The sequence below is a fragment of the Neodiprion pinetum genome, chromosome 2, assembly GCF_021155775.2.
Source record: "Neodiprion pinetum isolate iyNeoPine1 chromosome 2, iyNeoPine1.2, whole genome shotgun sequence".
NCBI lineage: Eukaryota > Metazoa > Arthropoda > Insecta > Hymenoptera > Diprionidae > Neodiprion > Neodiprion pinetum.
The window spans coordinates 16,773,670-16,890,383 of record NC_060233.1 but is presented as its reverse complement, the minus strand read 5'-3'; the positions used below and the strand labels follow the sequence as shown (position 1 = coordinate 16,890,383).

At 38.0% G+C, this 116,714-nt stretch overlaps 3 protein-coding genes across 10 annotated transcripts; all 3 read left to right on the top strand.

Moving 5' to 3' along the window:
• The first annotated feature begins 469 nt into the window (after positions 1-469).
• On the top strand, positions 470-14,179 carry LOC124212732 (juvenile hormone esterase-like). Its single transcript, XM_046613099.2, has 7 exons — positions 470-873; positions 2,829-2,976; positions 3,113-3,458; positions 3,699-4,061; positions 10,556-10,719; positions 11,329-11,645; positions 11,715-14,179. The coding sequence occupies exons 1-7, from the start codon at positions 659-661 to the stop codon at positions 11,908-11,910; spliced, it is 1,749 nt and encodes a 582-aa protein (XP_046469055.1). The 5' UTR covers positions 470-658; the 3' UTR covers positions 11,911-14,179.
• Positions 14,180-30,833: 16,654 nt separating this feature from the next.
• On the top strand, positions 30,834-84,751 carry LOC124212733 (esterase E4-like). 7 transcript variants are annotated; one of them, XM_069133450.1, is made up of 7 exons: positions 30,834-31,192; positions 34,249-34,396; positions 34,534-34,879; positions 35,117-35,461; positions 49,646-49,809; positions 50,379-50,695; positions 50,765-51,318. In XM_069133450.1, the coding sequence occupies exons 1-7, from the start codon at positions 30,852-30,854 to the stop codon at positions 50,958-50,960; spliced, it is 1,857 nt and encodes a 618-aa protein (XP_068989551.1). In that variant the 5' UTR covers positions 30,834-30,851; the 3' UTR covers positions 50,961-51,318. The 7 variants fall into 7 exon arrangements, with proteins under 7 accessions (XP_068989551.1, XP_068989550.1, XP_068989549.1 ...); XM_069133449.1 differs by having other exon boundaries at positions 30,835-31,192; positions 35,117-35,479; XM_069133448.1 differs by lacking the exons at positions 34,249-34,396; positions 34,534-34,879; positions 35,117-35,461; ... (1 more) ...; positions 50,379-50,695; positions 50,765-51,318 and adding exons at positions 77,442-77,589; positions 77,727-78,072; positions 78,313-78,675; ... (1 more) ...; positions 83,614-83,930; positions 84,000-84,749 and having other exon boundaries at positions 30,864-31,192.
• A 6,392-nt stretch (positions 84,752-91,143) lies between these two features.
• LOC124212721 (carboxylic ester hydrolase-like) lies at positions 91,144-102,978 on the top strand. 2 transcript variants are annotated; one of them, XM_046613079.2, is made up of 7 exons: positions 91,144-91,386; positions 94,805-94,952; positions 95,090-95,435; positions 95,676-96,038; positions 100,069-100,232; positions 100,826-101,142; positions 101,213-102,978. In XM_046613079.2, exons 1-7 carry the CDS (start codon positions 91,172-91,174, stop codon positions 101,406-101,408), a joined length of 1,749 nt encoding a protein of 582 aa, XP_046469035.2. In that variant the 5' UTR covers positions 91,144-91,171; the 3' UTR covers positions 101,409-102,978. The 2 variants fall into 2 exon arrangements, with proteins under 2 accessions (XP_046469035.2, XP_046469037.2); XM_046613081.2 differs by lacking the exon at positions 95,676-96,038.
• Positions 102,979-116,714: the final 13,736 nt, after the last annotated feature.

The following is a 116,714-nucleotide window of genomic DNA, read 5'->3' as shown; positions in this document are numbered from 1 at the left end:
CTATATTACACCTTTGCTGCTGTATCGGACCATATCTTTGTCAACAATTGGCAATAAATATTCTGCATGCGAAGAACTCTTCGCCTAATATTCCGAATTACCGAGAACTTTCATAAAACATTCAGTTTTTCTATCTCAGGTACGAAGAAAAATGAATTTCGTATAGCGGATGCTAACTTCCAGTCGTTGGCATCTCATTTCTTTTATTTCGTTTTTTGAGGGTTAATTTTGCAGAACTATTGATATGATTCATCAGGAACTGTAGAACTCGAGCGGATGCGATAAGAACTCTATCGTTTTCATAGGATGCTAGTGAATGAGATGCAAGGCTCACATACATAGTTATTGTCGGTATCAAGTCTGAAACGTGAAATGAGAAGTGAATATCAATAACTAAGGTGGTTTAACGCATTGCATCTCCGAGTGATACCGAGACAAATGATCGACACAAATATGTTCATAATACTCTTCATCATTACGGTAGTGGTATGTTATTTTGTTTGCGCGACGGTCGTTGGACAGCTTGAATATCATATTTGACGGTCGACATGTCAAAGTCGTTCGCGATAGACAAACGGTTCGAAGCCATAAAAAAATCCCACCAGCAAGATTCGCCAGAGTGGAGTTTGTTTTCATCGGATAACATCGTTTGACGACAATGGCTTCATATTCAGGGGCCGAGTGTCTTTTTCTCTCACTATTGCTAAGCATTTTTTTCGCGTCGAGTGCCGGTTACCTCGGTGGAACTACTCAACCGGAAGTGACTATTCCCCAAGGGACTCTGCAGGGAAAAATTATGACCACCACCCATGGCCGAAAGATTTCGGCTTTTCTGGGAATTCCTTATGCGCAACCACCAGTAAAAAATAAGAGGTGAGTGAAGTATATAAATTTAGTGTTCATTGATTCCACGATTTTTTTATCCGTGAATATGCAACTGACGTGGCATTTTTAATTAGCTACGAACTCATGAATTTGGCAAGGGTAGAAAGTTCCATCACCAAAAAGACGGCATTCATAGAATAATAACAAAATGTGTTCGTTTTATAGCTTCGCATAAAAAATAATGTCCAAGAAGTACAAATAAAATGAAAACATTTATGAACCGAACATTGAAGAGAATGCATACTGAAAGATTCGTAAAGAATTAGTTCAGGAACAGCACGATCCATAATTCATTAAAATTGGCCCAATGAGTGTAACAATAAGACATGTATGAAAATGCTATAAAAAGATCTGAAATCGTGTGATTATCGATTTTAACGCTTTCGGATACCATATTACATGAAAATACGAAGATTTTTGAAATTTTAATTCACTGTAATGGATCAACCATTACAAAGTTTGGAAGTCTGACCTTGGATTGGTTATCGGTGAACCAAAAACTTCCGCCTACCAATTCCTGCCAAAATCGGATTCTGTTTAGATTCTTTGCCACCATATTGGATTGCTATTTTGGATTTCGCAATCCGACTACAGATTCGTGATCAGCCACCTGACAAATCGACAAGTACCGATTTTCATCGAAATTCAAATGACTTTCGTTGTATTTCAGATTATTGAATTCATCAAATTTGAACTTCGCAAATCTGACCTTAGATTCGTGATAAGCGATTCAGAAAAACCTCTCTATACCAATTTCCATTCAATTCCATTCTCCAACTCTAAAGATATCATAATTTTTATTTGATGTTTCGTAATTTTGTTACTTGAATAATAGAAAAAGTACTGACCCGATAAAAGCCAATATCTTAGCAGTTCTGTATTTGGAAAAGCCGCGTCGATGAGACCAAAATGATTGGAATCCGGTAAATCGTTCGGGAGATATCGTTGGGCAAAGAAATTAAGCACATACACATATACGTACGTACTTACACTTAGGGTGTGAAGCTTCTCTTAACGGACATCTCCCAACAATGGATTCCTCTTTACAACCGACTGTCTAAAAATTGCCAGAACTACAATTTAGATGTTAATATTGTTCTGAATAGCAAACACTATTCAATAGATAGACAATATTTTTAGTCCCGAAGATGTCCGGTATTGGCAAGTTTTACTGTACTGAGAATAGTTGATTAGGCGCATTTTTGATTTATAGCAAGATCATCATTTAAAGAATCATTTTTTAGCCGTTTCTTATCGTTTTTACTTCTCTATTTTCAGCTTCCAACTATTCAATTGAGTTTGAATACTTTAAAAAACATTGTAATAATTATAATTACATAAATGTTATTCAATACTCTCGTACACTTGAAAACACAGTGTTTGTATAAACAAAATGGCTATCGAAAGAAGTAGATATACTTGAATAAACAAATTTTGCAGTTCCTTCTATTTCTGTGAGTGCGTGACATGACACTCACATTGTCCATAAAATACTGACAAATCTAACTCTGTTTCTATGTAATCTTATCTGGCGTTTGTCAGTCGAACTACGTGAAACTAAATATTCAATTATTTCCAACTAGTGGACGGGTTTGTTTGTTAAAATGGATCAGATGATTACGAACGGAAATTAATTCGAAGGACTAGAAGTGCACTATTTTATCGGGTTACCAACAGGTCTGTTACAAATCTTGATATGAAGGTAAGCAAGGCGCGGCTCGGAGTAACCGACTGTTAGACTAAATTTTGAACCCGCTAATTACGCGATAAGAATTCTATGGGTGAATGAATATCAATGATGAATATATAATATCAACATTTAAAATAGCAAGGTCTTGCGATAAGCAGACATACTATCGGTTGAAATGTTTCAACTGAAGAAGTTGCAGCCTTCGTCAACTCTCGTCATGAATCCGATAACAAAAGTTCTCTGTGTATCGTAGATTCGCCAATCCCGTGCCGGCGGATGGTTGGGAAGGAATCCGAAACGCTACTGCCGACGGAAACTTCTGCCCCCAAATAAGTAGCAGAGACTATATCACTTCCATTGGAGACGAAGATTGTCTAAACCTGAACGTGTTCACACCGCAGGTAATTATTCCCATCTAGTAAGGCTTGCTTATTTGCAGGCAAGCCGCTTGCTGTGCGAGAATAGAACCACGAGTTCAAAGTCCGAAGCTTGCAAAGCACACGTTACTGTACTTGTCTCTGGATCCTATACATACAGATGAGCGGCGGTAAGAATTCCTCGCTACTTCCGGTAATGGTATACGTTTTCGGTGGGAGATTCATGATAGGGTCTGCCAATTCATCGGTGTATGGTCCGGAGTACCTTTTGAACCAAGATGTAGTTCTCGTCACCTTCAACTATCGTCTGGGTGCTCTGGGGTTCTTGAGCACTGGCGACAAAGTGGCTTCCGGAAACTGGGGCTTAAAGGACCAGGTCCTTGCGCTCGAATGGGTGCAGCGTAACATCAGATACTTTCATGGTGACCGTGATCGAGTAACGCTATTCGGCCACAGCTCAGGGAGCGCTTGCGTTCACCTTCTGACGCTTTCGAAATTGACAATTGGTAAGATGGAATTCAGATTGAAGTCAAGCAAGGCTTGAGGTAATATTCAACAGACTTAGTCGATGAATATTGAAATCTTTTAACAGGATGACTGATATCACATTTACAATAATCGGGAGAATGTATTCTATCTTTACGTCAGGTACGACGTACTCAAATATTGTTTTTCCATCAACGAGTTGATGAAGATAGTTAGAATCAAATGCTGAAACGTGGCGTAATCAATTCACGACATTACAGGGCTCTTCCATAAGTTCATCATGCAGAGCGGATCTAGCCTTACGCTATCGGTTTACAGACCCAGGGCTGTCTACGCAAAGCACGCGTTCCAACTCGGCGACTACGTTGGTTGTTTCAATGACACTTCGGATTCCCTCGTCAACTGTTTGCGGAACAAAAGTGTTTTGGATATTACAGCCGTGTATGCACGGTTTTACGTGTGGCATTATGAACCATTCATCACATGGGCTTGTACCGATGAGCCAGATATCAAGGGGGCTTTCATAACAACCAGCCCTGCAAATATAGTAAGAGCTGGTCAGATTCGTGATGTACCTTGTATCATGGGTCTCGTTGAAAATGAAGGTGTAGGGACTACTATAGGCAAGTGAATGCAAATTTTTTGGATCGATCATTTCACCGCGAATCATGAGTATATCATGGCTGATTTCCATAGTAAAACCCAGAAAGTGAACAAAACGGCAGAAAACAAGTCGTAAAAACAGTACAGTAATTCCCCGCAGTCGTCAACCCATCGGCACCTTTAAGCCCCTGAATAGTCCGCATATCCACCCCGATAGGTGGAACTCGCACATACACAGTCTACTAGGCCGTGCATGCGCCACCGACGCCAAGATCCAACCAACAGCAAATCATGCTGAATATATGAATACATTATGCAACAGCGAGAGCAAAGAGAGGAGTACAGTTAATTTCATGGGTGAGTCGGGAATAACAGTACATTACGTGACAAGTGCAGGGTCACCTGCCCGCACGAGTTATGTATACTATTTTTTGCCACAACTTGTGGTAAGTTTGTGATAAGATCTGTTAAAAGTGGTATTGGTACACAAAGAAAAGGTAATATAACCTTTTGTAATCGATGTGAGTAATCCGAGCATCGCATTCGCTCCATAGCGCCGTGATTGTTTACATTGATTATAATCTTGTAAATACACAGTGCGCAGGAGTAATTTATTACAATTTTAGAGAACGTTGTAAAGATAACATTCACTTACCGCACGTTCCGCAGGCACGATAAAACGAACTTACCGCACGCTTCGTCAAAAACATATTTACCTACTCACTGCAGCAAATGGTTGAATGAAAATAAAGAAAGGACGGTCATGGAATATGAGTGAGGAAAGGTCAGTTGTTCAATTCGTATTTCTTGCTATTATACCGAACTCCAACTCCGTCCGAGGTGTTACGAAATCATCAAAAGTATGTTGCAATCTGTAGAATATTGAACCTAACCTAACTTGACCTCACCTTGCCACTTGTTCTCGAAAAAGAATGAAATTCTCATGAATATCAATTATTTTATAAATTATTGTTAACATATGCGGTTTCCAAACGCAAAGATCATACCACGATATGCACATCCGTATGAGCATACTCTTCTCGTTTCATCCCGCGCTCATTTATCGATTGCATCTTCTTCGTTTAACCCAGACAAACACTTGTATTATACTCAATATATATATTTTTTCACTTTCTCTTTAAAATTATAATTCCAGTTTATTAAAAACTTTATATTGTCATTTAATTATTTTTCGAACGAATGTTTCTCGTCATTTGCAGTACGAGTGAGGCAAAACAGGAAAATAGAAACAGGCTGACCATCGATGAAAAAGTAACAATTATTATCAATCGGTTGAATACCGGTGAGTCGGGCCATAGACTTACGCATGATTATGGTATTGGCAGGTAGACTGTAACGAAAACGACGAAGAATAAAGAAAACATAGTTCAGTATACTTCAAGATCAGCATGGAAATACAAAGAAGAAGAAAATTACAAACGTCTAAGATAGTGGTTTTGAAAAGGCAATTTACAGACGGTTTGTGCAACAGAGAACCTTCGGCAAACCTCTCTCACAGGCGATTTAAGGCGAAAAAGTTTTAACATATAACTAAAAAATTTTTGGTGCAGAATCTAAGTTTAAGGCGAGTAGTGATTTGCTCAATCGTTCTAAGGAAACATCACGGCATTTATAGTCTCACGCTTCATAGTGGGACGAAATCCCGAAAAAGGAGAGTGAACCTGAAATGAACTTCGATCTGAATGAATCCCTGTTTACACAGGTTTTTGAGGTCGCTGATTATGAACCCGAAGTCAAAAATACTGTAAACAAATGGCGGACACGATATGGAGGACATATTTGATAGAATGATATTAGATTTCGAAGATGATAGTTATACAGGGGTTTTTGACGTCATTGATTACGCATTCATCCAAATATACTTATCAAGAAAATGAATGTCACGTGGCATAAAATTAAGAAACGAAGGAATAATATCCATCTGTATCATATAAAATCCCAACATCGATACGTTTAAAAAAATTATGTATGGAAACGTAAAAAGCATTTGCTATTTCAGCAAAAACATCGTCAAACGTTTTAAATATCACAAAACAAATTAATGGAATTCAATTTCCTCGTCAGACTCGTCCTCAAATTCAGATTTATTTTCAGCAGTAGATTGACTTATTGTAGGTGGGATTAACAATTCTACAGTTTCCACAGATACACTGCGTATTTTTCTGGGGTAATGTTTGTACACTCGAAATGTATGGATCAGATGTTACCATAAGCCGATTAAAAACATCTTCCATTGTTTCGGAATCTTCTCGAATACTTTCGATGTCTTTGTTTTTAGCTTCTTAAGCATCTTCGGATAGTTGGCCGTTGGAAAATAATGCATGAGCTATTATTTGTAGAACATGAACTAGTAGTTTGTGCATCGAGGTAGATGTCAGTGCATTGCAAACTTTCCCATCCGTCATCGTTAACATCATTTTAAAGTCAACCGAGAAATCGTTCTGATTTAGTATTGTTTCGTAGAGAACAAGTGTGTTTATCTGATTGTCGACGTAGCGTTCTTCGTTTACAGTCAATTTTGTATTTTCTTCCACAAACTGTAATCTTAACGGTATACGAGTCAAAATTTTGCATTCGTTTTTTCATCGACAGATACGAGTTGTATTGGCACGGCTGAAGTAAAAACACAGTTGAATACGATGTGTTGTCGTCTTGAAACTTTCGTTTATATGTATACATTGTCCAGAGTTTCGATCGTAGCCCCACTTGCGAACAAGGGACATCTGTTGATCTTTCAGAAAGAGTCAATTTTCGTGGTGGTCATTTTCGCCCCGTAAGCACAGATTAAGTACTTCTCCACTTACGTTTTTTATTTTTCCGGTTGATATTTGTCACCATTCCTCTTAGTCTCTCAGCGAAGACCTTCTTTTTCTTTTTCCTTGACGGTAAATGATCGTGATTCCTCTTCTTTCCCATTTTTGCGTTTTGATTAATATTTCGCGTGTGACGACGTTGACACAAAGCGAAAGAATGAGAATACACAACGGAGCAGGTTATGGGTTGCATAGCAACCCAGGAAAAAAGCTTGCTTTAAAACTTGTGGCGACAAATGAGGCAAGTGAGGGGTACTACAATTTGATCTCTGAAGGAAGAGGCGCAAAATACAATACGCTGATCTGTATGATTCAGTGAAGCTTGTAACTGAAGTTTGCTTTGCTCTCTGCAATACTGATAGCTGTACGGGGTGGATAACACAGTTTCTTAGCTTCTGCCACTTTGGAATAGGGAGGAATACGAAAGTGCTGTCCGTTGTTCAGAGATCTCGGTTCTTGGTAGTCATTTTTTGACATTTTATGGTCCACCAGATAGAAAAGTGCAGCATCTGCGGATAATGTACTTTTGGGTGTAGTTTCTCAGAGCTTTTCGATACCTCGAAGCTTTCGTTAGACTCGTCAGTGTTGCATCCACCACAATTCGAGGAGCGAAGGCTCATTCGAACAGTATTTGATAACTTGTTCGTAGTCAACGTTTCACGGACTTTTTCGGTTTCTCCCGTTTCCACCTTTGACTTAGGGACTAAAAGTCCTTCGAGGAGTGACCACTCTTAATGGTCAATGTGTTCTGAGAAGTAGCAGGTACAGGAAAGGACACATAAAGCCATGACTCATATTTCTTGCATGACGTATTTTCTTCCCTACAAGCCGACTGCAACATTGTTTTCATTTTAGTAAAAAATACTGAAAAAGGACTGCCTTATATGATCAGGTATAAGCACCGAACGGCCGCTCTTCTCGAAAATTTGCAATTTAAGGTTTTTGAATACAGTCGGTGGTCCGTCCCTCAAATGCCATCATTCGTGTATAGAGTTGTACTTCACACTCGGTCCTGTAACAAAGCCGCGGAGAATTCAAGACTGATTTGCATATGAAAACTCGAAACATTTAACGTACACTATAATAAATGAGGCGAGATCTAACTCGTTGAATAAACTAAATTTTTCTAAAGCGATTTTCCTTTTATCTAGAAGATTGTTCTCTAATAATAAGGAGACAAAAACACGAAAACGTAATATTCATTCATATAATTCATGACAAATAAGACATTATTACACATGCTGCTCCTCGAAAAATCTTGAACACGAATTATTGATAACATTTCTTATGAACAATATAAATCGAAAATAACCGTACTAGTTTGTTATGAAGAAAGACTCGGTGTATGTTAAGACTGGTTTTAGTTTCCTATGATACGTATTGAAAATTTCCCGCGACGCGCTGCGTACCCGTTCATACTGTGCACGAATTAGGAACAAAAATCGTTACAGCCAAAGAAGCATGTGCGAGCAGGCGATTCTTATGAAGTTCGTAAGCTAATAGCCTCAATTATAGCTCTAAACTTAGATTGTTGAAGAATATGGTAGAAAATGGTACTTGTCATCTGTTTGAAAATTGAGGTCTATAGAATCATATCGTTTTCACGAGAGCATCGAGTGTGGCCGTATTTTAGGCGGTCGAACATCAATGCCTGATTGATCTGATACAGAAATATTTTTTACACATCTCCAGGAGTCCAATCCATCTTGAAAAATTGAAATCGCACAATTCACACTTAAAATATAAAATTTTGAAGTTGACTGCTTCTGCTTTGTGTTCTCGCGCGATGCGTGCACCCTCAATCACGGTCAACTTTTAACCGAAGTTGCGAGCCAGGTATAGAGGATACGCCTTCTGTTTTCGGGTTTTGAATGCACTCCTTATTGCTCCACCTGACGCTTGAGTCAAAATTTGCTGAATCGGATTTTCATTTTCCGAGATTTACTTCGGTTTTCAAGGACTTTGTCCCACTGTACGATGATCTAGGGCATGAGGTGATAAAGGATCGTTTTACTATAATGGTATGCGCTGATGCAAGTGGATCCCATAAAATTCCTCTTTTATTCATTGAAAGATTTAAAAAATACCTCGGTGTTTCAAAAACGTTACAAATCTATCTGTGATTTATAAGGGTCAAAGAAATGCCTGGATGGACCGAGATCTTTTCCAAGTGTGTTATAGAGAGGTTTTCCCACCCAACGTAAAAGAGAAACATGGATCACCTGTGAGATACCTTCTTCTCCTCGACAATGTATGCTCCTTCTCATCCAACGATCGATGTCTGAAACAGCATTGCCGATGCTTGCCAAATTATGTACTTGCGGCCTAACGTAATGTCACTCACCCGTATACAACCGATATAACAGGGAGTAATTGTTGAAATGACAAAAATCTATATAAAACAAGTGCTTTTGGGAAGTGTGCAGTTATTGGAAACGATGTTCACTCGCTTAAAATCAATTTATGAGATTTGAAACTTCCTTAACGAACGGAAAAAGTGTCATTCAATTTAACCCAATGGATATAACTGAATATGTGATTTTCAACTGTAAAGTAAATGTATAATTATGATTTTACGATAAAAACTACTTACTTCGATGACATTTTTTTATCGTACTCTTAGAATAAATAATGTTCCAATCAGACCTTGAGCAATTTCCCTACATATTTCGTTCGATGGAAAGTGTGACGGCTACGAAACTCAGTTCTACGCATATTTCTAGTGGCCCGACTAAGCAGGGTGTCGGGGAAATCTGTACTGTATAAGGAGAACGTATGCAAGAGGAAATTCGTTGACTATTGAGGGGCTGACTACTGCGGTCCATTACTGCATTTTTCTCCGTACCTTTTATCGCCTCGGCAAATCAATTCAATCAATAGACGTACCATTAAGTATGATCATCATTTTTGTCATTAGATATTTATTTTCTGAGTGAAATGTTTTCTTCATTTCTCATACAATTGTGTTCCGTTGAAGCATTTCATTCGATTTCTGGTAATTCCATTCAAACGTTCTATAATCTTTGTATAAGTCGATTCGTATTGCTTATTTAGATCGATAGTCCGTACACGAGTTGGATAGTCAAGTGTTTACTGTTTATGCTTTTTAGAAATGTTGCAAATCGAACAAGTTATTCAATTTTGAAATGAAACTCATTAAAGCACATCCGACCATGCGTTGACGGACCTCCTTGTTTGTCACGTGGTGTTGCGACGTGAAGATTTGAACACGGCCTACGAAAGAAAGAGAACGAGATACGACAATTGTCAAGCCCATCATTTAAATGCAAAGGCCTGTAAATTTCAGATTTTCTCGTGAAATCATTTTTGAGATGATCGCTGAAGCTTTTCGAGACAGACCGACAGACGGATCAACAACTCTCAAACAATCTATTTTCCGATATCAAAGGCCCAGAAACGTAAAGATCCGTTGAAGTTAAAGACGGTTATTTTGGATCGGAACCAATACTTCTCTTACATTAACATAGCTGATGGAAATTAAAAAGTGGTGTGACATTGTTGGATCCCGTACGGCTGATTATATAAATTATTTAAAAATCAGATAAACAGAAAGTTGAGGCATGATTTTGAGGCTTTGAAAATTTGTCGGGTTCTCGCTCTTATTTTGATTATATCTAATCGTATAGCTAATTATTTGATCATTTCACTCGTTACACCAGGCTTCTATGAAAAGGAGGGTTGGCTCGAAGACTTTCTGGAAAAGTTTGATCATTTGCTGCCGATTTATTTGTACTGGTCGTATCAACCGGACTCTGGAGCCGCTTGGGTCAAGGCGGCCAAGTCGTACTTTTTCAATAACATTGAAACAATGAATAGAAGTGAGGTGAGTAAAGAGATATTCAAATCTAACGTTTCGAATGAGATAAGCTTTCTTATTGCGTGCATGTACAGCTGTATAGGAGGGCTGGAAGCCATGAATGTTTTCAAACTAAAGAGTTCTAGTGATTCGGTTTTATATGTACGATGTTCTTAATTTAATTTTTATTTTGAATCCTAACCATACGATATCGCTGAAAAATCTAAATAGCTGAAAACTGGTCGCCAATTTCACTACCATATTTGATACAGATTTACAATTAGTTAGCACAATCATGGAGATTAGTCACTGCAGTCATCTTTCGACCTGAACGAATGATTTCTATCATCGTGTGAAATTGATTCTCTATGCGCAGATTATATCAGTTCCTTATACCTTATCAGTCTCTTAATTGAAAATTGTATTCCAGTAGCGTCGTTTAGCAGAAATTAATCGAAAATAGTTGATTTCACAAAAAACTACAGGCTGTACGTAATACTTGTGGGTGAAAAAAAGTTTTTGTCGTATCAGTTCTGATGATCGTTGACTTAAAATGTTTTTTAATTATCCTTATCGTGCCAACTAAAGAATTGAATGTTTAGGTGATGCGCCATTTATGAATCCCTTTTCTTCCAGTTGCTGACTAATTTGACGTTACTCGTCGGTGATGCTTTGTTCACCTATCCGATGTACTCCTCCCTGTTACACCAGCATGCAGTGGCAGTAAATCCCCAATATTTCTACGACTTTAGATATCGGGGCACCTGGAGTAACACTTACGTTTACGGCAACACTTTGAAGGACTACGGAGTAGCACACGCGGATGATCTAGTTTACATTTTTCCATATGCAGACCACAATATCATGTTAGCTCTCAACAAAACCGCGAGTGAAACAGATATACAAATGAGGGAAATCATGGTACAATTGTGGACATCTTTTGCGACTCACGGGTTGGTTTTTTTTAATTATTATAATACCTGATGATACATACTATTCACAACTAATGTATGCGTTTGCAGTAAACCTTCAACCTTGTTTTTTCGCGGAAACACAACGTGGGAGCCGTACTCGGAAGAGGACAATTTTCTTCGGATAGGAGACAGATCCGAAATCACGCTAGATGTTCAACATTCAGTTTCAAGAGAGCGAATGCAATTTTGGGCCAATTTGGAAAGAAATACGTCAGAGGCAGAAACGATTGTGTCGATCCACTAACGCGCCATCGCTAGAAGATTTATTTCATTATTACAGTCAATATCAGTCGTCCGATCAAACACGGTATTCCCGCAAAAATGCCGCAAACATCGCAATTCATGATGAGATTTTGAAATATCAATGAAATCGACAACACGGTTATTCAGTGAACTTGTTCAAGATATTTTCGTATTTTGTACATCCTCTAAAACACTACGATATTCGTGCCACGGTGATCTGATTCAGGTGCTATCTGCCAAACGACGTTACTGTCACCGTCGTTTGCATATTGGAGACATATCTTCTAACGCAGTGTTGTAACGAATTTTCGGAATATTTGTTCTTCGAAAATCAGTTGCACAGCTTTAGGAACATCTTGATGAAGAGTGGATGTACGGTGATGACTCTTCAAGATGTTCCAAGCTTTCGGTTCTTGCCATCATGAATGCTTCTAGTCAGGAAACTATCATGCAGCGGCTGCTCGTCGTTTAAAATGATGTGGTGAAAGGTAGCCATAATACCTGTTTCAATTTTTCTTTACAGAAACATAGTTCTGGCATTGATCGCGAGATCACAATCAATGGTGATCTTTTGAATTGAATAGTCGATCAACTATTCTTTGCAACCAAGTCGTCTAGTCTGGTTCTCCCAATTTTTAAGCCTCATCTTCATGCGTTTTTGTACGTGTCAGAATTCGTTCACTTTATTCAAATAATTTCATTTGTAATGTGTTAGAAATAATCAGCTCAATTCGTTCAATTTCTCAAAGTACGCTGAACCACTATATACTGACATGCAGAAATAGCACTGTTACCTATAGGTTTAGGTATGTAGTATGCCTGTGGGTACATGCGTTTAGCGTTATTGTGAGCCATACATTGTCGGATTTATCACGTATCGAATGGAATCATGTTTCAGAGAGTATAAAGAATAAAACTGCGAAGTACAGAGTAACAAAATTGTCGAAAATTAATAATATTCTATTTGCGTAGTCGTAATTGAATTTCTAGTACGAAATTTTCGATTCCAGTATACTTTGTGACTCCATCTAGTACGGCGAAAAATTTCAGTCTGGTAACGCAACTGGGTGACGCAACAAGTACACGCTTCGCGGATTGTACTTCGGTTTTTCTACCTGTCCTTGGCCTGTGGTTGACAGTTTAACATAGAGTCCTTGCTTTTTCAAAATCATTTGTTAACTCTTCTCGTGGACGACGCATGGCGGACTGTATTTCCGTCCTTCTGTCTGTCAAGCCCTTGGATATTACGAGATAATTCAACGGTGGCGCATCACGGATTGTACTTTGGTCCTTCTGCCTGTCAAAATCGTTCGAATTTGCTTCCAACGTTTAAAACTGAAGCAGAGAACGGTTCTTGCTGAGAAAGCATCGTGGATCGTACTTCAGTCCTTCTGTAATTAGTTTAATTGCATTCATTCATTTCTTGTCAGTCTCTTTACTTATTGTTGTGTCTTATGAATGCCCTCATGAGCTCGGGATGATAGCGTGGGAGCCCACACGGTTCGAACGGCCGCCTCGGAGAAGGTCGCATGGGCCTACAACTCTCCTGTAGGATATACATGTAATTCTTTACTGTACATAGTCTCTTGAGATTTTGCAGTAAAATACACAATATATAACCGTTATTCAATATTTATTATGTATTTGATACAATTTTACACGTAAGTGCATAATAATAGTGCTCTCGATTAATTTTAAAAAAGTTTATTAAGAAACATTCGCATACGGATGGTTTCATATGGTACGGACTTTTATTCATTCCACCGGAACGTGGAGCCTAGGGTGATAATTATAGGATCAAACGAACTTACCTGTAAGTGAAGTTCGATCTTAATTGTATGTAGCGCCTCTTCCTCAAGATCAGAATGTAGTACCCCTACTATGCACCGATGTCGCCACAATCTTTATACTTCAAGTTTTTTGTTCCGGTCCTATTCCATGTATACTCCGGTACGCAACTCATTCTACTTCTTTGTGCCGATCACGTCACACGTTTACTCAGAAATTGGAAAAGGAAAAAGAAAGAGAAATGGGAAAAAAGGAACACAGGCATTGATCGTCGGACGACGAGGATCGTAAGAAACTACAAGATCGAGTCGAATGGCTGGAGAAACAAATCCAAAAGCAAATAGACGGAAACCACGAAGACAAGCGTAGTAAGTATTTGAGATTCTTCGTGGGACTCGATATTACACGAAAGAGAAAAATGTGTTTTTCTGGTCCAACCATAAACCATAAATGTGTCACAACGATGTCTGCAACATAAACCCAATAAATCCAAATTCGCAATAAAATCCTACTGATTACATCTGTTTGTTATGTCTCACAACTACTCCAACCATGATCCACCAACAATTAAACCCAAAGAATGATTTATGTAAGGATTCTCATCAACAAATGTGAAATTTTGTCGTTTTACTTTTTGTCAATGTGTTGCAGGCCGAATTTTGAGACTTTTTTTTCAATTTGCAGGGAATTAATAGTAGAATCACGTCAATTTTTGTCATAATAGTAGCAAAATATATACACTACAAAATATATTTTTTAAAGGAAGATTCGATGATTAATAATAGGCTTTAGCATAAAAAAAGTTGCAAATATTTTTTCCATAAATGTTATCATGTTCCTGATTTTTCAGATTTTTCGGTCGCCTCTTAGTATTTAATAACCGCAAAAATCGAAAAAACACGTTTCTTCATCAGAAAAACCCCTCGGAATCTATGTAGAAGGCTGTAATTTTGCACAAAATTTTTTTTTTTTAGGTGAGGAACTTGGGAAAAAATCGGTGCCACAAAATTCGGTGGAGGCAGATTTACAATTCTTATCCGGCTAGACCATTTGTCGTTTAGTAGTTTTTGATTTCATCAAAAGCAGCGCTGTTATCGTAAAGTTCCGAAGTGAAGTTGGTAAGAATTGACTATATATATGTATATAAACATCGATCGTGACCGAAACGAAATTGCCCCTCACCTGAAAGGGAATATCGTTAAGCACGCGTGCCCGTGTTCATTATTGTGGAAAAGGTGTTAATCGTCGTCATTATATTAAGGTAGGAAATTAAATTGATCGCATATCACTTAGGAAAGATAACAGAAATATGATTCTTTTTATTGAGTATCTTTATGAAAAAAAAAATAAGTAGGGGTTGAGGATCAACATAACCTCACAAACTTATTATAAATTTTACGCGAAGACGACTTCACGAAAGAAAAAACAGATATTGTGACCTCTGCGAAATTATTACACGTAGACAGCCTCAATATTAATTTTTTCATTTAATAGAGTTGTTTGGGAAAAGTCCACTTGAAAATTTCAAGTGTCTCATTCTTGCTCTCGTGTGTGTTTAGCCTCCCTTTAAGAAAAATGAGTTGAACCATTGTCCGAATAATTAATTCAATTGAAAAGCTCCGATTTGTCGATAATATTAGGAATTGACGGTCCTTCATGCAATAATAAAAATGTGTATATCCATCTCGATCCAGTCTCCCCATCACTCGTCGGATCTTTGAGATATCAGCGCCGTTCAGCGTCAGCCAGCGCAAGCCTGATTGTACGAATTTTTGATGCCGGATCACATGTACGAAGATCGGACTCTTGTACTCTAGTCTCTATGCTAAAACCACTGTACCTCCGGAGACCGTAAGCGCACCCTGCGACGTAAATTGAAATAGCAAACTTGGACACTAAGCGTGCCTAGTTCCACCACCGTCTTTTCCGGACCTGTATGTAAGATCGTGATTGTACTAGCGATGCCCACTGACATAAGCTAAAAATAATAGTTGCGTCGATTAATCGAGGTCAAAAAAATAATCGAAGAATACTCGAGTGAATCGGTAAAAATTAATTGATTATTTCGTATTATTTCAAAACTTTGCATGTGAAACCAAAATTTCGCAACTTTCAGTAAGTTATCTTAATGGGGAAAAAGCTTTTCATAATTGATAGTTTCGTTCAAATTTTTTTTTATTTTCAGGTAACAATATTCATTTATCTTTCACTTATTATATCAAATGGGTACTTCGTAAGTAAGTAGTATAACAAGGCCGGTTCTGAATAGAAACACCTTCTTTACCGACCAAGCCGACCAATCCGCCTATACGTGCATCCTAGACGCAAACCCTTGAAGGTTACCCCACTCTCGTAAGATAAAATGTGCTCTGCCGACCGCTCGTCGGTAAGAAAATCTCCCAAATGACCATGATCGTCGGTAAAAAATCCTCCAAATGACCATGATTGTCGGTAAAAATCTCCCAAATGACCATGATCGTCGGTAAAAAATGCCTGAAATTACCGTAGTGTTACCCCTTGTGGGATAAACTGTGCTCTTTGTCGGTAAAGAAAATCACGCTCATCGAGCGGGATCGATAACTGCATTACCGAGCGCACTCCGTGAATCCTCAGGCGTCCCAGCGGAACCCGTGGATTCTCGAACGTTCGACCGAGAATCCTGGCATGTGTCAGGTTTTGAGAGCTGCCAGAAGGTTCGAGAAGATTCTCACGGCCTTGAACGAGTCTAGACTGACAAACAATTCGTCCGACGTGTTTCGACTCGACGGTGAGCGGCATACGGTCAAAGGATTTCGGTGCGACGTTGAATTCTGAAAGACCCGCTCTGGCCTTGAACGAATTTTAGACAAACAATTCTCGGAATCGTCCGACGAAAACAATACTCGGAATCGTCCGACCAGTTTCGACTTGACGGCGAACGGCCTACCGACAACGGATTGCGGTGCGACCTTGAATTCTGGAAGGTTCTGAAATAAACTCTTAACTAGCAGGACAGAGGTTCTGAATTAATGGTTGATATTGACGGTGCAAAATATTTTATTGAAAAAAACAACTTTCGACTTGACGGCGAGCGGCCTGCCGACAACGGATTGCGGTGCGACGTCGAATTCTGAAAGGTTCTGAAATTTGTATGCGGCTGCTTTGGTTTTTGGAAGATGTGAAACACCTCGTCGTTGCAAGACTGAAGAAAATGCTACGAAAAGTGGGAAGTTTAAAAGCAAACTGTGTCTTGTTTTGTAAATTCAATATAACGAAAAACGCTGAACTTGTTGAAGAAATGAAATATTTTAACACCAGAAACCAGATCATTCTCCAGCCAGCTGACATACACGGGTGGTTCGAAGAGAACGTAAAGCAAAAAGTGTTGGCCAAGGTGGAAGATTTTCAAGAGAGAGACTCTGGTTGGTCGCTGACTGAAATAATCAATCTGACTGTGAATATCAACAAGTACGTGCCACTACGAGGCGGTGGGTTCCCATACACACCACTATCCAAAGATATTCAAGATAAGAAGTCTGTCGTCAATATCCGTAACAGCGACTCGTGTTGCTTTCTATGGTCGGTCACCGCAGCCCTCTTTCCAGCCAACATTAATCCTAGCGAAATCACTTCATATTCACATTTCAGCTCAGTGCTACAATACGACGGTTTGCATTTTTCAATGCCTTTAGACCAGATTCCAAGATTTGAGAAACTTAACAAACTTTCAATTAACGTTTATGGTATAGATAGTATGGAAAAACAAAAGCGCAGTGAAATTGTACCCATTTATTTCAGCCGAAACAAGTCTGATAAACCTACAATCCACCTTTTAGTAATTGAGTCTGAAAACGACGATGACGATGATGGTATGGAAAATATTGAAAAGAATGTAACACATCATTTTGCATGGATTCGGAATTTATCGCGGTTGACAAGTTATCAAATTTCTAAAGATAAACATCGTACTTGGTTGTGCGATAGGTGTCTATCACACTTTCAATCTGAAAGGTGTTTGTTCGAGCACAATGTAGATTGCATGAATTTGAACAAAACCAAAGTTATCTTACCAACAGAAGCGGACAAGATTCTCAAATTTAAAAATTTTCAACACAAAGAAACCGTTCCGTTCTGCGTTTACGCAGATCTAGAATGTTTACTGTAGCCCACACATGAAAGTTTTGGGAAAAATAGAACAATTTATCAGAAGCATCTTCCGTATAGTATAGCTTACTATCTGCATTCTGCGTTTGACGATTTGCTTTCAAAATTCAAAATTAATCGCGGAGAAACTTGCATCCAATGGTTTGTGAATGAGTTAAAGGAATTGGCACATTCGTTAGAGGGATATTACAAGACTGTTGTACCGATGGAACCACTAAATTTCAATCAGATTAACGAATTTGATTTATCGGTGGTCTGCCATATTTGTGAAAAACCGTTTACACCCACAGACGTGAAACATCGGGATCACTGTCATTTCACGGGAAAGTACCGTGGTGCTGCTCACCTCAGCTGTAATCTAAATTACCAAAATTTGCACACTATCCCAATGATATTTCACAATCTATCGGGTTACGATTCGCATTTTCTGATCAAAGCCCTGGCAACGTCATTCAAAGGTACTATTAAACTATTACCTGTTAATAAAGAAAAGTACATTTCCTTCACTAAATTCGTTAAGGGAACGGATGTAACGTTCCGTTTCATAGATTCGTACCGTTTCATGCCTAGCAGCCTCGATAAATTATCATCGTATCTGGACGATTGTCAAAAAACAATAACACGTAAATTCTGCAGTAGCTTGAACAAATTTCGGTTATTGACTAGGAAAGGTGTCTTCCCGTACGAATACATAGACAGTTGGGAGAAGCTCGAGGAGAAACATTTACCAGTCAAAGAACAGTTTTATTCAAAATTGAATGACCGGAATATATCAGACGACGATTACGCACACGCGTGCAACGTATGGCAAACTTTTAGCGTTCAAACTTTGGGAGAGTATTCGGACTTGTATTTACAGACGGACGTGTTTTTACTGGCTGACGTTTTTCAAAATTTTCGACAGAATTGTTGGACGACGTACAAACTGGACCCATTACATTACTACACAGCGCCCGGTCTGTCGTTTGATGCAATGTTAAAATGTTCAGGCATCGAACTCGAGCTTCTCACCGACATAGACATGGTTATGTTTATCGAAAAGGGTATTCGAGGTGGTGTGTCACAGTGTTCGAACAGATACGCAAAGGCCAACAATAGATATATGGGAGAGGAATTCGATCCTGAGGTCGAAGAATCTTATCTCATGTACTTTGACGTTAATAATTTGTACGGTGCTGCTGTGAGCTTTGCTCTGCCATACAGTTCCTTCGAATGGGTATCAGACTTCAGACAATGCGACGTTCTTACCATCTCGGACGATGCGGAGTTTGGTTACATGCTGGAGGTAGATTTGGAATATCCTGCGGAACTGCATGAAACTCATAAAGATTTACCATTGTGTCCGGAGCACTATGTACCTCCGATTTCGAACAATAAACAGCCAAAATTGACGCCCACGCTACTTTCCAAGAAAAACTACGTTGTTCACTACAACGTTTTGAAACAATGCTTACAATTAGGCTTAAAATTACTCAAAATTCACAGAGTTCTCAAATTCAGGCAAACCCCGTGGCTCAAAAAATACACTGATTTGAATACCGATTTGCGGAAAAAATCTCATAACGAATTCGAGAAAAATTTTTACAAACTGATGAACAACGCAGTTTTTGGTAAAACAATGGAAGACGTGCGAAAGTACAGAGATGTTCGATTGATCACCGAATGGGATGGACGGTACGGTGCCAGAGCTACCATAGCCAAGCCTAATTTTCACAGTTGCACCGTTTTCGACAAAGAGATGATTATCGTCGAAATGAGTAAGACGAAAGTCAAGTTGAATAAACCATTGTATGCAGGTTTCTCCATCCTGGATCTGTATAAAACATATATCTATGATTTTCATTATAATTATATTAAGCAGAAATTTGGCAACCGAGCAAAATTAATGTATACGGATACCGACAGTTTGATTTACACTTTTACCGTCCCCGACATATACGAACATATGAAGGAGGACTTGCATAAATTCGACACGTCTGATTATCCGCTTGACAACGCTTATGGAATGCCTCGAGCGAACAAAAAAGTTCTCGGTTTGATGAAAGACGAGAATAACGGGAAAATAATGTTGGAATTTGTAGGATTACGAGCTAAATTGTACGCATTCCGAGTCTTGGGAGATGAGAAAGACAATAAACGTGCCAAAGGTGTTAGAGGATCAGCGTTGAGAAAAATAACTTTCAACGATTATTTGGAATCTGCGTTGAAACGTGAAAATTTGTCCACAAATCAGCATTTGATATTGTGTCGAAAGCACAAGGTATACACCGTAGAACAGCAGAAAGTGGCACTGAGCTGGAATGACGACAAGCGGATCGTGTTTCAAAACACAACCGACACGCTTCCGCGGGGTTACACGCCTGCATCTTAGCTTTGTAATTACCGTTTTGTAATCTATGTAGGACTTAATTTATAACTGTACCATAATGTATAGAATATTATTATGTAGGACTTAATTTCTATAACTGTACCATGATGTATAAAATATCATTATTATGTAGGATGGTGAATAAGAACGCTCCGAAATATGAAAAATTGTACAACGATGCATATGTATGTCGATTGTCTAAAAAATAAAGATGCATACTTGTTATGTGTCGGGTATGAAATAAAGAGGCACACACGTTTTTACAAAAAAAAAAATCATTTATTCAAATGTTACATGTCCGATTCGTTTATCCAACTGTTGTGTGTATTGTCAAAACCTAACCATTCAACATATATTTTTCTTCCACGCTTCTTGAGCACCTTCTCCACCAGATAGATATCCGGATGTTTAACCTCGAGGAGCTCTTGTTCGTAGAAACCGCCAGCGATAGGTTGATCTCGGTAGTCTTTGAGCTTGTACGTCACAAGATGAGTATTTTCCACTCGACTTATCGTGAATATTTCGGTCGTCTAATTGGGAGTGTAACCTTTCTCGAAGACATTTTCAAATTTGCTGACTCGAACTTTGTCGCCGGATTTGAATTTTGCCGATATGGTAGGTATCGCTCGAAGCCCTCCGTACGCCTGACGTAATAACAGCCTTTCGTTTGCAACGGTGACATCCGACGGTTTCATTCTTATGGTTCGGTGTTTGGTGTTGTTGTAAGCCGAAACCAAATCAGATAAGATATCGAGCCACTTGTAGCTTCCTTGCATGCTGAACCGTGTCCACATTTTACCTTTCAGCGTCCGATTGAAACGTTCACAGATCGGAGCCTTCGAATTACTGTACGTGGAGTAAAGTTTGATTCCGTAACGTGTCATAAGCGATTCAAATTTCGAGTTGTAAAATTCTGTTCCTCTGTCGACGTGTAAGTTTTCCGGTACCCGTCCTTGGAGAAGCACAGATTTCATTGCCTTCGTAACATCATCTCCAGACTTGCTCTTTATCGGTACAGCCCACGCATACTTTGGAAAAATATCAATGACTGTGAGTATGTACTTGTAGCCTTTGTTTTGTCCAGCGTACGACGTCATATCAACAAGATCCGCCTGCCGGGTCTCGTCGATGCCGCGCACGTCTACATGTCGACGCGGGTGATTCCGGCGTGCAGGCTTATGCAATTCCGTCACCAGTGCTTGCTTTTCCTCGTTCATATTCCAACGCTCTGAGTCTGGTGTCCAGTTTGGAAATGATTTCTGCGTTTCGAATTGACAAGTCTCTGCCTGTTTTAAAGTCTGTGTAGAAGGTATCCAAGGCTTTCTCCGTGGTGATCTCCAAAGCTTTGATCATTTGATCAAGGTTGTCGATTTGTTTTTGCAGCATGCCGAATTTTCGTTTAAGGTTTTTAAAGTTACAGCATTGTTCGGCTCTGCGGGGTCTGCGACATTGCACAGTCTCTTGTTCCGTATATCGTAATGCTCGTCCGCTGTTATTTGAAACCCGACACCCGGAGGACCGCGAGTGCTCGCAGCTGTGTTTTTATTCAGCTGACGTCCAAACACGTCGACGCTCATCTCGTGAATGATTTCTAGAGTCGACAAGAATTGGCTAATAAATGATTCCGGCTTCCCGTAATTCTTCCAGAATCGACATGATTTCATTGTTGTGACTTGTATTCCCGGCCGCTTGAGATGCTATAAGCAAACGAAGACGTTCCACCAGCTCGTTAGCGTCGTCCCAGAAAATATAATCTGTTTTAACACCTTGTCGAGTAACCCAAGCCTGAGGTAGCAGAACACCTTTGCCCGTACGCTTCGACATCTGTGACGATGGTGATACGCCTTTGCCTGACGTAGAAATATTGAGCAGCTCAGCAATTAGATGCTTAAATTTGGCGCTCTGAGCGTTTCGGATAGGCTCGGTGGCGCTATAGTACTTTCTGTGAGCATTTGTTGCGAGAAGGATATTTCTGTAATTCTCCTTGTCGTTACGGGTAACCTGAGCGCTGTTGGGCATCTTTTTAAACAGTAGCTCCAGCAGTCCCTGAGTTTTCGGATAGAGCGTGCCGCCTATGCGAACGGAATCGCGCTCGAAGCTTATCGGTGAGTCATCAACCATCAGCCCGGCAGTAGAAAGACTCCGTACCCCGTACACGGTATCCAACTCGTGCTGTCTTTGTTTATCGTTAAGCATCTCAAGATATTCATTTTCTGATCTCACCGACGATTCCGTGACAGTTTGATCCTCTTCCTCTGCAGTTGCAAAAGAATCTTCTGCTTTCATTTCGTTCTTCGGCTCATCCTTCGTTTCAGTTTTGAGTTCTTTCTTCACCTCTTCCTTGACAAGTTTCGTGTCTCGAGAAACATTGACTAATTCCTGCAAGGGTTATCACAGGTTTGAAGACATCCTTCATTGTTTCCTGCAGCGACTCTCCTCCCGTCTTGAGGATTCTGTGCTTACGACGAATCGCATTACTCGCTTGAGCGATACGATGCAAGACTTCTTTTTCCTTACGAATTTCCTGCATGTTGACACTAGTTCTGGAAAGCTACTGTTTCGTCGCCTTCGAAGATTGTGTATTTTATCCTTTTGTCATGTTTATAAAATTGTCAAATCCCCTCCTATACCGACCATTACCGAGCTCTCTATCCTTGTCGATCACTACAAACCCATATTTGTCACCGTTTCAACATGCCGCACACAAGTCTTTAAGCTCTACGTACGACACATCGGTGTTTACATGATCGTTGTACACATGTCTCAGGTTCATCTCATCTTGTTTCAATAAGACCAGCAAGTTGGTGTTGTCGCGCACGAGATGCTTAGGGATTCGAGCGTACGTCTGACAAAGATAAAAACAGTCTACATCGTGATGTCTATCCATACAAAAGTACGCGCGTATGTTATCCTGCTTCCGCACGCTACGTCATCGAATATCGTGATCGAGTTAGGTTGCGTCTCGTTCGGTGCAATGACGTGCTCATGCTCGTTAAAGGGGTAATACTCAATACCGTCGACATTTTCGAGCACTTGACTCAGAAACTTGTGTTTCGGTTGATTGAGAGATTTTGAGTAAACGTACAGGTTTTCGAATCTCAAACCGTTCGGATGCGTTATAAGCGCAAATAATGCGTTGGTTTTGCCACAGTTAGATGGTCCGCAGAATACCGCACGTACACTACTCGGCAACAATTCGCCATGATATTTTTTCTGTTTTGTACTCTGCTGCGTAAATTTGTCAAAATTCATCACGGGCAGCTTGGTCGATTGTGTCTCGAACCTCATCTCGAACATGACTGGCTGGATTTTCTATAAATGCATCGTTTATAATAACTTTCTCTCAGTCGCAGAGCGGACATGATTGAGCACACACGTGATCGTAAGCGATCGTCAAAAAAGCGATCAAGAGGGAAAGGTTTGGTAAATAGCATTATGGTACGAAGTTGACGAAAAGACTCGCGAGAGGCGTTTCCGGTATCAATCCTCTCGATGTAGCGTGTAAGGAACACGATATAGCGTATTCGAAAAATCGTGAGAACCGTGAAGCCAGAAGCGTTGCGGATAAAATATTAGCCGAAAAAGCCTGGGAACGGGTTCTTCGCAAAAAAAAAACTCAATGTGAAGCTACCACGCCCAACGTTGGCCAACTGGGATTTGGTGAAGTATGCAAAAATCATGAAAATTCCATACTTCCGAGGTGTCTTTATGCGCAACGAAATGCTCAAAACCGGACCACGTAAAAACGAGACAGGTGTAGTCAATCTCGACGATAAAGATGGCCCTGGGACACACTGGGTTGCATATAAGAAACGCGGCAGCGATGTAGTTTACTTTGACAGTTTCGGTCATCTTCAACCTCCGTTAGACCTCGTGAAATATCTCGGTGTTGGTAGCGTTAAGTACAACGACGAAAGGTATGAGGATTACGGTACATTCGATTGCGGACACTTGTGTCTGAAATTTCTAAGCGATGAGCTATATAAATATGACACGTAATTTAATAACGTCAGTCGAGCACTTGCTGTCATGGATGATTCGTTTACATTAACGATATCAGGAACGTCTTCGATTCTCGAAGCGCAATATTTTCCTCCGATCGAACTTGCTCTGAATAAAAATTATGTTCTCGGTCTCGTTGAACTGTTGACCTTCAATTCCATTTCCAACGTTGATGTCGGTCATAATAAAATATACGTAGCCGATAAGGTAGTCACTATATCCACTGGCAGCTACGAAATTGAGGGTATTGAAAAGTATGTTTAAGACGCGTTAAAAAATACCAACATTGAAATCAGCATAAAGCCTAACAATAATACGTTATGCAGCGAAATCAAATGTAACTATATCGTAAATTTAGAACCTGACGATTCTATTGGTCAGCTTCTCGGATTTACACCGCGCGTATTGACAGCTAACCAAATTCACCATTCGGATATGCCTGTAACTATTCTCAAGGTCAACGCGTTGCGAGTCGAATGCAGCATTACAACGGGCGCCTACGTTAATGCACATAAAGTGCATACTATTCACGAATTTTTCCCTATCGTTCCACCGGGATATAAGGTCGTGGAAGTGCCGTCGCACGTCGAATCATTTACCTTCCGATCACCGTCAAGACCATAGGTCACGTACAGCTTCGGTTAGTCGATCAAGACGGAGATCTGGTTAATTTTCGCGGAGAAGTTATAACTGTGAGACTGCACATCAAATCGCAATAAAAGATGGGTATTATATATCACAGATTGTCCAAAAAAAGTTATATGAGTCAGTCAGCATTGTATAGTCGAAGCTTCTTCACAGGCGAAGTTGCCTCGTAGTTTTGAATTGAACCTTTTTTATTAGTGTGAAGGATAGAGGTTGAGGTTTTCTTGAATAAAAAACTCTCGCGTTTGAGCCATCGAATTATGAATGTTTATTGGCTCTTGTGGGAAAAGCCTTGCGGCATAAAAACCCACGAAGTATGAACGTGTATTTGTGAACGTATAAAAGCATGTGTCGCACACGTGAATGTGTCGATTGTGTATATGAATGTGTATATGCCGGTTACAGCCCGTTTGGCTCATGCCACCGCGATCTCGAATGCGTTTCGTATTGCGATTTTTGTTTTATTCGATTTGATCGAATTTCGTATAATTTGCGTTTGCCTTACTCCGAGGAGCGAACGTGTATGAGAGTATGATTGGTGTTGGTAGTACACCAAGAGCGCTCGGGCTCGTTGTATATGAAAGGGTGCAAGACCCTTGGTATGCGTGTATGGGCACTCGGTCCCGTGTAGAATGAGAGACACTCGGGCCGTACTCATCTACCTTACTCCGTAGAGCAAACGTATACGAGAGTATATTTGGGCCTCTCGTCTTTTGGTCGTGGTACGAGAGAACGCACGGCGTCACTCACGATCGTCACTAGACGGACGACTTAACTTGACTGTTTTAAAAAATGCGTGATGCGCGCTCGCCTCCTCATCTACGCGAGATTTGGCATCCCTGCGGAGACGAATCGTTCGAGCGCGGCTCGCACGGAGATCGCAATGACACGGGCACAAAACGACGCTCAGGCACTGAACAAGCATGTTCCGATCAAGTCAGTCATCGATCGATTCCCGAACCGCTAACACGTCGAAACGTGGAGTTCCCGAAGATAGCTTTGGGTCTAAAGCTGACACCTCTTGGAAAAAGAATTTCCGACAAATAAAACTGCCATTCTGCTGTTTCGTTGTATGCTACGTACCATGGATGAGGAAATCTTGAGCATTGAAGCACCTGTCGTCTTTGACGAATCAATCGCCCACCAAGAAATACACGCACACAAACCGTACGCATCGTCAACTTTCAACAACAGCGATGAGATTCGAATCACCGTTCAGCATCAGGATTTATGCGTATTACTGAGCAAGAGTTCGCTGCATATCTCTGGAAAATTGCTTAAATCGGACGGCACTGCAGCAGCGATCACAACTTTAGTTAATAACGCCATCTGTCATTTGTTCGAAGATGTACGGTACGAACTAAACGCTGTAGAGATTAATAAATGTAAAAACGTTGGTCTGACCAGCCTGCTGATAGGTTTCAGTTCTCTCAACCCTCGTCAAAGTTGGCTTATGGAAAATGCTGGATCACTCGATATTCAGGAAACGAAAAAAATAACTGATGCCAATGGCAACTTTGACGTAGTAATCCCCTTGAGCATGATATTGGGCTTCGCTGAAGACTATCGCAAGCTCATCGTTAACGCGGAACACGAGCTGATTCTTACAACATCAAAAAGTGATTTAAATGCCGTCGTTCAAAATCAAGACGAAGACTTTAGAATCGTGATCTATGTGAAGCTCTCGGATCAACGAAAAATCGCACTGTTGAATTTCTTCGAAAAAGATACACCAGGCTCCATGAGCTTCCGCAGTTGGGAGTTGTACGAATATCCTTTGCTACTGGCAACCACGAAACACGTTTGGATTGTGAAAACGTCCACCCATTTGAAAAAACCGCGATTTGTCATGCTCGGTTTTCAAATCAATCGAAAAAACAAAGCCGGCAAAAATGCCAGTCATCTTGATCACTGTAACATTACTGACGTCAAGCTCTTCTTGAATTCCGAGTATTATCTGTACGGTAACCTGAACCTGGACATGAGTCACAATCGCTTTGCATCACTGTACGAGATGTACGCAAACTTCCAAGCCACCTATTACGGCAAAGAACCTGAGCCTCTGTTGACGAAGAGCGAATTTCTACAGTACGAACTTTTGATTTTCATCGACTGTTCGAAACAAAACGAGGCTCTGAAATCTGAACCGGTAGATATACGTATCGAATTTGAGGCTGAAAATAACTTTCCTACTGGTACATCTGCCTACTGCTTGATTTTACATGATCGAATGATTGAATATAACCCACTGAGTGGTGGGGTGAGAAAATTGGTATAAAAACCTTGAACGTTGTGACAATCGATTCAGTATTTTTCACGATGGAGTTCATAGTCGACGTACAAGGATTCAGAAGACCGGGTCCCGGTTTTACACCAAAAGAGTTGGCAGTTGTGTCACTCGACGAAGATACCAACCCGTCAATTTTTCTCTTCGAACCTCCGTACGATTGGAATTATTCTCTTGCTCCATTCAAAAGCGAAAATTTGAGGCTGTCACGGAATTATCATGGACTATCCTGGGAAGGTGGTGATTTACCTTCCGAGAAGCTCGACTTCACCATGGAATGTATGTCGCTGCGTAATGCTCCAACAGTTTATGTAAAAGGTTTGGAGAAGAAAAGTTGGCTGCAGAAAATTCTGGGTGAAAAAGTTGAAGTCGTTGATTTGATGGATTTGGGTTGTCCGTCGTTGCAGAAATTGAATAAAATGTTAGACACGAATTCAAACTGTACGCATCATGCTATATTGCGTCCGAACTGTGCAGCTCAAAACGTATTGTGACTGCGAAATTTTTTACTCAAACACAAAAGACAATCGGTATCTACTCGAACAGTTATTCATTATCATGACGTAAAGCATGGGTACGATACCGTTGAGTAAGAACACCCATACATCAGTATTATGAATTTCATGTAAAACTGTAATCTTAAGTTGTTTTTTTCAATAAAATATTTTGCACCGTCAATATCAACCGTTAATTCAGAACCTCTGTCCTGCTAGTTAAAAGTTTATTTCAGAACCTTCCAGAATTCAACGTCACACCGCAATTCGTTGTCCGCAGGCCGCTCACCGTCAAGTCAAAACTCGTCGGACGATACCGAGTATTGTTTTCGTTGGACGATTCCGAGAATCTTTCAGGTTCAAAGAAGCTCTTTCTCACGGTCCCGGACCGCTCGCCGTCAAGTCGAAACTTGTCGAACGCATTGTTTGTCAGCCTAAATTCGTTCAGGGTCGAAGCAGCCGCGTACAAATTTCAGAACCTTCCAGAATTCGACCTCGCATCGCAATCCGTTGTCGGCAGGCCGTTCGCCGTCAAGTTGAAACTCGTCGGACGATTCCGAGTATTATTTTCGTCGGACGATTCCGAGAATTGTTTGTCTAAAATTCGTTTAAGGCCAGAGCGGGTCTTTCAGAATTCAACGTCGCACCGAAATCCTTTGACCGTATGCCGCTCACCGTCGAGTCGAAACACGTCGGACGAATTGTTTGTCAGTCTAGATTCGTTCAAGGCCGTGAAAATCTTCTCGAACCTTCTGGAAGCTCTCAAAACCTGACACATGCCAGGATTCTCGGTCGAACGTTCGAGGATCCACGGGTTCCGCTGGAACGCCTGAGGATTCACGGAGTGCGCTCGGTAATGCAGTTATCGATCCCGCTCGATGAGCGTGATTTTCTTTACCGACAAAGAGCACAGTTTATTCCACAAGGGGTAACACCACGGCAATTTCAGGCATTTTTTATCGACGATCATGGTCATTTGGAAGATTTTTACCGACAATCATGGTCATTTGGAGGATTTTTTACCGACGATCATGGTCATTTGGGAGATTTTCTTACCGACGAGCGGTCGGCAGAGCACATTTAATCTTACGAGAGTGGGGTAACCTTCAAGGGTTTGCGGCTGGGATGCACGTGTAGGCGGATTGGTCGGCTTGGTCGGTAAGGAAGGTGTTTCTATCCAGAACCGGCCTTGTTATACTACTCAAGTAAGAAAATGAAAAGAATAGATGCTTTAGTCACATAAATTGATAATGTACTGTGTCGTTCATGGGTGTAAAAAACGAAAACCAATTGAGAAGAAAAGTGATCGTTTATTCTCGAATGTTCGAGAAAAAATAATGGATTATTTTTGGTCATTTTTAGGATGTACGCCTGCGCTGTGGAAGCAGTATCCTGTTATATGAAACAATTGAATACAACGTTAAACTACTTAAATATTGATGCCGAAGGAATATTTTTTAATAGTTGATCAATAATCTGTTTTAATGAAAACCCTATTTAATGATGTCAAACTACGTACTTATTGCCTCGTTACCGTACTACGGATACAGTTGCTGTCAGTTTTACCAAACCGACTCATTTTGGAACGGACGAAAAGCGCAAGTCGTTCTTGGGACATGAACGTGTCGTAACCGTGCGTTTGAATCAAATCGATGAGAGGAACGTCCGAATGTCCCCGTGTGAGTTGGAAATGAATCTTACATTTTACGCGCCTAACCTCAAACATAATTTCGCGTATCCAGATCAGGAATTTATGAATAAGAACACACTGCAACAACATTTAAATGTTGGAAGAAGCTCGGATAAGCCTCAAGATTGTACTATCAGCTCCAAAACATTACTGTTGCACTGTCGCACTGGCTTTTATTATAAATCAACCGCACGGCTTACGAACTGCGTGCAAAATATAAAGAACGTGCTTGGAACGTGCGATTGGTGAGTTTATGAACTTCGAATCCTCAAATAAGATTTGTTAACTATTAATAAATCTTCATTTGGGATAACATGGTGTGAAACCTTTTACAATTAGTGCTAATTTTTTAATGAAAGAAAAAAAAATTTGAACCAAATCTCGCTTTATCAGCCACAAGTTTAGAGTATCTTTTCAATAATAGACATAGTTTAGTGAGAGTTGAATATTATATTTAATTCAAGCACTATGAAATTTCGATTCTAGTTGTAACGGCACATATATTCATTACAAGTTAATAACTTTTTTAACAGTGAAAAAATGGTTCCTGAAAATAGTCAAAGAAATATATTTATTTATCATGACAAGACTCTTTTCTCAGAGTCCGGTACATGTGATTTGAAATGAAGAAATCCGGGTAATTATTGATACTCAGGACGGGATGTACTAATTCCAGTTTAATGTCATGAAAGACTTCATCAGATAGCAATACAGCTCTATTCGCTAAATTGAACATCGTAGCGACTTTCTGCTGTATCGGATGATGTAACAGATAGTTCAAATACGTTTTCGACGAAGTTGGTTTCTGATAACAACTAGTGAACAGGTAACCTGATCACTAATCGATAGATAAATGATGTATGAAGCGTTTATTACACAATCCAGTCTAATGTATTATATCATAATACGTATAGTACATATGATAAAGACAAATTACCTAATTGTAAGAGTTCTATTTAGTATATGGGATCTCAAATAACTGAGAAGTGTTCAACAAATTTATTGATTGTGCAGGTACTTGATGACATGGACTGACGATAAATTATTTTGGGTGAGTCATTGAGATTGCAGAATGAATTCATTCGTCGTGGATAAAAAAAGATATGCATACTTACTCACAAATTTGGATCCATATATACTGCGTCGAGCGACTCTAGGCGGTTTTTCAATGAGAAGAATTTCGCAGTGAAGCGGCGATTAAGAATCTGCCTGGCAGTGATTAGTTTAACGATAATCAACAACAAAGTTTCTTTACACTTCTTTATTATGTGAAGGGCTGGACGATACGAAACCATTGGAAATTCAGTTGGCTGTATCAGACTCGAGTATTTGCACTTATTGTCGGTATGAAGTCGGAAACGTGAAATGAGGAGTGAGTATCAATAACTAAGGTGGTTTAACGCATTGCATTTTCGAGTGATACCGAGACAAATGATCGAAACAAATATGTTCATAATACTCTTGATCATTACGGTGCTGGTGTGTTATTTTGTTTGCGCGACGGTCGTTGGACAGCTTGAATATCATGTTTGACGATAGGCATGTCGAACTCGTTCGCGATGGACAAACAGTTCGAAGCCATAAAACAATCCCACCAGCAAGATTCGCCAGATTCGAGTTTGTTCTCATCGGACAACGACGTGTGACGACAATGGTTTCATATTCAGGGGCGGAGTGTCTTTTTCTCTCACTATTGCTAAGCATTTTTTTCGCGTCGAGTGCCGGTTACCTCGGTGGAACTACTCAACCGGAAGTGACTATTCCCCAAGGGACTCTGCGGGGAAAAATTATGACCACCACCCATGGCCGAAAAGTGTCGGCCTTTCTGGGAATTCCTTATGCGCAACCACCGGTAGGAAATAAGAGGTAAGTGAAGTACATAAATTTAGTGCTTACCGATTCCATGATGTTTTTTATCATAGAAATCATCATGTAAATGCAACTGATGTGGCACTTTTAACTACCTACAAACTTAGGAATTTGGAATGGGTGGAAAGGTCCATTAACACAAAGATTGCATTCAGTGAAATAATAACAAAATATGTTCGTTTCATAGCTTCGAATAAAAAATAATATGCCCCAGAAGTACAAATAAATTGAAAACTTTTGACGAAAACATCTATAAACCGAGCATTGAAGAGAATGCATACTGAAAGATTTATAAAGAATTAGTTCAGGAACAACACGATCCATAATTCATTGAAATTGGCCGAATGTGTCTAAAAGCGAGAAATGTATGAAAATATTGTAAAAAGATCTAAACGCTACATAAACTTTCGTGTGAAAAAATTCATACGAATTATCCTAATTCAGTAATTTTTTTTTTGAGATGAATTTTTGATATCGTAATATCTTAATTTTAAATCTTCATTCATAAAACTATCAGTTTCAGACTGGCCATGAGCCAACCCTCGAACTACCCGTTCTCACACTGCAGCTTCCAAGTTTGTAGATAGAAAATAATGATAATAACTAATTCGAATTTCATGCTACAAAATCAGATTCGTTATCAACGCTTTTAAAGCTCTCGGATACTATTTTACGTGAAAAAATGACAATTTCTAAAATTTTAATCCACTATAATGGATCCACCATTTCAAAGTTTGGAAGTCTAACCTTGGATTTGTTATCGGTGAACCAAAAAACTTCGCCTAACAATTTCTACCAAAATCGGAATCTGTTTAGATGTTTTGCCATCATATTGGATTACTTTTTTCGATTTCACAATCGGACTTCAAATTCGTGATCAGCCACCTGACAAATTTACGAGTACCGATTTTCATCGAAATTCAAATGATTTTTGTTTAATATCAGATTATTGAATTCACCAAATCTGGACTATGCAAATCTGACCTTAGATTCGTGATAAGCGACCCAAAAACCTCACGATACCAATTTATATTTAATTCCATTCACCCCATCTTAAGATATCATCATTTTTATTCGACGTTTTGTAATTTTGTTACTGGAATAATTGAAAAAGTACCGAACCGATAAAAGCCAAAATCATAGCAGTTCTAAGTTGGGAAAAGCCGCGTCGCTGAGACCAAAATCATCGGAATACGGTAACTCGGTCTCGAGATATCGTCCGGCAAAGAAATTGGTTACGTATATACATACGTACATACGTACACTTGGGATGTAAAACTTCTGTTAAGGGGAAGACCCAGTTGGAACGTCCAAAAAAAGGCTTTTTTTCCGAATTTTTTTTGGCCAAACGACAAGATAATTTATAACAACAGTTTATTCATATGTAAGATGTATATTTAAAGTACACATTACAATTTTTTCAAAGACAAATATTATAAAATAAGCCGGTACGAGGCAATGGCCGGGACGTTTGCAAAAAAAAGAGGTAGTTGCGGTGATCACTCTCACGCAGCAATGGACATTCTGAATCCAACAAAAGAGGGGGGCGGAATCTTCGGTTAATGATATAATGCTCCGGATGAACGAAGGGTTTTGAAAAATTTCAATTTTTCACAAAATGGCGGACCTTGAAAGTCAAAAGTGTCGTTTTGACCAAAATTTCGCTCACATTTTTCACTATAAAAAAAAAAAAAAATCCTTATTTCGTCCGGAAGACAATCATGTATGAAAGAAGTGAGACAAATTTCAAACCGATCGGTAAAGCCGTTCTCGAGTTACAGTGATCACCGACTTCGAAAACATGGCTTCGAGAAAAACGCGTTTCAAGTTTTGGGTACGATTTCTATGCAGATAAAAAATTTATTTTATAACTTACATTGGATCGTCTGTTCCTGGGCCACATACTGCGCCGTTCTCCGCTTTGTTAGCTGCACCTGCAGCAGTTTTTTGTTGACGACGAGCTACCGGTGCCTCTCGAGTATTTTCGAGGGAGCGCCGGTTTGCTTTGTCAGACACGGCGCCCTTCGAAGTTGTACATCTTTGCGAATAACGGTCCGATTTGCATGTCATTATTCGGAAAATACTCTTGAAATATTGTTATTTTAGAAAATGGAAAAAAACGATTTTTTCAAAATGCTAACTGGGTCTCCCCCCTTAACGGACACCTCCCAACAACGGATTCCTCTTTACAACGGATAGTCTAAACATCACCAGAAGTACAATTTAGACGTTGATGTTATCAGGAATAGCAGACACTATTCAGTAATGTACAATATTTTTAGTACCGTAGATGTCCGGTATTGGCAAGTTTTACCGTACAGAGAACAGTAGATTAGGCGCATTTTTGATTTCTAGAAATATCATCATGTGAAGAATCTTTAACCGTTTCTTTCGACTATTCAATTGAGTCTGCATACTTTCGAAAACACTGTAATAATTATAGTTACAAAAATTTTATTAAACATTTGCGTACACTTGAAAACACAGTGTTCGTGTACACAAGAAAGTTACTGAAAGAAGCAGATATACTTCAATGAACAAAGTTTGCAGTTCCTTCCATTTCTGTAAGTGCGTGACATGACACTTACAATTTCTGTACAATACTGACAAACCTAACTCTGTTTCTATGTAATCTTATCTGGCGTTCGTCAGTCGAACTATGTGAAACTAAACATTCATTTATTTCCAACTGGTGGACGGGTTTGTTTGTTAAGATGGATCAGATGGTTACGAACGGAAATTAATTCGAAGGACTAGGGTTGCACGATTTTATCGGGTTCACAACAGGTCTGTTACAAATATTGATATGAAGGTAAGCAAGGTGCCGCTTGGAGTAACCGACTGTTTGACCCAATTTTAAACCTGCTGATTAGGCGATAAGAATTCTATGGGTGAATGAATATCAATGATGAATATATAAGATCAACATTCAAAATAGCAAGGTCTTGCGAGAAGCAGACATACCATCGGTTGAAATGTTTCACCTGAAGAAGTCGCAGCCTTCGTCAACTCTCGTCATGAATCCGATAACAAAAGTTCTCTTTGTACGGCAGATTCGCGAACCCCGTGCCGGCGGGTGGTTGGGAAGGAATCCGAAACGCTACTGCCGACGGAAACTTCTGCCCCCAAATAAGTAGCACAGACTATATCACTTTCCTTGGAGACGAAGATTGTCTAAACCTAAACGTGTTCACACCGCAGGTAATTATTCTCATCTAGTAAGGCTTGCTTATATGCAGGCAAGCCGGTTACTGTGCGAGAATAGAACCATGAGTTCAAAATCAGAAGTCTTGTACAGCAAACATAGCTGGATTTGACTTAGGATTCTATACATACAGATAAGTGACGGTAAGGACTCCGCGCTACTTCCGGTAATGGTATACGTTTTCGGTGGGAGGTTCATGACGGGGTCCGCTAATTCATCGGAGTACAGCCCGAAGTACCTTTTGAACCAAGATGTAGTTCTCGTTACCTTCAACTATCGTTTGGGTGTTTTGGGGTTCTTGAGCACTGGCGACGAAGTGGCTTCCGGAAATTGGGGCCTGAAAGACCAGGTCCTTGCGCTCGAATGGGTGCAGCGTAACATCAGACACTTTCATGGTGACCCTGATCAAGTGACGTTATTCGGCCACAGCTCAGGAAGCTCTTGCGTTCATCTTCTGACGCTTTCGAAATTGACAATTGGTAAGATGGAATTCAGATTGAAGTCAACCAAGGCTTGAGGTAATATGCAATAGACTTGATTGATGTATATTGAAATCTTTTAACGGGATGACTGATATATTCACAATAATCGGGAGAACGTATTCTATCTTTACAACAAGTACGACGTACTGAAAAAAAATTTTTCCATCGATGAGTTGATGAACCTAGTTATAATCAAATGCTGCAACATGGCGTAATCAATTCACGTCATTACAGGGCTCTTTCACAAGTTCATCATGCAAAGCGGATCTGGCCTTGTGGAATGGGCCTACAGACCCAGGGCTGTCTATGCAAAGCGCGCATTTGAACTCGGCGATTACGTTGGCTGTTTGAATGACACTTCGGATTCCCTCGTCAGGTGTCTGCGTAACAAAAATGTTTTGGATATTACCACCATGTTTACAGGGTTTTACGTGTGTCATCATCAACCATTCATCACATGGGCTTGTACTGATGAGCCAGATGTCAGGGGGGCTTTTTTAACAACTAGCCCTGCAAATATAGTGAGAGCTGGTCAGATTCGTGACTTACCTTGTATCATGGGTGTCGTTGGAAACGAAGGTATAGCGATCACTATAGGCAAGTGAATGCAAATTCTTTTGGTTTGATCATTTTACCGCGAATTATGAGTATATCACGGCTGATTTTGATAGAAAAACCCAGAAAGTGAACAGAATGGCAGAAAATAAGCCGTAAAAACAGTACAGTACTTGCCCGCAGTAGTCAACCCATCGGCACCTTTAAGGTGCGTTCAAAGAAGCGCTGTACATCCCTAGAACACGGAGAGCCAAAACTTCCACACCGCTGAAGCGATTGCAATGAAACTTGAGCAAGTGATGCCTTATACTGGCAAAAAGTGGAGCGACTTTTTATTTTTTCAATATCTTGAAAAAAAAAATTACAGATTGGTTACCTCTCATACAAATTGAGAAAATTATCACAGTTGCACTGAATAAATCAAACTATCTGGTGTGATGCCGCTGTCAGTAGTTTAGCGTACATTCGTAGATTATTAAAACATAACTCACTACCTGATAATTCTGCTCGTACGTATCGTAATATACGTGTCCAATAATTTACATAGTGAATCGTGGCATCTGGTTAATAACGTTGTTAGTGGATATCGAATGTTGAGAAAATATATTGTCACAATATATATACGAAATCATCATTGGCGTTATGCTCGTGCTCTTGTTAGAATCGTTAACTCAATTCGGTACGCGTTTTGATTAAGTTTTTGAATATTCGGACGATACAATGTCTAAATGTACGTAAGAACCTATAATTGTGCAATGGATCGTATACATCGAAAATTATCTCAGTCAGTATGCCTTTAAATTAAGTGAGGAAAGTCAATAAAAAAAATTCAACTTGATGACATAAAACAACGGTTCATTATAAATAACAGTTTATTTCGACATTGACTTTCACACCCAACATTACCACTCTATCCATAAACGACGACGTTAAACTGTACCAAAAGTGAATACGATAAATATGACTATTCTTGGATATTTATTGATACCGCATTTTTATTTCGTGCATATGGATTTGTCATCGGGAACGGAGTCCGGTAAGGTCTGCAAGCAGCAAAATATTTTCCTACTCATCTGGGTCAAAAGTTACTAGGTCTAGGACCTGGACAGTCAGAACTATGGAGCGCTTGTCCTGGAAGTCGAGTTTCACGATGTAGCGGACCTGGAGCACAAGATCCAGGAGATAGAGAACCTGGTACTCGAAACCTGCGGAGCACGATTTTCATACGTCCTCTCTACTGCGCGGTTGTTTCCGGACTGGGGAATCCGGCTAGCTGATTTTCGTCGTCGACGAGTACTATAGATCAATTGCGTCAAGGGAAAAAAAATTTTGGGTGACGTCACGTTCTGAACATCGGAACTTTCTGCTTAAGGTAGTACCGTGATAGCAGCAGTCCTCAACTTCCAGAGAAATATCCCCTGTATAAAACATTATAACTAAAGTAAAAAGTAGTAGAGATACAGTACACCTTTGCGCCTCCTCTCACATGCGCAGAAGTATAAAATTTTTCCCATTGCGTCTTTTGTCTGACTTGGCAACGTTGCATTCTAACTCAGTATCTCTTGCCCCTCAAGCATGTGTTGTAGAGAAATGTATTATTATGAAATCAATTTGAGGTTAGTTATAATTGGAGACTGAAAATAATACACAATGACTTCGCGATTAAATTTAGACATTTGTTTCAATTCGTTGGGCCTTTATGGCATTTGAAACTTCCCGCGTAGGGCAACGTTGCCAAGTCACTATTTCTCACGGGTCAGGTTATGAGAGAAAGTTTGAAAATCATTAAAAGCAACAAACTTTAAGAATTATTTACAAAAAAAATGAATACTGCTTGTTTATGTTTTTTTTGAAAAAAATTACTTGTTATATCCTCAATTAATAATTCTCAGGTTTAAAAAAAAATTCTAAGAAGAGTATGGCTGTTATTAAATAAAATGCTCACTCTAACTACGGTCGGGATAGGGAATACATGTAAATTGTACGACCTTTGATTGCTAATATTGCAAAATTTAGTACCGCAAGGACTATTAAAAACAATTCCTACGTATAAAGGACACTTCAAATTATGTGTATTCAAAAATTGAAAGATATTGTAAGAAAAGTGATTTATCACGGTACTACCTTAAAATTATAATTCCAGTTTATTAAAAACTTCTGTACTTGGATAATGAGCGAGGCAAGACAGGAAAATAAAAAAAGGCTAACCATTGATGAGAAAGTACCAATTATTATCAATTGGTTGAATACCGGTGAGTCGGGCCATAGGCTTACGCATGATTATGGTATCGAAAGATAGACTCAAACGAAAATTAGGAAAAATAAAGAAAACATAATTCAGTATACTTCAAGACCAGCACGAAAGTACGAAGAAGAAGAAAATCACAAACGTCGAAGGTAGTGGTTTTGAAAAGGTAATTTACAGATGGTTTGTGTAACAGAGAACCTTAGGCGAACCTCTCTCACAGGCGATTTGAGTCGAAAATGTTTCAACATATCACCAACAAATTTCTGGTGCAGCATCTAAGTTTAGGGCGAGTAACGGTATGCTCGATCGTTCTAAGAAACTTCACGGCATTTAGAGTCTTTGATTCACAGTGGGACGAAATCCCGAAAAAGGAGAGTCAACTTAAAATGAACTTCGATTCAAACAACAATGATGTCAGATTTCGAAGATAGTAGTTGTACATGGGTTTTTGAGGTCATTGATTACGCATTCAAGGCAAACATTTGCCCAAATTTTACTCGACAAGAAGACGACGAATGTCACGTGGCTTAAATTTGAGAAACAACGGAATAATATTCACCTATATTATATGAGATCCACACATCAATACTTTAAAAAATTTATGTATAGAAACGTAAAAAGCATTTGAGCAAAAGCATCGTCAAAAGTTTCAAATATCACAAAACAAATCAATGGAATACAATTTCCTCATCGGATTCGTCAAATTCGGAATCATTTTCTGCAGTAGATTGACATATTGTAGGTGAGATTAACGATTCTACAGTTTCCACAGATAAACTGAATATTTTTTTCTGGGGTAATGTACATTTGGGGACAATGAATCTGAGAAGGCTAATTTGTTACACTAGACATTTATGTTGGCAACACAGAGAAACCTACAGCGCCATAGACGGTCGAGTGCGAAACAAACTCAATCTCATAAACATAACGTAACCCATGCCCGTTGAATCTGACCTTAGAATACGTGTCAATCTAACAAGTTATTATCCCCGCGGTATTCTAGGGTTATATTCGACGGTCATGGGTTATGTCATGTTTATTGAGATTGAGTTTGTTTCGCGTACGGCTGACTATGGCGCTGTAGTTTTCTCTATGTTGCCAATATAACTGTCTAGTGTAAAAAATTGGCCGTCTCAGATTCATTGTCCCCGAGTACCCGTACACTCGAAATGTACGGATCAGATGTTACCATAAGCCGATTGAAAATATCTTCCATTGTTTCGGATCTCGAACACTTTCGTGATGAATCTTCTCCAATACTACTGATGTCTTTGTTTTTAGCTTCTTAAGCATCTTCCGATAGTTGGCGGATCGGCAATAATGCATGAGCTATTATTTGTGGACCATGAACTGGAAGTTTGTGCATCGCGGTAAATGTCAGCGAATTGCAAACCTTCCCCTCTATCATCGTTAACATCATTTTAAATTCAACCGAGAGTTCGTTCTGATTTAGTATTGTTTCGTAAAGAACAAGCGTGTTTATCTGATTTTCGATGTAGCGTTCTTCGTTTACAGTCAATTTTGTATTTTCGTTCAAAAACTGTAACCTTAGCGGTATGCAAGTCACAATTTTGCATCCGTTTTTTCATCGCCAGACACGAGTTGTATTGGCACAGCTGAAGCAAAAACACAGTTGAATCCGACGTGTTGTCATCTTGAAACTTTTGTTTATATGTACAGTTTGTCCAGAGTTTCGATCGTAGCCCCACTTGCGAACAAGGAACATCTGCTTGTCACTTTCGTCAGCAATACTCGAAATAACTTCACGTCGAAATAATATAATACGCTGATCTGTATGGTTTAGTAAAGTCTGTAATATAACTCTGCTTTGCTCTCTCCAATACTAATAGCCGTACGGGGTGGATAACACACTTTTTTAGCTTCTGCCTGTAGCGAATTTCTTGTTTTGCCAAGCCAAGTGCTATAAACGCATCATAGGGAAGGACATCTTGTAATGATATGAATGGTTAGACAGATAAAAATTGGCCAGGAATCGTGATAGAAGATGAAATAAAATAAAATAATAATAAATACTTAGGAATAACGCTTATCTTTTGGAGGCGTCGTACGATAAAAATAGATGTTTTTCCGTTCTATTGATTCATCAGTCCTTATATAATGTTTGTTTTAATCAATCTGATCATTGGTGTCAGAATTTTGTCGCTTTTCCAACAGGGTTCGCAAATATTACAAAAGAAGAACAAATAAATAAATAATTGAAATTCTGTCTTGAGTCTTATACGGTCGTTACACTTATGATAGATGTTGATGATTTGATGAATACTGACCGACTGACTATTCTCGCAGCCTCACGATGATCGACACCACACGTATATGTGTGATGTCCAGACTTTGACATGCCACTTCGGAATTGGGACGCATACGGAAGTGCTGTCGAATGTTCAGAGATCTCAGTTCTTGGTAGTCATTATTCGACATTTTGCGGTCCACCAGATAGGAAAGAGCAGCATCTGCGGATAATGTAATTTTGGGTGTTGTTTCCCAGAGCCTTTCGATACCTCGAAGCTTTCGTTAGACTTGTCAGTGTTGCATCCATCACAATTCGAGGAGCAAAGGTTCATTCGAACAGTAGTTGATAACTTGTTCGTAGTTAACGTTTCGCGGATTTCTTCGGTTCTCTGCCGTTTCTATCTGTGACTTAGGGACTAAAAGTCTTTCGAGGGGTGACCACCCTTATTGGTCGGTGTGTTCTGGGAATTAGCAGCTACAGGAAAGGACACATTAAGCCATGACTCATATTTCTTGCAAAACGTATTTTCTTCCCTACAAACCGATTTCCACATTGTTCTCATTTTGTTAACAAAAACTGAAAAGGACAGCCTCATATGATTAGGTATGAGCACCGAATTTCCGTTCTTCTCGAAAAATTTCAATTTAAGGTGTTCTAACGCAGCGGGTAGTCCCGTCCTTCAAATGCTATCTTTCGTGTATAGAGTAATATTTTTCCCACTTGGTCCTGTAACAAAGCCGCAGAGAATTCGAATCTGATTTGCATATGAAAACTTCAAATATTCAACGTAAACTATAATAACTGAGACAAGATATAAGTCGTTGAATAAATTAAATTTTTCTGAAGCGATTTCGTTTCATCTAGGAGATTGTTTTCTGATATTGAGGACACAAAAACACGAAAACGTAATGCTGATTCATATGATTTATGACAGATAAGACAATAATACATATGCTACTTCTCGTGGAATCTTGAACATAAATTATTGAAGACATTTATTACAAACAATCTGAATCTAAAATAACCATGCTAGTTTGTTATGAAGTCTCGGTATATGATAGGACCGGTTTTAGTCTCCTATTGTACGTACTGTGAAATTTGCCGCGTCGCGCTGCGTACCCGCTCATACTATACGCGACTTACGAACAAAAATCATTACAGCCAAAGGAGCAGGTGGGAGCGGGCGATTCTTATGGATTTCGTAAGCTAATAGCCTATAACCAATAACTCTGAACTTGGATCGTTGAAGAATATGGTAGAAAATGGTACATGTCATCTGTTTGAAAATTGAGATCTATAGAATCATATCGTTTTCACGAGAGCACCGATTGTGGTCGTATTTTGAGTTGTTGAACATCAATTCTTGACTGAAGTAATACAGAAATATGTTTTACACACTTCCAGGAGTCGAATCCATCTTGAAAATTTGAAATCGCACAATTCACACTTGAAATATGAAATTTTGAAGTTTAGTGCTTCTGCTTTGTATTCTCGCGCAATACGTGAACCCTCAATGACGGTCAACTTTGAACCGAAGTTGCGAGCCAGGTACAGAGGATTCGCCTTCTGTTTTCGGGGTTTGAATGCACTAATTATTGCTCTACCTTACGCTTGAGTCAAAATTCACTAAAGCGGATTTTCATTTTTCGAGATTTACTTCGCTTTTCAAGGACTTCGTCCCACTGTACGATGATCTAGGGCATGAGGTGATAAAGGATCGTTTTACTATAATGGTATGCGCTGATGCAAGTGGATCCCATAAAATTCCTCTTTTATTCATTGAAAGATTTAAAAAATACCTCGGTGTTTCAAAAACCTTACAAATCTATCTGTGATTTATAAGGGTCAAAGAAATGCCTGGATGGACCGAGATCTTTTCCAAGTGTGTTATAGAGAGGTTTTCCCACCCAACGTAAAAGAGAAACATGGAACACCTGTGAGATACCTTCTTCTCCTCGACAATGTATGCTCCTTCTCATCCAACGACCGAAACAGCATTGCCGATGCTAGCCAAATTATGTACTTGCGGCCTAACGTAATGTGACTCACCCGTATACAACCGCATAACAGGGAGTAATTGTTAAAATGACAAAAATCTATAGAAAACAAGTGCTTTTGGAAAGTGTGCAGTTATTGGAAACGATGTTCACTCGCTTAAAATCAATTTATGAGATTTGAAACTTCCTTAACGAACGGAAAAAGTGTCATTCAATTTAACCCAATGGATATAACTGAATATGTGATTTTCAACTGTAAAGTAAATGTATAATTATGATTTTACGTTAAAAACTACTTACTTCGATGACATTTTTTTATCGTACTCTTAGAATAAATAATGTTCCAATCAGACCTTGAGCAATTTCCCTACATATTTCGTTCGATGGAAAGTGTGACGGCTACGAAACTCAGTTCTACGCATATTTCTAGTGGCCCGACTAAGCACGGTGTCGGGGAAATCTGTACTGTATAAGGAGAACGTATGCAAGAGGAAATTCGTTGACTATTGAGGGGCTGACTACTGTGGTCCATTACTGCATTTTTCTCCGTACCTTTTATCGCCTCGGCAAATCAATTCAATCAATAGACGTACCATCAAGTATGATCATCATTTTTATCATTAGATATTTATTTTCTGAGTGAAATGTTTCCTTCATTTCTCATACAATTGTGTTCCGTTGAAGCATTTCATTCGATTTCTGGTAATTCCATTCAAACGTTCTATAATCTTTGTATAAGTCGATTCGTATTGCTTATTTAGATCGATAGTCCGTACACGAGTTGGATAGTAAAGTGTTTACTGTTTATGCTTTTTAGAAATGTTGCAAATCGAACAAGTTATTCAATTTTGAAATGAAACTCATTAAAGCACATCCGACCATGCGTTGACGGACCTCCTTGTTTGTCACGTGGTGTTGCGACGTGAAGATTTGAACACGGCCTACGAAAGAAAGAGAACGAGATACGACAATTGTCAAGCCCATCATTTGAATGCAAAGGCCTGTAAATTTCAGATTTTCTTGTGAAATCATTTTTAAGATGATCGCTGGAGCTTTTCGAGGCAGACCGACGGACAGACAGACGGATCAACAACTTTCAAACAATCTATTTTTCCGATACCAAAGGCCCAGAAACGTAAAGATCAGTTAAAGTTGCAGAGACTTATTTTGGACCGAAACCAATACTCCTCTTACGTTAAGATACCTGATGGAAATTGAAAAGTGGTGTGATATTGTCGGATCCCATACGGCTGATGATGCATACATATATATATATATGTGTATATATATATATATATATATATATATATATATATATATATATATATATGTAATAAGTCTTTCCACGTCCAGTTTAGGTTAGAATCAAAAACTCAATTGCGTTTCTGTAAAAGTAAGAGATTTATTTACACTATGTATCTACACTATGTACAAAACTCACTAATAACCTTAGTTCTTACATGTAAAAGTAAGAGAAACAACATTTAAAGCTTCTAATTCCTATATTTTATTTCTATATAAAGGTCCCGTGATAACCGCTATCTCATTCGTTCAACGTTGTTGAATATTTTCTTTTTGAATTTTTTTCTCTCAAAATTTACTGGTCGTCTCCCCAAGCCCGTGCTCTACCGCGCCATCGGTCGGTGGCCTTCGTCGGTAACGCGGCAGATTCAAAACTTGAGAGAAGCACGACAGAAGTACACGAGTGTCGTGATTTTCTTTTTATCTCCCCCCCTGGGATAAGAACAATTATGGGTATTACTTAAAGTAATTGTTCAGTGCTCATCCAACACCGGTATTAGTTTTGTAACATGAAAGAGGTTTGATTCTGTTTTTCTGTGTCCGGTGTCGACTTCATAAATTGAATTGGAAATCCTTTTTTGTATTTTATATGGTCCAATCCTCAATTCATCTAGTTTCCTCCTATTTAGTCGATTTCCATTTTCCACGTAAACTCGGTCTCCCACGTTTAACTTTAATTCTTTTCGATGCCGATCAAAATTTTCTTTATTATAGTTGTGAGACTTCATCGTGTTTTTTAAGGCTAGTTTTCTATCTCTTCTCAGATCATCATCTGTACACTTTGATTTTAATTCCTGTGGTAGAATATTTACATTTTCGCCTTCCAGTAGGTATTTTGGAGCGAATTTTGTGGTTGTGTGTTCTGTTTTGTTATATGCCTCTACACACTTTTGTGCGATGGTTGTCCACGCGATTTTTTTCTCACTTTCGTTTATTTTGCATCGTATTTTATTAATCAGGGTTTGGTTTAATCTTTCATTGAGACCATTAGAAAATGGTGCATCAACAGCAGTGAAGACCATTTTGATGCTTTTCTCTTTTAGAAATTCCTTAAATTCTTTCGAATTTATGCCCGGATATTGATCTGTTAGTATCATGTTGATGTTGTAACTTTGTGTCACATTCTTGGTTAATTTTATAAAGTCATTGGAGTTTTGATTTCTTGATGTTAGAATATAAGCGTATCTCGTAAAATGGTCAACGAGAAGATGTAGGTATTTTTTTGTTGAACGAGATCCACCAAAACCTCCAATGGTGTCGATAGATATAATTTCAAAAGGATATGACGCTGGCCCCAAGTGTGACATCAAACCATATTTAGATTTTTTTCTTGATTTGTTTTTTTTTGCAAGTTTCACAAGTATCACAGATTTTTTTCATGTTCTCAATGAGATTTTTCGCTGTATAAAATGGTGTTATTTTATTCAGCATTTGAGTTCTTCCAATATGGCAGTAAGTTTTGTGTACATTTTCTATCAGGTTTTTACTTAAATCTTCTGATAATACGATTTTTTCTCTTTTTTTTGTCTTTTTGTAGTAAATTTCATTTTTTTTTGTCAGTTTGTTTTTATCACGTTGTATATTTAGATTTTTATTTTGGTCACTTTTTATATCTTCTAGATTTATTAAATTTATCACTTTCAGGAAATCTTCTGTGTCTTCATAAGGGTCTAGAACTGGATTCCTACTTAAGCAGTCTGCTTCTTGGTTTGATTTTCCTGGGTTATATTTTATTTTTAAATCATATTGGGATAAATAGTATGTCAAATCCCCTAGTTCTTCATCCGTTCTAGCCTTTACGTTCATGTGTTCCAAGGGTTTATGGTCGGTGTAGATTATGAATGTTTTTCCCATAAGCCAGTGCTGCCAGTACTTTACGGCTTCTTTTATTGCCAAGCATTCAAGGTATATCGGTTTCTTTTTCTTTTGAGCCTCAGTTAATTTTCTTGAGAAATAAGCCACTGGCTTACTATCTCCATTTTCATCTCTTTGTTTCAGCACAGCTCCCACTCCTTTGATGCTTGCATCTGTGTAAATATCAATTGGAACCTCTGGATCAAAAATTTTCAAGACTGGTTCCGAGCACATTAGTGATTTTATTCTATCAAACGATTCTTGACACTCTTCTGACCAGTTGAACTGTACGTCTTTTCTCAATAGGTTGTGTAATGGGTCCAGAATGATTGCAATATGTGGTATAAACTTGTGGTGAAAATTTATTTTTCCCAGAAATTGACGTATATTTTTTCTTGTTTCTGGGACTGGAAAATTTTTGACAGCCGTTAAATAATCTTTCAGAGGTTTTACTGAATTATTTTCTATTCTGTGACCTAAATAATTCGCATGATTATTTGCAAAGGTGCATTTTGAAAATTTTAGCCGGAACCCTTCGGTTAATATTGCCTCCAGCAATTTTGATAAGTGTGTTATATGTTCCTCAAAAGTTCTTGAAAAGACTATGATGTCATCTATAAAATTTACTGCAAAATCAGAGAGCTTGTATTTTCTTGTGATGTTTCCCAATATTCTCTGAAAAATTGCTGGAGCTGTTTTCAGTCCGAATGGGAGGCAAGTCCATTGGAAATGGCCCTCCTGTGTTATGAATGCAGTTTTGTGTCTATCTTGAATTTTCAGAGGAATTGACCAAAATGCAGAATTAATGTCCAACGTTGTGAAATATTTGCTGTTTACTGTTTTCACCATCAAATCTTCAATCAGTGGGAAGGGTTGTGATTGAGGGACAACGACTTTATTCAATTCTCTGAAGTCTATACATAATCTTGATTTTCTTTCATCTTCTTTTTTATATGCCAGAGTAACTGGGGCAGCAAACGGCCTGTATGATTCTTCGATCAGTTTTTTTTCCAATAGTTTTGCTATTTGATTCTCTATTTCTTTTCTATCTTCAATCGTGCATCTGTATGGGCGTTTGTAACAATATTTATCTACCGTTAGGTCGATATGGGCCTCATAATCCTTTACAGTGCCGACGTCATATTTGTCTTTAGCAAATACTGATCTGTGTTTATCTATCAATTTATCAATTTCTCGTTGTTGATGTAAACTTAAATGATTTACTGAAATTTCAAATTCATTAGTGTTTATATGCTCGTTGAAATTTACTTCCCATTTGTTCATGTATTTGTTTTCTTGTTTTGATGCTTCCGAGTATAAATATTTTTTTTTTTTCATGTTTGTCACCTAGTACATCAGGAATCTCGACATTTTTATTCTCTATATCTTCTTTATTCGGGGCATTTTTGTTTATTTCTTTATTGTTACGTTGTATGATCCTTAGATCTTCATTTTGGATTAAATTGAAATTCTTGATGCAATCCAGACCGATTAGAAAATCATAATTAAAATTTTCATTATCCACAATAAAGATATCCATAGTTTTTTCAATATTGTAAATTTTTATTTTTAAAGTTACCATACCTTTTGTTTTCTTTACACCATTAATAGTTTTCAATTTTACCATTCCCATGTTTTCTGAATTTTTTTGTTTTATCTTCAATAATTTTGCATTAATTAATGACACATTTGAGCCTGAATCATAAATTCCAGAAACTACTAGAGAATCATTCAATAGTAACTCGATTTTTATTAATGGTGTTACTTCGAGTTTTTTGGACTTTTTTCATTTAGTTCTATTTCTAACTCTGAATTATTGACATTTTTTATTAGTTCCGTCCTTTTATTCTTTTCATTTTTTTCCCTAAACCAGCAAGTTGATTCAGGATGATAACGTTTACCTCTTTTCTCATCTTCACAGATTTGGCATGGTTTCTTTTCTTCAACTTTTTTGAATTTTCTATCAGCGTATTTTTCTTTTTTTTCCATTCTAATTCTGTCCACAAGATGTTCTAATTTACCAATTTCGTTGTAGAGATCTTCCGTTCCATGCAAAGTTTCTCTGTCAATTTTGTCGGACACGTGGTTTGGTAAGCCGACCGCTATAAGGTCTACTAGTGTCTCAGTATCTATCGATTTTCTTATTTCTAGTAACAATTTTTCTTTTTTCAGAGCATAATCGAGCAAAGAGCCTGCTTGATATTTAAAAGCCATAGCGTATCTAATTGGAGACCACCCTTTATTTGCAAAAGTTTCACAAAAGTTTTTTTTCCACTTGCTCCATTCTGATTCCACTGTGAATTTCAGAATCATACAGCTATACCAGTCTGCACTAGCTTTTTCAAGGAAAAATTTAAAAATTTCAATTATTTTCCTGTCTTCTGTTACCATACAGCGTTCGCACTCTTTCTCAAATTCCTGTATCCATTGATGGGCATTTGAACTTTTTCCATCAAATTTTCCGATCATAAAATCTTTTGCTATTTTCCCCAAGTTCTGAATTTCTGATTTTAGCTGTTTCTCTTCGAGCACTTTTTCCAATAATTTTTTTATTGTTTCATCCGTAGTATTTTGTGCAGTTTCAACTACTACTTTTTCTGTAACATCCTCTAAATAGTAATCTCCAAATTGTAAATTTTCTTCTTCATCCAAATATACTTTAGATAAATCTTCTGTTAAGCTGATCCACACTTTTCTATATTGGTGTCTCTTTGTTAGTGTCTTTTTTACCTTAACGAATGTTTGTGTTGTTATCAGCTCTTTGTGTAAATGTGTTGGTTGATATTCATCTGGCACGTCAAACGTGCGACCATCGGGTGTGCCTATTGAGATTAGGCATAATATTGTTGCCTTTCCATCTGCCGACCCCCTCATCTTGAAATCAAATCTTAGTTTTTCCATTTTCTTGAAATATTTGCAGAAATGTTGTTTTGTAATAAGTCTTTCCACGTCCAGTTTAGGTTAGAATCAAAAACTCAATTGCGTTTCTGTAAAAGTAAGAGATTTATTTACACTATGTATTTACACTATGTACAAAACTCACTAATAACCTTAGTTCTTACCTGTAAAAGTAAGAGAAACAACATTTAAAGCTTCTAATTCCTATATTTTATTTCTATATAAAGGTCCCGTGATAACCGCTATCTCATTCGTTCAACGTTGTTGAATATTTTCTTTTTGAATTTTTTTCTCTCAAAATTTACTGGTCGTCTCCCCAAGCCCGTGCTCTACCGCGCCATCGGTCGGTGGCCTTCGTCGGTAACGCGGCAGATTCAAAACTTGAGAGAAGCACGACAGAAGTACACGAGTGTCGTGATTTTCTTTACATATATATATATATATATATATATATATATATATATATATATATATATATATATATATATATATATATATATATATTTATATATATGATGTATATGTATACATTAGGCTGATTCAAAAAAAATGGCTAATTTTTTTTTTTCAAAATCCTCACATAAAAACTTTCGAGAAGGTGTGAAAAGACGCCTGTAAAAAGCAGAGCCCTTAATATTATTATTAAGAGGTCGCGCATCGGGAATTTCTATTTCCCGTTTAAATAACACGGGAACAAATTTTTTTAAATTTTGCAATTTCGTATTTTTGCAACGGCTTATTGAATTAGCAAACCAAAGCACGTTCTTGTAGGAAATTTGACGCTCTACAAAAAAAGTCCTTACAAAGTTTTCGATAGTCACACTCCTTCAAAAGTTATTCGAGGTCAAAGTTGAACTTACAAAAAAATTCAATGTTTTTTTTTTTTCGATGATACTATGAATCTTTTCTCATTATTTTGTTATAAAGAGGATAGATTTCGGAACAATTACATTTTTAAATAGTCAAGTGCATCAGTTATGGATTCTCCATGATAACATGTTTACTATTTAACATCGCATTTTTGTAAGGTAACTTTATATTGACTCGATGGGAAAATTAATGATTGAAGAAGCCCAATTAGAGTAAGATATATTTATTAAATATATCTTTATAACAAAATAATGAGAAAAGATTCATAGCATCATCGAAAAAAAAAAAAAACATTGAATTTTTTTGTAAGTTCAACTTTGACCTCGAATAACTTTTGAAGGAGTGTGACTATCGAAAACTTTGTGAGGACTTTTTTTGTAGAGCGTCAAATTTCCTACAAAAATATGCTTTGGTCCGCTAATTCAATGAGCCGTTGCACAAATACGAAATTGCAAAATTTAAAAAAATTTATTCCTGTGTTATTTAAACGGGAAATAGAAATTTCCGATGCGCGACCTCTTAATAATAATATTAAGGGCTCTGCTTTTTACAGGCGTCTTTTCACACCTTCTCGGAAGTTTTTATGTGAGGATTTTGAAAAAAAAAAATTAGCCGTTTTTTTTGAATCAGCCTAGTATACATATACATTATTCTGTACATCAGATAAACAGAAAGTTGAGGCATGATTTTGAGGCTTTGAAAATTTGTCAGGTTCTCGCTCTGTGATAATAGTCTTTTATGACTCTCGCATTTGTTCAATTATTCAATCATCTTACTTATTTCACCAGCGATGTATGAAAATGCGGATCGGCTTGTAGAGTTTCTGGAAAACTTTGATTATTTGCTGCCGATTATGTTGTACTGGTCGTATCAACCGGACTCTGGAGCCGCTTGGGTCAAGGCGGCCAAGTCGTACTACTTCAATAACATTCAAACAATGAATAGAAGTGAGGTGAGTGATAAGATATTCAAATCTAACGATTCGAATGCAATAAGCTTTCGTACTGTATGCATATCCAGTTATGTAGGAGGGCTGGAAGTCATGAATGTTTTCAAACTAAAGAGTTCCAGTGGTTATATTTCCCAGTCATATGATGTCGCTGAAAAATTTAAACATCTGAAAACTGATCACGAAATTCATTAACATATTTGACAGAAATTCACCGATAGTTGGCACAATTATGGAGTTTGGTCGCTGCAGTCATCTTTTGACCTGAACGAATGATTTCTACCATCATGTGAAATTGATACTGTACGCGCAGATTATATCAGGAGCTTATACCTTACCAGTCTCCCAATTGAAAATTGTATTCCAGTAGCGTCGTTTAGCAGAAATGAATCGAAAATAGTTGATTTCACAAAAAACTACAGGCTGTATGTAATACTTGTGGGTGAAAAAAGTTTATGTCGTATCAGTTCTGATGATCGTTGACTTGAAATGTTTTTTAATTATCCGTATCGTGCCAACTAAAGAATTGAGTGCTTAGGTGATGCGCCATTTATGAATCCCTTCTCTTGCAGTTGCTGACTAACTTGACGTTACTCATCGGTGACGCTTCGTTCACCTATCCGATGTACTCCTCCCTGTTATACCAGCATGCAGTGGCAGTAAATCCCCAATATTTCTACGCCTTCAGATATCGGGGCACCTGGAGTAACACTTACGTTTCCGGCAACACTTTGAACGACTACGGAGTAGCACACACGGATGACGTTGGTTACATTTTTCCAAATGTAGACTACAATATGATGTTAGCTCTCAACAAAACCCCAAATGAAAAAGATCTACAAATGAGGGAAATTATGGTGCAATTGTGGACATCTTTTGCGAATCACGGGTAGGTTTTTTCCAATAATGAGAATATCTGATGATACATATGATTCACAACGATAGCATGCATTTTCAGTAAACCTTCAACTTCGTTTTTTCGTGGAAATACAACGTGGGAGCCGTACTCGAAAAAGGACAATTTCCTACAGATAGGGGACAGATCCGAAACCACGCTGGAGGTTAAACATTTCTTCGCAACAGAGCGAATGCAATTTTGGGCCAACTTGGAAAGAAGTACGGCAGAGGCAGAAGCCATCGGGTTCATCCACTAATATGCCACCGCTAGAAGATTTTACCGTCAATATTTATCGACCAATCAAACGCGGTATTCCTGTAAAAATGCCAAAATCATCGAAATTCTGCATGCAATGTCGAACAAAAATAAACAGATACTTTTCCGTATATTGCGAGAATGCGGCTAGGAAATTTATTCCAATAATTAGTAGTATTTCGCTTACAGAAATACATTTCTCGTCATTATTAGTGCTTGAGGGTAATTTTTTTTTTAGATGTTTGTATTCGGCATTGTTTGTAGAATTGCGTTCATTACAGCATTTTCACAGCAGTGATGCGTAGGTTTTGATAATATTCAAAATGTGTGACATATAACGCAATCTGTAACGACTGAATATAGCATCCTCTAAAGAATGAATTTCCTTTTTGTGATCTCACTTTCATGCTCGAAATTCGTTTTGTACTCGGCATAATGTAGGTGCGAAACATACTATTTGCTAGCTTTTCATTCATCATGATAAGACTTCGAAATATTAATGAAAACGATAGCACAGCTATAGACTCAATTTGTCAAGGATATTTTCGTGTTTTCTATATCTTCTAAATTCTTACCCAACAATGAACATTTCAATAGTATCTATTCTTGAGGAAACTGCGATGTGTGATGGTCAGAATGTGTACGATTTGTGTGTACGGTGGCGTTACGCGATAAATGGGAGTCTTCGTCAATCAAATCGAATATGAACACCCTGGTCGGTAAATGCCATACGCCTTGGGCCAATAGTAGCAGCAATGTTAACGAAATTCGTGCCACTGTGATCTGATTTGAGTGTTATCCGCCAGACGATGTTATTATCACCATGGTTTGCATGTTGGTAGCATATCTTCTGACGCAGCGTTGCAATAAATTTCCGGAATTTTTCCGAAAATCAGTTGGATAGCTTTAGCAACATCTTGATGAAGAGTTGCTCCATGGAGATGACTATTCAATATGTTCCATTCTTTCGTTTCTTGCTATCGAGAATCGCTTTGTATCAGAAAATCATTATGCAGCAGCGACTCGTCATTTAAAATGATGTGGTGAAAGTTAGCCATAATACCTGTTTCAAATGTTTTCACACAATCACTGTTCCGCCTGATCGCGAGATCACAATCAATGGTGATTTTCTGAATTAAATCATCTATCAACTATTCCTTGCATATAACATGAGTCCTTTCGTCTTGTTCTACCAATTCTTAAGCCTCATCCTCGTGCGTTTTTTTTACGTTTCAGAATTCGTCCACTCGATTAAAACAATATCATACCTATGTGAACCTAGCACCCGACTTAAAAAAACTCAATCATTTTTTGTTGATTCTTGTAGGTTTTTGTAAGTAGTTGTTTGTAGTAACAATGATTTCGTTTGTAGTAGCGCCAAAAAAAAAACATAAGGGGTTGAAATGCACAGGTGCAACACACCTCGATAGAATCTACTTCCAGCAGTAAAATGAATAAATGAATAAATGAATAGATTTAAAAAAAAAAAAAAAAAATGTCACCCCATTTTGAAAAAAATCGAATTTGTCGGTAGTTTTCCGTACAGAATCGTTTGTAGTTGATTGCAGTGAAGATATTTTTGTTTGTAGTAAAAGGGAAGAAAAATATGTTTTTTTTTTTTTAGCTTGAATTTCTGTGGCCCTGCAGCCAACTAATGTTTCGAAATCTTTTGTAGTTGTTTGTAGTACAATTTTTTTCGTTTGGAATTCCTTCAAAATTTACTACAAACGTCCTACTCGCTTCGGAAACGTTAGTAGTTGTTTGTAATACTGATTTTTTCGTTTGTAGTTCCTCCAAAATTTACTAAAATCGTCCGACGTGCTTCAGAATCGTTTTTAGTTGATTGTTGTACCATTTTTTTTGCTTTTAATAACTTTGTTATGTTTCTTTCGTTTGTAGTAACTTCGTTTCGTTTGTCGTCATTTGTGGTAGTGTTGATTCCGTTTGTAGCTGTTTATAATGGAATTTGTTTGTTTTCAATAGTCTTGAATCAATAGGTAGTCCTTGGACAGGATGAGTAGGTTTATATTGTATACGCCGTTAAAAAAATGTACTTACATATCTATATATTCCGTTCATTCCTTGAATAAATTCTTCATTATATGTAATCGTCCAACTTGTACCGCCGCTATGTTGCCGATGTTTTTTCAGCTAACCTCAGTGTGATGTATACGCGCACGGAAAGTAGGCAGTGTATAGAGTCAACACTGCCAAGCAATGCGAGCGCATACGTACCGCTAGGAGGGGGGCTCTCAGCGAGGAGAGCCGGAGAGCGTCTGAGTATACGAGGTCGTAGTCGGAGATACACGCGGAATAAAGCTTAGTTATATCACACCTGTGTATTTTGATTTCCCTGACCAACTTCCCTACCGGATCCCGCACCCACGCAGGCTGATACCTTGCACTCAGGTTTCTGGCCAGTCCATGATTTATTCAAAACGCCCTGAGAATGATCCTGTTGCTCTGTGTTGATAACTGGACATTTGGTAGAGAGGTAGATTCGAGTCATAAAACGTTCAGTCTGCAAAACAGTTCTGTACTCTGAATAACGTCTGTTCTCTTCGAAGTTCGGTCATGTACACCTCTCTCGGTTAGGACTGCCGACCATATTTCTCGCCCCGGCGTGTTGCCCTCTCCGGCCTCTTGGAGGTAGATTCGTTTGAAATTACGAGGCTGATACTATCAAAAAGCTTATTTAATCAAAAATCGATTATTTTTGGTCATTCTTAAGATTCACGCCTGCGTAGGCAAAGCTCCTTTTACGGGCGAACTTAAGTCTACATCTAACCAAAGGAAATAGGTCAGAGTTCCCAGACAGTGGTTAAACAACAGATATTACTTATTATTCATCGAACCACAAATAACTGAGAAAAAAGTCTTGTTATAGTGAACAGGATTTATTTACTGTTAACAAATCATATATTTGAATAAGGCCAAATAAATATTTAGTTGTAGATAAGAAATCGCGCATTTGTATTTACTTTTTTCGGTGAAATGAAGATTTGTTGATAGTTAATGAGTCATCTATTTCTTTAGAATTAGTATCCTGTGGTATAAAACAGACGAACACAATCATAAACTACTCAAATAATGGTACCGGATGAATATTTATTAATAGTTGATCAATCATCTATTTTATTGAAAATCGTATTTAGTGATGCTGAGCTCCTTATTGCCTCATTATCGTACTACGGATACAACCGCTGTCACTTTTTCCAAACCTACACACTCTGGAACGGACGAAAAGCGCACGTCGTTCTTGGGGCATGAACTTTACGTACCGTGCGTTTGAATCGAATCGGTGAGACGAACGTCGGAATGTTTACGTGTGAGCCGGAAACAAATCTTACATCGCACGTACCTAACCTCAAACATAATATCGCGCATCCAGATCAGGAATTTATGAACAAAAACACGCTGCACTAACACTTAAATGTTGAAAGAAGTTCGGATACGCCCCAAGTTGTAACATCAGCTCCATAACATTACCGTTGCATTGTCACACTGGTTTTTATTGTAAATCAATCGCTCGGCCGACGAACTGCGTTTAAAATATACAGAACGTGCTTGGAACGTGCGAATGGTGAGTTTATGAACTTGAATCCTCAAATAAGATTAGTTAACTGTTAATAAATCTTCATGTGGCATAACACGGAGTGAAATCTTTCACAATTAGTGCTAATTTTTTGATAAAAGAAAAAAAAATTCGAACCAAATCTCGCTTTATCAGCCACAATTTTAGAGTATCTTTTCAATAATAGACATATTTTAGTGAGAGTTGAATATTATACTCAATTCAAATACTATAAAATTTTGATTCTAGTTGTAACGGCACATATATTCATTACACGGTAATAAGTTTTTTAACGGTTAAAAAATGGTTCCTGAAAATATTCAACGAAATATATTTATTTATTATAACAAGACTCTTTTCTCAGAGTCCGGTACATATGATTTGAAATGAAGAAATCCGGGTAATTATTGATACTCAGGACGGGATGTACTAATTCCAGTTTAATGTCATGAAAGACTTCATCAGATAGCAATACCGCTCTATTCGCTAAATTGAACATCGTAGCGACTTTTCGCTGTATCGGATGATGTGACAGATAGTTCAAATACCTTTTCGACCAAGTTGGTTTCTGATTACAATTAGTGAACAGGTAACCTGATCACTGATCGATAGATAAATGATGTATGAAGCGTTTATCACACAATCCAATCTAATGTATTATATCATAATATGTATAGTACATATGATATAGACAAATTACCTAATTGTCAGAGTTCTATTTAATATATGGGATCTCAAATAACTGAGAAGTGTTCAACAAATTTATTGATTGTGCAGGTACTTGATGCCATGGACTGACGATAAATTATTTTGGGTGAGTTATTGAAATTGCAGAATGAATTCAGTCGTCGTGGATAAAAAAAGATATGCATACTTACTCAGAAACTTGGATCCATATATACTGCGTCGAGCGACTCTAGGCGGTTTTTCAATGAGAAGAATTTCGCAGTGATGCGGCAATTAAGAATCTGCCTGGCAGTGATTAGTTTAACGAGAATCAACAACAGAGTTTCTTTACACTTCTTTATTATGTAAAGGGCTGGACGATACGAAACCATTGGAAATTCAGTTGGCTGTATCAGACTCGAGTATTTGCACTTATTGTCGGTGTGAAGTCTGAAACGTGAAATGAGGAGTGAGTATCAATAACTAAGGTGGTTTAACGCATTGCATCTCCGAGTGATACCGAGACAAATGTATGTTATATTGTTTGTGCGACGGTCGTTGGACAGCTTGAATATCATGTTTGACGATTGGCATGTCGAACTCGTTCGCGATGGACAAACAGTTCGAAGCCATAAAACAATCCCACCAGCAAGATTCGCCAGATTCGAGTTTGTTCTCATCGGACAACGACGTGTGACGACAATGGTTTCATATTCAGGGGCGGAGTGTCTTTTTCTCTCACTATTGCTAAGCATTTTTTTCGCGTCGAGTGCCGGTTACCTCGGTGGAACTACTCAACCGGAAGTGACTATTCCCCAAGGGACTCTGCGGGGAAAAATTATGACCACCACCCATGGCCGAAAAGTGTCGGCCTTTCTGGGAATTCCTTATGCGCAACCACCGGTAGGAAATAAGCGGTAAGTGAAGTACATAAATTTAGTGCTTACCGATTCCATTATGTTTTTTATCATAGGAATCATCATGTAAATGCAACTGATGTGGCACTTTTAACTACCTACAAACTTAGGAATTTGGAATGGGTGGAAAGGTCCATTAACACAAAGATTGCATTCAGTGAAATAATAACAAAATACGTTCGTTTCATAGCTTCGAATAAAAAATAATATGCCCCAGAAGTACAAATAAAGTGAAAACTTCTGACGAAAACATCTATAAACCGAGCATTGAAGAGAATGCATACTGAAAGATTTATAAAGAATTAGTTCAGGAACAACACGATCCATAATTCACTGAAATTGGCCGAATGGGTCTAAAAGCAAGACATGTATGAAAATATTGTAAAAAGATCTGAAGGCTACATACACTTTCGTGTGAAAAAATTCATACGAATCATCCTAATTCAGTAATTTTTTTTTTTTAAGATGAATTTTTGATATCGTAATATCTTAATTTTAAATCTTCATTCATGAAACAGTTTCAGACTGGCCATGAGCCAACCCTCGAACTACCCGTTCTCACACTGCAGCTTCCAAGTTTGTAGATAAAAAATAATAATAATAACTAATTCGAATTTCATGCTACAAAATCAGATTCGTTATCAACGCTTTTAAAGCTCTCGGATACTATTTTGCGTGAAAAAATGACAATTTCTAAAATTTTAATCCACTATAATGGATCCACCATTTCAAAGTTTGGAAGTCTAACCTTGGATTTGTTATCGGTGAACCAAAAAACTTCGCCTAACAATTTCTACCAAAATCGGAATCTGTTTAGATGTTTTGCCATCATATTGGATTACTTTTTTCGATTTCACAATCGGACTTCAAATTCGTGATCAGCCACCTGACAAATTTACGAGTACCGATTTTCATCGAAATTCAAATGATTTTTGTTCGATATCAGATTATTGAATTCACCAAATCTGGACTATGCAAATCTGACCTTAGATTCGTGATAAGCGACCCAAAAACCTCACGATACCAATTTATATTTAATTCCATTTACCCAATCTTAAGATATCATCATTTTTATCCGACGTTTTGTAATTTTGTAACTCGAATAATTGAAAACGTACCGAACCGATGAAAGCCAAAATCATCGGAATACGGTAACTCGGTCTCAAGATATCGTCCGGCAAAGAAATTGGTTACATATATACATACGTACACTTGGGATGTCAAACTTCTGTTAAGGGGGAGACCCAGTTGGAACGTCCAGAAAAAGACTTTTTTTCCGAATTTTTTTTGGCCAAACGACAAAATAATTTATAACAACAGTTTTTTCATATAAAAGATATATATTTAAAGTACACATTATAATTTTTCAAAAGAAAAATATTATAAAATAAGCCAGTACGAGGCAATGGGCGGGACGTTTGCAGAAAAAAGAGGTAGTTGCGGTGATCACTCTCGCGCAGCAATGGATCATCTGAATCCAACAAAAGAGGGGGGGGGGGATCTTCGGTTAATGATATAATGATCCGGATCAACGAAGGGTTTTGAAAAATTTCAATTTTTCACAAAATGGCGGACGTTGAAAGTCAAAAGTGTCGTTTTGACCAAAATTTCACTCACATTTTTGGCAATAAAAAAAAATAAATAAATGTCCAAAAAAAAAAAATCCTCATTTCGTCCGGAAGACAATTATGTATAGAAGAAGTGAGACAAATTTCAAACCGATCAGTAAAGCCGTTCTCGAGTTACAGTGATCACCGACTTCGAAAACATGGCTTCGAGAAAAACGCGTTTCAAGTTTTGGGTACGATTTGTATGCAGATAAAAAATTTAATTTATAACTTACATTGGATCGTCTGTTCCTGGGCCACATACTGCGCCGTTCTCCGCTTTGTTAGCTGCACCTGCAGCAGTTTTTCGTTGACGACGAGCTACCGATGCCTCTCGAGTATTTTCGAGGGAGCGCCGGTTTGCTTTGTCAGACACGGCGCCCTTCGAAGTTATACATCTTTGCGAATAACGGTCCGATTTGCATGTCATCATTCGGAAAATACTCTTGAAATATTGTTATTTTAGAAAATGGAAAAAAACGATTTTTTCAAAATGCTAACTGGGTCTCCCTCCTTAACGGACACCTCCCAACAACGGATTCCTCTTCAAAACGGACACTCTAAACGTCCCCAGAAGTATAATTCAGACGTTAATATTGTTCTGAATAGCATACACTATTCAGTAATAGACAACATTTTTCGTCCCGAAGATGTCCGGTATTGGCAAGTTTCACTGTATAGAGAACAGTTGATTAGGCGCATTTTTGATTTATAGCAAGATCATCATTTGAAGAATCATTCTTTGACCGTTTCTTTCGACTATTCAATTGAGTCTGTATACTTTCGAAAACACTGTAATAATTATAATTACAAAAATGTTATTGAACACTCGCGTACACTTGAAAACACAGTGTTCGTGAAAACAAGAAAGTTATCAAAAGAAGTAGATATACTTCAATAAACAAAGTTTGCAGTTCCTTCCATTTCCGTAAGTGCGTGACATAACACTCACAATGTCTATACAACACTGACAAACCTAACTCTGTTTCTATGTAATCTTATCTGGCGTTTGTCAGTCGAACTATGTGAAACTAAATATTCATTTATTTCCAACTAGTGGACGGGTTTGTTTGTTAAGATGGATCAGATGGTTACGAACGGAAATTAATTCGAAGGACTAGGGTTGCACGATTTCATCGGGTTCACAACAGGTCAGATACAAATCTTGATATGAAGGTAAGCAAGGTGCGGCTCGGAGTAACCGACTGTTAGACCCAATTTTAAACCTGCTGATTAGGCGATAAGAATTCTATGGGTGAATGAATATCAATGATGAATATATAAGAACAACATTCAAAATAGCAAGGTCTTGCGAGAAGCAGACATACCATCGGTTGAAATGTTTCAACTGAAGAAGTCGCAGCCTTCGTTAACTCTCGTCATGAATCCGATAACAAAAGTTCTCTTTGTATCGCAGATTCGCGAACCCCGTGCCGGCGGGTGGTTGGGAAGGAATACGAAACGCTACTGCCGACGGAAACTTTTGTCCCCAAATAAGTGGCACAGACCATATCACTTACCTTGGAGACGAAGATTGTCTAAACCTGAACGTGTTCACACCGCAGGTAATCATTCCCATCAAGTGAGGCTTGCTTATTTGCAGGCAAGCCGGTTGCTGTGCGAGAATAGAAGCATGAGTTCAAAATCAGAAGTCTTGTAAAGCAAACATAACTGGATTTGACTTAGGATCCTATACATACAGATAAGTGACGGTAAGGACTCCGCGCTACTTCCGGTAATGGTATACGTTCTCGGTGGGAGGTTCATGATGGGGTCCGCTAATTCATCGGTGTACAGCCCGAAGTACCTTTTGAACCAAGATGTAGTTTTCGTTACCTTCAACTATCGTCTGGGTATTTTGGGGTTCTTGAGCACTGGCGACGAAGTGGCTTCCGGAAATTGGGGCCTGAAAGACCAGGTCCTTGCTCTCGAATGGGTGCAGCGTAACATCAGACACTTTCACGGTGACCCTGATCGAGTGACGTTATTCGGCCACAGCTCAGGGAGCGCTTGCGTTTACCTTCTGACGCTTTCGAAATTGACAATTGGTAAGATGGAATTCAGAATGAAGTCAAACAAGGCTTGAGGTGATATTCAACAGACTTGATTGATGAATATTGAAATCTTTTAACGGGATGACTGATATCACATTTACAATAATCAGGACGACGTATTCTATTTTTACAACAAGTACGACGTACTGAAAAAATTTTCTCCATCGATGAGTTGACGAACCTAGTTATAATCAAATGCTGAAACATGGCGTAATCAATTCACGTCATTACAGGACTCTTTCATAAGTTCATCATGCTAAGCGGATCTGGCCTTGTGCAATGGGCCTACAGACCCAGGGCTGTCTATGCAAAGCGCGCATTTGAACTCGGCAATTACGTTGGCTGTTTGAATAACACTTCGGATTCTCTCGTCAGGTGTTTGCGTAATAAAAATGCTTTGGATATTACAACCGTGTTCACACGGTTTTACGTGTGGCATTGCGAACCATTCACCACATGGGCTTGTACTGATGAGCCAGATATCAAGGGGGCTTTTTTAACAACTAGCCCTGCAAATATAGTGAGAGCTGGTCAGATTCGTGACTTACCTTGTATCATGGGTGTCGTTGAAAACGAAGGTATAGCGACTACTATAGGCAAGTGAATGCAAATTTTTTTGGTTTGATCATTTCACTGCGAATTATGAGTATCTCACGGCTGATTTTGATAGAAAAACCCAGAAAGTGAACAGAATGGCAGAAAATAAGCCGTAAAAACAGTACAGTACTTGCCCGCAGTAGTCAACCCTTCGGCACCTTTAAGGTGCGTTCAAAGAAGCGCTGTACATCTCGAGAACCCGGAAAGCCAAAACTTCCACACCGCTGAAGCGATCGCAATGAAACTTGAGCAAGTAATGCCTTATTTTGGCAAAAAGTGGAGCGACTTTTTATTTTTTCAATATCTTGAAAAAAAAAATTACAGATTGGTTACCACTCACACAAATTGAGAAAATCATCACAGTTGCACTGAATGGATGAAACTATCTGGTATGATGCCACTGTCAGTAGTTTAGCGTACATTCGTAGATTATTAAAACATAACTCACTACCTGATAATTCTGCTATTCTGGACTTTTACCCACTAAAAAACAAAAAAAAAATGATAAAGCTTGGTCAAAAGTTACCAGGTCAAGGACCTGGACAGCCAGAACTATGGAGCGCTTGTCCTGGGAGTCGAATTTCACGAGGTCGTGGTCCTGGAGCGCAGGAACTACGGAGCGCTTGTCCTGGAAGTCGAGTTTCACGAGGTAGCGGACCTGGAGCACAGGATCCAGGAGATAGAGAACCTGGTACTCGAAACCTGCGGAGCACGATTTTCATACGTCCTCTCTACTGCGCGGTTGTTTCCGGACTGGGGAATCCGGCTAGCTGATTTTCGTCGTCGACGAGTACTATAGATCAATTGCGTCAAGGGAAAAAAAATTTTGGGTGACGTCACGTTCTGAACATCGGAACTTTCTGCTTAAAATTATAATTCCAGTTTATTAAAAACTTCTGTACTTGGAGAATGAGCGAGGCAAAACAGGAGAATAGAAAAAGGCTAACCATTGATGAGAAAGTAACAATTATTATCAATTGGTTGAATACCGGTGAGTCGGGCCATAGGCTTAGGCATGATTACGGTATCGAAAGATAGACTCAACCGAAAATTAGGAAAAATAAAGAAAACATTATTCAGTATACTTCAAGACCAGCATGAAAGTACGAAGAAAAAGAAAATCACAAACGTCGAAGATAGTGGTTTTGAAAAGGCAATTTACAGATGGTTTGTGTAACAGAGAACCTTAGGCGAACCTCTCTCACAGGCGATTTGAGCCGAAAAGGTTTCAACATATCACCAACAAATATTTGGTGCAGCATCTAAGTTTAAGGCGAGTAACAGTTCGCTCGATCGTTCTAAGAAACTTCACGGCATTTATAGTCTTACGATTCACAGTGGGACGAAATCCCGAAAAAGGAGAGTAAACCTTAAATGAACTTCGATTCAAACAACAATGATGTCAGATTTCGAAGATAGTAGTTATACAGGGGTTTTTGAGGTCATTGATTACGCATTCAAAGTAAACATTTGCCCAAATTTTACTTAACAAGAAGACGACGAATGTCACGTGGCTTAAAATTGAGAAACAGAGAAATAATATTCATCTATATTATATAAAATCCACACATCAATACTTAAAAAAAATTTATGTATAGAAACGAAAAAAGCATTTTAGCAAAAGCATCGTCAAAAGTTTCAAATATTACAAAACAAATTAATGGAATACAATTTCCTCGTCGGACTCGTCAAATTCAGAATCATTTCCTGCAGTAGATTGACATATTGTAGGTGAGATTAACAATTCTACAGTTTCCAGAGATAAACTGCATGTTTTTTTCTGGGGTAATGTACATTTGGGGACAATGAATCTGAGAAGGCTAATTTGTTACACTAGACATTTATGTTGGCAACACAGAGAAACCTACAGCGCCATAGACGGTCGAGTGCGAAACAAACTCAATCTCATAAACATAACGTAACCCATGCCCGTTGAATCTAACCTTAGAATACGTGTCAATCTAACAAGTTATTATCCCCGCGGTATTCTAGGGTTATATTCGACGGTCATGGGCAGCCGCCTGACACACGCTTCTAAAAGAGGTTCGCAAAATGTCCCTCGATTCTGCCGCCAATCTCCACCACTAGTGGCGCTAGTGGTCGTCTGACAAGCTTGCGCGCGGTCAGCGAGGGCAGCGAGAGTGTCAGAAGTCTACTAGCGCCACGTAGAGAAACTAAAAAACGGGGACAAAACGCGTACAATTTTGTAGTATACGAACTGTGGTGAGTGTCAGGGGGCTGGTCATGGGTTGTGTCATGTTTATTGAGATTGAGTTTGTTTCGCGCTCGGCCGACTATAGCGCTGCAGATTTCTCTATATTGCCAATATAACTGTCTAGTGTAAAAAATTGGCCGTCTCAGATTCATTGTCCCCAAGTGCCCGTACACTCGAAATGTACGGATCAGATGTTATCATAAGCCGATAGGAAACATCTTCCATTGTTCCGGATCTTCAACACTTTCGTGATAAATCTTCTTCAATAGTATTGATGTCTTTGTTTTTAGCTTCTTAAGCATCTTCCGATAGTTGGCGGATCGGCAATAATGCATGAGCTATTATTTGTGGACCATGAACAGGAAGTTTGCGCATCGCGGTAAATGTCAGTGAATTGCAGACCCTTCCCTCTTTCATCGTTAACATCATTTTAAATTCAACCGAGAGTTCGTTCTGATTTAGTATTGTTTCGTAAAGAACAAGTGTATTCATCTGATTTTCGATGTAGCGTTCTTCGTTTACAGTCAATTTTGTATTTTAGTTCAAAAACTGTAATCTTAGCGGCATACAAGTCACAATATCCACAAGCATCCGTTTTTTCATCGACAGACACGAGTTGTATTGGCACAGCTGAAGTAAAAACACAGTTGAATCCGACGTGTTGTCATCTTGAAACTTTTGTCTATATGTACACTTTGTCCAGAGTTTCGATCGTAGCCCCACTTGCAAACAAGGGTCATCTGCTTATCACTTTCGTCAGCAATACTCGAAATAACTTCACGTCGAAATAATATAATACGCTGATCTGTATGGTTCAGTAAAGCCTGTAATATAACTCTGCTTTGCTCTCTGCAATACTAATAGCCGTACGGGGTGGATAACACACTTTTTTAGCTTCTGCCACTTTGGAATTGGGAGGCATACGGAAGTGCTGTCAAATGTTCAGAGATCTCGGTTCTTGGTAGTCATTATTCGACATTTTGCGGTCCATCAGATAGGAAAGTGCAGCATCTGCGGATAATGTAATTTTGGGTGTTATTTCACAGAGCCTTTCGATACCTCGAAGTCTTCGTTAGACTCGTCAGTGTTGCATCCATCACAATTCGAGGAGCGAAGGCTCATTCGAACAGTAGTTGATAACTTGTTCGTAGTCAACGTTTCACGGATTTCTTCGGGTCTCTTCCGTTTCTATCTTTGACTTACGGACTAAAAGTCTTTCGATGGGTGACCACCCTTATTGGTCGGTGTGTTCTGGGAATTAGCAGCTACAGGAAAGGATACATTAAGCCATGACTTATATTTCTTGCAAAACGTATTTTCTTCCCTACAAACCGATTTCCACATTGTTCTCATTTTTTTAACAAAAACTGAAAAGGACTGCCTCACATGATTAGGTATAAGCACCGAACGTCCACTCTTCTCGGAAATTTGCAATTTAAGGTGTTTCAATACAGCGGGTAGTCCCGTCCTTCAAATGCCATCTTCGTGTACGGAGTAATATTTTTCCCACTAGGTCCTATAACAAAGCCGCAGAGAATTTGAAACTGATTTGCATATAAAAACTTCAAATATTTAACGTAAACTATAACAAATGAGGCGAGATCTAAGTCGTTGAGTAAATTAAATTTTTCTGAAGCGATTTCGTTTCATCTAGGAGATCGTTCTCTGATATTGAGGAGACAAAAACACGAAAACGTAATACTCATTCATATGATTTATGACAGATAAGACAATATTACACATGCTGCTTCTCGTGAAATCTTGAACATAAATTATTGAAGACATTTATTATAAACAATGTGAATCTAAAATAACCATGCTAGTTTGTTATGAAGTCTCGGTATATGTTAGGACCGGTTTTATTATCCTATTGTACGTACTGTGAAATTTGCCGCGTCGCGCTGCGTACCCGCTCATGCTGTACGCGACTTACGACCAAAAATCATTACAGCCAAAGGAGCAGGTGGGAGCGGGCGATTCTTATGGATTTCGTAAGCTATTAGCCTATAACCTATAACTCTGAACTCGGATCGTTGAAGAATATGGTAGAAAATGGTACTTGTCATCTGTTTGAAAATTGAGGTCTATAGAATCATATCGTTTTCACGAGAGCATCGAGTGTGGCCGTATTTTAGGCGGTCGAACATCAATTCCTGATTGAACTGATACAGAAATATTTTTTACACATCTCCAGGAGTCCAATCCATCTTGAAAAATTGAAATCGCACAATTCACACTTAAAATATAAAATTTTGAAGTTGACTGCTTCTGCTTTGTATTCTCGCGCAATGCGTGCACCGTCAATGACGGTCAACTTTGAACCGAAGTTGCGAGCCAGGTACAGAGGATTCGCCTTCTGTTTTCGGGGTTTGAATGCACTAATTATTGCTCTACCTGACGCTTGAGTCAAAATTCACTGAAGCGGATTTTCATTTTTCGAGATTTACTTCGCTTTTCAAGGACTTCGTCCCACTGTACGATGATCTAGGGCATGAGGTGATAAAGGATCGTTTTACTATAATGGTATGCGCTGATGCAAGTGGATCCCATAAAATTCCTCTTTTATTCATTGAAAGATTTAAAAAATACCTCGGTGTTTCAAAAACGTTACAAATCTATCTGTGATTTATAAGGGTCAAAGAAATGCCTGGATGGACCGAGATCTTTTCCAAGTGTGTTATAGAGAGGTTTTCCCACCCAACGTAAAAGAGAAACATGGATCACCTGTGAGATACCTTCTTCTCCTCGACAATGTATGCTCCTTCTCATCCAACGACCGAAAGAGCATTGCCGATGCTAGCCAAATCATGTACTTGCGGCCTAACGTAATGTGACTCACCCGTATACAACCGATATAACAGGAAGTAATTGTTAAAATGACAAAAATCTATAGAAAACAAGTGCTTTTGGAAAGTGTGCAGTTATTGGAAACGATATTCACTCGCTTAAAATCAGTTTACGAGATTTGAAACTTTCTTAACGAACGAAAAAAGTTTCATTCAATTTAACCCAATGGATATAACTGAATATGTGATTTTCAACTGTAAAGTAAATGTATAATTATGATTTTACGTTAAAAACTACTTACTTCGATGACATTTTTTTATCGTACTCTCAGAATATACAATGTTCCAATCAGACCTTGAGCAATTTCCCTACATATTTCGTTCGATGGAAAGTGTGACGGCTACGAAACTCAGTTCTACGCATATTTCTAGTGGCGAGACTAAGCAGGGTCTCGGGGAAATCTGTACTGTAGAAGGAGAACGTATGCAAGAGGAAATTCGTTGACTATTGAGGGGCTGACTACTGCGGTCCATTACTGCATTTTTCTCCGTACCTTTTATCGCCTCGGCAAATCATTTCAATCAATAGACGTAACATTAAGTATGATCAACATTTTTGTCATTAGATATTTATTTGCTGAGTGAAATGTTGTCTTTATTTCTCATACAATTGTGTTCCATTGAAGCATTTCATTCGAATTCTTCTAATTCCATTCAAACGTTCTATAAACTTTGTATAAATCGATCCGTATTGCTTATTTAGATAGATAGTCCGTGCACGAGTTAAATAGTTAAGTGTTTACTGTTCACGCTTTTTAGAAATGTTGCAAATCGAAGAAGTCATACAATTTTGAAATGAGATTCATTAAAGCACATCCGACCATGCGTTGACGGATCTCCTTGTTTGTGACGTGGTTTTCCGACGTGACGATTTGAACACGGCCTATGAAAGTAAGAGCACGAGATACGACAATTGTCATGCCCATCATTTAAATGCAAAGGCCTGTAAATTTCAGATTTCCTCGTGAAATCATTTTTGAGATGATCGCTGAAGCTTTTCGAGACAGACCGACAGACGGATCAACAACTTTCAACCGATCTAATTTTCCGATACTAAATGCCTAGAAATGTTAAGATCCATTGAAGTTAAAGACGGTTATTTTGGATAGAAACCAATACTTCTCGTACGTTAATATAGCTGATGGAAAATAAAAAGGGGTGTGACATTGTTGGATCCTGTACGGCTGACGATACGAATCATTTAAAAATCAGATAAACAGAAAGTTGAGGCATGATTTTGAGGTTTTGAAAATTCGTAAGGTTCTCGCTCTTATTTTAATTATATCCAGTCTTATACCTAACTGTTTGATAATTTTACTCGTTACACCAGACTTCTATGAAAAGGAGGGTTGGCTCGAAGACTTTCTGAAAAACTTTGATCATTTGCTGCCGATTTGTTTGTACTGGTCGTATCAACCGGACTCTGGAGCCGCTTGGGTCAAGGCGACCAAGTCGTATTATTTCAATAACGTTGAAACAATGAATAGAAGTGAGGTGAGTAAAAAGATATTCAAACTTAACGATTGGAATACGATAAGCTTTCTTACTGTATACATATCCAGCTGTTTAGGAGGGTTGGAAGTCATGAATGTTTCCAAAGAGTTCCAGTGGTTAGGTTTCATATTTCCGACGTTGTTCATTCAACTTATATTTTGTATCCTAACCATAGAATATCGCGGAAAAATCTGAACAGCTGAAAGCTGATCGCGAAATTCACTACCATATTTGACAGAGATTTACTAATAGTTGGCACAATTATGGAGTTTGGTCGCTGCAGTTATCTTTTGACCTGAACGCATGATTTCTATCATCATGTGAAATTGTTACTGTACGCGTAGATTATATCAGGAGCTTATACCTTATCAGTCTCTTAATTGAAAATCGTATTACAGTAGCGTCTTTTAGCAGAAATTCATCGAAATTAGTTGTTTTCACAAAAAACTACAGGCAGTATGTAATAGTTGTGGGTGAAAAAAAATTCTTGTCGTATCAGTTCTGGTGATTGTTGACCTAAAATAATCTGTCATTATCCGTATCGTGCCAACCAAAGAATTGAGTGTTTAGGTGATGCGCCATTTATGAATCCCTTTTTTTGCAGTTGCTGACTAACTTAACGTTACTCGTCGGTGACGCTACGTTCACCTATCCGATGTACTCCTCCCTGTTATACCAGCATGCAGTGGCAGTAAATCCCCAATATTTCTACGCCTTCAGATATCGGGGCACCTGGAGTAACACTTACGTTTACGGCAACACGTTGACGGACTACGGAGTAGCACACGCGGATGATCTTGGTTACATTTTTCCACATGTAGACTACAATATCATCTTAGCTCTCAACAAAACCCCAAATGAAAAAGATCTACAAATGAGGGAAATTATGGTGCAATTGTGGACATCTTTTGCGATTCACGGGTAGGTTTTTTCCAATAATGAGAATATCTGATGATACATATGATTCACAACTAATGCACGCATTTTCAGTAAACCTTCAACTTTGTTTTTTCGTGGAAATACAACGTGGGAGCCGTACTCGAGAAAGGACAATTACCTTCAGATAGGGGACAGATCCGAAATCACGCTAGAGGTTAAACATTCCTTCTCAACAGAGCGAATGCAATTTTGGGCTAACTTGGAAAGAAGTACGGCAGAGGCAGAAACCATCGGGTTCATCCACTAACACGCCACTGCTAGAAGATTCTACCGTCAATATTCATCGACCGATCAAACGCGGTATTCCTGTAAAAATGCCAAAATCATCGAAATTCTGCATGCAATGTCGAACAAAAATAAACAGATACTTTTTCGTATACTGCGAGAATGCGGCTAGGAAAATTATTCCAATAATTAGTAGTATTTCGCTTACAGAAATACGTTTCTCGTCGTTATTAGTGCTTGAGGGAAAATTTTTTTTTGGATGTTTGTATTCGGCATTGTTTGTAGAATTGCGTTCATTACAGCATTTTCACAGCAGTGATGCGTAGGTTTTGATAATATTCAAAATGTGTGACATATAACGCAATCTGTAACGACTGAATATAGCATCCTCTGAAGAATGAATTTCCTTTTTGTGATCTCACTTCCATGCTCGAAATTCGTTTTGTACTCGTCATAATGTAGGTGCGAAACATACTATTTGCTAGCTTTTCATTCATCACGATGAGACTTCGAAATATTGATGAAAACGATAGCACAGCTATACACTCAATTTGTCAAGGATATTTTCGTGTTTTCTATATCTTCTAAAACCTTACCCAACAATGAACATGTCAATAGTATCTATTCTTGAGGAAACTGCGATGTGTGATGGTCAGAATGTGTACGACTTGTGTGTACGGTGGCGTTACGCGATAAATGGGAGTCTTCGTCAATCAAATCGAATATGAACACCCTGGTCGGTAAATGCCATACGCCTTGGGCCAATAGTAGCAGTAATGTTAACGAAATTCGTGCCACTGTGATCTGATTTGGGTGTTATTCGCCAGATAATGTTATTATCACCATGGTTTGCATATTGGTAGCATATCTTCTGACGCAGCTTTGCAATAAATTTCCGGAACTTTTCCGAAAATCAGTTGGATAGCTTTAGCAACATCTTGATGAAGAGTTGCTCCATGGAGATGACTATTCAATATGTTCCATTCTTTCGTTTCTTGCTATCGAGAATCGCTTTGTATCAGAAAATCATTATGCAGCAGCGACTCGTCATTTAAAATGATGTGGTGAAAGTTAGCCATAATACCTGTTTCAAATGTTTTCACACAATCACTGTTCCGCCTGATCGCGAGATCACAATCAATGGTGATTTTCTGAATTAAATCATCTATCAACTATTCCTTGCATATAACATGAGTCCTTTCGTCTTGTTCTACCAATTCTTAAGCCTCATCCTCGTGCGTTTTTTTTACGTTTCAGAATTCGTCCACTCGATTAAAACAATATCATACCTATGTGAACCTAGCACCCGACTTAAAAAAACTCAATCATTTTTTGTTGATTCTTGTAGGTTTTTGTAGGTAGTTGTTTGTAGTAACAATGATTTCGTTTGTAGTAGCACCAAAAAAAAAACATAAGGGGTTGAAATGCACAGGTGCAACACACCTCGATAGAATCTACTTCCAGCAGTAAAATGAATAAATGAATAAATGAATAAATTTAAAAAAATAAATAAAAAAATGTCACCTCATTTTGAAAAAAATCGAATTTATCGGTAGTTTTCCGTACAGAATCGTTTGTAGTTGATTGTAGTGAAGATATTTTTGTTTGTAGTAAAAAGGGAAGAAAAATATGTTTTTTTGTTTTTTCTCTTAGCTAGAATTTCTGTGGCCCTGCTGCCAACTAATGTTTCGGAATTTTTTGTAGCTGTTAGTAATACTGATTTTTTCGTTTGTAGTTCCTTGGAAATTTACTACAAACGTCCTACTCGCTTCAGAATCGTCTGTAGTTGATTGTAGTACCATTTTTTTTGCTTTTAATAACTTTGTTATGTTTCTTTCGTTTGTAGTAATTTCGTTTCGTTTGTCGTCATTTGTGGTAGTGTTGATTCCGTTCGTAGCTGTTTATAATGGAATTTGTTCGTTTCCAATAGTCTTAAATCAGTAGGTAGTCCTTGGACAGTATTAGTAGGTTTATATTGTATACGCCGTTAAAAAAATGTACTTACATATCTATATATTCCGTTCATTCCTTGAATAAATTCTTCATTATACGTAATCGTCCAACTTGTACCGCCGCTATGTTGCCGATGTTTTTTCAGCTAACCTCAGTGTGATGTATACGCGCACGGAAAGTAGGCAGTGTATAGAGTCAACACTGCCAAGCAATGCGAGCGCATACGTACCGCTAGGAGGGGGGCTCTCAGCGAGGAGAGCCGGAGAGCGTCTGAGTATACGAGGTCGTAGTCGGAGATACACGCGGAATAAAGCTTAGTTATATCACACCTGTGTATTTTGATTTCCCTGACCAACTTCCCTACCGGATCCCGCACCCACGCAGGCTGATACCTTGCACTCAGGTTTCTGGCCAGTCCATGATTTATTCAAAACGCCCTGAGAATGATCCTGTTGCTCTGTGTTGATAACTGGACATTTGGTAGAGAGGTAGATTCGAGTCATAAAACGTTCAGTCTGCAAAACAGTTCTGTACTCTGAATAACGTCTGTTCTCTTCGAAGTTCGGTCATGTACACCTCTCTCGGTTAGGACCGCCGACCATATTTCTCGCCCCGGCGTGTTGCCCTCTCCGGCCTCTTGGAGGTAGATTAGTTTGAAATCACGAGGCTGATACTACCAACCAGAATCATCAGCCAAACCTTCTAATGTTTATTCGAATCAGGTAGTGAAGACCGAAAGTCAAAATTTTGTGAAATAGCTTGAATCAATACTTTTATAAAATTATGAGGATGAATCAGGATAGCATTTTTCTTCTTTCAAAACATCTAACACGCCTGGCTACTAACTTTGGCTGCAAGATACAGCTTCATTTTTAAATTATCACAGAGCCCTCAAGTTGCATAGAATCCGAACATAGGTCTAATAAAGTTGAACTCACGGTCTTACATGCAGGTCTGGAAACTAACAGAACTATCAATAGTGGGGGTACGCACCCTAGAATAGAAACAATCATCAGCGTATTTGCAGTGCTCCGAGGCGGGGACAAGTCTTCCTGCAGTCAGTGCCACTTACCTTACCGTGGTTGCAATCAGTATTAAAGAGGCTAATAAGAAATTGGTAGCGGGAAATTCAAATTGAGAGTACGGAATACTTTTTCACGTATTATAAAATTACTAATAAAAGAAAGGTAATCAAATAGATGTTTTAATTGGACTAGCATATGTATGATGTCTTAAAAATAATACGTTCGTCTTCACTTCCGTCCAAAATGCTGAACTAAGAACATCTAAGCAGGAACGGGTCGTCAAAATTTCCTGAGGATGGTCGGCAGGGCCCGGCCGAAACGTCGAAAACGTTTAAACATGTTGCGTTTTCCCAACAATTAAAACTCTCTTTACCTGACCGGAATTTTTGACTAAACTTTCTTCTTCAATCAACCTCCTGGTCACGAATACTTCACAAAGTTCGTCGCTAATTTCGATAAATCTCGGGTGTCGAGCTCGATGTTTTTACATAGGAGACACATCATATTCATTTTTTGGAAACCAATGCCACAAAGATGTTACGTTGCGTCGGAACAATTGAAACGCAGCACTCTGGTTCACTAGGCATATTTGCTTACAAACACTTCAAAACACTTTTTATATCAGAGCTATCCAAGCGACCGCCTTCTATCAACAGGTAGTTGTGAAATGTAACAAAATGTAAAATGGCGGCGCTGTCACCAGTGAACTGCGAATTGGCTGCGACTGTAGCGCTAGAAGGCGTGCCGTGGTTGAAAGCAGTACTGAACAAGGAACCAGTCAGCCTATAGCAGATTTTAGGCCCTGGTACACACAATTAGGGTTCAAATTTTCCTATTCTCAACCCAACAATATGCGTTGCTAGCTGTATCGGGAAGTGCTTTTTTTTGCCTCCCTGGCCTTACATCGTGATCCTACGATTGTTAATTAATTTGGGTTAGGGTCGACAGCGCATTCGCTGCATTCGGAAGTGAGAAGGACGGAAGCTGCTTCTTCCTCTGTCGCACATCACCTCTCGACACCATTAGCATCCCCTGCGGCGTGAATCAAAATAGCAAACTTGGACACTAAGCGTGCCTAGTCTCACCACCGTCGTTTTCAGCCCTGTATGTAAGATCGTGGTTGAACTAGTGATGCCCACTGACATAAGCTAAAAATACTAAATGCATGGATTATTCGACTTCAAAAAAATAATCGAAAAAGATTGAATTGTAGAAAATCAATCGATTATTTTGTATTCTTTTGAAATTGCGCATATGAAACCTAAATTTTGTAAATTTCAGTATGTTTTCTTGATAGGGGAAAAGTTTCTGATAATTTATAGTTCAATTCAAATTGTTTTCCATTTTCAGGTGAAAATATTCATTTATCTCTTAGTTATTATACGAAATAGGTGCTTGGTAAGTAAGACGATCAAAATAACCGATACCATAGTCACATAAATTGTTATTGTATTGCATCGTTCATGGGTGTAAAATCAAAAACCAATTGAGAAGAAAAGTAATCGTTTATACTCGATTAATCGGGAAAAAATACGAATTTAATCAAAAATCGATTATTTTTGGTGATTCTTAGGATCCACGCCTGCGTAGGCAAAGCTCCTTTCACCGGCGAACTTGAGTCTACATCTAACCAAAGAAAATAGGTCAGAGTTCCCAGACAGTCGTTAAACAACAGATATTACTTATTATTCATCAAACCACAAATAACTGAGAAAGGAGTCTTGTTATAGTGAACAGGATTTATTTACTGTTAACAAATCGTATATTTGAATATGGCGAAATAAATATTTAGTTGCACATAAGAAATCGCGCCTTTTATATTTACTTTTTTCTGTGAAATGAAGATTTGTTGATAGTTAATGAGTCATCTATTTCTTTAGAATTAGTATCCTGTTGTATGAAACAATCAAACACAATGTTAAACTACTTAAATAATGGTACCGGATGAATATTTATTAACAGTTAATCGATCATCTATTTTACTGAGAATCTTATTTGGTGATGCTGAGCTCCTTATTGCCTCATTATCGTACTACGGATACAACCGCTGTCACTTTTTCCAAACCTACACACTCTGGAACGGACGAAAAGCGCACGTCGTTCTTGGGGCATGAACTTTACGTACCGTGCGTTTGAATCGAATCGGCGAGACGAACGTCCGAATGTTCACGTGTGAGCCGGAAATAAATGTTACATCGCACGCACCTAACCTCAAACATAATATCGCGCATCCAGATCAGGAATTTATGAACAAAAACACGCTGCACTAACACTTAAATGTTGAAAGAAGTTCGGATACGCCCCAAGTTGTAATATCAGCTCCATAACATTACCGTTGCAGTGTCACACTGGTTTTTATTGTAAATCAATCGCTCGGCCGACGAACTGCGTTTAAAATATACAGAACGTGCTTGGAACGTGCGAATGGTGAGTTTATGAACTTGAATCCTCAAATAAGATTTGTGAACTGTTAATAAATCTTCATGTGGCAGAACACGGAGTGAAATCTTTCACAATTAGTGCTAATTTTTTGATAAAAGAAAAAAAAATTCGAACCAAATCTCGCTTTATCAGCCACAATTTTAGAGTATCTTTTCAATAATAGACATATGTTAGTGAGAGGTGAATATTATATTTAACTCAAATACTATAAAATTTCGATTGTAGTTGTAACGGCACATATGTTCATTGCACGTTAATAAGTTTTTCAACAGTTAAAAATTGCTCCCTGAACATGGTCGACGGAATATATTTATTTATTATAACAAGACTCTTTTCTCAGAGTCCGGTACATATGATTTGAAATGAAGAAATCCGGGTCATTATTGATACTCAGAACGGGATGTACTATAATATTATAATTTCAGTTTATTGTCATGAAAGACTTCATCAGATAGCAATACCGCTCTATTCGCTAAATTGAACATCGTAGCGATGATATTTCTGGTAATAATTAGGAAACAGGTAACCTGATTACTAATCGATAGATAAATGGTGTATAATGCATTTATCATACAATATAATCTCATATATTATATAATAATATGTATAATACACATGATACAGATAGATTACCTAATTGTAAGAGTTCTATTTAGTTTATGCGATCTGAAAGAACTGAGAAAGGTTAAACTAATTTATTGATTCTCTAGGTACTTGAGGACATGGACTGATGATAAATTATTTTGGGTGAGTTATTGGAATTGCGAAATGAATTTATTCGTCGTCGATTTGATAACTAGGTCAGCAAACAATAGGTGATATTACACTATACTAGTTCTCAGGTAACAGGGAATGCTGATTTCGACAAGGATATTTTTGTCGCTCCAATTATTGTTATTCTATAATGCATTCACTTCATATTTATTCAACATAACGTATTTGAGACCGAACTGGTAAAAAAAGAAATGCATACTTACTTACAAATTTGGATCCACATATACTGCATCTGAAAGTTTCAAGGCGGTTTCTCAATGAGTAGAATTTCACAGTGATGCCGCGATTAAGAATCTTCCTGGCAGTGATAAGTTTTGGGAGAATCAACAACAACGTTTCTTTGAACTACTCTAGTGTTTAAAGGGCTGGATGATACCAAACAAGTGAAAATTTTGTTGGCTCTATCGGATTCGAGTATGTGCACTTATTGTCGGTATCAAGTCTGAAACGTGAAATGAGGAGTGAGTATCTGAAACTAAAGTGGTTTGATGCATTGCATCTCCGAGTGTTACAGAGACAAATGATCGACACAAATATATTCATAATACTCTTGATGATTAAGGTGGGGGTATGTTATTTTGTTTCCGCGACGGTCGTTGGACAGTTTGAATATCATGTTTGACGATTGGCATGTCAAACTCGTTCGCGATAGACAAACGGTTCGATGCCGTAAAAAAATCCCACTAACAAGATTCGCCAGAGTGGAGTTTGTTCTCATCGGACAACATCGTGTGACGACAATGGCTTCATATTCAGGGGCGAAGTGTCTTTTCCTCCCACTACTGCTAAGCATTTTTTTCTCGTCAAGTTTCGGTTACCTTGATGGAACCACTGAACCGGAAGTGACTTTTTCCCAGGGGAATCTGCGGGGAAAAATTATGACCACCACCCATGGCCGAAAGGTGTCGGCCTTTCTGGGAATTCCTTACGCTCAACCACCGGTAGGAAATAAGAGGTAAGTGAAGTAAATCAATTTAGTGTTTACCGATTCTATGATTTTTTTCATCCGTAAATGCACCTGATGTGGTACTTTTAACTAGCTACAAATATGGGAAATTGGCATGGGTGGAACGTTCCATTAACAAAAAGACTGCATTCGGCAAAATAATAACATGTGTTTGTTTTATAGATTCGAATAAAAAACAATATCCAAGAAAGAACAAATAAAATAAAAACTTTTGATGAAAACATCTATAAACCGAGCATTGAAGAGAATGCATAGTGAAAGATTTATAAACAATTAGTTTAGGAATAACACGGTTCATAATTTATTGAAATTGGCCGAATGTGTCTAACAATAAGAGATGTATGAAAATATTGTCAAAAGATCTGAAGGCTACATACACTTTCGTGTGACAAAATTCGAATGAATTTTGCTAATTTCTTTTTTTTTCTTTTTGAGAAGAAATTTTGATATCGCAATATCTTGATTTTGAATCTTTATTTATCAAACGGCAGTTCTGGACTGGCCATGAGCCAACCCTCGAACTACTCGTTCTCACACTGTAGCTTCGAGTTTGTAGAGAAAAAAAAAAGAATAATATCCAACTTGAATTGTGTACTACAAATTCAGATTCGATATTAACGCTTCCTAAGTTCTCGGATACTATATTACGTGAAAATATGACAATTTTTGGAATTTTGATTCACCGTAATGGATCCACCATTACAAAGGTTGGAAGTCTGGCCTTAGATTCGTTATCGGTGAACCAAAAACCTCCGCTCACCAATTTCTGTCAATATCGGAATTTGGGTATGAATTTTTTCCCGCCATATTGAATTGCTATTTTGGATTTCGCAATCCGACTTTAGATTCGTGATCAGCCACCTAACAAATGGACGAGTACCGATTTTCATCGATATTCAAATGATTTTCGTTTTATTTCAGATTATTGAAGTCACGAAATTTGAATTTTGCAAATCTGGCCTCAGATTCGTGATAAGTGACCTAAAAAATCTCACGATACCAATTTCCATTCAATTTCATTCACTGACCCTCCAGATATCATCATTTTTATTTGATGTTTTGGAACTTCGTTAATGAAATAATTGAAAAAGTACCGAACCGATAAAAGCCAAAATCTTAGCAGTTCTAAGTTTGGAAAAGCCGCCTCGATGAAACCAAAATTATCGGAATCCGGTAACTCGTTCTCGAGATATCGTAGAGCAAAGAAATTGATCATATATGTATGTATATACATACGTACATACGTGCACTTGGGGCGTGAAACTTCTCTTGACGGACGACTCCCAACAACGGATTCCTCTTTACAACGGACACTCTAAACATCCCCAGAAGTATAATTTAGACGTTAATGTTGTTCTGAATAGCATACACTATTCAATAATAGAATATATTTTAAGTCCCGAAAATGTCCGGTATTGGCAAGTTTCACTGTACAGAGAACAGTTGATTAAGGGCATTTTTGATTTATAGCAAAATCATCATTTCAAGAATTATTTTTTGGCCGTTTCTCATCGTTTTTTACTTCTCTATTACTAGCTTTCAACTATTCAATTGAGTCTGTATACTTTCGAAAACACTGTAATGATTATAATTACATAAATGTTATTCAACACTCGCGTGCACTTGAAAACACAGTGTTTGTGTAAAGAATAAAGTTATGAAAAGAAGCATATATACTTCAATAAACAAATTATGCAGTTTCTTCTATTTCTGTAAGTGCGTGACATGACACTCACAATATCTATACAATACTGACAAATCTAACTCCGTATTTATGTAATCTTATCTGACGTTTGTCAGTCGAACCAAGTGAGACTAAATGTTCCTTCATTTCCAACGAGTATACCGGTTTGTTTGTTAAAATGGATCAGATGGTTAAAAACAGAAACTCATTCAAAGGACCAGCGTTGCACGATTTTATTGGGTTCACGACAGGTCTGCTACGAATCTTGATACAAAGGTACGCAAGGTGCCGCTTGGAGTAACCGACTATAAGACCGAATGTTAAACCCGCTAATTACGCGATAAGAACTCTATGGGTAAATGAATACCAATGACGAATATATAATATCAACATTTCAAATGGCAAGGTCTTGCGATAAACAAACATACCTTTGATTGAAATCTATCAACTAAAGAAGAACTCTTGGCGTGAATCCGATTACAAAAGTTCTTTTTGTGTCGTAGATTCGCCAATCCCGTGCCGGCGGGTGGTTGGAAGGGAATCCGAAACGCTACTGCCGACGGAAACATGTGCCCCCAACTAAGTAACATAGACTATGTCAGTTTTGTTGGGGACGAAGACTGTCTAAACCTGAACGTGTATACGCCGCAGGTAATTTTTTATGTTTAGTAAGGCTCGCTTATTTGCATGCAAGCCACTTGCTGTGCGAGAATAGAACCACGAGTTCAAAATCAAAAGTCTCGTGAAGCAAACGTAACTGGATTTGAATTCGGATCTTATACATACAGATAAGCAACCGTAAGAACTCCTCGCTACTTCCGGTAATGGCATATGTATTCGGTGGGAGGTTCTTGACAGGGTCTACCAAATCATCTGTCTACAGTCCGGCGTACCTTTTGAACCAAGATGTAGTTCTCGTCACCTTCAACTATCGTCTGGGTGTTCTGGGGTTCTTGAGCACCGGCGACGAAGTGGCTTCCGGAAACTGGGGCCTAAAAGATCAGGTCCTTGCGCTCGAATGGGTGCAGCGTAACATCAGACACTTTCACGGTGACCCTGATCGAGTGACACTATTCGGCCACAGCTCAGGGAGCGCTTGCGTTCACCTTCTGACGCTTTCGAAATTGACAATTGGTAAGATTAAATTCACATTCTACCCAACCAAGGCTAGAGGTAATCTTCAACAGACTTGATTGATGAATAACAAAATCTTTGAACGGGACGACTGATATCACATGAACAATAATCGGAAGGACGTATTCTATCTTTACATCGAGTACGACGTACTCAAAAATTGTTTTTCCAACGATGAGTTGATGAAAACAGTTAGAACCAAATGCTGAAATATGGCGTAATCAATTCACGACATTACAGGACTCTTCCATAAGTTCATTATGCAAAGCGGAGCTGGCTTTCCGCAATGGGTCTACAGACCCAGGGCTGCCTACGCAAAGCGCGCATTCGAACTTGGCAATTACATTGGCTGTTCAAATGAAACTTCGGATTCCCTCGTCAGCTGTTTGCGGAAAAAGAACTTCTTGGATGTTGTAGGCGTATTCGAACAGTTTTCCGTGTGGCAATACGAACCATTCAGCAGATGGGCTTGTACTGATGAGCCAGATATCAAGGGGGCTTTTATAACAACCAGCCCTACAAATATAGCGAGAGCTGGTCAGATTCGTGATGTACCTTGTATCATGGGTCTCGTTGAAGACGAAGGTTTAGGGACTACTATAGGCAAGTGAATGCAAATTACTTGGAATTGATCATTCGACTGTAAATCATGAGTATAGCAAGGTGAAAATGGTTGATTTTGATAGAAATTCCAGAAAGTCAACAAAATGGCAGAAAACAAGCCGTAAAAACAGTACAGTAATTTCCCATATTAGTCAACCCATCGGAGCCTTCAAGTCCCTTGATATTCCGCATTCCCACCCTGATAGACGGATTTCACTCGTATACACATTCTCGTAGACCGTGTATGCGGCACTACCGGCAAAACCCAAACATCAAATTATGCTGAACATATAAGTACATTATGCAACAAGGGAAAAAAGTCGAAGATTATTCCCGCGATTGATTTACTACCTGAGCGAAGCGAGATCTAGATTTTTTTTTCGCATTATTGTGTGTAGAATTCAGAACGGAGAGAATGAAAAAATAAATAGTAAAAAATGCATACAAGTAGCGTATGTATGTAGTTTGGCGGGAGTGGGTCCAGAACCACAGGCTCTGGTGGGGGCGTAAGAGGCGAAGTACCCACTGGGTATTACACAAGAAAAGTGTACATTATAGTCGATTTGGGAACAAACATATTCACATACTTACTGTAGACAGTGGTTGAATGGAAATAAAAAACGGACAATCGTGGAATATGAATGATTAAAGGTAAGTTGATCAATTCTTCTTTTTTGTTCTTATACTAAACGGTGATTCCGTCCGAGGTTTTAGGAAAATATCAAAAGTATTTTATAATCTACAGGAAATTGAACCCTAGCTAATTTAACCTCTCCTTGCCATTTATTTTCGAACTACGAGTCCTGGAAGAAGAAAGAAATTTTCATGAATATAATTATTTTATAAATTATTGTTCATATATGTGGTATGAGCACACGCCTCTCTCCCACACTCATTTATCGACTGTATCTTCTTCGCTGAACCCAGATAAACACTTTGATTAAAGACTCCAAATATACGTTTCTACACTTTCCGTTCAAAATTACAGTTCCAGTTCATTAAAAACTTCATACGGTCGTTTATTAATTTTTCTAACGAATTTTTTTTTGTCATTTGCAGAATGAGCGAGGCAAGATGAAATAATAGAAAAAGGCTGACCATCGATGAGAAAGTAACAATTATTATCAATTGGTTCGAAAACGGTGAGTCGGGCCTTAGGCTTACGCATGATTATGGCATCGACAGATAGACTCTAACAACAATTAATCAAAATGAAGAAAACACAACTCAGTATACTTAAAGACCAGCATAGAAGTACGAAGAAGAAGAAAATTACAAACGTCGAAGATAGTGGTATTGGAAAAGCAATTTACAAATGGTTTGTGCAACAGAGCACCGTAGGCAAACCTCTCATACAGGCGATTCGACCCGAAAAAGCTTTAATATACCACCAAAAAATTTTTGCTGCAGAATCGAAGTTTAAGGCTGCCTTGATCACTTTAACACGTTGAGCGCCACGCGTATTTCTAAGCAATCCCGTTCAGGCCACGCGCGCCGCTGTCAGCCACCGATGGGTGACGCGGCCTAAACGGAAAGTCTAGTGTCAGCCACCGATGGCTGACATGGCGCTCAACGTGTTAAGAAACGCCATGGCATTCGTAGCCCCACGATGCAAGAGGAGCGCCTATCAGCTGAATCTGACAGCGGTCAGGATGTAGTGTATCAACACAATGTCATTCATATAGTCAATACTATAGGGGGACTACAAACCTAAATAATAAAATACTATCAAACGATTAATAAATAGTCGAAGGGTCGTACGTGACTTCCAGCGCGGGTTTTTTTCTTCCTTATTATCCATGGGTTTTGTCCATTTGCAATACTCAGTTGGCTGCCAGATTGTCTGCTTGGACAGTAGGTACGTGAAAGCGCGGAAGGATCGCAAATTGTTTAACCTCAAGACATACCTGCATGCTTTAACTTCCCGCCTATGTACAAAATTTCCACTTTTACAACCAATTCTAAATTCTCACTAATATGAAAAATCGGCCAATCAGTATACTGCTACACCCTGTAAGTTCAGAAAAATTTCAAATTCTTCCTTTGATAATCACTGCAATGTCAGTATTCGTCAAGTCCTCAAACCAACAAGTACCCAACAATTTCAGGGATCGACCAAATACCTAAATCTAACTAACTATAAAGTCAACGCATTATCAATCTCTCTAATGAACATCTATTCCGAATTTTGAAGAATTCAACAAATAATCTGATAGACGATATCAACATCGCTACTATGATGATTCAAATTTATAAACTACTACGAATAATACTAGTCGCAATCTTGTAACCAAATTTCGTGTATTCAACTTCTGAATATATGTATAGTTAGGTATTCCAAAAATTGACTCAACACTCAATTTACAATCAAATACCCTTACTCCACCAAAGTATCGTGTGGGATAATACACAGGAGTTTGTTAAGACTCTTTTTACATATCTAAAAGAAAACGGGTATCGCCTTGAAAACGTCTACAACGCAGATGAGGCTGGTTTTTGACAGAACACCTTACCAACTCAGATATTGGTAGGAAAATTTGAGAAATTTGCTCCAGGGTGTACTGTGATAAAGGATCATGTTACTATGATGGTATGCACCGATGAAAGTGGATCCCATAAAATTCCTCTTTTATTCATTGATAGATCTAAAAAACCTCGGTGCTTCAAAAACGTTACACATCTATGTGTGATTCATAAGGATCAAAGAAATGCCTGGATGGACCGAGATCTTTTCCAAGAGTGGTATAGAGAGGTTTTTCTGCCCAACGTAAAAGAGAAACATGGATCACCTGTAAGATGCCTTCTTCTCCTCGACAATGCTCCCTCTCATCCACCAATCGACATCTTGAACAGCATTGACGATGCTTGCTAAATTATGTCCTTGCGACATAACGTAACGTTACTTACCTGTATACAACCGTTAGACCAGAGACTAATTGTTAAGATGACAAAAATCTATAGAGAACAAGTGCTTTTGGAATGCGTGCAGTTATTGGAAACGATATTTACTCGCTTACAATTTATTTACAAAATTTGAGACCTCCTTATCGGACGAAAAAAGTTTCATTCAATTTGACCCAATCGATATAACTGAATGTGTGATTTTCTACTATAAGGTGATTGTATAATTGTGATTTTACGTTAAAAAACTACTTACTTCAATGACATTTTCTCATTGTACTCTTAGAATAAATAATGTTCTAATCAGACCTTGAGCAATTTCCTTATATATTTCATTCGATGGAAAGTGTGACTGCTACGAAACCCAGTTGTGCGCATGTTTCTAGAGGCGTGACTATGCAGAGTCTCGGGAGGATCTGTACTATGGAAAGAGAACCTCAATGGCTTATTTCGGGGTCTCTTGATGGGAAATTCGTTGACTATTGAAGGGTACAGGCTAATGAGGGGTTGACTAATGCGGGCCAATACTGCATTTTTTACGGTACCTTTTATTACCTCGAAAAACCGATTCAATCATTAGACGTACCATTATGTATGATCAACATTTTTTTTGTTAGATATTACTTCTCAGAGTGAAATGATTTCTTCATTTCTCATGAAATTGTGTGATATTGAAGCATTTAATTCGATTTATGGTAATTGAATTCAAACGTTCTATAAACTGAATTTTGAATTCAGATTCATTAGAGCATATCCGACCACGCGTCGACGACTCACCTTGTTTGTCACGTGGTTTTGCGACGTGACGATTTGAACACGGCCTGTGAAAGAAAGAGAACAAGATACGACAATTTCGATGCCCATCATTTAATGTCAAAGGCCTGTAAATTACAAATTCTCTGGTGAAATCATTTTTGAGACGATCGTTGAATTTTTTCGAGACAGACCGACATGCAACAACTGTCAAACAACTTATTTTTCCGATACTAAAGGCCCAGAAATGTAGAGATCCTTTCAAGTTGCAGAAAGTTATTTTGGACCGAAACCAATACTTCTCTTACGTCAACATAGTTGATGGAAATTAAAAAGTGGCGTGACATTGTCGGATCCTGTACGGCTGATGATACACATTATTCAAAAATCAGACAAACAGAGAGTTGAGGCATGATTTTGAGGCTTTGAAAATTTGTAAGGTTCTTGCTCTGTTATAATTATGTTTTTTGACTCTCGCATTTGTTTAATCATTCAATCATTTTACTCGTTACACCAGTGTTCTATGAAAAGGAGGAATGGTTTGACGACTTTCTGGAAAACTTTGATTATTTGCTGCCGATTTTAATGTACTGGTCGTATCTACCGGACTCTGGAGCCGCTTGGGTCAAGGCGGCCAAGTCGTACTATTTCAATAACATTGAAACAATGAATAGAAGTGAGGTGAGTAAAAAGATATTCAAACTTGACGATTCGAATACAACAAGCTTTCTTACTGTATACATATCCAGCTGTATAGGAGGGTTGGAAGTCACGAATGTTTCCAAAGAGTTCCAGTGGTTAGGTTTCATATTTCCGACGTTGTTCATTCAACTTATATTTTGAATCCTAACCATAGAATATCGCGGAAAAATCTGAACAGCTGAAAACTGATCGCGAAATTCACTACCATATTTGACAAAGATTTACTAATAGTTGGCACAATTATGAAGTTTGGTCGCTGCAGTCATCTTTTGACCTGAACGCATGATTTCTATCATCATGTGAAATTGTTACTGTACGCGTAGATTATATCAGGAGCTTACACCTCATCAGTCTCTTGATTGAAAATCGTATTACAGTAGCGTCTTTTAGCAGAAATTAATCGAAATTAGTTGTTTTCACAAAAAACTACAGGCAGTATGTAATACTTGTGGGTGAAAAAAAATTCTTGTCGTATCAGTTCTGGTGATCGTTGACCTAAGATATTCTGTAATTATCCGTATCGGGCCAACCAAAGAATTGAGTCTTTAGGTGATGCGCCATTTATGAATCCCTTTGTTGCAGTTGCTGACTAGCTTGACGTTACTCATCGGTGACGCTACGTTCACCTATCCGATGTACTCCTCCCTGCTATACCAGCATGCAGTGGCAGTAAATCCCCAATATTTCTACGCCTTTAGATATCGGGGCACCTGGAGTAACACTTACCTTTACAGCAACCCTTTGACGGACTACGGAGTAGCACACGCGGATGATCTTGGTTACATTTTTCCACATGTAGACTACAATATCATCTTAGCTCTCAACAAAACCCCAAATGAAAAAGATCTACAAATGAGGGAAATTATGGTGCAATTGTGGACATCTTTTGCGAATCACGGGTAGGTTTTTTCCAATAATGAGAATATCTGATGATACATATGATTCACAACTAATGCACGCATTTTCAGTAAACCTTCAACTTTGTTTTTTCGTGGAAATACAACGTGGGAGCCGTACTCGAGAAAGGACAATTACCTTCAGATAGGGGACAGATCCGAAATCACGCTAGAGGTTAAACATTCCTTCTCAACAGAGCGAATGCAATTTTGGGCTAACTTGGAAAGAAGTACGGCAGAGGCAGAAACCATCAGGTTCATCCCCTAACACGCCACCGCTAGAAGATTCTACCGTCAATATTTATCGACCGATCAAACGCGGTATTCCTGTAAAAATGACAAAATCATCGAAATTCTGCATGCAATGTCGAACAAAAATAAACAGATACTTTTTCGTATACTGCGAGAATGCGGCTAGGAAATTTATTCCAATAATTAGTAGTATTTCGCTTACAGAAATACGTTTCTCGTCATTATTAGTGCTTAAGGGAAAATTTTTTTTTGGATGTTTGTATTCGGCATTGTTTGTAGAATTGCGTTCATTACAGCATTTTCACAGCAGTGATGCGTAGGTTTTGATAATATTCAAAATGTGTGACATATAACGCAATCTGTAACGACTGAATATAGCATCCTCTGAAGAATGAATTTCCTTTTTGTGATCTCACTTTCATGCTCGAAATTCGTTTTGTACTCGTCATAATGTAGGTGCGAAACATACTATTTGCTAGCTTTTCATTCATCACGATGAGACTTCGAAATATTGATGAAAACGATAGCACAGCTATACACTCAATTTGTCAAGGATATTTTCGTGTTTTCTATATCTTCTAAAACCTTACCCAACAATGAACATTTCAATAGTATCTATTCTTAAGGAAACTGCGATGTGTGATGGTCAGAATGTGTACGATTTGTGTGTACGGTGGCGTTACGCGATAAATGGGAGTCTTCGTCAATCAAATCGAATATGAACACCCTGGTCGGTAAATGCCATACGCCTTGGGCCAATAGTAGCAGCAATGTTAACGAAATTCGTGCCACTGTGATCTGATTTGAGTGTTATCCGCCAGACGATGTTATTATCACCATGGTTTGCATATTGGTAGCATATCTTCTGACGCAGCGTTGCAATAAATTTCCGGAACTTTTCTGAAAATCAGTTGGATAGCTTTAGCAACATCTTGATGAAGAGTTGCTCCATGGAGATGACTATTCAATATGTTCCATTCTTTCGTTTCTTGCTATCGAGAATCGCTTTGTATCAGAAAATCATTATGCTGCAGCGACTCGTCATTTAAAATGATGTGGTAAAAGGTAGCCATAATACCTGTTTCAAATGTTTTTACACAATCACTGTTCCGCCTGATCGCGAAATTACAATCAATGGTGATTTCCTGAATTAGATCATGTATCAACTATTCCTTGCATATAACATGAGTCCTTTCGTGTTGTTCTACCAATTCTTAAGCCTCATCCTCGTGCTTTTTTTTTACGTTTCAGAATTCGTCCACTCGATTGAAACAATATCATACCTATGTGAACCTAGCACCCGACTTAAAAAAACTCAATCATTTTTTGTTAATTCTTGTAGGTTTTTGTAGGTAGTTGTTTGTAGTAACAATGATTTCGTTTGTAGTAGCGCCAAAAAAAAAAACATAAGGGGTTGAAATGCAAAGGTGCAACACACCTCGATAGAATCTACTTCCAGAAGTGAAATAAATAAATGGGTAAATGAATAAATTGAAAAAAAAAAAAAAATGTCACCCCCATTTTGAAAAAATCGAATTTAACGGTAGTTTTCCGTACAGAATCGTTTGTAGTTGATTGTAGTGAAGATATTTTTGTTTGTAGTAAAAAGGGAAGAAAAATATGTTTTTTTTTTTTTTTCTCTTAGCTAGAATTTCTGTGGCCCTGCTGCCAACTAATGTTTCGGAATCTTTTGTAGCTGTTAGTAATACTGATTTTTTCGTTTGTAGTTCCTTGGAAATTTACTACAAACGTCCTACTCGCTTCAGAATCGTCTGTAGTAGATTGTAGTACCATTTTTTTCGTTTGTAGTTTCTCCAAAATTTACTAAAATCGTCCGACGTGCTTCAGAATCGTTTTTAGTTGATTGCAGTACCATTTTTTTTGCTTTTAATAACTTTGTTATGTTTCTTTCGTTTGTAGTAACTTCGTTTCGTTTGTCGTCATTTGTGGTAGTGTTGATTCCGTTCGTAGCTGTTTATAATGGAATTTGTTCGTTTCCAATAGTCTTGAATCAGTAGGTAGTCCTTGGACAGTATTAGTAGGTTTATATTGTATACGCCGTTAAAAAAATGTATTTACATATCTATATATTCCGTTCATTCCTTGAATAAATTCTTCATTATATGTAATCGTCCAACTTGTACCGCCGCTATGTTGCCGATGTTTTTTCAGCCAACCTCAGTGTGATGTATACGCGCACGGAAAGTAGGCAGTGTATAGAGTCAACACTGCCAAGCAATGCGAGCGCATACGTACCGCTAGGAGGGGGGCTCTCAGCGAGGAGAGCCGGAGAGCGTCTGAGTATACGAGGTCGTAGTCGGAGATACACGCGGAATAAAGCTTAGTTATATCACACCTGTGTATTTTGATTTCCCTGACCAACTTCCCTACCGGATCCCGCACCCACGCAGGCTGATACCTTGCACTCAGGTTTCTGGCCAGTCCATGATTTATTCACAACGCCCTGAGAATGATCCTGTTGCTCTGTGTTGATAACTGGGCATTTGGTAGAGAGGTAAATTCGAGTCATAAAACGTTCAGTCTGCAAAACAGTTCTGTACTCTGAATAACGTCTGTTCTCTTCGAAGTTCGGTCATGTACACCTCTCTCGGTTAGGACTGCCGACCATATTTCTCGCCCCGGCGTGTCGCCCTCTCCGGCCTCTTGGAGGTAGATTAGTTTGAAATTACGAGGCTGATACTACCAACCAGAATCATCAGCCAAACCTTCTAATGTTTATTCGAATCAGATAGTGAAGACCGAAAGTCAAAATTTTGTGAAATAGCTTGAATCAATACTTTTATAAAATTATGAGGATAAATCAGGATAGCATTTTTCTTCTTTCAAAACATCTAACACGCCTGGCTACTAACTTTGGCTGCAAGATACAGCTTCATTTTTAAATTATCACAGAGCCCTCAAGTTGCATAGAATCCGAACATAGGTCTAATAAAGTTGAACTCACGGTCTTACATGCAGGTCTGGAAACTAACAGAACTATCAATAGTGGGGGTACGCACCCTAGAATAGAAACAATCATCAGCGTATTTGCAGTGCTCCGAGGTGGGGACAAGTTTTCCTGCAGTCAGTGCCACTTACCTTACCGTGGTTGCAGTCAGTATTAAAGAGGCTAATAAGAAATTGGTAGCGGGAAATTCAAATTGAGAGTACGGAATACTTTTTCACGTATTATAAAATTACTAATAAAAGAAGGGTAATCAAATAGATGTTTCAATTGGACTAGCATATGTATGATGTCTCAAAAATAATACGTTCGTCTTCACGTCCGTCCAAAATGCTGAACTAAGAACATCTAAGCAGGAACAGGTCGTCAAAATTTCCTGAGGATGGTCGGCAGGGCCCGGCCGAAACTTCGAAAACGTTTAAACATGTTGCGTTTTCCCAACAATTAAAACTCTCTTTACCTGACCGGAATTTTTGACTAAACTTTCTTCTTCAATCAACCTCCTGGTCACGAATACTTCAAAAAGTTCGTCGCTAATTTCGATAAATCTCGGGTGTCGAGCTCGATGTTTTTACATAAGAGACACATCATATTCATTTTTTGGAAACCAATGCCACAAAGATGTTACGTTGCGTCGGAACAATTGAAACACAGCACTCTGGTTTACTAGGCATATTTGCTTACAAACACTTCAAAACACTTTTTATATCAGAGCTATCCAAGCGACCGCCTTCCATCAACTGGTAGTTGTGAAATGTAACAAAATGTAAAATGGCGGCGCCGTCACCAGTGAACTGCGAATTGGCTGCGACTGTAGCGCTAAAAGGCGTGCCGTGGTTGAAAGCAGTACTAAACAAGGAACCAGTCAGCCTATAGCAGATTTTAGGCCCTGGTACACACAATGAGGGTTCAAATTTTTCTATTCTCAACCCAACAATATGCGTTGCTAGCTGTACCGGGAAGTTTTTGTCTCCCTGGCCTCACATCGTGATCCTACGATTGTTAATTAATTTGGGTTAGGGTCGACAGCGCATTTGCTGCATTCGGAAGTGAGAAGGACGGAAGCTGCTTCTTTCTCTGTCGCACATCACCTCCCGACACCATTAGCATCCCCTGCGGCGTGAATCGAAATAGCAAACTTGGACACTAAGCGTGCCTAGTCCCACCACCGTCGTTTTCAGCCCTGTATGTAAGATCGTGGTTGAACTAGTGATGCCCACTGACATAAGCTAAAAATACTAAATGCATGGATTATTCGACTTCAAAAAAATAATCGAAGAAGATTGAATTGTAGAAAATTAATCGATTATTTTGTATTCTTTTGAAACTGTGCATATGAAACCTAAATTTCGTAAATTTCAGTATGTTTTCTTGATAGGGGAAAAATTTCCGATAATTTATAGTTGAATTCGAATTGTTTTCCATTTTCAGGTGAAAATATTCATTTATCTCTCAGTTATTATATGAAATAGGTGCTTGGTAAGTAAGACGATCAAAATAACCGATACCATAGTCACATAAATTGTTATTGTATTGCATCGTTCATGGGTGTAAAATCAAAAACCAATTGAGAAGAAGAGTAATCGTTCATACTCGATTAATCGGGAAAAAATACGGATTCAATCAAAAATCGATTATTTTTGGTGATTCTTAGGATCCACGCCTGCGTAGGCAAAGCTCCTTTTACCGGCGAACTTGAGTCTACATCTAACTAAAGAAAATAGGTCAGAGTTCCCAGACAGTCGTTAAACAACAGATATTACTTATTATTCATCAAACCACAAATAACTGAGAAAAGAGTCTTGTTATAGTGAACAGGATTTATTTACTGTTAACAAATCGTATATTTGAATATGGCGAAATAAATATTTAGTTGCACATAAGAAATCGCGCCTTTTATATTTACTTCTTTCTGTGAAATGAAGATTTGTTGATAGTTAATGAGTCATCTATTTCTTTAGAATTAGTATCCTGTTGTATAAAACAATCAAACACAATGTTAAACTACTTAAATAATGGTACCGGATGAATATTTATTAACAGTTAATCGATCATCTATTTTACTGAAAATCGTATTAGGTGATGCTGAGCTCCTTATTGCCTCATTATCGTACTACGGATACAACCGCTGTCACTTTTTCAAACCTACTCACTCTGGAACGGACGAAAAGCGCACGTCGTTCTTGGGGCATGAACTTTACGTACCGTGCGTTTGAATCGAATCGGTGAGACGAACACCCGAATGTTCACGTGTGAGCCGGAAATAAATGTTACATCGCACGCACCTAACCTCGAACATAATATCGCGCATCCAGACCAGGAATTTATGAACAAAAACACGCTGCACTAACCCTTAGATGTTAGAAGAAGTTCGGATACGCCCCAAGTTGTAATATCAGCTCCCATAACATTACCGTTGCATTGTCACACTGGTTTTTATTATAAATCAATCGCTCGGCCGATGAACTGCGTTTAAAATACAAAGAACGTGCTTGGAACGTGCGAATGGTGAGTTTATGAACTTGAATCCTCAAATAAGATTTGTTAACTGTTAATAAATCTTCATGTGGGATAACACGGAGTGAAATCTCTTACAATTAGTGCTAATTTTTTGATAAAAGAAAAAAAAATTTGAATCAATTCTCGCTTTATCAGCCACAACTTTAGAGTATCTTTTCAATAATAGACATATGTTAGTGAGAGGTGAATATTATATTTAACTCAAATACTATAAAATTTCGATTGTAGTTGTAACGGCACATATGTTCATTACACGTTAATAAGTTTTTCAACAGTTAAAAATTGCTCCCTGAACATGGTCGACGGAATATATTTATTCATTATAACAAGACTCTTTTCTCAGAGTCCGGTACATATGATTTGAAATGAAGAAATCCGGGTAATTATTGATACTCAGAACGGGATGTACTAATTTCAGTTTATTGTCATGAAAGACTTCATCAGATAGCAATACCGCTCTATTCGCTAAATTGAACATCGTAGCGATGATATTTCTGGTAATAATTAGGAAACAGGTAACCTGATCACTAATCGATAGATAAATGGTGTATAATGCATTTATCATACAATATAATCTCATATATTATATAATAATATGTATAATACACATGATACAGATAGATTACCTAATTGTAAGAGTTCTATTTAGTTTATGCGATCTGAAAGAACTGAGAAAGGTTAAACTAATTTATTCATTCTCTAGGTACTTGAGGACATGCACTGATGATAAACTATTTTGGGTGAGTTATTGGAATTGCAAAATGAATTTATTCGTCGTCGATTTGATAACTAGGTCAGCAAACAATAGGTGATATTATACTATACTAGTTCTCAGGTAACAGGGAACGCTGATTTCGACAAGAATATTTTTGTCGCTCCAATTATTGTTATTCTATAATGCATTCACTTCATATTTATTCAACATAACGTATTTGAGACTGAACTGGTAAAAAAAGAAATGCATACTTACTCACAAATTTGGATCTACATATACTGCGTCTGAGAGTTTCAAGGCGGTTTCTCAATGAGTAGAATTTCACAGTGATGCGGCGATTAAGAATCTTCCTGGCAGTGATAAGTTTTGGGGGAATCAACAACAAAGTTTCTTTAAACTACTCTAGTGTTTAAAGGGCTGGATGATACCAAACAAGTGAAAATTTTGTTGGCTCTATCGGATTCGAGTATGTGCACTTAGTGTCGGTATCAAGTCTGAAACGTGAAATGGGGAGTGAGTATTAATAATTAAAGTGGTTTGATGCATTGCATCTCCAAGTGATACCGAGACAAGTGATCGACACAAATATGTTCATAATACTCTTCATCATTACGGTGGTGGTATGTTATTTTGTTTGCGCGACGGTCGTTGGACAGTTTGAATATCATGTTTGACGATTGGCATGTCAAACTCGTTCGCGATAGACAAACGGTTCGATGCCGTAAAAAAATCCCACCAACAAGATTCGCCAGAGTGGAGTTTGTTCTCATCGGACAACATCGTGTGACGACAATGGCTTCAATTTCAGGGGCGGAGTGTCTTTTTCTCCCACTACTGCTAAGCATTTTTTTCTCGTCAAGTTCCGGTTACCTTGATGGAACCACTGAACCGGAAGTGACTTTTTCCCAGGGGAATCTACGGGGAAAAATTATGACCACCACCCATGGCCGAAAAGTGTCGGCCTTTCTGGGAATTCCTTACGCTCAACCACCGGTAGGAAATAAGAGGTAAGTGAAGTAAATAAATTTAGTGTTTACCGATTCTATGATTTTTTTCATCCGTAAATGCACCTGATGTGGTACTTTTAACTAGCTACAAATATGGGAAATTGGCATGGGTGGAACGTTCCATTAACAAAAAGACTGCATTCGGCAAAATAATAACATGTGTTTGTTTTATAGATTCGAATAAAAAACAATATCCAAGAAAGAACAAATAAAATAAAAACTTTTGATGAAAACATCTATAAACCGAGCATTGAAGAGAATGCATAGTGAAAGATTTATAAACAATTAGTTTAGGAATAACACGGTTCATAATTTATTGAAATTGGCCGAATGTGTCTAACAATAAGAGATGTATGAAAATATTGTCAAACGATCTAAAGGCTACATACACTTTCGTGTGACAAAATTTGAATGAATTTTGCTAATTTCTTTTTTTTTCTTTTTGAGAAGAAATTTTGATATCGCAATATCTTGATTTTAAATCTTTATTTATCAAACAGCAGTTCTGGACTGGCCATAAGCCAACCCTTGAACTACCCGTTCTCACACTGTAGCTTCGAGTTTGTGGAGAAAAAAAAAAGAATAATATCCAACTTGAATTGTGTACTACAAATTCAGATTCGATATTAACGCTTCCTAAGTTCTCGGATACTATATTACGTGAAAATATGACAATTTTTGGAATTTTGATTCACCGTAATGGATCCACCATTACAAAGGTTGGAAGTCTGGCCTTAGATTCGTTATCGGTGAACCAAAAACCTCCGCTCACCAATTTCTGTCAATATCGGAATTTGGGTATAGAGTTTTTCCCGCCATATTGAATTGCTATTTTGGATTTCGCAATCCGACTTTAGATTCGTGATCAGTCACCTAACAAATGGATGAGTACCGATTTTTATCGATATTCAAATGATTTTCGTTTTATTTCAGATTATAGAAGTCACGAAATTTGAATTTTGCAAATCTGGCCTCAGATTCGTGATAAGTGACCTAAAAAATCTCACGATACCAATTTCCATTCAATTTCATTCACTGACCCTCCAGATATCATCATTTTTATTTGATGTTTTGGAACTCCGTTACTGAAATAATTGAAAAAGTACCGAACCGATAAAAGCCAAAATCTTATCAGTTCTAAGTTTGGAAAAGCCGCCTCGATGAAACCAAAATTATCGGAATCCGGTAACTCGTTCTCGAGATATCGAAGAGCAAAGAAATTGATTATATATGTATATATATTAGGGTGCTTTTTTTTTGGACCATATTTTTTTTTTTTCGGTCCCATCGTGAAATTTCGTTGGCAATACAACAAAAAAAATTCCCTGAAAGATTGAGCCCTTAATATTAATATTAAGTGCTCGCCCAAGGCATGTAAAGATTTCCCGCTTAAAATACACGTAAACTTCAATTTTTTTCTTTAAAACATCTACAGTTCAGAGGCATTCTATGGTGTAGTCTAGGACGTCAGTAGATTTTCTTCGGAATGAAATGCTCTACAAAAGTGCTCATTGCGGTGAAGTCGTAACTCACACCGGCGAAGTCGTACGGGCCACCCAAACCAAATTTTTTCATGAAATTCTTGTCTTTTTGCCCGTATCTCGCAAATAACAAGAGCTACAAAAAAAATATTCAACAAATTTGTCGGAAATTTAATTTCCTACAAAAAAGTTCCAGAAAACCAAATTGCTAACATCGATATTTATTGAGATATTGGGCTTTTAAGGTGAGGAAGTATGGAATTTTCGTGAATTATTGAGTTCAATTGTCGAATTATTGATTGTCGAATATTTTTTTGTTTTGTAGCTCTTGTCATTACAATTACAATTCTTGTCATTACAATTACAATTCTTGTCATTACAATTACAATTCTTGTCATTACAATTACAAGAGCTACAAAACAAAAAAATATTCGACAATCAATAATTCGACAATACTCAATAATTCATGAAAATTCCATACTTCCTCACCTTAAAAGCCCAATATCTCAATGAATATCGATGTTAGCAATTTGGTTTTCTGGAACTTTTTTGTAGGAAATTAAATTTCCGACAAATTTGTTGAATATTTTTTTTGTAGCTCTTGTTATTTACGAGATACGGGCAAAAAGACAAGAATTTCATGAAAAAATTGGGTTTGGGTGGCCCGTACGACTTCGCCGGTGTGAGTTACGACTTCACCGCAATGAGCACTTTTGTAGAGCATTTCATTCCGAAGAAAATCTACTGACGTCCTAGACTACACCATAGAATGCCTCTGAACTGTAGATGTTTTAAAGAAAAAAATTGAAGTTTACGTGTATTTTAAGCGGGAAATCTTTACATGCCTTGGGCGAGCACTTAATATTAATATTAAGGGCTCAATCTTTCAGGGAATTTTTTTTGTTGTATTGCCAACAAAATTTCACGGTGGGACCGAAAAAAAAAAATACGGTCCAAAAAAAAAGCACCCTAATATATATACATACGTACATACGTGCACTTGGGGCGTGAAACTTCTCTTGACGGACGACTCCCAACAACGGATTCCTCTTTACAACGGACACTCTAAACATCCCCAGAAGTATAATTTCGACGTTAATATTGTTCTGAATAGCATACACTATTCAGTAATAGACAATATTTTTAGTCCCGAAGATGTCCGGTATTGGCAAATTTCACTGTACTGAGAACAGCTGATTAAGGGCATTTTTGATTTATAGCAAGATCATCATTTCAAGAATTATTTTTTGGCCGTTTCTCAGCGTTTTTTACTTCTCTATCACTAGCTTTCAACTATTCAATCGAGTCTGTATACTTTCGAAAACACTGTAATGATTATAATTACATAAATGTTATTCAACACTCGCGTGCACTTGAAAACACAGTGTTTGTGTAAAGAATAAAGTTATGAAAAGAAGCATATATATTTCAATAAATAAATTATGCAGTTTCTCCTATTTCTGTAAGTGCGTGACATGACACTCACAATGTCTATACAATACTGACAAATCTAACTCTGTATTTATGTAATATTATCTGACGTTTGTCAGTCGAACCAAGTGAGACTAAATGTTCCTTCATTTCCAACGAGTGGACCGGTTTGTTTGTTAAAATGGATCAGATGGTTAAAAACAGAAACTCATTCAAAGGACCAGCGTTGCACGATTTTATTGGGTTCACGACAGGTCTGCTACGAATCTTGATACAAAGGTACGCAAGGTGCCGCTTGGAGTAACCGACTATAAGACCGAATGTTAAACCCGCTAATTACGCGATAAGAACTCTATGGGTAAATGAATACCAATGACGAATATATAATATCAACATTTCAAATGGCAAGGTCTTGCGATAAACAAACATACCTTTGATTGAAATCTATCAACTAAAGAAGAACTCTTGGCGTGAATCCGATTACAAAAGTTCTTTTTGTGTCGTAGATTCGCCAATCCCGTGCCGGCGGGTGGTTGGAAGGGAATCCGAAACGCTACTGCCGACGGAAACATGTGCCCCCAACTAAGTAACATAGACTATGTCAGTTTTGTTGGGGACGAAGACTGTTTAAACCTGAACGTGTATACGCCGCAGGTAATTTTTTATGTTTAGTAAGGCTCGCTTATTTGCATGCAAGCCACTTGCTGTGCGAGAATGGAACCACGAGTTCAAAATCAAAAGTCTCGTAAAGCAAACGTAACTGGATTTGAATTCGGATCTTATACATATAGATAAGCAACCGTAAGAACTCCTCGCTATTTCCGGTAATGGCATATGTATTCGGTGGGAGGTTCATGACAGGGTCTATCAAATCATCCGTCTACAGTCCGGCGTACCTTTTGAACCAAGATGTAGTTCTCGTCACCTTCAACTATCGTCTGGGTGTTCTGGGGTTCTTGAGCACCGGCGACGAAGTGGCTTCCGGAAACTGGGGCCTAAAAGATCAGGTCCTTGCGCTCGAATGGGTGCAGCGTAACATCAGACACTTTCACGGTGACCCTGATCGAGTGACACTATTCGGCCACAGCTCAGGGAGCGCTTGCGTTCACCTTCTGACGCTTTCGAAATTGACAATTGGTAAGATTAAATTCACATTCTACCCAACCAAGGCTAGAGGTAATCTTCAACAGACTTGATTGATGAATAACAAAATCTCTCAACGGGATGACTGATATCACATTTACAATAATCGGAAGGACGTATTCTATCATTACATCGAGTACGACGTACTCAAAAATTGTTTTTCCAACGATGAGTTGATGAAAACAGTTAGAACCAAATGCTGAAATATGGCGTAATCAATTCACGACATTACAGGACTCTTTCATAAGTTCATTATGCAAAGCGGAGCTGGCTCTCCGCAATGGGTCTACAGACCCAGGGCTGCCTACGCAAAGCGCGCATTCGAACTTGGCAATTACATTGGCTGTTCAAATGAAACTTCGGATTCCCTCGTCAGCTGTTTGCGGAAAAAGAACTTCTTGGATGTTGTAGGCGTATTTAAACAGTTTTACGTGTGGCAATACGAACCATTCAGCACATGGGCTTGTACTGATGAGCCAGATATCAAGGGGGCTTTTATAACAACCAGCCCTACAAATATAGCGAGAGCTGGTCAGATTCGTGATGTACCTTGTATCATGGGTCTCGTTGAAGACGAAGGTTTAGGGACTACTATAGGCAAGTGAATGCAAATTACTTGGAATTGATCATTCGACTGTGAATCATGAGTATAGCAAGGTGAAAATGGTTGATTTTGATAGAAATTCCAGAAAGTCAACAAAATGGCAGAAAACAAGCCGTAAAAACAGTACAGTAATTTCCCATATTAGTCAACCCATCGGAGCCTTCAAGTCCCTTAGTATTCCGCATTTCCACCCCGATAGACGGATTTCACTCGTATACACATCCTCGTAGACCGTGTATGCGGCACTACCGGCAAAACCCAAACATCAAATTATGCTGAACATACAAGTACATTATGCAACAAGGGAAAAAAGTCGAAGATTATTCCCGCAGTTTGATTTACTACCTGAGCGAAGCGAGATCTAGATTTTTTTTTCGCATTGTCTGTAGAATTCAGAACGGAGAGAATGAAAAAATAAATGGTAAAAAATGCATACAAGTAGCGTATGTATGTAGGTTGGCGGGAGTGGGTCCAGAACCACAGGCTCTGGTGGGGGCGTAAGAGGCGAAGTACCCACTGGGTATTACACAAGAAAAGTGTACATTATAGTCGATTTGGGAACAAACATATTCACATACTTACTGTAGACAGTGGTTGAATGAAAATAAAAAACGGACAATCGTGGAATATGAATGATTGAAGGTAAGTTGATCAATTCTTCTTTTTTGTTCTTATACTAAACGGTAATTCCGTCCAAGGTTTTAGGAAAATATCAAAAGTATTTTATAATCTACAGAAAATTGAACCCTAGCTAATTTAACCTCTCCTTGCCATTTATTCTCGAAATACGAGTCCTGGAAGAAGAATGAAATTTTCATGAATACAATTATTTTATAAATTATTGTTCATATATGTGGTATGAGCACACGCCTCTCCCCACACTCATTTATCGACTGTATCTTCTTCGCTTAACCCAGATGAACACTTTGATTAAAGACTCTAAATATACGTTTCTACACTTTCCGTTTAAAATTACAGTTCCAGTTCATTAAAAACTTCATACGGTCGTTTATTAATTTTTCTAACGAATGTTTTTTTGTCATTTGCAGAATGAGCGAGGCAAGATGAAATAATAGAAAAAGGCTGACCATCGATGAGAAAGTAACAATTATTATCAATTGGTTCGAAAACGGTGAGTCGGGCCTTAGGCTTACGCATGATTATGGCATCGACAGATAGACTCTAACAACAATTAATCAAAATGAAGAAAACACAACTTAGTATACTTAAAGACCAGCATGGAAGTACGAAGAAGAAGAAAATTACAAACGTCGAAGATAGTGGTATTGGAAAAGCAATTTACAAATGGTTTGTGCAACAGAGCACCGTAGGCAAACCTCTCATACAGGCGATTCGACCCGAAAAAGCTTTAATATACCACCAAAAACTTTTTGCTGCAGAATCGAAGTTTAAGGCTGCCTTGATCACTTTAAGAAACGCCATGGCATTCGTAGCCCCACGATGCAAGAGGAGCGCCTATCAGCTGAATCTGACAGCGGTCAGGATGTAGTGTATCAACACAATGTCATTCATATAGTCAATACTATAGGGGGACTACAAACCTAAATAATAAAATACTATCAAACGATTAATAAATAGTCGAAGGGTCGTACGTGACTTCCAGCGCGGGTTTTTTTCTTCCTTATTATCCATGGGTTTTGTCCATTTGCAATACTCAGTTGGCTGCCAGATTGTCTGCTTGGACAGTAGGTACGTGAAAGCGCGGAAGGATCGCAAATTGTTTAACCTCAAGACATACCTGCATGCTTTAACTTCCCGCCTATGTACAAAATTTCCACTTTTACAACCAATTCTAAATTCTCACTAATATGAAAAATCGGCCAATCAGTATACTGCTACACCCTGTAAGTTCAGAAAAATTTCAAATTCTTCCTTTGATAATCACTGCAATGTCAGTATTCGTCAAGTCCTCAAACCAACAAGTACCCAACAATTTCAGGGATCGACCAAATACCTAAATCTAACTAACTATAAAGTCAACGCATTATCAATCTCTCTAATGAACATCTATTCCGAATTTTGAAGAATTCAACAAATAATCTGATAGACGATATCAACATCGCTACTATGATGATTCAAATTTATAAACTACTACGAATAATACTAGTCGCAATCTTGTAACCAAATTTCGTGTATTCAACTTCTGAATATATGTATAGTTAGGTATTCCAAAAATTGACTCAACACTCAATTTACAATCAAATACCCTTACTCCACCAAAGTATCGTGTGGGATAATACACAGGAGTTTGTTAAGACTCTTTTTACATATCTAAAAGAAAACGGGTATCGCCTTGAAAACGTCTACAACGCAGATGAGGCTGGTTTTTGACAGAACACCTTACCAACTCAGATATTGGTAGGAAAATTTGAGAAATTTGCTCCAGGGTGTACTGTGATAAAGGATCATGTTACTATGATGGTATGCACCGATGAAAGTGGATCCCATAAAATTCCTCTTTTATTCATTGATAGATCTAAAAAACCTCGGTGCTTCAAAAACGTTACACATCTATGTGTGATTCATAAGGATCAAAGAAATGCCTGGATGGACCGAGATCTTTTCCAAGAGTGGTATAGAGAGGTTTTTCTGCCCAACGTAAAAGAGAAATATGGATCACCTGTAAGATGCCTTCTTCTCCTCGACAATGCTCCCTCTCATCCACCAATCGACATCTTGAACAGCATTGACGATGCTTGCTAAATTATGTCCTTGCGACATAACGTAACGTTACTTACCTGTATACAACCGTTAGACCAGAGACTAATTGTTAAGATGACAAAAATCTATAGAGAACAAGTGCTTTTGGAATGCGTGCAGTTATTGGAAACGATATTTACTCGCTTACAATTTATTTACAAAATTTGAGACCTCCTTATCGGACGAAAAAAGTTTCATTCAATTTGACCCAATCGATATAACTGAATGTGTGATTTTCTACTATAAGGTGATTGTATAATTGTGATTTTACGTTAAAAAACTACTTACTTCAATGACATTTTCTCATTGTACTCTTAGAATAAATAATGTTCTAATCAGACCTTGAGCAATTTCCTTATATATTTCATTTGATGGAAAGTGTGACTGCTACGAAACCCAGTTGTGCGCATGTTTCTACAGGCGTGACTATGCAGAGTCTCGGGAGGATCTGTACTATGGAAAGAGAACCTCAATGGCTTATTTCGGGGTCTCTTGATGGGAAATTCGTTGACTATTGAAGGGTACAGGCTAATGAGGGGTTGACTGTTGCGGGCCAATACTGCATTTTTTACGGTACCTTTTATTACCTCGAAAAACCGATTCAATCATTAGACGTACCATTATGTATGATCAACATTTTTTTTGTTAGATATTACTTCTCAGAGTGAAATGATTTCTTCATTTCTCATGAAATTGTGTGATATTGAAGCATTTAATTCGATTTATGGTAATTGAATTCAAACGTTCTATAAACTGAATTTTGAATTCAGATTCATTAGAGCATATCCGACCACGCGTCGACGACTCACCTTGTTTGTCACGTGGTTTTGCGACGTGACGATTTGAACACGGCCTGTGAAAGAAAGAGAACAAGATACGACAATTTCGATGCCCATCATTTAATGTCAAAGGCCTGTAAATTACAAATTCTCTGGTGAAATCATTTTTGAGATGATCGTTGAATTTTTTCGAGACAGACCGACATGCAACAACTGTCAAACAACTTATTTTTCCGATACTAAAGGCCCAGAAATGTAGAGATCCTTTCAAGTTGCAGAAAGTTATTTTGGACCGAAACCAATACTTCTCTTACGTCAACATAGTTGATGGAAATTAAAAAGTGGCGTGACATTGTCGGATCCTGTACGGCTGATGATACACATTATTCAAAAATCAGACAAACAGAGAGTTGAGGCATGATTTTGAGGCTTTGAAAATTTGTAAGGTTCTCGCTCTGTTATAATTATGTTTTTTGACTCTCGCATTTGTTTAATTATTCAATCATTTTACTCGTTACACCAGCGTTCTATGAAATAGAGGAATGGTTTGACGACTTTCTGGAAAACTTTGATTATTTGCTGCCGATTTTAATGTACTGGTCGTATCTACCGGACTCTGGAGCCGCTTGGGTCAAGGCGGCCAAGTCGTACTATTTCAATAACATTGAAACAATGAATAGAAGTGAGGTGAGTAAAAAGATATTCAAACTTGACGATTCGAATACAACAAGCTTTCTTACTGTATACATATCCAGCTGTATAGGAGGGTTGGAAGTCATGAATGTTTCCAAAGAGTTCCAGTGGTTAGGTTTCATATTTCCGACGTTGTTCATTCAACTTATATTTTGAATCTTGACCATATAATATTGCGGAAAAATCTAAACAGCTGAAAACTGATCGCGAAATTTACTACCATATTTGACAGAGATTTACTAATAGTTGGCACAATTATGGAGTTTGGTCGCTGCAGTCATCTTTTGATCTGAACGAATGATTTCTATCAGCATGTGAAATTGACTCTCTACGCGCAAGTCACTTATTCTTATTAGTCTCTTAATTGAAAATTGTATTCCAGTAGCGTCTTTCAGCAGAAATTTATTGAATTCAGATGTTTTCACAAAAAATTACAGGCAGTATGTAATGCTTCTGGGTGAAAAACATTCTTGTTGTATCATTTTTGGTGATCGTTGACCTAAAATGTATTGGAATTATTCGTATCGTGACACCTAAAAAATTGAATGTTTCGGTGATGCACTATTTATGAATCCCTTCTATTGCAGTTGCTGACTAACTTCACGTTACTCGTCGGTGATACTGCGTTCAAATATCCGGTGTATTCCGCCCTCTTATACCAGTTTACAGCGGCAGTGAATCCTCAATATTTCTACGCCTTCAAATATCGGGGCACGTGGAGTAGCACTTACACTTGCGGTAAATCTTTGAAGGACTACGGCATATCACACGCGGATGATCTTGTTTACATTTTTCCATACGTAGACTACAATCTCACCGTAGCTCTCAACAAAACCCCAAATGAAAAAGATCTACAAATGAGGGAAATTATGGTGCAATTGTGGACATCTTTTGCGATTCACGGGTAAGTTTTTTTTTAAGTATTAGAATACCTGATGATACATACTATTCACAATTAATGCGTGCGTTTTCAGTAAACCTTCAACACAGTTTTTTCGCGGAAACACAACATGGGAGCCGTACTCGGAAAAGGATAATCTCCTCCAGATAGGAAACAAATCCGAAATCGTACTAGAAGTCCAATATTTCTCCCTAAGAGAGCGGATGAAATTTTGGGCTGACTTGGAAAGAAGTACGCTAGAGGCAGAAACCAATATCACAATTCACTAGCGCGGCATTACTTTGAGAAGATGCTACCGAAAATTGCACTCTTTCCGCCTATCATAAAAGTCTACGCATCACTCATGTAAAAATGCCGCGATGATCGCAATTCTACAAGCATTGCGGAACAAAAATATCCAGAAACCTTTTTGTTCAATGTGAGAATACTGTGCTGTGCCACTGTGATCTGATTTCGGTACTATCTGCCAAATGATGTTATTTTAACCTTCGTTTGCATATTGGGGGCAAATCCTCCAACGCAGCGTTGCGATAAATTATCGGAACATTAGATCTTCGAAAATCGGTTTGGTAGTTTTAGCAACATCTTGATGAAGAGTTGCTTCATGGTGATGACTATTCAATATGTTCCGATCTTTTGCTTTCTGCCTTGTGCACCATGAATCACTTCTTGGAGAGAAACCATCGTGCTGCAGCTGCTCGACTGTTGACGTACAGCTCGGACAGTCTAAAGACATACCTATTTTCAAGAGTTTTTTCTTAAAGAAAATGAAAACCCTCAAAGCAATTTGAGGCTAAGGACTTGAAATTTGTAGTTTCAAAAACTTTCCAGAATTTTTCCACTGAAATAATAACAAAATGGCAGCATGACGCATATGAAGCGTTGGGTGAAATGACAACCTAATTTGGAAAATAGTGTTTTGAGATAACCTATGTGAACCTAGCACCCGACTTGAAAAAACCTAACTATTGTTTGTTGATTCTTGTAGGTTTTTGTAGGTAGTTGTTTGTAGTAGCAATGATATCGTTTCTAGTAGAGCCAAAAAAAAATATAAGGGTTGAAAAAATTGTTTGTAGTAGAATTTCTTTCGTTTAAAATTCCTTCAAAATTTACTACAAGCGTCCTACTCGCTTCGGAAATGGTTGAAGTTGTTTGTAGTACCATTTTTTTCGTTTGTAGTACTGATTTTTTCGTTAAAGTTCCTGCAAAATTTACTACAAACGTCCGACTCGCTTCAGAATCGTCTGTAGTTGAATCTAGTACCATTTTTTTCGTTTGTTGTTCCTCCAAAATTTACTAAAATCGTTCGACTCGCTTCAGAATCGTTTGTAGTTGATTTTAGTACAATTTTGTTCGCTTTCAATAACTTTGTTTTGTTTTTTACGTTTGTAGTAACTTTGTTTCGTTTGTCGTCATTTGTGGTAGTGTTGATTCCGTTTGTAGCTGTTTATAATGGAATTTGTTTGTTTCTAATAGTCTTGAATCAGTAGGTAGTCCTTGGACAGTATTAGTAGGTTTATATTGTATACGCCGTTAAAGAAATGTATTTGAAACGAGTAATCGGCTACTTGAGTATTATTCAGTAATTCGCGTATTGTAATGAGATAAATCAGATTTAATTCAAATAAATTCATTGCGATCAAAGACGATTTATTTCGGCAAAATAGATCAAATCTGATTTATTTCACGCTAATACGCGGATTACTGGATATACTCGAATAACCAAATACTTATTTCAAATACATTTTCTTAACGGCGTATACAATATAAACCTACTAATACTGTCCAAGGACTACCTACTGATTCAAGACTATTAGAAGCAAACAAATTCTATTATAAACAGCTACAAACGGAATCAACACTACCACAAATGACGACAAACGGAACGAAGTTACTACAAAAGAAAAAAACAAAACAAAGTTATTGAAAGCGAAAAAAATTGTGCTACAATCAATTAAAAACGATACTGAAGCGAGTCGGACGTTTGTAGTAAATTTTTCAGGAACTACAAACGAAAAAATCGGCACTACAAACGACTAGAAACGATTTTGAAGCGAGTAGGATGTTTGTAGTAAATTTTTCAGGAACTACAAACGAAAAAAATGGTACTACAAACAACTACAAATGATACTGAAGCGAGTAGGGTGTTTGTCGTAAATTTTGCAAGAACTACAAACGAAAAAATCAGTACTACAAACGACTACAAACGATTCTGAAGCGAGTCGGACGTTTGTAGTAAATTTTTCAGGAACTACAAATGAAAAAAATGGTACTACAAACAACTACAAACGTTACTGAAGCGAGTCGGACGTTAGTGGTAAATTTTGCAGGAACTGAAAAAGAAAAAAATAATACTACAAACGACTACAAACGATTCTGAAGCGAGTCGGACGTTTGTAGTAAATTTTGCAGGAACTACAAACGAAAAAAATGGTACTACAAACAACTACAAACGATTCTGAAGCGAGTAGGACGTTTGTAGTACATTTTGCAGGAACTACAAACGAAAAAAATGGTACTACAAACAACTTCAAACGTTTCCGAAGCGAGTAGAACGTTTGTAGTAAATTTTGGAGGAATTTTAAACGAAAGAAATTGTGCTACAAACAACTACAAAAGATTCCGAAACATTAGTAGACAGCAGAGTCACAGAAATTTCCTTTTTACTACAATCGAAAATATCTTCACTACCATCAACTACAAACGATTCTGTACGGAAATCTACCGACAAATTCGATTTTTTTGAAAATGGGGTGCTGACATTTTTTCAACCCCTTATATATTTTTTTTGGCACTACTACAAACGAAATCATTGTTCCTACAAACAACTACCTACAAAAACCTACAAGAATCAACAAAAAATAGTTAAGTTTTTTCAAGTCGGGTGCTAGGTTCACCTAGGTTTTGAGATAAATCGATTCAAAGATTTCAAACTGTTAGTCAATTGAGAAAATGTTAATTTTCAAATAAATCCTTTTATACAAGTAAAGTATTACTATTAAAAAGTGAAATCCTGTAGAAAAAATGCTAAAAAAAAAAAAAAAAATAAATAAATAAATCAACAAAATATCTAAATAATTGAAAATAAACGAAACGAGATATAGGTATATTTTTTCATTAATTTTACGTTTTAAAAATTGTTTAATAATTTATTCTGATATAATTGGTTTCCGTGGTCGACTGATCCATTTTTATTTATATTTTAATGATTTATTCAGCAGTAACTATCAAAATAATAGCGCACTAATTTGCCGGCTACTCACTGCATGCTGCACAGCTGAGTGAAAGCGGAGGGCGGGAGCTGCGCGTGCGACGTTTCTTCATGCGTCTACTCTGGTATCACGTGATTCAAGTGAACGATAATAATTTTTATATTAGTTTCAAGTTGTGTAGTGACTAATTAGGGTTTGCTGATTCCGTAACAGCGATTTACGGAAAAACAACTTAATCCGAGTTAGGTTGTTTGTTTACTCAATGCTTCGTATAAGTATCGAACGACCAGGTTTGCAATACAGTTGCGCAGATTCCTCGGTCAATATTTATCCGATCGACTTGAAATTTTGTCACAATCTTGAAGACTTGTTTATCGATTCGAGCCCTCAAACTCAAATTGCTCGAAGTGTTTTCATTTTCTTTAAAAAAAAAAAAAAAAACACTCTCAAGTGATGTGGTAAAATGTGGCCATTAGTACCTGACTTCATTGTTTGCACAGACACAACAAATGGTGATTTTCTGAATTAAATTGTCGGTCAACTATTCTTTGTCTCCAAGTCATTTCGTATTGTTCTTGCAATTCTTAAGCCTCGTCCTCATGCATTTTGGGACATATCCAACACACTTTTTTATAATTTCTGCATTTCCATAAGGCTCACTATCATCTAAGCCTTTATAAGTTTTGGAATGTTCCAGTGTCTATGCAATTGACATACATTGCCTTCATATTTTTCATGTGATCGTGCAAATATTTCGCACAGAGCATCGACCTCGTGAATTATCGTATTTTACATTACACTTGTTGATATGATCAGCGATCCACTTTGCACACTCGACAGTATCGTCCTCATTTTTACAAATTCCACAAGCGTTGCAGAGTTTGTATTTGACAATAACATTAAGCACCTTGTCAGTATAATGTTCAATAACACATGATAATCCCAACAACGAATTGAAATCTAGTTTGTACAAGGTGCTATCTCCAAAAACGGTTGGTCTCTCATTGGTCTGATTTGTTGCTTCTTTCGTCATTTCTATTTCTTCTTGTACACTTTTCCTCAAAATCATATCAGGTGATGCTTCTGAAGCAATCAAAATGTATTCGACAATCGCATCGTAGCTAGTCTGCTTCACTGGCGGTACTAGATCTATAAGCCCACAAAGTCTTCTAGCGCATTTCATTCGGATATCGATAAGAGAGTACAATTTGAGGTATGCAGCAAGGTCATTCAATTTTCACTCTGAACCTGAGATCATGAGTAAAGGATTTTGCAAATTTAATTTGTTGTCAACAATTTTTATATATCACGTATTCACTGACAAACGAGGAGAACGTCGCATAATTTAGTGAAATGTAAACGATGGTATTGTTTATGCTCATATCTAAAATCCTTGTTCTTCGCAATGTTTTCGCAAATAAATTTATGGTACTGTCATCTCTTTTATATTCATGGAGATCTAGTGGGAGTTTTAATGTTTTTTGTCGGGATTTGCGGATCTTATTTCAAAATCTTCCAAAACTGACAAGCATAAAATCAAGCTCATTACTTCACAGTCGATGACACGCCGATTCAATTTTATTTTTGAAAAATCCGTTACGACCGCAAATTGGGCACAAAGAAAAATCATTTCCGGAAATTTCGATTTCAAAAGGTTCAACGCTGTGTACCTGCTGGGCAACAAAAGATCAATCGCGAATCTAAGAAATATCAGCTACTGCCACACAGTTGTGCGCTGAGCTCTTCGCACTAATATCATTTGCGTAATTCTTCGAATTTTACAAGATTTATACATATTACTCTTGGCACTCTAAATTTTTAGAAAATCGGAGACAACCGAATTGTTGAGAATCACGCTTGGATACATCGCATACTCATTTTGTGTCACCTACTTCATTTCATCGATTGATATACTCTTTTTATACATTTACAGCCTTTATAATTTCATTTTAAGTCGTTCTTACATTTTACTCTAAATATCCGTATGCATTGCATGCGTATGGCCTTTATTAACTGTTACCCCCGTTTTTGGGAACCACTCGTTCTTTTTATGTTATTCCTATACCTAAATAATATCAACGGCATTCTTAATACAAACAGGCTTACGGGCAAGTGCTTACTAGAAAGACTACCCCAGAGAACAAGTAGTATCCTGTCAATATTGCAAGCCAACGGTCAAAGCATCTTTACAATGTTTTTATGGCTTAGTCTATTCATCTTGAAAGTGGTCTCTTTTCTCTGTACGTTCCATTTGGTCTATTATTCCTGATACCGAATCCTTGCATATTTTTTGTGTCATTACGAAACGTTTTTCACATGCGTGATCTGCTGTTCTCGCTGCTAAGTTTGAGAAATTTCTTGATAGTGATAATATTGCAGTAGATTATGTACATTGGATCTGGGAGAACATCATTCAATACGGAAAGAACATCTTATCCAACATTACAAGTATAGTCGTTTGATAAAATTAAATACTTGAAACACTTGGAAATATAATGTCACTGTAAGTGACAATGTTTGTTCAATTGAGTATGCAAGGGTGAAAAAATACATTTTGTAGCTTTTAACTTTTTTCTTCGTCCGTGAATAAAGAACCCAAATCTATTTCATGCGCCATGTTTTCTGACATTTATCTGTGTAAATACGCCAAGTTATGTAATGTATTTTCAATAAATACAGGTGTTTACTTTTTAAAATGAATCGATACAAAAAACAAAAAAAAATGTTGCGAAATGTTTGTAACGAGAAATTCCTCCAACCCACTACTTCTATTCAGTTGGTATATGTTCTTTATTGGATCTCATAATTCTATACGACTGAAGTTTGCGTCAATATTGGAGCAGCAGTTGCAGATGTCAAGAGAAAAAAAAAAAAATATTGTTAAAACGAGAACAATTTCACCCTGCGACAGATAGTAACAGTAAGTAGTTAAACACTGGGTATTTCTTATTATGAAGGTAGTATGCAAAATGAGATGAATTGAAAAGTAAGAGATATGGGTCAATGGGATTTTGAACATACCCAAAAGGGTATGGCTGACTGGAGTAGTTATTATTATTGTTGTCATTGTCGATGACATCATCATAGTCTTTGTCATGGTTATTGTTATTATTATTTTTATTGAAAGTGCGGGCCGATGGAAATATTGGGAAATCCTGCGCCGTAAAACCATGCTGTTTCGTATGTCAAGAAGTAAAGAAGACGGATACCGGTTCACTATCATGGCACCGGCAGGTGCCAGGTACCTCAGACAGCCCCGACAGAGTGTAGGACGAAGACGAAGACTCGACAATGATAACGTTCAACGTTGTCCAAGGTAGCCTGCATCGGTGTCAGGTCGCTCATGATCTACTTTCGTGTATCGCGCAGCACCAGGACGCGGATGTGTTCATCATCAGTGAGCAGTACCAGTACGGAATGAGAATAATACCACGGTTACCTGGGTTCAGGGTGCAGATCCAAAGAGGGTAAGCGGACACGGAGTAGGGATCAATCATATCTGATTAAAACTGGGCGAATTCACTTTCGCCAGTGCCTACCTTGCGCTGAACTGCACTGCGCTAAAATTCCATCAGAAGTTTAATAGGCTCGAAGACGCACTAACAATGACAGAGCTACCCAGCGAGCTCATCGCCATCGGGAACTTCAATGTGAAGAGGCCAAGTGGGATTCGCCTATAACGTACACGAGGAGACGTCTGACATTGGAAATCGCTGCAGGACTCGATTTGACGGTAGCGAATAGATGAGATAGGACAAAGTTGTGGTGACCGGGATATGTAGGATCGATACTGGACTTGATGCTTGTATTGAACAGGGTACTGCAGACTGATAGGGCTTGGCAGATGTTAGAAGATTATGCGGCAAGTGATCGTCAGTAAATCCGCTTCTGTAGGGGTGTTGGTCGTCGTCGAGTCCAAAGACGCCGGGCGCTTGCGTTGGAATCTAAAGAAACTAGACGAACATAGTTTCGTTACAGGATTGAAGGACGCACGCAATCTTATAGAGAACATACTGGATGACCTCACAGAACGAAGGAAGGTAGAAGCCGTGGCGGTATTCACTTGCTGAAATGGCAAACAACTTTGAAGAGCAGTCAAAAATCGCTTGATATCAGTTGAAATCATTGCAATCACTTGAGTGAGTACCCCCGGTACGAACCTTAGGTACAAAATATTGTGGAAATTCAACGCATCGAAATGCGGCCATGTATCCGCGCTTTTATGTGTTGGATTCAAACTCATTCATTACATGGGCTTTAACTGCTGAGGCTTTACATCATCAATGATGAAGTTTTTTAAATGATGGACATCGTGGTGGAGTTGTGGACGTCTTTCGTAACCCACGGGTAACTTATATCAAGCATCAATATACTGAGAATATTCTTCCATCCCTGGTGCTCAAGATATCCCGCCACCAACAAATTTCTTCCTAGTAAGCCTTTAATCTCCGCTTTTCACGAACACATGACGTAGGGTCATAAAATATTCTTCTCTAAAAGAACATATGAATTTTATTGTCAGATCTGAAAGGAAGTACGTCTGGAGCAGCAGCGATTGCATCGATCGACCAAAGCGTCTTCAATTCAATACAAACTTGATTTTCGTGCTTTTAATTTCTACCTTAAAACATATAACGGTGACCTAGCCAAACCGAGAAATCAATCTACGTAGTACTGCGTCAGGGGGACCTTCCCATATTACTTTGTGAGGTTTGCCTACAATAGATCAGATTACAGTTCACTACCTGTTTGGTCGAGACGTCTACAACATAACTTGATGAATTGCTGGGAGTTTTTTGTAAAGAAATGTATAGGCGACGATAATGTTCAACAATGGTATATATTCAAAACAAATCATGAGAGGTGATGCACATAATGATTTATGATTAGAGCTTGTTAGGTTGAGATTGTAACTCGAGAGTATTTTGAGATACGTTTATATTGTTCGCGGAGTACGTACATTCGTTATGAGGATATAAGGAAAATTTCAGGGATACGGAGTTGAGATTGTGGTAGTGAAAAAACAGATGTAGTTCCGTCTGTACGGACAGGGGGGTAGGAGAAGATTCGAAAGTGTGACGAAAGGAAATCACATGGAAATGAAAGTCCCGAGGGTTATGAAAAGGCACTTGACGTGATAGATTCTTGGAAGGATATTTGCTGTGGGGAGGTATACGAGTACAACTCTGTGAACGGAATACAACTTAATAAGTCTTAGATAGTAAACAAACGAATCATTCAATCTATCGTGGAAGACACCATGACTTACGGCAATATAGATATGAGAAATTTATGTAGTAAAATTCCACTCATTTCTTCGTTTACTTTACAGGAAAAGAAAAGTTTTCCCACTCTGTGTCCACAGTTTGTTTATTGGAATATATATTTAACCTAAATGAATACAATGCCAGCAGAATCAACCTTGTATAGTTTAGTGGAGTTATTTAGTTAGGTTTCCCGAAACATTCTGTTTCGCCTACGTTTATCAATTAACTTAATCGGATGTATCTTCCGCCACATTGTACTCAATACCATTTAAATACGTTTTGGCCAAAGGGCGACCACGAGTTGAGCTGTAAAGTCAGAAGTGAATGCTTGCAAAAATTTGACAGTAAAGAAAACTCATTCCGTTCTTCTTTTCGGAGGCATGTATTCATGCCGGTTTTATCATTCTCAACAGCAGTTGAGATACATCTTGTTTCAGAAACAATATTAGTTCAAAGCAATAACTTGAAAATGCACAAATTAACGTGAAGTGATCATTTTATGTAATTCAATCATGTTTAACGATTTTTTAATGTTTGTATTGCATACTTGAAGCAGCCGTTTCTACGACAGTAAAGAAAAAGGCATTAAAAGGTCCCAGTACTTTAAAATGCTAAATTTTATACTTCACGCATGTGCATTCGCTTTTGAAACACAAGTTTGAAAAAAAACCCAAAAAATTGTCAACCATAATGTTGTTACATAAATTTTCGTGTACACCAAGGAGGCAAGGTTTTTTTACGACTAGCTTATTTGCGATACTGGGGTTCGTCTCATGCATTCGCACTTGTCTACGATTTATCACAAACTCAAACCCGGCGTTCATAGACCTAGTTTGCCTCCTTGATGCACAATATACTATTATTGAAGTGGGGATTTTAAAAGGTGTGGAGTTTGGCGCGAAGAGATATTGCTGATAGTCTTTCAAGGTCGGTGCAAAGTGAATTTTGAACACTGAAGCCCATGTTTTACATTGGTGTTGAACCAGCTGTTGAAGAAAGCAAGCAGCCGGATGATGCAAGAATAAAATAAACAGTCCATCTGTCAAGTTGATATACCTAAAACGTTAACGTATGACAGGTGACATAAATACAGAAATAGCCAAGTTTTAAAAAATAAACGCGTGGTCTTAGCACCTGATGGTAAAATTTCACAATACTTATCCTGAAAATTGAGGAACATAGATAAAATCTGTGTTTCAGCTCTGGCAGGTTGATAATTAATTATGACCGTAAGATAACCTACTCGTAAACAGAGTACATAATACGTTAACAAGTTACATGAGTTGATAGTGTTAGTTGGACGTTGAGCCAGTATTGGGTATGATAAACGCTGCTATGAAGTTGTGAAGAAGCAAAACTGCTGGTATTTCATCTTTTCGGCTTTTGTTTGCTAGCCATTAATCTAGTTTCAAGAATGCGATGGTTATTCGATATGGTACGGGTACATTTCATAATCATGAATTTGACTGTTGTGAGATACAGCTAAGGTGTAGAAGCAGTTGATTTGGTGCCAGCGTCAAGTAGTGGCGAAAGGTGGAAGAATCGGGAGTGAGTAGGATCAGGCTTGATAGAAAAATTTGATTTAGATGAGAAAAATGGAAAGTGGTAACAAGAAAAGAAGCTCGTTTCATAAAGGTAATGGCAATACTGGACGGATGACCAACACAACTTGGTCAATAACGTTATGCTGGAAGGAAACCGTCACTCACGAACTTTACTATTATGTTTAAAGGTTTCAAGTTGTGAGCTAAACCTATTCACGATTAGCAAACGGTACGAAGTTATGGTAATTCTCACCTGTGAAATTTGCCAGAGCCGAGTTTGTTCTCAGTAAAGAACAACGCGTAACGGAGATGACTTTGAGCCCAAGGGAAGAGTGTCTTATTCTCCCAGTTTTGCTGAGTATTTATTGTCAAGTAATGGATACTTCGAAGGAACAACCTAACTGGAAGTGACTATTCCACAGCGAACTCCACAGAGGAAAGTAATAACCATCACGCATGGGTGAAATATGACCTGCTTTTAGGGAATTCCTTATCGGCAACCAGCGATAGGAAATCCAAGGTTATAAATTCAATTGTCAACGACATCAAAATTTTTACCGCCCTTAACTGCAACTCGAATTGCAATTGTGATCAATTTGTTACTATAATAAAAAGCTGCATAAACGAATTAAACGCATTTTCTGATATGAATACAAAACTTTTGAATCACGTTCGCGACGTAATCAAATGGTTCCCTTGGATAATATTTTTCGGAGTAAGAAATGCATTTATTGACATGGAGCACGTACCGGGTCTAAGCGTGGAGTCACCTCGGCGCCTATATATAGGCAACTGGGCGTTACAATTTCGTTTCTTACAATTAGATGGCAAACTGTATTTCTAGTTGCCTACATGCAGGCGTTGAGGTGGCTTGTTTCCACGTGTAGACCCGGTACATCTAGCTGGAACCCCCACAATATCAGATCAAATTTTGATTGATTGCACAATTGAGAGCTAATTAGAAGCTAATTAAATTCCCTAAACCCGTATTAAATGAGCCTTAATTAAAAAAAAAAAAAACTTTTGGCAGTGCTAGCTCGACGTCGAGTTGGAATCGCGTAACAACAAAATATAGTCTGAAACCTGTCCAAGCGTTGTAGCTTGTCCACTGAAAAAAAATCAAAATCTGTTCAGTAGCTCTAGAGCTATGAGGTAATAGGTACACAAACAGACTTTAAGTTTTACACAATGTATAAGACAAGAGGTGAGAAGAAGATAAGAGATTCATTCTTTTCATTTCCTTTCCCTTTTCTCCATTTACAAATTTTCAAATTTACAAATAATTTTTCTATACACTTCGATTCAAACTCAAACGCATACTTTTCGCCTGTCACAAAGTATAAATGGATTTATTAAAATGCAATTTTTTTTTTGGACCTAATTTTGCCCGTACGTTATGTTGAATAATAACATAACTTCGTATAAGATAACAAAATGAATGATCAAGAAGTTTGTTATTTAGTTTTGTAGCAATCGTCCGATTCGACATGAAGTACTTTTCTGTTACCGAGTGCACCACAGCGATAGAAGCAATAACTATATCTCATTACGACTGACTCGTTCTTCGGTAGCCCAGACTTGACATCTGGTACATATTCTCGTAAAAACATTAAATTTCAGACATTCGGGATCCTATAGGCATTAAGTATGCTCCTGATGGTGAAAGTTCCTACGTTGACCACCAACCAAGTCTGCAGTCGAATTAAAAAATGGCGGACCGTAAGGTTCGCTTTAAATTCACCCACCTGGAAAGGCGAATCTGCCGCGTTTTTAACTATAAGAGACGTAAACTACAAGATCACGAAGTAGTAACAGCTCGCTCAAATACGATGGACGATCAGAGTGAAGAAGTACAGTGTAGATTGTGACGAACGTAAAGAAGAGGCTTCTACCGCTAATACTAAGGTACCCTAACAGGTACCAAAAAGGCATAATGTGTTCATCCCATCGGATACCACACTTTAAACGAACACAGGTGTTTAGCATTCGTCGTAGTTTAGTAGATACATTGGGTGCCAGTAAGTGACAGGAGACTAATTGTAAAAATTGAGGAAGGCGACAAAGCTGAAGTTGGTAACGTCAACGTAACGAAACAGCATGGAATAACTCGTTGTACAATTTTAGAACGACTTTCAAGGAGACTGTTTTTTGAAAATGTGAACATGTTTTCATTGTGATGATTTACTAGCTGAATTTCAGATAATCCTGAAGGTGTGATCTAACGATTTTCCTAAACAAGCATCGGTAAAGTAACGTTATTAGCCTCATGGAAGGCAAGAGTTGTGCAAATGCGGAAACACAGTTTAATCCGACAATGATGGGAGAAATCAAGAAAAGCTGGTATCCCATCCAATGATACTGGTAATAATACAAGAACAGATGACTGACGCAATACCGTAAATAATACAATTGTATATTGTATGATGCTTTGTGATTGTTTGACGAGGCATTTGTTTATGTTCTTTGCTGTTATGTTTGACAATTTCAGATCTGTATGACAAACTTACTCGCCAGTAACAGATCGTTCGAAGTTATAAGAAGAATTCCGCCTGTCGAATCATCCAGAATCCAGTGTCTTCTTAACATCGAATACCGAGTAATGGCAATAGCTTTGTGTTCAGAGCAGGCTATTTTTCTCTCAAACTTTGGCTGAGCATTTTTCTTTATCCGCTTATAGATACTTTGCAGGAATCCCACAATCAGAAATTACTTTTCTCGAACAGATCCTGCAGGAAAAAATTGGCCGCCTGCGATTTGACTGTAATTTTTTTCAATGGGTACTACGGAACGAACGAATCATTCGAACAGTTTAGAATTGAAATGTTCACCCCTATTTTCCAAGTTACACGGGGGTAAAATTTATAAAGAAGAGCCAAAAATCGAAATCCCACTCTCCTTCAAACGGTCATATCTTCGGTTATATTTATCCTAGAGACTTCATTCAAAAATCATTTGAAAGCTATTGAACGAAACTATTTACATATCTATTTAATTCTGCGATAACGAAGAATTCCATTTCCTACAAGCAAACATATATTATTCAAACGTGGTTTTCAAGGCGAGTGACGCGAAGTATCTGAAGGGTATGTTTTCACAACGAATTCAATAATTGGATACATTTATTGTACTAAAAAAACAGCTAAAATAATATACAAGGGTAGCCAAAGATGTTTCACTGGCTGCAAACGGCGTTTCTACTCTATTAAAAAAGATTTAGTTTCACACTTTTAGTCGAAATGAAGTTCGGAAAATGGAAGAAACGGACAACGCTTACTGACAGGAGGGTTTAACATTAATTTACAAATAATTCAACTTACTCTCTTTTAGAAGAATACGCATGAATTTTTGTGTCATGGAGTTTCAATATTAAATTTGCCGATACGTTCTTATGAAAGAATACCTAGTTTTCTGAGGGCTACGTCCTTCTGGTTTATAGCCCTCGATATTATTCGCTCCATGTAGGCCGTAGACTTCCATTTGCGGTAAAGATACCGAGTTGGATCTCGTGAGCGCTTAAAAATACTTTTTACATCTTATTACCTGTGGTCACATAAAAAAAGTATTGGTTTTAGTTAAAAATGACTTTTTCTAATCTTAATAAAACTTTACGTTTCCGTCGGTCTGTATGTCGATCTATTCCAACGATGATCTCGGAAACGGCTGAATGAAAAAATCCGAAACTTATTAAACTTTGCACTCGAATGATAAGCATAAAAAATTACCATATCCTGTTTTCGTAGACCGTATGTTTCTATCAAAAAAAAAAAAAATAAATAAAAAATCATAACATTTGAAGGACTCTGACATAACTCATACAACGGTTATATAAAAATCTGTAAAAATTGCTGGTAAGCGAATAAAATAATGCAATAAGAAACAGTATCATAACAAATGAACGAACCATTTTATGAAAAAAACAACAAAGAATTTTAAAGACAAAAGATTTCTAACATACTCGATGATACTTCCAATAATTGAATTGGTTTGTACAGCGTTGAAAAATACCGCCAAAAAGTACTACTTTCACGGGTTTTTGTAAATGTACTTACCGTACGATTCTACTGAATTCGTTGATTCCTTTCAGAAACTAAACTTTCATCGCTCAAAACAGACGTATCCTGGAATTTAACTAGAATCGTAACAGAGAAGTGAACTTAGACAATGTTCCTACATTGAACACATTCACAACTTTACTTTGAATTTTGGTGCGTTTGAAGAGAAAGGTAACCGGCGGATTTGTTCAGAGTAAATCCTGCCGTCGCGGCGTCGAGGCGAAGCAAAGTGCGCTAATGATGGTTTCATGCTTCGTGGTAAAAAGTCTTTTTATTTTTTACCTCGTGCCGATTCTGCTAAACATTTCGTTAATTCGACCAAGCTGTGCCCAGTCAGCGATTGAAAATGAACCATTAGCAACTGTTTCCCAGAGCATTTTACAGGGCAAAATACAGAATACCATTCGAGGTACCAATATATGGTCCTTTCTCGGAGTTCCTTATGTGCAACCAAAATAAAACTCTAAAATTCAGAAACCATTTGTTGATCCGTTTCCGTAAAATATTAGGAGTCATTCACTAATTTCGAAGCCCTCCCGATAATCACCATAGACGAGTATTTCCGTAGCCGAACATGCTTTGTTAGGTTTTTGTCTCATTATTGTGATTCAATTTTACTATTTGACGACTGTAAAATTTCAAGTTCAACGTTTTGCCGAAATGCATTGATTTTTATTTGAATTCCAAGCCCAATATGACTAAACAGTTGTTTTCTTACGCTAATCGAATTTTGTTTCATCTGAAAAACGCAGCGATTAATTGTATTATAGTTTTCGTTGTCAAGTGGAACCTAGTTTATGAAATTCAAATGAACAATACTCCTGGCAAATGATGTTATTGTGAGAAAATCCATTCTTTATTACATAAATAAAACAACATTTTTTGCTGTGTTTTACACGAATACACATATTTGCATGATAATTAAGTAGACAGTTATACTATTGCTGAATTCTAATCATGTGCAATGTTCTTTTATAGCGAGTGTATAAAGAAGCAATTACGAACACCGAAATTTATCTTCACCGACTTGTATACTTTATCATCTATTCTGACTGTTAATAAGGATTGAGAAATATTTCCAAACTTTCATATCACCTTTTTGTATTTTTTTCAAAAGTGGGTCAAGATATTTAATAAAACTCACATAATTCTACGGTTTTTTGTTGTTTATTTCGGAAGCCTTCACTCGACCGTTACATTTCTTAGCGTCGCTTTTTTCATTGCTCTCTCGATCTTCCGCGCTCGGGCAGCATTCAACACCACACCAGCATGTCAACCTTACACATTTTAGATTCGCTAATCCAGTTGCGGCCAATGGTTGGAACAGGACTCGGAACGCTACCAATGATGCGAATACTTGTTCTCAGTTATCGAAAGATCATGTCATCGTGGGGCACGAGGACTGCCAGTATCTAAATATTTCTGTCCCGCAGGTACAAATTTTAAAATGAGATGAAAGCTTTGAAACTACAACTGCCGTTGATCGAATCGAACTTACTT

What these genes read in the sequence shown, in the direction of transcription:
- LOC124212733 (XM_069133449.1), top strand. Translation starts at nt 30,852, where the DNA reads ATGTTTGACGATAGGCATGTCGAACTCGTTCGCGATGGACAAACAGTT. An exon ending in GCTTTCGAAATTGACAATTG is followed by an intron (nt 34,880 to 35,116) that starts GTAAGATGGAAT and finishes ACGTCATTACAG; the next exon opens with GGCTCTTTCACAAGTTCATC. An exon ending in ACATCTTTTGCGAATCACGG is followed by an intron (nt 50,696 to 50,764) that starts GTAGGTTTTTTC and finishes ATGCATTTTCAG; the next exon opens with TAAACCTTCAACTTCGTTTT.
- LOC124212721 (XM_046613079.2), top strand. Translation starts at nt 91,172, where the DNA reads ATGGCTTCAATTTCAGGGGCGGAGTGTCTTTTTCTCCCACTACTGCTA. An exon ending in CCACCGGTAGGAAATAAGAG is followed by an intron (nt 91,387 to 94,804) that starts GTAAGTGAAGTA and finishes TTTGTGTCGTAG; the next exon opens with ATTCGCCAATCCCGTGCCGG. An exon ending in GCTTTCGAAATTGACAATTG is followed by an intron (nt 95,436 to 95,675) that starts GTAAGATTAAAT and finishes ACGACATTACAG; the next exon opens with GACTCTTTCATAAGTTCATT.
- LOC124212732 (XM_046613099.2), top strand. Translation starts at nt 659, where the DNA reads ATGGCTTCATATTCAGGGGCCGAGTGTCTTTTTCTCTCACTATTGCTA. An exon ending in TGAACGTGTTCACACCGCAG is followed by an intron (nt 2,977 to 3,112) that starts GTAATTATTCCC and finishes CTATACATACAG; the next exon opens with ATGAGCGGCGGTAAGAATTC. An exon ending in AAACAATGAATAGAAGTGAG is followed by an intron (nt 10,720 to 11,328) that starts GTGAGTAAAGAG and finishes CTTTTCTTCCAG; the next exon opens with TTGCTGACTAATTTGACGTT.